The 144,179-nt window shown below is 43.7% G+C and overlaps 1 long non-coding RNA gene across 1 annotated transcript; it reads right to left on the bottom strand.

The window, feature by feature from the left end:
• Window positions 1–58,756: 58,756 nt before the first annotated feature.
• On the bottom strand, window positions 58,757–118,015 carry LOC137379871 (uncharacterized). The gene is made up of 3 exons (XR_010976930.1): window positions 117,767–118,015; window positions 66,841–66,896; window positions 58,757–58,849 (listed from the first exon to the last, which is right to left on the bottom strand). It is a non-coding gene; the product is annotated as an uncharacterized lncRNA (long non-coding RNA).
• Window positions 118,016–144,179: the final 26,164 nt, after the last annotated feature.

The raw sequence follows: 144,179 nt of genomic DNA, 5'->3' as shown, positions 1-144,179 counted from the left end.
AAGGAAACATCGAGTTATGGAGCCATCTTTTATATGACAGCTGAGATTCACCTAAGATATGTTGCATTTTTCTATACTTCTTTGCTCCTTAAAAGAACAAGTGTCAGTACTGGCAAATGTAACACTTCAGTCAACTTTCTGCTCCCATTCTTCACCTTATGTACTTCTAGGTCAGGTATGACCAAGTTGCATATAAGGTATAGTTCCTGTGTTCCTCCCCAACAATGTGCCATAACCACAAACTCTGAAGAGCACTCCCTATTGCACTTTTCCATTCCCCATAATAGCTATCCTGGTGGCCTCCCTAAATGAGATTACCATTTTGTATGGACAGTTTTGGAGTGCCAACATGAGGAATTGAGATAAGACTCACTAATCTGATCCAGCTAGGATCTTTATAACCAATAGAAAGTTATTTTTATCCCATAAATTCCTGAATTCAGATCTTGCACACGGAATTGAAAGGACAGCATGCTTCTCAGTGACCCCATTTTAATCAGGATTTCCTGACATCAAGGGCAGAATTTATTGTGCCCATGGAGGCAGGTACGGAGGTAGGGGGGTGGGGGGGGGGGCAACAAAATGGCATGCGGGCCCATTCCTGACGTTGCCTGGGCCCCCACCATTTTGTCTGGGGTGGAGAAGGTCGAGAACAGCCTTCCTGCCCCAAGCCAGCTGAGGCCACAAGTGGCCAATTTCTTCCCACCTCTGTCTCAATTTAGTAAGGCGGAGGGCTCACCATCGCGGGGGGATGCCACCAAGGTAAAGCCTGGCAGTCGTCTTGTGGGGTCGGTGGGGGGCGTCCCTCCATTGGTGGCAATTTCCAGGCACTCCCTAACGGGTGATCGCCACCCCTGAGGAAGACCCTCACTAACCACCCCCACCCGTCACCAGGGCCTGCCTGAATGGCCCCAGCAATCCCACTCCACTCACCTTTCCCAGGGCGTCTTCTCTCCCCAATGCTGCAGGACCTCCTGCGGTACCGGCAGTCGCCACTGCTGCCACTGGCAACTGCCAGTCCTGCAGAGCTGCTGGCCCTCCAAATGGCCGGCAGCTCTGGAGGTGGGTGCTCATCCCTTAAAGGCAGTTAATTGGCTGCCCGCCGTTGAATGGCTTTGGGGATCTGTTGGAGAGTCGCGGCGGGGTTTCTCCCCACCTTACAGCTAGGACCCCCATCTTCAAAAAATGCAGCCCCAAAACAGCAGCATTGAGAAAAGCAAGTCAGTATCTCAAGTCTGCAAATCAGCTGGTTTGTTGTTTCTAAAACCACACTCTTGTTCTGTGATGATTTGAATTTAAGCTTTGTGTGGGAGCATTCCTAGGCTGCTCCGATCAACTTTCTTTCATCAAGTGCAGCAAAAGCCATGCCTGCTCAGAGCAGACATAGGCTCTGTACTTGGCTTTAAGGGCTCAAACATCAGAAAGAGGAAAAGTAAATGATCCCAGCAAGAACTCATTACCTTGTGTGTCAAAATCTTGTTTCCCTGTGTGAAGGAAAGATTTTGCTAAAATTAAATCTTCATCCCATTAAGGGCACCTACCTCTCCCACAAAGCACCACTCAGAGTTTCCAACATTTCCTAGGGGTGACACTTCTGCAGTATCTCTGCAGGTATGGCTGCCCACCCCAATTATTAAAATGACCCCCATCCTTCGGATTTGGGACAGTCAAAATCTAATTCAGCAGGTGGCTGGCTGCGCTGCACTTCGAAAGACACAACAGGGAATCCAAAATTTCAGGGTCACAGTGTTTGTGATTTTAAGTACAACTCTTTATTTTCTTTATAGTTCCACTTCCAGGGCTGCATTTTAAAAACAGCTCGGGGTCCGGATCGGAGGAGGGTGGGCACATAATTTGGCACTGCTGGCTTCCATCCCGGTTTGACAGGTCAGGTCGGCTCCCCATGGGAAGCGGCGGGCAGCCAATTGAGGCCAATTATTGTTCATTGCGACCCATTCCCGCGCCGACTGGAATTTCCAGTTGGCAATGCGAGCAGCCCACGTCAACCTGGACCACTCCCCATTGGATTATGAAAGGGACCCACTCTCTGGACCCATAACGACTGATGCACCACAGGCTGTCCCCCGGAGGGTTTACCCCGTCAGGATCATGGCCAGGCAGCTGTGGCATTTTAAAACCTAAAAATAAACTAATCTTTGTTTGTCCCTCGCAGTCTCCATCTTCAAATCGGCAGCTCGCACTGGCCCTCCAGCATCAGGAGTCCGCCGCTGCCCCTGATTGCACAGTGAGCCTGCTCTCTGGCCTTTAATTGGCCGAAGTTTTGAAAATCCCTGTGGACGTGCCTAAAGCACACCGTGTGGGGTCGGCACCCAGAACTAGCCCCCATTTCAGAAATCTAGCCCCCAAAGTTTGTGTGTACTCGATTTACCTTTCATTTTCTGCCCATTTTTCGATGGTATTGGTGCAGCCAAAGGAATGAAATAGGGCAGAGTTGCTTATTTCCATAATTTTCTTCTAGTAACAGGTAGATGTTTAGTTTCTGTTCCAACCCTTTTCCCTCTGTGTAATACTTGTGGCCTACTTCTTGGAAACCTGTACAGGTGTTCTGAGTTACATGTCAACAGCTTACAGGCAGTGAAGTAGTTAAAAGCCCCCCTTAGAAAGGACTTTGCTGCAGAAAGTTGTCTGGTGTCTAAATCTCCAGTTAAAAGATACAAGAATACCAGGTAATAAAAACTGAATTTGATGTGGAGACAAACATTTATATTCAAAAGAAGTTGATAGGAAGTGTACATATATTAACAAGGCTGTCAATTTCTGAGAGTTTCCCTGAATGGCTATGTTTATTTAATATTTGTCTCCAAAGAAGTTATGCATGACAAATAAGCTGCAAAATGCACATATTAAAAATTTGCATTTTAATAAATAATTTTGAAAAAATATCTGCTTCATCTGAAATGTTGACAAGCTGGCACATATGGTGAAAAGCTGAATAATCCGCATAAGATAATAGAAATCAAAGAACGTTTACACACAGAAAGAGGCCACTTGGCCCATTGTGTCTGCACCGGCCGAAAAACGAGCCACCGAGTCTAATCCCATCTTCCAGCACTTGTTCCATAGCCCTGCAGGTTACAGCACTTAAGGTGCATATCCAGACACCTTTCAAATGAGTTGAGGGTTTCTGCTTCTACTACCCTTTCAGGCAGTGAGTTCCAGACCCCCACCACCAGCTGGGAGAAAAAATGTTTCCTCATCTCCCCTCTAATCTTTCTACCAATCACTTTAAATCTATGCCCCCCAGTCACCTGCCTCTCTGTTAAGGTAAATAGGCCCTTAACATCCACTGTATCCAGGCCCCTCACAATTTTGTACATTTCAATCAAATTTCCCCTCAGCCTTCTCTGTTCCAAGGAGAACAACCCCAGCCTATCCATTCTTTCCTCATAGCTGCATTTTTCCAGTCCCGGCAACATTCTCGTAAATCTCCTCTGTACCCTCTCCAGTGCAATTACATCCTTTATGTAATGAAGTGACCAGAACTGCATACAGTACTCAAGTTGTGGCCTAACCAATGATTTATACAGTTCCAGCATAACCTCCCTGCTTTTAAATTCTATACCTTGGCTAATAAAGGATAGGATTCAATATGCCTTCTTAACCACTTATCGACCGGTCTTGCTATCCTCAGGGATCTGTGGACATTCATTCCAAGGTCCCTCACTTCCTCTACGCCTCTCAGTATTTTCCCATTAATCGTGTATTCCTTTTCCTTGTTTGACCTCCCCAAGTGCATCACCTCACACTTCTCCAGGTTGAATTCCATTTGCTACTTTTCTGCCCACCTGACCAGTCCGTCGATATCTTCCTGCAGCCTATAGCTATCCTCTCTATCTACCACACGGCCAATCTTTGTGTCATCTGCAAACTTCTTGATCATGCCCCCTACATTTACGTCTAAATCGTTAATATATATCGCAAAAAGTAAGGGACCCTGTACTGAGCCCTGCGGAATGCCACTGGAAACAGCCCTCCAGTTGCTAAAACACTCGTCAACCATTGCCCTTTGTTTCCTGCCACTCAGCCAATTTTGTATCCACCTTGATACATTTCTCTGGATCCCATGGACTTTTATGTTTTTAACCAGTCTGCCATGTAGGACCTTGTCAAAAGCTTTGCTAAAATCCATGTAGACCAGATCAACTGCACTACCCTCATCATCCTCCCTTGTTACTTCTTAAAAAAATTCGATCAAGTTAGTCAGACAAGATTTTCCCTTAACAAATCTGTGCTGACTATCCTTGATGAACCTGTGCCTATCTAAGTGACAGTTTATCATGTCTTTCAGAATAGATTCTAATAATTTATCCACTACTAGAGTGGCACAGTGGTTAGCACCGCAGCCTCACAGCTCCAGCAACCTGTGTTCAGTTCTGGGTACTGCCTGTGCGGAGTTTGCAAGTTCTCCCTGTGACAGTGTGGGTTTCTGCTGGGTGCTCTGGTTGCCTCCCACAGCCAAAGACTTGCAGGTTGATAGGAAAATTAGCCATTGGAAATTGCCCCTAGTGTAGGTAGGTGGTAGGAGAATGGTGGGGATGTGGTAGGGAATGTAGGATTAGTATAAATGGGTGGTTGTTGGTTGGCACAGACTCGGTGGGCTGAAGGGCCTGTTTCAGTGCTGTATCTCTAAATAAATAAATACTGAGGTTAGACTGACTGGCCTGTAATTATTTGGTCTATCCCTCACTCCCTTTTTAAACAGAGGTACAATGTTAGCAATCCTCCAGCACCAAACCTGTATCCAGTTAGGACTGGAAAATGATGGACAGACCTTCTGTTATTTCCTATATGGCTTCTTTTTACAGCCTGGTGTACATTTCATCCAGCCCTGGTGATTTATCAACTTTCAAGGATGCTAATCCCATTAATACTTCCTCTCTCCCTATGTTTATCACATCCAATAGTTCACACCCCTCTTCCTTAACTACAATATCTGCATCATCCCCCTCTTTGTGAAGACAGACGCAAAGTATTCACTAAGAACAATGCCAAAATCTTCCACTTCCACACATAGGTTACCTTTTTGGTCTTTTATGGGCCCTACTCTTTCCTTAGTTATCCTCCTACTCTTAATGTATTGATAAAACATCTTTGGGTTCACCTTGATTTTGCTTGCCAATATGCTTTCATGACCTCTCTTAGTTTTTCTAATTTCCTTTTTGATTTCACCCCTCCACTTTCTATACTCCTCTCGGATTTCTGCAGTATTGAATTCTCGGTGTCGGACATAAGCTTTCCTTCTCTGCCTTATCTTACCCCTGTAAGCTTCTTGACATCCATGGGGCCTTAGATTTGGCCATCCCACCCTTATTTTTTGTGGGAACATGTTTACTCTGAGCCCCTTGAATCTCCCCTTTGAATGGCTGCCACTACTGTGACACTGATTTACCTTCAAGTGGTTGTTTCCAGCCTACTTTTGTTGAATCACTCCTGAGCTTAGTAAAATTGGCCTTTACCCAATTTAGGACTCTAACGCCTGTTATAACCTTGTCCTTTTCCATAATTATGTTAAAACTGACTGAATAATGATCTACCACCAAAATGCTCTCCCATTGCCACTCCTTCCATCTGCCCATCTTCATTTCCTAAAACTAAGTCGAAAACTGCACCATCTCTTGTTGGATTTACCTCATGCTGGCCAAAAAAGTTCTCCTGAATACACCTCAAGAATTCTGCTCCCTCAATTCCTGTTACACTAAAACTATCCCAGTTAATATTGGGGGAGTTAAAATCCCCTATTACTGCCCTATTGTTTTTGCACTTCTCAGAGATTTGCCTACATATCTGCTCTTCTATCTCCCTCTGACTGTTTGGGGGTCTATCGTACACTCCCAGCAGTGTGATTGCCCCTTTTTTGTTCCTTAGCTTGACCAATATGGCCTCATTTGATGAACATTCCAACATATCATCCCTCCTCACAGCTGTAATTGTTTCTTTAACCAAAATTGCCACTTCACCTCTTTTCTTATCCCCTTCTCTATCACGTCTGAAAACCCTGTAACCAGGAACGTTGAGCTGCCATTCCTGCCCCTCCTTAAGACATGTTTCTGTAATAGCTATGATATCATACTGCCACGTGTCTATCTCTGCCCTCAGCTCATCTGCTTTATTTGCTATACTCCTTGCATTGAAGTAGAAACCCTTGAGCACTGCCAAACTTTCTTTTAAATTTTCTAACCTTTGTTTCCTCTACCTTCCAGACTCATCTGCTAATTTGCTGCCTTCCATTTTCATTTCTGATTTTGTCCCAACTACGTCTACCCTCAGGTCCCCATCCCCCTGCCAAACTAGTTTAAACCTTAGTTTAAATGCCAGGTCTCGAATCTATTTTCATTCGTCAAATGTGTACCATGACAAGCAATATCAGCAAACTATTAGATTATGACATACCATAATCCTGTCTTCACCTGATGTCCACACCTACGCACTTTAATGAGTAACTAGGATAATGATCAAAAGTGGGAACTCTAGCTGAATTCTTTACTTGTTTGATCATCCAATATTTTTAACATCCAATATTGTTTTACAGAAATGCAGCACATTTCAGGGATCAAACATGAAACCTTCCTGGTCTAAATAGCTGAATAATATATCATGTGTTCATTTACAAATTGAGCCTTTGTGGAAGCCTGTAGAAAGTTTTAGATTTGTAGCATGGTAAAGTCAGCTATTTTAGTTGTACTATAAATGGATCCAGTTTGGTGTTTAGAAAGATTAAATTAATATTGCTTTGAATGTTAATGTTAAACTTTACTGTTGTTTAAATATAAATATTTGTCTTTGTAGGTGGAAGAGTTAATGGCAGCTATGGAAAAAGTAAAACTAGAACTGGAGCTGATGAATGCTAAGCTGTCCTCTACCCAGCAGTCCCTTGCAGAAAAGGAAGCTCATCTCACTAACCTGCGTGCTGAGAGGAGGAAACACCTAGAGGAAGTCCTTGAAATGAAGTAAGGGCAATCTTTTCAGCTCAATGTTTCGTTTATGAAGTAGTATTCCTTCTACCTCACCCACACAGTTCTTTTTATTTGCTTTTCTAAATCACATTTCATTTCTCTTTAAAAGCAGTAAGTCTATTGCTGCAATATGGATTATGAGTTCTTCTGTGTTTGAACGAGTAGCACATAGCAGGACATAGATTCCGTCCAAAGTTCCTCAGTCAGTGTGTTTCAGCTGTGAAACCCTTGGGGAAATATTGAGCTGGGATTAGGTGTTTGCCCACAGGAAGGTGGGTCATGCCATGGCTCCTTTGAGCACAATTGTAATATGAAGTCATAGAAGAGTATCTGTCTTGATTTGGAATCAGAGCAGAGGGATCTATATAAAAAAAGTACAGTTTTGTTAGTATTATCTGAGAAAGCAACATGTTTGTACTGGCTCTCTATTCAGTTATATTTGAAGAAAAGCCTTAAGATTTTGGTTCTTTGTTATATGCTAGAATATCAAGAGAATAATAAATGAAAGCATATACTGTTGTTTGTAAAAGGAAATCATTATCAGAGTGGTTTTGTGCACATATTATACTTTGACTATTTTTTCTCAAAAGTTTTTTTTCTAAGTTTACTTCCTTAGTTATTTGATTTGTTCAGACTTTGTGGGAAAACAGTACAGTAAAGCTGTTTGTAGTAACCAGTTTATAATATGGATTGTACATTTCTGTTGCTCTTGGGTTTTTCTATGGAACTGAAGTTGAGAGAATATAGAAAGAAAGGTGGGTAAAATCAGCAAATTAAGTTTGTCAACAGAATTGGTGATTTTCATGTTTTTTTAAAATAATAAAATATTCTTGAGCATGTGTACTGGAAGGAATAGTAGTTTATTTTCAAAAAAGACTTACTTTCATGTTTTAGCCTTGATTTAAAAAGGCTAAATGATATAAAGCTGTGAAATGGGCATGGACCAAAAAATTAGGCACCTGAATCCACAAGCTCAGTACACAGTGTGCTTGATTTTCTGGCAAGTGATTTGAGAACATATAATGGGGCCATCCAACCAATGTGCATAGGTGTTACTTAAATAATTTAGTTAGTTTAGATGGGTTCCACAGTGAATCTTCCAACCTCATTAAGGCACCACCCTCAACACACACCTTACTGTTACAAACTGGGCATGCAGGTGTCTTGGGATTTGGCCTGCTGAAATAATCTAAATTACAGTACCTTCAAAGAATACTACTGGAGTTACTGGGCAGTTTTGCAGCCAAAACATTGTCTATTCAGAAGAGATATTGAAGGGGAAGTCCCAGTTTAAAAAGCAATCCCCTGCCCAGTGACACCTCTACCAAGCTACCCCCTGCCCATTCCTCATACAGAATGAGGCTGCCAATGCTGAATAGACAACCAGAGCTCTAGACTGCATGCTAAAACATTCCAGCTGCTGTGTCTCCTCCCCTCCCCCCCCCCCCATAACACCCCCAGCACATGGAGCACTGGAAAAATAATTCAAATGTGCTGATCCAACATTAGTGGGTGAGATCTGCTGTTTCCTGCACATGCGTGTTGAATGTCCAAGCAATTCTAGCTCCTGCCTTGATTCACAAAGGCTGTATAATTGACCCTCTAAGCATGATACATTTAATTCTGAAAGGACTATGTCAAGAAAAAGTTCAGAATTATATAAATAAAATGTATTTATTTTTAATGTGTGCCAAATAATTTCTTTTGTACTGTAAGGATGTTATGGTGGCATTGTGTAGAGGTGACCCACTGTTGCCATTGCAATAGTTAAAAGGTTGAAGTGCTCCATGGTGCTAATTTGCTTCACATGAAAAAGCAAGTCAATGTGGTGTAGACTGAATGCAGAGATTAGGATTTATGGTCCGTGGAAAAACATAGCATTGACAATGAGTGCTGTTGTCTATGTTCTCGTTATATAGTAATGCCAGCAGGATGCACTTGAAATTCCAGGGGATAAGAACTCAGCAGCTTTTCCTCATGAGATTGTATTTGATATAGCAGATTAAATTATTTAAGCTTCTCAGCAGTGATCGGTCATTACATTGATTTTTGACAAAATTGCATTGTTTGATTCAGAGCATTGTTGATTCTAAGCCAAAGGAAACAGTAATTGATTGACGATATGAACTAAACCATCTTTTTCTCAAGATAACACAGCTGCCAATATTTTTATCACCTAAAAGTTGAAATAACGGCCAGAATTTTCTGGGCCCTTTAAGGATGGGCTCGGAGGCTTGGGGAGAGGGTGCAGAATATCGGGATGGAAGGCGTAGGAGTGGAAGCCCAATGTCATCATGTTGCTGCTGGATATTCCTGACGGTGGCAGACATGGTGGGAGGACATCGCGCATGATGGCAGCGGGAAGATCATTTAGCCAATGAATTGGCCAATTGAGAGTGATTTTATTTTGTTTTATTAATTTTACTAACTATGCACGGGAACCATGGGGCTTCAGAGCCTCAAATGGTAAAATTATGAAACAGTTTTGATAGGGTGAACGTGGAAAGCCTATTTTCTGTGGTTGGAGAGTCAATGACAATGGGTCACAATTTAAAATTGTCACTAAGATAGTGAAGAGAGAGAGAATATTTTTCCTCAGGCAATTGGAGTGTGGAATGCTTTTCCGCAAGAAAAGGTGGAGGCAGAAACAATTGCATCTTTCAAGAAGTAAATGTTGGTAAGGACACCAGGATAACTCCCCTGTGTTCTTCGCATAATTCTGTGGGATCTTTTGCATCCACCTATCATGGCAGGTGAGGCCTCAGTTTAACATCTCATCTAAATGCAGCACCTCTGGTCGTGCAGCACTGAATTGTCAACCTCGATTATGTGCTGAAGTATCTACGCTGGGCTTGAAGTCACACTTTCTGACTTAGATGCAAGAGTGCTATCCGTGAGCCAAGTTTTAGATTGCTCGAGCAAACAACTGGCACAGACATACAAATGATTTCTGTGCTGTAAATTTTCATGGCTTTAATATGTTGATTTAAACTAAACTAACTTTGAAATGATGAGGGAAATTGGCTCTACTAGAGTGAGAGAAATTATTCGTTGGGACATCTACAGACCAACAGTGGGAATCTATTCAAAGATAATTAGTGGATTATAAAACAAGTATATACAGCTGAAAGGTATTTCTGGAATGGTACAACTTTTGTTTACAAGAATGGAAAGCATCACATTAAATGAAAAGAGAAAGATTATGTAATGGTGAGGAATATTGACAAGAATGACGACAGGGGGATTTATAGAAAGCAACAAAAGTAGATCAAGAATATATGACATAAAGAAGTTTTTAAAAATAGCAAATTAAAAAAAAAAAAATTCTTCCAGAAAATGTGCATGGCAAAGGAAGAGGTAGATCCAGTCAAACTATTTCAGGTATGATATTAGTAAAGGATGAAGTTTTAACAGGAGGGAAGAAGGTACAGGATCTCTGTGGCAAGCAGGATTATAGGATGCAGCTACAAAAGTTCATACAATGAGAAAGTCCTCTCTTTCCTGTTTGCAAATCGCAATCTTGTATGAATCATATCTCATGGTTATTACCTCAACAGCTAAACAATGCAAACCATGGAATACAGTATATGTGTCCAGTTTTTTTCTCTTTCTGGGCACCTGAGGTGCATAACAGGGTGCAGGCGACACAAGAAATTTAAATCAATATTTCCACTAATTTACCTACCTCTCAGTCTCTGGATTTAAAAGAACTGGGTTTTGTGATTTCGGATATATCCACCAGTGATGTTTCCCAGTGGCGGGCAGAAAGCAAGCTACGAGGTGGATTGGCTGCTCGCTCAATGGAGGCGGGAAGCCGATTTGAATAATTAAAGGCCCTATTAGGGGCCATTTTATGGGGCTGCTAGTATTTTGCTGGCATCAGATTTCCCCCACCACATGGGGAGGCCACCAGCTTCATAGAGATGGTCTCCCTGAAGCAACCCATGGGGCCATCAGAACCAGACGCTCAATGGTCCAAAGAGGAAGCCCTGGGCACGCAAGGCAGCCCCTGAGGCCTCAGTGATCCCCTGGAGGGATTTCTTCTCCATCCTATGGGGCCTAAAGTCCTCGGCCCCCCTAAATTTTAATTTTTACTTGGTTGTCCAAAGGCATCTCCATTTTGAGGTGCCATCAAGGCTCCCTGCCCGCCTCAACAGCACTCACCTCTTCAGAGCTGCCAGCTCTCTGATTGGGCTGGCAGCATTAGGAGCCTATCCGCCATCATTAATTGGACGGCAAACCTGCAGGCAGCCAATTAGGAGGCCGCCTGCAGTAAAATCGCCGAGCCAGTCCCACTGTCAGCAAGTATGGGCTTGGGATCCACTTTTTGGCCCAACTTTGGGGACCCGACGCCCGTAGTAAAGTTCAGCCCACTGAAGCAAAAGGAGTAGAACTGTTTTTAAACCAACACTACATAACAAATACAATCTGCTCTGTAGCTGGGAAATGCTAGCATAACATTAAATTTATAAAGCTTTAATTTTGTTGGAGGATGGTCTATTCAGAATGCTGGTCAGGCCTCATTCAGAAGTGTGTTCAGCATTGGGTACCACATCTTAGTTAAGATGTAATGGCATAGGAGAAAACCTTTATTGGCAAGATATCAGCATGACTCTTGTCACAATGTGTTAGCTTCCATGTACTTTCATGATATGCACATTGCAAATGTTATGAGACCCTGTTTCAAATTTTAAAAATCACTGCCTTCTTTGTGACATTTTTAACAATTATGTTTGTGTATTACAGGCTCAATTGTCACTTCTGGCAAAAGCATTTGCAATACTCTAAGCTACCATTTGACTCTATTAAAATTGTCAAGAATGCAAAGCAAAGGTTGCAGCAATTGCAGCACCTTGGTGGCTATCCTCAAATTGTATTTTGGATGAGTGTAAATGAGGGTAAGTGTTTGCGGCTCAGAGTTGTTGAGCTGGAGTCCGAGCTGCAGACATTGCGGGGTATCAGGGAAGGGAACTGTTACCTGGACACTTTGCTCCAGGAGGCAGTCACGCTCCTTAGGTGAAGTAGAACTTTAGAGTTGGTCAGTCGTCAGGGGCGGGGGGTATCACTGCAAGTCAGGCAGATATGGGGATCCAGCATGCAGTGATGGAGGAGCCTCAGCCCTTGACTTTGACTGACAGATACGAGTTATGTGCTACCTGTGTGAATGAGAACAAGGACTGTAGGGTGGATGTACAAACTGACCATAGAAGCATGGTGAAGGAAAAGCCATTCAAGCGGAGCAGTGAAAAGGAATGTGGCAGTAATAAAGGTCAGTATAGTCAGGTGGATAGATTCTGTTCTCTGCAGCCGTGACCCGGAGTCCCGAAGGTTGTGTTGCTTGCCCAGTGTCAGGGTTAGAGACATCTCCTTACTACTGGAGACAAATTTGGTGAGAGAGGGGGAGGATCCAATTGTCGTGGTCCAGGTAGGAACCAAAGACATAGGCAGAACTAGGAATGATGTTCTGCTGAGAGAGTTTGAGGAATTAGGGTCCAAATTAAAATGCAGAACCTCAAAGGTAATAATCTGGATTGTTAATTGAGCCATGTGCCAATTGGCATAGGGTCAAGCAAATTAGAGAATTAAACGTGTGGCTGAAAGAGTGGTGTGGTAGGAAAGGGCTTTGATTCATGGGACACTGGCACCAGTACTGGAGAAAGAGGAAGCTGTTCTGTTGGCATGGACTCCAATTAAACTGGGCTGGGATCAGTGTCCTAGCGAATTGTATAATGAGGGCTATGGATAGGGCATTAAACTAAAAGCTGCTGGGTGAGGGGGGTGGGGGAGGAATGGGTCAGGTAAGGGAGATTTAGAAATCTAAAGAAAAAAGTTGAGGCAATAGAGTGTAGTGATTTTGATAAAGACAAGCAGAGTGGGCAGGAAGGGACAGAGAGTTTAAGGGTAATAGTACATCAGCGAATAAGGTCCATGCAAAGAATAGTAGAGATAAAATAAAATTAAAGGCTCTTTATATGAATGGATTAAGCATTCGTAATAAGGTAAATGAATTAGCGACACAAATAGAGGTCAATGATTTCGATCTAATTGCCATTCCAGAGATGTTGTTACAAGGTGACCAAGATTGGGAAATAAACATTCCAGGGTGTGCAACATTTCGAAAAGACAGACAGAATGGAAAAAAGAAGTAGCCCTGACAGTAGAGGATGATGTATGGACATTAGTGAGAAAGGATCTTGGCTCAGAAGATCAGGAAGTAGAATCAGTATGGGTGGAGATTAGTAATAACATGGGTCAGAAAACACTGGTGGGAGTAGCTTATAGCCAGCCAAACAGTAGTTATACTATTGGACAGAGTATTAAGCAAGTAATAATTGGAGCTAATAATAAAGGCAATGGAATAATCATGGGGGATTTTAATCTTCTCATAGACTGGACAAATCAAATTGACAAAGGTAGTCTGGAAGATGAGTTTGTAGAACGCTTTCATTACTGTTTTTTGGAACAAATTGTGGTGGAACCAACTAGGGATAAAGCTGTCTTAGATCTAGTATTATACAATGAGGCAGGTTTAATTAGTAATCTCATAGTAAAAGATCCTCTGGGAAAAGGTGATCATAATACAATTGGATTTCATATTAATTTTGAAAGCGATATACTCCAGTCCCAAACAAAAATCTTCAATTTAAACAAAGCCAATTACATATGTATGAGAAGGAGCTGTCTAAGGTTGATTGGATGAACAGAATGAAAGGTAAATAAACAATGGAAAACCTTTAAAGAAACAATTCAAAATGTTTAACAAATATATATTCAATTAAAAAACAAAAAACGTGACAAGAAAGATCCATCCGTGGCTTACTAGGGAAGTTATAGATAGTATTAGATTGAAAGAAGAAGCTAATAATGTTGCAAAGAATAGTAGCAAGCCTAAGGATTGGGAGCGCTTTAGAAACCAGCAACGGGTGACCGGAAAGCTGATAAAAAGGAAAAAAAATGAGAGTAACTAGTCAGGAATTTAAAAACAGATTCATAGAGTCATTTACGCAAGAACATCAAGAAATAGGAGCAGGAGTAGACCTTATGACCCATCGAACCTGCTCCGCTGTTCAATAATATGATCCACTTTCCCGCCTGCTTGCCATATCCCTTGATTCCTTGAGACACCAAAAATCTGTCTAACTCAGCCTTAAGTGTATTCAATGATGGAGCATCCACAACCATTAGTGGTAGAGAATTCCAAAGATTCACAACCCTCTAAGTGAGGTAATTTCTCCTCATCTCAGTCCGAATGATCGGCCCCTTATCCTGAGACTGCGCCCCCACCCCATCCCACCGCCGTGTTTTAGCTTTCCCGACCAGAGAAAACAATCTCTCAGTGTCTACCCTATCCAGTGCCTTCAGAATCTTGTATGTTTCAATAAGATCGCCTCTCATTCTTGTAAACCCCAGAGGGTATAGGCCTAATTTACCCAGCCTCTCATCATAGGACAACCCCCTCATCCCAGGGACCAATTTAGTGAACCTGCACTGTACCACCTCCAATGCAAGTATATCCTTTCTTAAATGTGGAGACCAAAACTGCACATAATACTCTAGATGTGGTCTCACCAAAACCCTGTACAATCAAAGCAAGACTTCCTTATTCCTGTACTCCAATCCCTTTGCAGTTAAGGTCAACATGCATTTGCCTTCCTAATTGTTTGCTGTATCTGCATGCTAACTTTCTGCTTTCCTTGTACAAGCACACCCCAGTTTCTTTGAACATCGACACTTACAAGTTTCACACGTTTTAAAAAATATTCTGCTTTTCTATTCTTATGACCAAAGTGAATAACCACACTTCCTTACATTATACTCCATCTGCCATCTTGTTGCCCACTTACTTGACCTGTCTATATCTCTTTGAAGTCTCTCTGTGTCCTCCCCACAGCTTACCTTTCCACCTACCTTTGTATCATCAGCAAACTTAGATACGTGACTCTCTGTCTCTTCATCCAAGTTCTTAATATAGATCATAAATAGCTGAGGCCCCAGCACTGATCCTTGCGGCACTCCACTATTCACTGCCTGCCAACTTGAAAATGCCCCCTTTATGCCCACTCGTTGCTCCTGTCTGCTAACCATTCCTCTGTCCATACTAATATATTACCCCCAATTCCATGAGACCTTATCTTGCCTATTAACCTTTTGTACACCTTATCGAATCCCTTTTGGAAATCTAGGTATACTACATCACCCTACTAGTTACGTTCTCAAAAAACTCTAATAAATATGTCAAACACAATTTCCCTTTAGTAAAACCATGTTGACTTGTTCTAATCATACTATGCTTTTGCATTGTTAAGACCTCCTTAATAATAAGTTCCAGCATTTTCCCAATGACTGAAATTAGGCTAACTGGCCTTTAGTTCCCTGCTTTGTCTCTCCCTCTTTTCTTGCAATGCGGTATAACATTTGCCAACTTCCAATCTGATGAGACCATTCCTGAATCTAAGGAATTTTCGAAAAGCATAGCTAGCGCATCCATTTTCTCTGCAGCTCCCTTTTTTAGAACCCTAGGGTATAGGCCATCAGGTCCCGGGGATTGTCGGATTTTAGTCCCTTAAGTTTCTCCAATACTTTTTCTCTGCTGATATTAATTTCGTTAACTTCCTCACTCTTTTTAGTCCCTAGGTTACCGTATATTTCTGTTATGAAACTTGTGTCTTCTACTGTGAAGACAGACACAAAATAGTTGTTCATTGCCTCTGCCATTTCCTCATTCCCCATGATATTTTCTCCTGTCTCTGCTTCTATGGGGCCAGTGTTTACTTTAGCTACTCTCTTCCTTTTCATATACCTATATTACTGGCTAGTTTACTCTCATTCTATTTTTTCCTTTTTTATCAATTTTTTGGTGGCGCTTTGCTGGTTTCTAAAACACTCCCAATCCTCAGACTTGTTCTTTTTTTGCAATGTTGTAAGCCTCTTCCTTTAATCTAATACTATCCTTAACTTCCTGAGTGAGCCACAGATGGGTCTTCCTTGTTGAGTTTTTGCTTTTCAATGGAATGTATTTTTGTTGAATATTTTGAATTTTTTTTTTAAAGGTTCATTTACCACTATATCTTTTATAGTCTATTTACCCAATTTACCTTAGCCAGTTCTCCCCTCATTCCTATGTAATTGGCTTTGTTTAAGATTTTTGTTTATAATTGGAGGATGTCACTTTCAAATTTGGCCTGGAATTCAGTGGTATTATGATCACTATTTCCCAATGGATCTTTTACTATGAATTACTAATTGACCCTGCTTCATTACACAATACTAGATCTAAGATAGCTTTATCCCTAGTCAGTTCCACAATGTATTGCTCCAAGAAACTGTCCTGAAAACATTCTTCAAATTCATCTTCTAGACCACTCTTGCCAATTTCATTGTCCCAGTCTTTATAAAGATTAAAGTCCCCCATGTGGACCATGACAGTTAGATCCTCCTCCCTCACTGCAAGTTCCTCTCCAGCCCTGAGCAGATGTCCCAAACCCTGGCTCTGAGCAGGCAACACAGCCTTCTGGACTCACATTCTCGGCTGCAGAGAACTGTGTCTATCCCCCTGATTATACCATCTCCTACTACCACTACATTCCTATTTACTCCCCCCGCTTGAATGGCTTCCTCTACCACAGTGCCATGGTCAGTTCACTCATCCACCCTGCAGCCCTCAATGTCATCCATACAAGCTGAAAGAACCTCAAACCTGTTGGACAATTGCAAGGACTGAGGCTCCTCCCCTTCTGCCTTCTTAATCCCCTTACCTGCCTTACCTGTCATATCCTCCTGTCCCTGACTACTGACCAAATCAGAAGACCCTTTTTTAAAAAATTCTTTCATGGGATGTGGGCATCGTGGCTAGGCCAACATTTATTGCCCATCCCTAATTGACCTTGAGAAGGTGGTGGTGAGCTGCGTTCTTGAACTGCTGCAATCCTTGGGGTGCAGGTACACCAACAGTGCTCTTCGGAAGGGAGTTCCAGGATTTTGACCCAGCAACAGTGAAGGAATGTCGATATAGTTCCAAGTCAGGATGGTGTGTGGCTTGGAGGGGAACTTGCAGGTAGTAGTGTTTCCATGCATCTACTGCCCTTGTCCTTCTATGTGGTAGAGGTCACGGATTTGGAAAGTGTTGTCAAAGGAGCCATGGTGTGTTGCTGCAGTGCATCTTGTGTATGGTACACACTGCTGCCACTGTGCGTCAGTGGTGAAGGGAGTGAATGTTGAAGGTGATGGATGTGGTGCAAATCAAGCGGGCTGCCTATGGGATGTGACTGCCTTCTGGAACAAAGTGTCCTTGTAACTTTCCCCCTCCTTGATGCATTGCAATGTCTGTAGCTCGGCCTCCAGCTCATCAACTCTGAGCCAAAGCTCCTCGAGCCATAGACACTTACTGAGATGTGGTTGCCGTGGATTGCATTGGTGCCCACTAGCTCTCACATACTGCAGCTGCAACACATCTCCTGCCCTACCATCCTGATTGAGTTTTGAATAACTAATTAATTATTTTCTTACTTTTTTAAATTAATGCCTCTCCTCACCAGCAATTACAGTACTAATTTAAACTTTGGTAGTACAATAAACCTTACTGCTTAAAAATAGAAACAAAACAGACTCACCAGCTTCTTACTTCCCTTCTGCTTGCATGTCTTAATTATTATAAGGTAGCTACTTAAATCTTAATTTTAACGTTGCGATTTTTCTAATTTCCAGCTATTAACAAATGCAGCCTAACAGTAATGTACTAACATAGCTATTTACAGATACTTCCTAACAGCAGTTACTCACCAGTCATCTTTCAGCTTTCCTGTGATGTCACTGTTTTATTTTTCTTTTCAAACTTAGTCAGCTCGTGCTGACTCTTGAAGCTGTTAGGTCCCCCCACGCAGGTCTGGGTTCTCTCCGCTACGTGAATATAGGTGAAGGCCTGGAGCCTCGCTCTCTATTTATCCTGTCCCAAAGTGTAGATGGTCCCACACAGGTCCGCTTCCTCTCCGCTCCCTGAAGGTAGGTGCAGGCCCCGAGCCTCGCTCAGTATTTATCCCCTCCCACTGTTAGGTGCTCCCATGCAGGTCCGGTTCCTCTATACTTCCTGAAGGGACAAAAGCAGGTCATTCGGCCCATCAAGTCCATGCTGACTCTTCACTGAGCTATCCAGTCAGTCCTACTTCTCCTCTCAAACCCTGTAGCCCTGCTAATTTATTTCCTTCAAGTGGCCATTCAGTTTCCTTTTGAAGTCGTGATTGTCTCTGCTTCCACCACTCTTCTGGGCAGTGAGTACCAGGTCATTACTACCCGCTGCATAAAAAAGTTCTGCCTCATATTCCCCCTGCATCTCTTGCCCAAAACCTTCAATCTGTGTCCCCTAGTCCTTGTACCATTAGTTAATGGGAACAGTTTTTCCTTGTCTAACTTATCTAAACCTGTCATAATCTTGTACACTTCTATTAAATCTCCCCTCAATCTCTGTTGTTCTAAGGAGAACAACCCCAGCTTTTCCAACCTAACCTTGTAACTAAAATCCCCCATCCCTGGAACCATTCTGGTAAACCCCCTCTGCACCCTCTCAAGGACCCTCACATCCTTCCTAAAGTGTGGTGACCAGAACTAGATGCATTACTCCACTTGGGGCATAACCAGAGTTTTATACTGCTTCAGCATAACTCCCCTGCTTTTGTATTCAATGCCTCTGTTTATGAAGCCCAAGATCCCATATGCTTTACTAATATGTAAAGCAATATGTCCTGCCACCTTCAAAGATCGGTGCACATGCACCCCCAGGTCCCTTTGTTCCTGTACACTATTTAGAACTGTGCCATTAAGTATATATTGCCTCTCCCTATTCTTTCTGCCAAAATGCATCATCTCACACTTTTGTCAGTATTAAATTCCATCTGCCACCTGTCTGCCCAGTCTTCCAGTCTATCTATGTTCTATTGCAGGCGGTTCATATCATCCTCAATATTGCACCACCTCCAAGTTTGGTGTCATCAGCAAAAAAGCAGTGGTCCCCTTGGGGAACACCATTGTCTATCGTCATCCAGTCTGAAAAACAACCATTTACTACAACTCAGTTCTGATGAAAGGTCAGAGACCTGAAACGTTAACTCTGCTTCTCTCTCCACAGATGCTGCCAGACCTGCTGAGTATTTCCTGCACTTTTTGTTTTTATTTCAGATTCCAGCAGTATTTTGCTTTTAATTTACTACAACTGTCCTTAAGCCAAATTTTTATCCAATTGGACACTGACCCTCCTATTCCATGAGCCTCAGTTTTGTTAACCAGCCTTTTATTTGGTACTTATCAAATGCTTTCGTAAAATCCATATAAATAACATCCACTGCATTCCCTTCATCAACCTTCTCTGTTACTTAATCAAAAAATTCAATTAGATTAGTCAAGCATGATTGGCTTTTACAAATCCATGCTGGCTATCCTTAATTAACTCGTACCTCTCAAAGTGTCTGTTGATTTCGTCCCTAATTATTGTTTATAAAACCTTACCCACCACTGATGTTAAACTAACTGGCATGTAGTTGCTAGGGCTGTCCCTATACCCTCTCTTGAATAAGGGTGTCACATTTGCCACTGCAATCCTCTGGCACCTCCCCCATATCTAGGAATATTGGAAGATTATGGCAAGCCCTTCCACTATCTCCACCCTCACTTCCTATAGCAACCTGGAATGCAAGCCATCCGGACCAGGTGACTTATCTACCCTAAGCATAGCCTTTTTAGTGCATCCTCCCTCTCAAATTTTACCCTATCCATTGCCTCGACCCTCTCCGCTTCTACCAATATTTTGTCAGATTCCACTTCTTTTATGAACACTTATGAAGTACTCATTAAGTATATTAGCCTTTCCCTGTGCCTCTGAGCGTATATTACCCTCTTTGTCCCGTACCGCTATTTGTGCTTGTAGCTCACCAACCTTATTCACCACACTTTGTGCGTTTACACACATGCATTGTAATCCTGGCTTTGCATTCCTCCTCAGTTTCTCCCCTCTAAAACAGAACTACTCCCTTCTCTAGTACTGTCTAACACTCCCACATTATGCACTTTACTCCTCTTTTCTACTTCTTTATGCTGGTGCCCATCCCCCTGACAATTTAGTTTAAACCCTCCCCAACCACACTAGTGAGTCTCCCCATGAGGTTATTGGTCCCAGTTCTGTTGAGGTGCAACCCGTCTGTTTCGAATAGGTGCCTTCTGCCCCAGAACTGGTCCCAATGCCCCAAGAATCCACCTCTTACTGCCCACTTACTATTTACATGGTGGTAGAAGATTTTTGGGTTCCCTTTTATGTTGACTGCCATTCTATTCTCATATTCTCTCTTTGTCAGTCTTATTTTCCTCTTCTCTTCCCCTCTGGGACAGATCAGCCATGATCTTATTGAATGGCGGGGCAGGCTTGAGGGGCCGAATGGCCTACTCCTGCTCCTATTTCTTATGTTCTCATGTTCTCTCGACATGTTGTATACGGCTTGGTTCTCACTTTAAGAATTCACCTGACGTGCATCATACACCCTCTTTTTTGTTTCATCATAATCTCTATCTCCCTCGTCATCCAAGGAGCCCTGTTTTGGTTCGCTTACCTTTCGTCCTTGTTGGAGCCTGTACCTGAAGAATCACTTCCTTGAAGATAACCCATTGTTCCGAGACAGTTCTTCCTGTCAGTCATTGGTTCCATTTTACCCTGGCTACATCCCTTCTCATCGCGCTGAAATCAGCCCTCTTCCAATATAGACTTTCTACCTTATTTCATCCCTTGCTTTTCTTCATTATTAGTCTATACCTTATGATGAGATGATCACTCTCACACAAGTGCTCCCCGACAGACAGTTGATCCACTTGACCCACCTCATTGCCGAGCTTCAGATCCAGCAATGCCTCCTTTCTAGTTGGGCTGAGAACATACTGATCAAGGAAATTCTCCTGAACGCATTTCAGAAATTCCTCCCCCCTTCCACCCCCGCCTTACCCTTTAGAATTATCCCAATCGATATTTGGGTAACTAAGGTTCCCCAATATCACCACTCTACAGTTCTTGTACCTCCCTGTGATTTCACTGTAGATTTGCTCTTCTATCTCTCTCTCCCTATTTGGAGGCCCCGAGGAGCATGATCATACCCTTTTTGCTTCTCAATTCTAACCTAATGGATTCTGTCCTTGCCCCCTCAAGGACATCCTCTCTTTCCAACACTACAATGTCTTCCCCAATCAGTACTGCCACCCAGCTCCCTTTTTCCTTCTCTATCTTTTCTGAACACTTTATATCCTTGTGTATTTAGCGCCTAGTCATCGCCATTTTTAAGCCGTGTTTCCATTATTGCCACTCGCCATATTCCCATACCGCTTTTTGTGCTTATAGCTCACCAACCTTATTCACCACACTTTGTGCTGTTATGACCGACCGCTCCAGTCAGAGCCCCCAATCAGTATCTTACGATTCTGATTGTGGTGGGACCAATGCACTGTTAATTGAATCCTGTCGTTCCACAGATCGGTGAACATCTCATATAAAACTTCCCAAATTAAAGAGAGACCCAACCAAATTGTACCATCTATTAACCCCCTGAATGAGGCTAACCAAACCAGGTGTCTTTAAATCAATAAATTAACTCTTTAATTAGAACTAAATTCTTAAACACTATGAAGATATAAACAACATTTAAAATAGAAAAAATTAGAGTTCTTGCAAATTTACAGTCCAGTGTTGCTCGAAGTCCTCACAGGATGTTGCTCGAAGTCCTCATCGGATGTTGCTTTCCTTCTCCAGCGAATTTCAATAATTAATGACTTGCAAACTCTTTCAATGGAATCAAGCTGACTTTCTAGTTTTTGAGGGATAAAAGATTGTCACAGTCTAACTTCCCTTTCTTCAATTTAAATTACCAGAGATCTCTGTTTTGGCTTGACTTTTCTTTAGAATTTTGAACGATAATAATTAAACAGACTAAGAATCCTCTTCCTTCGGTTTAAATGGTTGAGAGCTCTTTTTCAGGTGTGCTCATCACAGCTGTCTGTGTCTTCTACCTGTTATTTTTTTTATTTTAGAGATTTTTTTTTTTATTCATTCATGGGATGTGGGCGACACTGGCCAGGCCAGCATTTATTGCCCATCCCTAATTGCCCTTGAGAAGGTGGTGGTGAGCTGCCTTCTTGAACCGCTGCAGTCCATTTGGGGTAGGTATACCCACAGTGCTGTTAGGAAGGGAGTTCCAGGATTTTGACCCAGCGACAGTGAAGGAACGGCGATATAGTTCCAAGTCAGGATGGTGTGCGACTTGGAGGGGAACTTGCAGGTGGTGGTGTTCCCATGCATTTGCTGCCCTTGGCCTTCTAGTTGCTAGAGGTCACAGGTTTGGATACAGCACTGAAACAGGCCCTTCGGCCCACAGAGTCTGTGCTGACCATTAACCACCTATTTATACTAATCCTACATTAATCCCATATTCCTACCACATTCCCACCTTCCCTCAATTCCCCTGCCACCTACCTATACTAGGGGTAATTTATAATGGCCAGTTTACCTATCAACCTGCAAATCTTTGGCTGTGGGAGGAAACCGGAGCACCCGGCGAAAACCCAGACGGTCACAGGGAGAACTTGCAAACTCCGCACAGGCAGTACCCAGAATCGAACCCGGGTCGCTGGAGCTGTGAGGCTGCGGTGCTAACCACTCTGCAAACTGTCTCACTAAAAGCCAGTTCAAACTGCATTGAAACAAATGTATTGCATCAGGCGCAGTCCCAGTGGCTGTTTCCATGGTATCGAGAATGCACCCTTTGAATCACAGTCTCCAAATGGCTGTTTCTAAGGCAACGAAAATGCACCGTCCTATAACCCCTGAGGCTTGCTGGTTCTTAAAGCAATACAGATCCCTTGCAAGCCTTAAAGGCAAACTGCATATTCCGAATAAAAACTACAGGACCATTACAGTGCGTTTACACACATGCATTGCAATCCTGTCTTTTTGCATTACTCCTCAGTCTCTCCCCTCTAAAACAGAACTACTCCCTTCTTTAGTACTGTCTAACACTCTCACATTATGCACCTTACTCCTCTTTTCTACTTCTTTATCCTGGTGCCCACCCCCCTGCCAATTCAGTTTAAACCTTCCCCAACCACACTAGTGAGTCTCCCCACGAGGTTATTGGTCCCAGTCCTGTTGCGGTGCAACTCGTCTGTTTCAAATAGGTGCCTTCTGCCCCAGAACTGGTCTCAATGTCCCAGAAATCTGAAGCCCTCCCTCCTGCACCATGCTTCAGGCCATGCAGTGATCCTCCCTATCTTCCTATTTCTACCCTCCCTTGCGCTTGGCACTGGAAGTAATCCAGAGATTACTATCTTCGAGGTCCTACTCTTTAACTTCCTCCCAAGCTCCTGAAATTCTGACCGTAGGACCTCAATACCTGCCCTTGCTATGTCATTGGTACCAACGTGTACCACAACTTCTGGCTCAATCCCTTCCCCCTGCAGAATAAAATGCACCCTCTTCGTGATGTCTTTTACCCTGGCACCAGGGAGGTAACACTCCATAAGGGACTCAAGATAATGGTTGCAGAAATGCCTATCTGTCCCCCTGACTATGGAATCTTCTATAATGACTGCATGTCTGCACTTTGCTGCTCCCTCCTGTACAATCCCATGCCCATTGGTGCCGTGGCCTGGACTGCACTCCTTCAGGGTATTGTCACTCCCAGCAGTCTCCAAAGCTGAGTACCGGTCTGAGAGTGGCACACATCCTGAAGAGTCCTGCACTTCCTACCTCTTCTTACTCTTCCGGATGGCCACCCACCTACTATCCTGAACTCCTACTGCCTGTGGGGTGACCACCTCCTGGAACGTACAATCCAGGAAACTCACCTGCTCCCTGATGCTCCGCAGTGATTCCAGCTGCCCCTCAAGCTCGGAAATTCTGAGCTCGAGCTGAAGCATCTGGAGACACTTTCTACATGAAGTGTCCTGAGGTTTCCACATGGTGCAGGAATTGCAAGCAACAGGTCGCAGCTGCCCATCCATGATAAAAAAAAATACCTCTGTTCCCTTTGTACACAATCTATTTAGTACCTTGTTTAAACTACCAACTTTAATTAATACCTCTCACCCTGCTCCTTGCTTATACTCTTAGTGAAACACTTACTGTTACACTATCCCGATTGAATATTTTTAATTTTGCAGCTCCTAATTTGAAACAATATCCTCCTTGCTGGTCTTGTGCGCGCTCTCTCTTTTCCACGGCTCTTTTAAACCCCCTGCTGGTTTCCTTAAAAATCAATGAACTCGCACTGTGACTCCTTGTCCTGTGACGTCACTTTGCGATATATCCCCTCCTCTTGGCACTATTTCTCTCTCCTGCAGTGCTTTGCTGCTGTGCTGCCGCCGGTGTTTACTGCGCTGTTTCTCAAGTCTCCTCTCTCCGCTCTGCTTTGCTGCTCTGCCACTGCTGATGCTTCCTGTGCTATTTTTAAAGGCTCCTCTCTCCCACTGTGCTTTGCTGCTTTTACAAGCATATAAAAAGGAGAGTAGCTAAAGTAACTGGTCATCCCTTAGAGGCAGAGACAGGATAAATTATCATGGGGAATGAGGAAATGGCAGAGATATTGAACAAATATTTTGTGTTTGTCTTCACAGTAGAAAATAGAAATTACAGACCAGAAATAGAGGATTACCAAGGGGCTAATGCTAGTTAGGAAATTAAGGAAATTAATATTAGCAGAGAAAAAGTTGGGAGAAACTGAAGAGAGTAAAAGCCGACAAGGCCCCAGGACGTGATGGGCTACATCAAGGGTTCCAAAAGAGGTAGCTGCAGAGGTAGTGAATGCAGTGGTTCTGATTTTCCAAAAATTCCTAGATTCTAGAAAAGTCCCAGTGACTTGGAAGGGAACAAATGTAACTGCACTATTCAAGAAAGAAGGGAGAAAGATAACAGGAAACTACAGACCAGTTAGCCTGAGATCATTTGTTGGGAAAATGCTGGAATCTGTTATTAAGTAAGTCTTAACAATACACTTAGAAAATCATAGTTTGATAAGACAGAGTCACAATGATTTTGCAAAAGAGAAATTGTGTTTGATAACTTTATTAAAATCTTTTGAGGATGTAACTAGTAGGGTAGATAAAGGGGAACCGGTATATGTGGTATACATGCATTTCCAAAAAGCATTCGATAAGGTGCCACACAAAAGGTTAATACACAACATAAGGGCTCATGGAGTTGGGGGCAATGTATTAGCATGGATGGAGGATTGTTTAACCAACAGGAAGCGGAGAGTAGGGATAAACAGGGCATTTTCAAGTTGGCAGATAAAGGAAGTCTTGAAATTAGTCATGGGTAAAATTTACAGGGAATGGTGTAAGTGAAAAAACCAATGGGATTAAGCCAGAGCTAGACATTTTTCAAATTGGAAGGTAATTGGCCTTGCATTATTTCAAAGCTCACTGGATTCAGGTGTAGCACTGGAGGATTAGAAGATGACAAATGTTACACAAAAGCAAAATACTATGGATGCTGGAAATCGGAAATAAAAATCGACAATGCTGGGAACACTCCGCAGATCAGGCAGCATCTGTGGGGAGAGAGAAACAGAGTTAATGGGCTGAATTTTCTAGCAGGCACATATGCGGTCCCAACGCCACTGGTGTTCGAGTCCCGCCTGCCTGTGTGATCTTCCCAGAGGCAGCCAATTAACAGGTTGCCTCTGGGAGCTCCATCTAATTAGGGACAGTGGGCAGCCGTGCAGGCGGGAGGGCCATTGGAGCACCTGAGGCTGTGGGTGGCCAGCAGCCCCACTGGGAGTAATTCCCAGTAAAATCATCTTACTCATGTTAGCAACTTAAAGTAAACTGTGAGGTGAATTATTTTTATATATTTTTCTTTAGATGTAAACAGAAAAGGTGCTTATTACTTCGCTGCAAAACAAACTGTGTGTTATTCAAACTGAATGTTCTACCAGTTTCACCTCACAGCTACAGAGCAAATTGTACCAATAATGGTGGCAAACATTTAAAAATAGTTCTTTCTTCTGCATCAATTAATTGGTGTAAAATCAGATCTGCAGTTCCTGATATCAGACTACAGTAACTGTATTATTGATTGAGTCAAGCACACATTACACAAGCTCTTTAAAATACTACAAACGGGTATTCAGAGGACAATCTACCAGTGCCAGTAAAATGCTTACATGGAGTTAAAGTAGATTTTCATTTTTAACATCAAAGAACATTTAACAAACTGAAGTACAGTCGTTATTCACACTGCTCCCTCCCTCCCACCCCACCATAGCATCCCCCATCCCGTATTTGCTCAGCTGCACTTGACAGGCAGATTTTGGTACATAATTATGGCTGATTAAAAATCAGATGGTCTGAGTATTATAAACAACAAACAGTATCTTTTGCTGGCTACAGAACTAATGGGTTGGATTTTGTTCTTGTGGCAGGAGTCCTGTCGACAGGCCCGAAAGCTGGCGGGGAGGAGGTGGTGGTGGGGGGATGGGGAGATGGGGAGGGGGCGAGGTCGGCCTCACTTCAGTGGTCTGCAGGACCCAGAACTGCATCTTGCCAGCAGTGGCCAATTAATTGGCTGCTGCTGGGGCATCCATCGCTATTAAAGATGGCTGCCCACCCCCGAGCTGTGGGCCACTCGGAGGCCTGGCAGACTGGCAGCGCCACTGGGACTGGTGGCCACTGCTGGTACTGCACCTGATGGAAGCACCCTCACAAGCAGGTGTGGAATTTGGGGGTGCTGGCGCCAGTCAGACAGGCTCCAGCGAGAGGGTGGTGTTTGATGAGGGGAGGCAGTGACGTTGCCGCAGGGGCAGTTATTGCTGCTGGAGTACCCATCCATGGGCCAAAGGGTACCTGAATGAGAGGGATCCCTCCCCAAGCCTGCTGGGAGACTGCCAGGATTTACCTGGCAGTTTCCCCATATGGTGGAGTGCCCCCCTGCCGCTGGTGAAATGCCAGTGGTGGCGGGAAGAAGCCCTGCTAAGGAGGAGGTAGATAGATTTTTGAAATCTCGGGGAATCGAGAGTTATGTGGAACAGGTACAAAAGAGGAGTTGAGGCTTGGAACAGATCAGCCATGATCTTATTGAACGGCAGGGCAGGCTTGAGGGGCTGAATGGCTTATTCCTGCTCCTATTTCTAATGCATAATTCTTATGCATTGGTCACTTAGGTGGCTCAGTTGGCCTCTGGGAAGGAGCACCCTTTGCCACCTTCGCCGCTGGCAAGGTGGCATGGTGGCGGGAAGACGACAGGCACTCTACCCCCCCCCCCACCCTCCCCACCGCCACTGTTCACCATTTTACAGGCCCTCCTGCCTCCAGCTCGTCCCCAGAGGGCTGGTAAAATTCAGCCCAATATTTTCTGTTGAGAGACAAATTTCTGATTTTTAGGATAGGAGCTTTGTTGGGTTGTGCATATTTTAAGTTTTTAAAAATACTTCCATCACTAAAAGCTGTACTCAATTTAAATTTCCTGTTACATTCCACTTTCTTAATCCTATGGCATACTTCCAATTTTTAGTGAAGCAAACTTTGCTTTTCAGCATATAGAAATTTGAACACTATGCAAAAGAATTTGCTCACGCATTCTGTCAGAAAGTATGTATCAATGTGGGCTTTTTGCTCTTGTGTGACACAGGATAGCAGTTTTTCTTTCCCTCCAGTTTTTTTGACCACTTCTCCCAAAGGCAGGAAATTATGTGTGGGTGTGGTATTAAGTAGCGGTAGCAGAGTACATGACCACTGTGGCCTTCTTCACATGTGAGCCTCAACAGTGATTTTTGGTTGGCTGTATAACCATTTCAATTAATATGTAAATTTAAGGAAGTTTTAAAAGTCTTCATCTTGGTGCAATTATTTCAATTTTAAGAAAACCTTCTTAAGCTGAAGATTGCACCAGATTCAACTTTCCTCAAACTTTGTTTAATGATCTAGTCTGTCTGCTTTTGTGAATAGAGTTTTACAGCCTGTAAGCCAGAAATCACTGACATAACCTGGCTTTGGGCAATAATACTATGGATATGGTTGAACTTTTAAAACAGTCATATGTTTGACATAAATAAACCTAAACAAGAAGCAAGGTAGAAAATATCAAATAACCTCCCCACCAAAAAGATTTCTGAAGCTAATTGATGGTGTTCAATCTTGATGGTATCTGACTCCCATGTGACTGACTGCTATTTAATTATAAGTCGTTTTCTCCCTGCATGGGTGAGAAAGGGGCACCCAGAAAGGGGCAAGTCCTGATGTTGGGGAATTTTTTGGATGGCCAGCCCAATCGGACAGAAGGGCGGACTTCCCCGCGATATTGCCGGAATGAGGCAATCAAGAGCTGACAGGTAAGAGAGGTGGCCAGTTAAGGAAGGTTGGAGGACTTTCCACTGCCAACCCAATCAGAGGGCCACTGCTGAGGCAGCAAGGAAAGGCGAGGGGTGGCAGAGACTTGTCATTTTTTGCTGGGGCCAAGCAGGCAGGCACTAGCAATTGGAGGGGAAACCCCTCCAGCAGTGGTGTCGGAGGCATGGGGGCGGCCTTTGCCACTGGCAATCCCCTCCTGCTGATTACCACCTACCGCCAGCCCCCCCCGCCCTCAGCTGATGAATCACTACTCCTCCATGTTGAACAGCACGTGGAGGAAGCACCGAGAGTGGCAAGGGTGCAGAATGTACTCTGGGTGGGGGACTTCAATGTCCATCACCGAGTGGCTCGGGAGCACCACTACTGACCGAGCTGCCCGAGTCCTAAAGGACACAGCTGCTAGACTGGGTATGCAGCAGATGGTGAGGGAATCCACATGAGGGGAAAATATACTTGACCTCGTCCTCACCAAGCTGCCTGCCACAGATGCATCTGTCCATGACAGTATTGGTAGGAGTGACCACCGCACAGTCCTTGTGCAGACAATGTCCCGTCTTCACATTGAGGATACTCTCCATTATGTTGTGTGGCACTACCACCGTGCTAAATGGGATGGATTTCAAACAGATCTAGCAATGCAAAACTGGGCATCCATGAGGCACTGTGGACCATCAGCAGCAGCAGAATTGGACTTAACCACAATCTGTAATCTCATGGCCTGGCATATCCCCCACTCTACCATTACCATCAAGCTGGGGGATCAACCCTGGTTCAATGACGAATGTAGGAGGGCATGACAGGAGCAGCACCAGGCATACCTCAAAATGAGGTGTCAACCTGGTGAAGCTACAACCCAGGACTACCTGCGTGCCAAACTGCGTAAGACAGAGCTAAGCAATCCCATAACCAACGGATCGACTCGAAGCTCTGCAGTCCTGCCACATCCAGTTGTGAATGGTGGTGGGCAGTTAAACAACTAACTGGAGGAGGTGGTTCCACAAATATCCCCATCCTCAATGATGGGAGAGTCCAGCACATCAGTGCAAAAGATAAGGCTGAAGCATTTGCAACAATCTTCAGCCAGAAGTGCTGAGTTGGTAATCCATCTTGACCTCCTCCTTCAGCCAATTCGATTCACTCCACGTGATATCAAGAAACGACTGAAGGCACTGGATACTGCAAAGGCCACAGGCTCTAGCAACATTCCGGCAATAGTACTGAAGACCTGTGCTCCAGAATTTGCCACGCCCCTAGCCAAGCTGTTCCAGTGCAGCTACAGCACTGGCATCTACCTGGCAATGTGGAAAATTGCCCAGCTATGTCCTATACATAGCAGGACAAATCCAACCCGGCCAATTACCACCCATCAGTCTACTCTCAATCATCAGTAAAGTGATGGAAGGTGTCATTGATGGGGCTATCAAGCGGTACGTAGTTAGCAATAACCTGTTCAGTTTGGGTTCCGCCAGGGCCACTCAGCTCCAGACCTCATTACGGCCTCGGATCAAATATGGACAAAAGATCTGAACTCGTGAGGTGAGGTGAAAGTGGCTGCTCTTGACATCAAAACAGCATTTGACCGAGTATGCCATCAAGGAGCCCTGGCAAAACTGGAGTCAATGGGAATCAGGGGGAAAACCCTCCACTGGTTGGAGTCGTACCTAGTGCAAAGGAAGATGATTGTGGTTGTTGGAGGTCAATCATCTCAGCTCCAGGACATCACTGCAGGAATTCCTCAAGGTAGTGTCCTAGCCCCAACCATCTTCAGCTGCTTCATCAATGACCTTCCTTCAGTCATAAGGTCAGAAGTGGGGATGTTCGCTGATTGCACAATGTTCAGCACCATTCGCGACTCCTGAAATACTGAAGCAGTCCGTGTCGAAATGCAACAAGACCTGGACAATATCCAGGCTTGGGCTGATAAGTGGCAAGTAACATTTGTGCCACACAAGTGCCAGGCAATGACCATCTCCAACAAGAGAGAATCTAACCATCTCCCCTTGACGTTCAATGGCATTACGATTGCTGAATCCCCCACCATCAACATCCTGGGGGTTACTATTAACCAGAAATTGAACCGGAGTAGCCATATAAATACCGTGGCTACAAGAGCAGGTCAGAGGCTAGGAATCCTGCGGCGAGTAACTCATTTCCTGACTCCCCAAACCCTGTCCACCATCTACAAGGCACAAAGCAGCCTACTTGATTGGCATCCCATTCATAAACATTCACTCCCTCCACCACCGCGCACAGTGACAGCAGTGTGGACCATCTACAAAGATGCACTGCAGCACCGCACCAAGGCTCCTTCGACAGCATCTTCCAAACCTGTGACCTCGACCATCTAGAAGAACAAGGGCAGCAGGTTCATCTCCAAGTTCCCCTCCAAGCCACACACCAACTATATCGCTATTCCTTCACTGTCGTTGGGTCAAAATCCTGGAACTCCCTTCCTAACAGCACTGTAGGTGTACTTACCCCACATGGACTGCAGCGGTTCAAGAAGGCAGCTCACCACCACCTTCTCAAGGGCAATTAGGGATGGGCAATAAATGCTGGTCTAGCCAGTGACGCCCACATCTCAGGAACGAATAATTTTTTTAAAACTGCATAGTTTGGCAAAAGATGTGCGCAAACATAGCAGAGCTCTTGGCCGGAATTTTCCAGGTCCTTTGAGGATGGGCTCAGAGGTTGGGGGGCAGGTGAGGAGGTGGTGGTGCAGGGAGCAGAATATCATGACAGAAGAGGTTGGAACAGAAATCCAACATCTTCATGTCACATCCAGATTTTCCAATTGACAGACAGCATGGCGGCAGGACAGCACATCGTGACACGGCAAAGAGGTATTTAAGGCCATTAATTTGACAACTTAAAGCTATTTTAAGAGTGCCTGGCCAGGGAGGGTGGAGCAGCGTGGACACCGGACATCCCTGTCCGGAATGAGGACTAAGTTGCCAGCACTGTGTTGGTGTGCTGTTGGAGTTCCATCTGGGAACTGGCAATTGTGTGAATTAAACGACGAAGAGGGGGTGGGTAGAGGAGGCATCTGAGTAAGAGGCCCTGGAAACTGGCTGTTCGCCTGCCATGGACATCGTGCACTCAAGAGCCAGGACATCTAGTGAAGAGGAGCAGCAGAGAGGGAGAGAGCCGCAGCTACAGGCAGCGGGACAACAGCAACCTCAGGGCCAACTGAATTGCCCGTCTCGGGGTGGGGACACAGGAGAAGGGCACGGAGGGGAACACAAGCAGCCTCTGCGCAGAAGAGGGTACCCCGCAGTGAGGGTCTACCATTAGAGGCTGAGCTACCTTCAAATGTCCGACCAGCAGTGTTGCCAAAGACTGCGCCTCTTCAGGGGTCTGTCATAGATCTGTGCGTCATAATGGCGGATGAGCTGAGCACCAATGGTGGTGATGGCCACCCAATGCCAGTGGCGCTGAAGATCACTATGGTGATTAACTGGTATGCCTCCTTGTCCCCCTCTCGCCCAGCCATTGATGCACAGTGCTCATGGACCTGGCGATGGTGAGCAGGTCTGCGCACATCTCCAGCATCCACTGAATGGTCTGCTAGATCTGGCTTTCCATGAGGGTCGCCAATCTCTCGATGGAGGAAGCCATGCATGCAGACGAGAGGGAAATGGCAGTACTCAAGGCCTGGATGGCCCCTCCACTGTTCAAGCCAGGGTATGCATACCTTTGGAAGCTCTGTCAGATCTTCCCACACCTCATGCTGTAGCTCCAACATCTGTCACTGCACTGATGGCTCTAGAGGCACGTCATCGGCCTGAGTTTCAGCATCATCCTGGCCTTCCATACTCCTCCAAGTGTCAGTGGTGTCAGCTGTCAAAGCCTCCGTCAGCTACTGAGGTGGATCTGTGGTGTCTTCATCAGGTTGTGACCCCGAATCTAAACACGAATGGTTACGACCAGGTGAGAAAGGGGTTTAGGGTTCCCTCTCAGCCTTCACCTGGTCTTACTGTAACAGGGATTAATTTTAAACACACCATTTTTTTAGTTCCCCCTTAGTGAATCCTTGTTCACTAACTTCCAATTATAAGGCAAAGAAACTTGCCAAACAGGTTTTCTTAGGTTTAAAGAAAAAAGGTTGAACTTTATTAAACTTAAACTCTAATTTGGTCAACGCCTACAGATATGCGTATGCGATACACACTAGCATGCATATGCGATACACACATGCAGATGGAGACAGAAAAGAGCAGAAAAAATAAAGTAAAAAAGTTTAAGGCAATATCTGAAGATGGTTTTGGTTACTGTTCTTTCAGCGCGCTGTACAGTCCTTGCTTTTCATTGGGGCCCAGTATTCTTCTTAAACCTTGTTCGATGTATGACACTTTTCTCTCTTGAAGTTCTTGTGTCCTCAGTGGGTCCAGAAAGAGATGGGAGCAAACAGGTGAAGTCTTCTCACTCCAGGAGCAAACAGTCTTTCTGAGTTCAAAAACTCTGTGGCTAGTTCAAAAAACCCTGGACCAGCCAGTTAGTCCTGTGACCAGCTGGTTTAACCAGTCCTGGCTTTTGTGGATTGTATCACCTTAGCAGTCTCTGGAATGCTCTTCCTTACACTTTCAATGTCTGGTGATCAAAATCCATTGTGGGTTGAATGTGTCAGGGAATGGTTCTTTTGTCTCCATAAGCGCTGTCTGTTAGTATGCAAATGTTTTTCAGCTAAGTGTCTAGCAGCCCTTGTAATAGGCCTTCTCTTCTTCCAGCAAGTTTAAAATCAATGTTCATATGACAAAATTAATATGCCTCATTCTTGGCAGGTGGGGGCCTGCATGACAATAGCCTCTGATGTGAGAGTATCTTCGGTGGATGGAGGGTGCAGAGGAATGAGGTGGCAATGCACCCTCTGAGGTCACCCCTCCTCCTCAGAGGTGGGGTGCTGTTCCCGGTCACAGCAGCACTCTGCTCTTGTTGCTGACCTGTGTAAGAGAGCAGATAGATTAAAGGGTTTTGTGCTTTCCACCATGTCCTTCCAACTACTACTGGTGTCAAGATCCATGTGTTCAGTGGAGGACACAGGAGCACCATGCCCGTGCTCGCCAAAGGCTCCCTTGAGCTCATCCATGAGGCTACTCACTCTCTTGTGACTGCACTCCTGTCTGACCATCTGCCATGATGCAACCGCCATGCTACCCTGCCAATTCCAATGCCTCTTCCTCCATTGGTGTCAGTATAGGTAAAGATGGGACAGTAAGGGCCCTTTCTTTCGCATTGTAAGCTCTCTTTTCCTACAGACACAAAGATGAACAAGGTTAGTTGCTCGACAAAGTTACGCACAATACCTAAGCTGGTGACAGCCTAGCTATTCATGAAAGGGGCACACAAATGCCTCCTGCATGCGGCCACTTTGGAGTGACCTTGCGACAGGCAACACTGACAGATGAATGCCTATTGACCGAGGCAGCCATGCCTCTGACAGGGTATGCTGCTGCCTGATCCCATTGCCACTGATTGGGTGGGCATTCCTTCTGCACCAATCTCAGCCTCATACATTGCCACATACAAGCCCCGAAGGGGAGCAAAGTATGGAGTACTTAACTTGGCCAAACAAATAAGGTCATTTAGTCGTTTGTGGCACTGCAGCCAGATTCTACAGATGAGCTCACAGATGCTGACCTCTGCGATCTCCATCCAGGTTTGCTTGGTCAAGTGGACCAGTCTCCTCCTACTGTCCCTGGGGAAGAGGACCTCCCGCCTTTCACGAATAGCCTGGAGAAGAGTTTGCAGGGAGGCATCACTGAACATTGAGGCCATCCAGGATCTATCTTCTGCATGCCTTTAGATGCCGCCTTCCTCAGGCCTTTAGTGTGGTTCGTATTGATGGCAGCAGGGTTGTTCAATGCAGCAGAGTAGTTCAAAGAAGCAGAGTTGATCAAAGGAACAGCGACATTCAAAGAGTGCTGGCAGACCTTTAAATATGGCACCAGCATCTCCAGCGGCAGAACCTGATGCCGTGTCCACTGCCTCACTGCTTGCCTCCACTTCCTGACTGGTTGGCAACCCCACCAACCCCCCAATCTGCCACCAGTTAATTGGCCAACTGCCTCAAGACTGCTTCCTCCCGGTTGCTCACCTTCCAAGCAGCAGCTATAGACCCCCCAATAGCAACAGAGACACGAAGGAACAGATTGGGAGGCAGATTTTGGAAAGGTGCAGAAGTAACAGGGTTGTAGTCATGGGTGACTTCAACTTCCCTAATATTGATTGGAACCTCCTTAGTGCAAATAGTTTGGATGGAGCAGTTTTTGTCAAGTGTGTCCAGGAAGGTTTCCTGACTCAATATGTAGATAGGCCGACTAGAGGAGAGGCTATGTTGGACTTGGTGCTTGGCAACGAACCAGGCCAGGTGGCAGATCTCTCGGTGGGAGAGCATTTCGGTGATAGTGATCACAACTCCCTGACCTTTACTATAGTCATGGAGAGGGACAGGAGCAGACAGGATGGGAAAATATTTAATTGGGGGAGGGGGAATTACAATGCTATTAGGCAGGAACTGGGGAGCATAAATTGGGAACAGATGTTCTCAGGGAAATGCACGACAGAAATGTGGAGGTTGTTTAGGGAGCACTTGCTGCGACTGCTGGATAGGTTTGTCCCGATGAGGCAAGGAAGGGATGGTAGGGTGAAGGAACCTTGGATGACGAGATGTGAAACAGCTAGTCAAGAGGAAGAAGGAAGCTTACTTAAGGTTGAGGAAGCAAGGATCAGACAGGGCTCTAGAGGGTTACAAGGTAGCCAGGAAGGAACTGAAGAATGGACTTAGGAGAGCTAGAAGGGGACATGAAAAAGTCTTGGCGGGTAGGATTAAGGAAAATCCCAAGGCGTTCTACACTTATGTGAGGAACAAGAGGATGGCCAGAGTGAGGGTAGGGCCGATCAGGGATAGTGGAGGGAACTTGTGCCTGGAGTTGGAGGAGGTAGGGGAGGTCCTAAATGAATACTTTGCTTCAGTATTCACTAGTGAGAGGGACCTGGTCATTTGTGAGGACAGCGTGGAAGAGGCTGATATGCTCGAACAGGTTGAGGTTAAGAGGGAGGATGTGCTGGAAATTTTGAATGATATGAGGACAGATAAGTCCCCGGGGCCAGACGGGATATACCCAAGGATATTACGGGAAGCGAGGGAAGAGATTGCTGCGCCTTTGGCGGTGATCTTTGCGTCCTCACTGTCCACTGGAGTAGTACCGGATGATTGGAGGGTGGCAAATGTTGTTCCCTTGTTCAAGAAAGGGAATAGGGATAACCCTGGGAATTATAGACCAGTCAGTCTTTTGGAGAGGATTCTGAGAGACAGGATTTATGATTATTTGGAAAAGCATGGTTTGATTAGAGACAGTCAGCATAGCTTTGTGAGGGGCAGGTCATGCTTCACCAGCCTTATTGAATTCTTTGAAGATGTGACAAAACACATTGATGAAGGAAGAGCAGTGGATGTGGTGTATTTGGATTTTAGCAAGGCGTTTGATAAGGTTCCCCATGGTAGGCTCATTCAGAAAGTGAGGAGGCATGGGATACAGGGAAAGTTGGCTGTCTGGATACAAAATTGGCTGACCCATAGAAGACAGAGGGTGGTAGTAGATGGAAAGTATTCAGCATGGAGCTCGGTGACCAGTGGTGTTCCGCAGGGATCTGTTCTGGGACCTCTGCTCTTTGTGATTTTTATAAATGACTTGGATGAGGAAGTGGAAGGCTGGGTTAGCAAGTTTGCCGATGACACGAAGATTGCTGGAGTTGTGGATAGTGTGGAAGGCTGTTGTAGGTTGCAACGGGACATTGACAGGATGCAGAGCTGGGCTGAGAAGTGGCAGATGGAGTTCAACCTGGAAAAGTGTGAAGTGATTCATTTTGGAAGGTCGAATTTGAATGCAGAATACAGGCTTAAAGACAGGATTCTTGGTAGTGTGGAGGAACAGAGGGATCTTGGGGTCCATGTCCATAGATCGCTCAAAGTTGCCACCCAAGTTGATAGGGTTGTTAAGAAGGCGTATGGTGTGTTGGCTTTCATTAACAGGGGGATTGAGTTTAAGAGCCGCGAGGTTATGCTGCAGCTCTATAAGGCCCTGGTTCGACCACACTTGGAATATTGTGTTCAGTTCTAGTGGCCTCATTATAGGAAGGACGTGGAAGCTTTAGAGAGGGTGCAGAGGAGATTTACCAGGATGCTGCCTGGATTGGAGGGCATGTTTTACGAAGAAAGATTGAGGGAGCTAGGGCTTTTCTCATTGGAGCGAAGAAGGATGAGAGGTGACTTGATAGAGGGGTACAAGATGATGAGAGGCATAGATAGAGTTGATAGCCAGAGACTTTTTCCCAGGGCGGAAAGGGCTATCACCAGGGGGCATAATTTTAAGGTGATTGGAGGAAGGTTTCGGGGAGATGTCAGAGGTAGGTTCTTTACACAGAGAGTGGTGGGTGCGTGGAATGCGTTGCCAGCGGTGGTAGTAGAAGCAGATACATTAGGGACATTTAAGCGACTTTTGGATAGGTACATGGACGATAGTAGAATGAAGGGTAGGTAGTTAGTTTGATCTTAGAGTAGGTTAAAGGTTCGGCACAACATCGTGGGCCGAAGGGCCTGTACTGTGCTGTACTGTTCTATGTTCTATGTTCTATTGGGATCCTTGCATCCTGGAGCAGGCGACATCTGTAACATCGTCCAGTTCGCCATCCACTGCTGAGAGGTGACAGACAATCTATGCCAGGAGAGTGGAGTTCATTGTGTTCTCTCTGACCAGAGAGAAGTAGGCAGAGTGTGCACGTGGCTTTGCTTGGATAGCAGGCTTCTCCATGGCGCAGGGTGCCATCAGCTGCACACATATGGTTTTGTGGGTCCCACATCTAAATACTGAGATGTACCTCAAACCTAAAGGTTATCACTTGTTGAATGTGCACGACCATGCTCAGCACATCATGCAGGTGAATGCTTGCTATCCTGGCAGCAATCATGATGTATTTATTTTGTGCCAGTCTGCTGTTCCCTCAGTGTTTGAACCACCATGTTAACCCAAAGGGTGACTGCTGGGCGACAAGCACTACCTGCTTTAGACCTGGCTCATGACTCCACACTCTAACCCAACTACAGGTGACGAGCATGCATACAGTGAGAGCCATGCTTCCCCATGTGAAACATGATAAACCAAACCATTGGGTTTGGCTCATTAGACAGCACCTTCCAAACCCATGACCTCTACCACCTCGAAAGACAAGAGCAGCAGTTACATGGGAACACCACCACCTGCAAGTTCCCCTTCAAGCCACACACCATCCTGACTTGGAACTATATCACTGTTCCTTCACCGTCGTGTCAAAATCCTGGAACTCCCTTCCTAACAGCACTGTGGGTGTACCTACCTCACATGGACTGCAGCGATTCAAGAAGGCGGCTCACCACCACCTTCTCAAAGGCAGTTAGGGATGGGCATAAATGTTGTCCTAGCCAATGATGCCCACATCCCATGAATGAATAAAAAAAATTGAGTACTAAAGCAGTGGTTCTGCTGCCTAAACTGCTGAGGAAGAGCTGTCCAATGTGCACCAGAGCATGTATCCCTATTCATGCTGGTCTGCCTCATCCTCCACAACCTGGCCATTATTAGGGAAAATCCTTTGCCACCAGGGTTACGGCGAGTAGGTCAGGAGCAAGAAGAGGAGATGGAAGGGAGGAAGCAACTGACACATCCCTTTCCGTTTCCATCTGAGCTGCCCGTGATCGCCTCATTCAATTACAGTTCCACTGAACATAACCCCAAATCCCCATTGTACATCAGTCACACACCTAACCTCTGTTACAAACCATCACAGCGCCCTCTTGGCCACAATACTGAAATAAAAACCACCATAAATCAGCCATTCCAAACCAACTTTATCCAACAAATGATCCAATATTCCATATGATAAGTAATCAGCCTTGTGTACTCCTTTAGTACCTGTCTTGCAGGTGCCTGTATCTGGCCTCATGCTTCCATGCTACCCCAGTGGCCGCAGCATGGCTGGTGGAAGGCTGCTGACTTTCAGTGAGGGAAACTGCAGATGAGCTTGCAGGATGCCCTTGAGCAGCTCTTGGTCTAGAAGGCCTGGCTTTGGGTGGCACCACCTTGGCAAGGGCGGCAGCATTCTGAACTGACTGGCTGACAGGCAATTGCAAGGGCACTGGTGGAGGACAAGTGCTATCATCCTGAGAGAGGACAGCATGGAGCCTCTGCCACTCCCCTGGGCGGTGCCTCAGCAATCCTAGTAAACCGCTGGAGCACAGATTACTAGACTGCTGTGAGACTCTGAAAGCCTTTTGGTATCCATAGCCATGATGGTAGCAGTCTGAGCCTGGGCTTGCATGGCAACCAACTGAGATTTCAAGACTTCAGTCTGAGCTTCACCGCAGTACTCAGATGTTGGGTTACTTCTGCTTGTGCTGCAACAGAAGCTGAGATATTGGCCATCAGATGCTGCATCATGGTTGGGTTCACAAGTGTTCTTGTGGATTTGGCCACCACTTCCACGCTGGAAAGGATGGACTCCAAGCGCTGCACAAAACCTGCACCAACTCTTCTGTAACCAGTTCTAGCACCTGCTGCAGCCAGAATGTGCCTTGCCTTTAAGGAATGCAGGCTGACTTTAGTGCAGACTAGCTGTAAGTGGTGCTAGTCTTGCACCAGCTTGGGCCTCTTACTCTTACCTAGCAGTATGCTTAGCACTGGACTGCATGCCACTATCACTTAAATTATCAAGCTGCCTGCATCACTATGGATGGGTGCAGATTAATCACACATCGCAATTCCTGCACCTAATTACCAGCCATATCCAATTTTCCCCCTTATGAATCAGCCTTGCTGCTACTCTCTGTACTGCCTTCTATGTTTGAGTGTCTATCATTTCTTGATGATCAGCCAAGGCACTCTGACTGAGGCACTTATAACATTTGATCACTACCTCCTCTGGCTGATATTCCGCTGTTTTCTCTACTAGTTCAGTATTCTATTAGTTTTGTTGATTCCTGCTCTGCATTGTTTGGACTGTTTAATGCTGAACTTACAAAGGCTCCTCGATGTTTTTAACCTTCAACTTCAACTATTTCAACTACATTCATGTGTAGCTTGATTGCATTAAATTTCATTAGTTGCTGTTCTGCTCATTCATACATTTTTTTGAAATCATTCTGTAATTTCTGAGCTGCCTCTTCCAATCACAGTGCCCCTCTTAGTTTGACATCATCTGATTATTTGCCCACTTTCCATTGAGTTTTAAGATATTTAAATTCGGAAGATCTTTTTCAGACTCAGTGCAACTTTATGATTTCAATAATAAAACTTAGAAACATAATATTTCTGACAACAAAAATCAGGTAACATTTCTAGAACTGAGTATTCAGCTCGATTCACCACTTTGCACTTCCCTTTTCAGTTACACTTCTGTGTGCCATCTGAGCGTCTGAGTCTGCGATTTACATATTTGTAAAAATCCATTCTTGGGATTTGGGCAGCGCTAGCAAGGCTCACATTTATTGCCTATCCCTAGTTGCCCTATAGAAGGTAGGATGGGGAATGAGCTGCCTCCTTTACCCTCAGCAGTCCATAGGAACATAGAAACAGGAGTAGGCCATTTAGCCCCTTGAGCCTGTTCCACCATTCAATGAGATCATAGCTGAATTGTGACCTAACTCCATATACCTACCTTTGCCCCATAACGGTTAATACCCTTAGTTAACAAATCTATCATTCTCAAATTTAAAATTAACAACTGACCTAACATCAACTGCCATTTGCAGATGCGAGTTCCAAATGTCTTCCACCGTTTGCATGTAGAGGTGTTTTCCTAAGTTCATGCCCTGGTTCTAATTTTAAGGCTATATCCCTACATTCTCCAACCAGTAGGAAAAATTTCTCTATTTACCCTATCAGTTTCCCTTAATATCTTGAAAACTTCAATCAAATCACCCCTTAACCTTCTAGAATTCCAGGGGATCTAACCCTGGTTTGTTTAATCTCTCCTCATAATTTAATCCTTGGACTCCAAGAATCATTCTAGTAAATCTATGCTGTACTCCCTGCAAGGCTAATATATCCTTCAAAGGTATGATGACTGAACTGCTCAGAGTAATCCAGGTATGATGTAACCAGGCTTAGGATAGCTGCAGCATGGCTTTTACCCCCTTGTGTTCTAGTCCTCCAGATGTAAAGGCCAACATTCTATGAGCCTTTAAATTATTTTTTGTAACTATCCGTGATGTTTTAATCATCTATGTACATGGACCCCTGTCTCTTTGTACTTACCCTGCTTCTAGCTTTTCATCATTTACAAGATACCCTAATCTACACTACTTAGGTCCAAAGTGGATGATCTCACACTTGTCTATATTGAAATCCATTTGCCACAGTTTTGCCATTCATTTAATCTATTAATATCTCTTTGTAATTTAATACATCCATCTACACTGCTTACAGTGAAGCCTAGCTTTGTGTTGTCAGAAAACTTAGAAATATGACATCTAAGTCATTAATAAATAGGGAATAGTTGAGGGCCAACACAGATCCTTGGGGGATGCCACTAGGCACATCCCACCAATTAGAGCGCCTACTCAATATGCCTGATCGCTGTCTCCTTCCACTCAGCCAATCTAAAAATCATATCAATAACATACCCTCAATTCCATGAGCTTCAACTTTAGCTAACAGTGTCTTATGAAAGACTTTATGGAATTCCTTTTGGATGTTCACGTAAATAACATTCACAGACACTCCCTTAGCCACTACTTTAGTCACCTCTTCAAAAAATTTGATTGGGTTTGCCAGGCTCTGTCTGATCAGGTGAAAATTTTTGAAGTGTTCAGTCACTCTAACCTTAAATATAAACTTTAGTAATTTCTTGACAACAGATGTTAAGCTAACTGGTCTATAATTCCCTTGTTTCTCTCTGAGATATATGCAATTTTCGAATCTAAAGGAAAGGTTTCTGAATTGAGAGAATTTTGGAAAGTTATAGTTCAGGCATCTGCAATGTTTTCATCTTCTTCCTTTAAAACCCTGAGAGGGAAACCATGTGGTTCTGGTAATTTGTCACTCTGTATTTCCATCATTTTTTCATACCTGCTCACTTGCTTATGTTAATTATGTTGAGTCTGTATTGTGAAGGTACTCCCACAGTGCTGTTAGGTAGTGAGTTCCAGAATTTTGACCCAGCAACAATGAAGGAATGGTGATATATGTCCAAGTCAGTTGGTGTGTAACTTGGAGTCGATAGTCTTCCCATGCATCTGCTGCCCTTGCCCTTCTAAGTGGTAGAGGTTATGGGTTTTGTAAATGCTACCAAAAAAGCCTTGGTGAGTTGCTGCAATGCATCCTGTTGTTACGACATGCCAGTGGTGGGGAGAGTGGATGTTTAAAAAAGTGAATGGACTGATAATCAACATACTAGATTGTGTTGAACATCTTGAGTGTTGTTGCAGCTGCATCAATTGAGGCAGGTAGAGAGTACTCCATCATACTTCTGATTTGTGACTTGCAGGTGATGAAGAGGATGTGGGGAGTAAGGAGGTGAGCCACTCGCCACAGAATACGCAGGCTCAGACCTGCCACAGTAGCCACTGCATTTATGTGACAGTCTGGTTGTGTTTCTGGTCTATGGTGACCCCCAGGATATTGCTGGTGGTGGATTTGGTGATTGTAATGCCTTTGAATGTCATGGGGAAGTGGTTGGACACTGTTGTTGGAGATGGTCATTGACTGGCACTTGTGTGGCCGAATGTTACTTGCCACTTACCAGCCCAAGCCTGGATGCTGTCCAAGCCTTTACTGTGTGTAAGCATAGACTGCTTCAATATCTGAGTAATTGTGAGCAGAATTGAACACTGTGCAATCATCAGCAAATGGTCCCATTTCTGACCTTAGGATTGAGGGAAGGTCATTGATGAAGTAGCTGAAGGTAGTTGGGACCAGGACATTACCTGAAGTACTCCTGCAGTTATGTCCTGGTGCTGAGATGATGACCATCTTCCTCTGTGCAAGGTATATCTCTAGCCACTGGAGAGCTTTCCCCTGATTCCCATTGACTTCTATTTTACCAAGGCTCGTTGGTGCCATTTTTAGTTGCATGCGAACTTGATTCCCGTTCTGGTTCCATTTTTAGCTGTCTAATTGTAGGCAGAGCATCACCTGCAATGGCTTCTCTTCCTGTTCCTGCATCCTTACCTCTAGTGTCTCTCAAGGATCTATCCTTGGCCCTCTTCTATTTCTCATCTATATGCTGCTGCCTGACGACACAGTGTTCATTTTCACAAGTATGCTGACAGCACCCAGCTCTACCTACCACCACCGCTCTCTACTCTTCCACTGCTGCTAAATTATCAGATTGTTTGTTTGCCATCCAGTACTGGATGAGCAGAAATTTCATCTATTAAATATTGTGAAGTCTGAAGCCACTGTCTTCCGTCCCCGCTACAAACTCTGTTCCCTAGCTACCGAGGACACTGTCCGAGGCTGAAGAAGACTGTTCACAACCTTGGTGTCATGTTTGATCCCAAGATGAGCTTCCCTCCACATATCCGTGCCATCGCTAAGACTGCCTACTTTTGCCTCTGTAATATTGCCTGATTCTCCCCCTGCCTCAGCTCTTCTGTTGCTGAAATCCTCATCCATGCCTTCATTACCTCTAGACTTGACTATTCCAGTGCATTCTTGACCGGCTTCCCACATCCAAAGCTCTGCTGCCTTTGTCCTTACTTGCACCAAGTCCTGTTCACTGCTGTGTTCACTGACCTACACTGGCTCCCGGTTAAGCAATGCCTCAATTAAATTCTTATCCTTGTTTTCCAATCCTTCCAGAGCCTCATCCCTCTCTATCTCTGTAATCTCCTCCAGCCCCACAACCCGGCGAGATATCTACATTTCTCTAATTCTGGCCTATTGAGCATTGCTGAATTTAATTGCTGCACCATTGGTGGCCATGCCTTCAGTTGCCAGGGCCCTAAGCGATAGAATTTCCTCCCTGAACCTCTCAACCTTGCTTTCCTCCTTTATGATGCTCCTTAAAACCTACCTCTTTGACCAAGCTTTTGGCCATCTACCTGAATATTGCCTTATGTGGCTCGGTGTCATATCTTGCTTGAGAACATTCCTATGAAGCACCTTGGGACATTTTATTACATTAAAGGCACTATATAAATAGAAGTTGTGTTGTTCATGTCAAGGGCAGTCATTTTCATCTCGCCTCTGGAATTCATCTCTCTTGTCCATGTTTGAACCAAGGCTGTCATGAGGTCTGGAACTAAGTGGTCTTGATGGAACTCAACCTGAGCATCAGTGAATAGGTTATTAGTGAGATAGTGCCACTTGATAAAACTATTGATGATTCTTTCCATCACTTTGCTGATGCTTGAGAGTATGCTGATAGGATGGTAATCGGCTAGGTTGAATTTCTCCTGCTTTTTGTGGACAGGACATGGCTGGACAAATTTGTTCATTGTTGGGTAGATGCCAGTGTTGTAGCTGTACTGAAACAGCTTGGTTAGAGGCACAGTTATTGCTGGAGCACTGCTTTCACAACTAAAGCTGGACTGTTGTCAGGTGTTGACTATGAGTTTCTTGGGAAGGACCTCCTCTGTGTGTCTGGAATGGACTTGCAACAGACCTTCTCTGGGCTTGGAATCTCCATAACCTTGGCCTGCTGACTTTCTTCCACCTGTGAATGCCTCTGAGGGGGCTTAGCAGAGAAATTTCTGGTGTTGTCTGGAGTGAAGGCAGAATCGCAGAGCCATTCATTGCCTATTCTGTCACCAAATACTGGTTGTGACTGATCTAAGGAAAAATAGACCTTGTTGAATGATTAATATCCCATAATCTCTGGAAGAGAGTATGCTAAATATCTTGAAAACCTCTAGGTGGCTGGAGATTGCTCACTCTATTCATTTTGTCACCCAAGGCTTGAATGCTGCCAATCAAACTCCACACCTTGGTGGTGATGACTCCTGGCTGCTGTGTGCCAGATCACTGGCTAACCAATACTCACTATTGCATCCCTCCTGTGTGTAATTTCAGTCAGGAAATAAAAATATCACTCTAAAAAGTTTGCTGCTCTCCTTTTACTTATTCCTTGGAGCAAACCATTTGTTTACCTTCCTTTTTTTTGATTCTGCCTTAAGTGCAATCCAACTTTAAATCCTGCAGCTGCACTCTCAATGATTTCACCTACCTTGCCCCCACCACCACTCTTCCCTGATGTACTGTTGCAATTGCTGCTGGGACTTACACCTTTGGCTTGCCCATCAATATCAGAGTTAACTGACCCAACAATTTGTGGAAGTATTAGCATTGGGATAGTGGGTGGGTGGAAATTCCAACCTGCCACATTTCCAGTGGTGGATCATGGGACTTGAGGTTTTGGGACCATCATTTTTAGTGTAGCAGTTCAACATTTTCTTGGGCAGCTTTTCCAGTTTTGTGCCTTCAGTATTTGGATTTCACCATCAGACTTTCATATACTAGTGGTTTTATCCCAATGCAAGCGAAGGAATGTTCCACAGCTTAAATTACGAAGCCTGTGTAACCACTTATTTTCTTGCGTCAAGGTTGTTCTTTAGTTGTAAGCTTCTTGGAGACTGCAAATGCTTTTTAAAGCTTTTGGTCAGATTTTGCTGTTTTTCTAGGTTGACATGTAAATAGAAATGCATAAATAATGCAAGTTTTCCTGCTTCCAAGTCCTGGGTCCTCTCTGCTGCAGTGTGTTGCACTGTTCCATGTAGCAGGCCAGATGTAAACTTTCAAAAAGAAAATCACTCCATGATGGTAAGTTAGTTGGAGATCAAGAATTTAACTTTTATTTCTGTTTTTTTAAAAATGTATTTAATACTGTGAACATTTTGTGTAACTCTGATCTGTTAGTGGGAATTCAGTGGCAGAACTGTGAATTCTATTGAGATATCTATGAACCAGACCCCCTTCCCTGATTGTCTAACTGCCCCCATATATTAGTTGAAAAGCATTGCTGTCTGTAGTTGGAGTTAGTCAGCGTAATTTCTGGTAAACTAATTAAGCAACATGCCCATGGGACAGAATACACAGATAGCAGCACTTTTTCCAATGTGAAAGTGCTTCTAATCACAGAACTTCAACAGCAAAAAGCAGGGTATGGCTCAATTTCAAAGTCTGCACCATCTTCTTGATGCTTGAGATGCATTAATTGAAACTATGGTAAATAGCAATATTTTGGTATTTGGAGAAAATATAATTTTGCTCTTTTTAAATTAATTAGTCCATTTAAAGTAAACTTTTTGCTGCAGTGTTAATCCCAGTGTTTGGGATATATTGCAACAAAAGCAAATTTGAAATGTTCCAACTCTTTGAAGGGGTTTACTAGGATATGGGCTTTATTAGAAAGAATGCTACAAAATTCAGTGTTGTAGTTTCTTCAGTAATGGCCATGAGCTCCTTGTTTTTTGTGCTTTAGTATAACTTATGCACTGAATTCTAATCTTCCTGACCAGTATTATGCAACAGGAAAGCTTTGAATATTTATTTTGTGTTTTTTCATAGGAATATATTTATATTGAATTTCAAGTTTGCTTGAAGCTAATCCAGGATTTGAAAACACTTTTCAGCACCCACAAAATACTACGAATAGAATACAATAAATTGAGCTTCTGGGTTTATGTATAGTAGTAACTTTAATTCTCACTTTCAGCATGTCAGGAATGCATTTACAAGGCACTGTCAACAAAGTATCACTCAGTCATTTTGTTTTAAAGTTTGAATTATTTCTTTCCCCTTTTTAGTTACCCCTCTCCGTCCCCAGCCGTTTCTCCTCCACACAGACTGTTTCCCAGTTGAGAAGTACAGCTGCTCAGTATTCTGCTCCTAAAGGTTCTTGCAGTACCACTTATAAATCACCACCTGAGGAACTGCTTAAGAGTGAGATCTGTAATTTTTCTTGGAGTACCAGTAGAGAAGATTCTAACTAAGGATAAGTGTGTTCTTCAGTGAGAAACTCCCAGATAACATTAAATGTGCTTTGTACACTTGATCTGTAAAAAGGAAAAGGACAGCAGCATACATAAGGGGATTCACCAGAATGACCATACTCGATTTAGGGCCCTTGTATTTATCTAACATTCACCTTTGCATACATGCTTTTTCCAGCAGAGGTCCTGGTTATCAATCAGAAGTGGAAACCCTGACATATTTTTTCTACTCCCAAGCCAGGGAGACTAAGACATATTGGCTTCTTCCCAAATAAAATTGGTCAACCCAGCACAGACTAGATATTGCAGATGACGCCTTCCTAGTTCATGTGTCAAAGTACTATAACCTACAGGGAACTTAAATTCTCTCATCTTTTACTGTTTAAAAATGCCTCTTGTGGGGCAGAGTAGATTGTGGGACAACCATTCTGATTTGTAGCAGCAGAAGCTTCTTGCATCCATCTCCTGCTATGTGAACATCACAAAAAGAAGTGTGCTTGGGGTGACATCACCTGTCAAAATTCCTGGTAGTTCTGCCTCCATTGCCCTCAACACCATTTACACTTGCATAAATCTGGTTTCCTTACATGCCAGGACATGATACTAACAGATGTGAGACTACTTGAAATTCAGGAAGTCTGTTTCCCTCTGCAGTTGATTCCAGATACTGTAGAGAAAATGGCAAATTATAGAGATGGTATCATCAAAATCATGAGAAGGGTCTGGATTGCTCACACATCAATTCTTTTGTCTCACCCTAATCACAGATTTCTTTTGATGTTTCTCTTTAAAAGTATTGGGCGGGCCCAGTTATAGATATTTTCCAAAGTGAATTCAGGGCTGGATTTTATCCCAGCGATGGGTCCTGGCGGCAGGCCGGAAGGTGGGGGATACAGCATCTTGGCCCTCTGTCGGATCTCTGGTGGAACTTCATGGCGGGTAGCCAGCTAACCCCGCCATCCCTTTAAGGGACAATCTTCCGCTTCCAGTGCTGCTGGCCAGCAGAGGGCTGACAGCTCTGCAGTACCAGCACCACCACCGGGGAAGATGTCGGAGACTCCGGATGCAGCTAAGTGGGATCGGGGTCGCCAGGGCCAATTAAGCAGGCCCCGGTGAGAGGAGGATTGCTTTGGCGAGGGCGGGGGAGTCTTGCTGAAGGGGTGGCCATCGCTGCTGGGAGGGGGGGCTTCCTTGGGCCATGGATTGCCACATCCTGCCCCCCCCCCCACTCCTGAGGCCACCAGGAGGCCACCAGGTCTCACCTGGCAGTGTCTCCACACAACGGTGGGCCCCTCTGAATTTGGTAAAATTAGAGCGGAGGCGGGAATCTGCCCTTACGTGGCCATTAATTGGTCATTTAAGTGGCTCAATTGGCCTAAGGCGGGAGGGCCGTCCTTCAGCTTTCCTGCCATGTACTAAATGGCATGGGGGCAGGATGATGTCAAGCATATGCCGCCTGACGCCACCGTTTGCCATTTTGTGTGCACCCCCCCCCCCCTCCATAAAATCCTGCCCATAAAATATGTATATCTTCAAAAAGGAGGATAGATATGAGCTATTAAATTATAGGTCTGAAAATCCAATTAACATTAGCATGAAGAAAGATCTCACTCTTTTTATTGGTAGGAAATTAAAACCACATTTCTTTAGCAAAAGAGTGAGCAACATATGGAATACATTGTGATTGCAGGTGCTTGAACAGTAATCTTTAAGATGTTTCAAAAAGGAACTGGATCTGAAGGTATTCATGGTTACTAAACGTTCTAATAAATAGAAATTGCTTGCAGAAAATAAAGGAGGTAATTGGCTGCAGTGCCTCTATGATTTTCTTTTGCCGCAAATGTATTCCAACATAGTTGGCCCCCTTGAAAGAATCAATTAATTGCAGGAAAGGTGAAGGCTGAGAGATAGCATTCAACAACATATGAGAATCCGGCCAATATTGACTATTAGTTCCTGGTAAAACTTCACACACTTAACGTAATGGATAGCTGGAAATGATTACAACGTTATAATTTAATTGAGAGTGTTTGGAAGTGACTACATTGCTGGACAAATGATGCTTCACCTCCCGAAGGACGTGGATGAGCTTTCCGGACGTCGATGGTGGGCACTGAGGAAATGGCTTATTACCTGCACCAGATTCCACCCCCCCCCCCCCCCCACCCCCGTCCCCTTCCCTGCTCCACCCTCTCAGCGCACCCCCTCACAACCCCGTCCCAGCCCGCCCCCCCCTCGCACCATCTTCACCCCGCACCCCCTTCCCCTGCACCCCCCCCCCACCCCCTCCCTCTACCCCTCCCTCTACCCCTCCCCCTTGCATCCCCTCCTCCCACCGGCACCATCCTACACCTGTGTAGGGGCCCCAACAACCCCACTGCCTTGTGGGCGTCTCGGGAGAGACCAAGGCTAAGGGAGTAAACCCTAACAGAAAATCCGGAGCGGAACCCCGTAGGCGGTCATGTGTCACCTTTGGCATGTTTCCGGCAGTTCCTGCAGCCATACTGGTGCCAAACGTCGTGTCCTGCACTCCTTTGGACCCCACCAGAAAGGCCGAGAGGGGGGTTTTGACGACTGGGCAACTCTCAACCTCCATAAATTTGCCCAGGCATGCGCCATGGAGAGGTCACTCCATAGTTGCCTCACAGCGACTAAAACAACACGGAAGGCAGCAGTTACGGGTTATAAGTCCAGATATTGGCCTTTATAGCCACTCCAGGCGCTGCTTCACAAACCACTGACCACCTCCAGGCGCGTATCCATTGTCTCTCGAGATAAGGAGGCCCAAAAGAAGAAAAGAAGAACATTGCTGGAATTTAATTGTGGGGCTGAGAGGTACATCCAAATGATAGATTGCAATGGTTATGATGTCATCAGATTCCCTTCTTAGGATTGCTGCCTTGAGTCAACTGTATTATTAGTTAAATAATTTATTAATAATGTACGAACTTTGCTGGAGAAACCAGGAAATGCAAACAGCAATTCCTGCTTGTTCCATCAATTGAGTCCTATTTTGAACAAATGACACCTGTTGTTTTCAATGTGTGTGAGACAGCCCAGAGAAGGAGCTCCTGTAAAGTAGATCCTGTAACTTAAGGTTAGAAAGTTATGTTTTCATATACTGAAAGCAAATTACAAGGTATTCAGAATCTCAGCACTCTGGAAAATTCAGCAGTAACTTCCCTGCAAATGAATCTTCCAGATGCTGCAAAATGATATACTACTTGTTAATACTGTTTATATACTTTTAATTGTACAATAATATTTTTCTACTTCTTAATATATATCTCTAATTGTGGCTTGAAGTAATCTGTGAAATAAATGGGGTAGAAATTGGTTATGGTCCATTTAGGTCCAGGGACGGGAGAGTTAAAGGGGAAGGAGAATGGGACGGTTCTGATGGTGGGGGGGGGAGGGGTGGGTAGGGCGTGGGGTGGTGCAATTGTGGGCAGGAAGCAGCTCTCTGGAGTGCTGTAGCGCCAGGAGAAGCACTCTTGCTTCTCCTTTTAAAGTTAAAATTAATAAATTAACTTGCCTTTCTGATGACAGCTGTTTGCGAGGCCACAACCTCACCAAGAAAGCCTGGTGCTTGCTCCATTCAGGGCAGCCCAATTTGTTACAGGTGTCCATGAATAAGTGTTAGGCCCTTTGTTAACAAAAGGAAGTGGAGGCCTGAAAATTCACTCAGAGTGGCCCTTTTTCCATCCAGAAAGCAGGCTGAATGAGGATTGATGCCAGCCCCAAAGTCTTTTCGAACATTTTATAAATGTGATCAATAACTGATTGATGGGTATACTCAGGTTTGGCACATAGCTTTGATGTCAGCTGCAAAGATGGATCTGTATTGAACCAGGCCTGCTCCTGACATGCCACTGCTGAAGTGTTCCCTGCAAGAAAGTGGTGTAATATGCAAATTGTGCAGCTAATTGAATGAGGGAACTTTCGGTAAGTGGGCAGCTCCTTGTGAATCCTTGGCTTCTGCCCCTTCAGCAGTGCAGTCAATTTTTGCTTCTTTGACCAGGATACATAGCAAGATGGTAGGAAAGATGTACCACATTTAAGGCAGGCATCTGGCACCTAGCAGCTCTAGGGATGGGGGTGTTTTTCGATAAAGCCGCAGTAAGAGGTCCACTTTTAATAGCAATAGTAGGTATCATTAGTAGGTGTAAGCCGCAGACCTTGTCACCCCACATCTAAAACAGTTCAGCTTACAACAGAGATGGAGTGGCAGTTTGACGCCAGGCAGAGTTTCATCAGGTTGATTGATGAGGAAAGCATTCCCATTCTGTTTGCTATAAGGAGGCAGCGATCATCTTTTAGATGGTTGGTAGTATAGTCCAGCAATATGTTTTTGAACAGTGGTATTTGTGGCATCTCCTAGATTTTCTCGGAGGTTTTTTGCTGTATTGTGATGTCAGATGTTAGGAGGCCGTATATTTGAGAACAGTGATAGATTTGTTAACAAAAGGTATTAACCTCAGGTTTAAAATTAACAATTGACTCAACATCAACTGCTATTTTCAGATGAGTGTTCCAAACTTCAGCCACCATTTGCATGTAGGAGCATTTTCCTAACATCATCTCTGAAAGGCCGGGCTCTAGTTTTAAGGCTATATCCCTAGTCCTACATTCCCAAGACAGTGGACAGAATTTCTCTGTATCTAACCTATTAGTTTCCCTTAATAGCTTGAAAACTTCAATCAAATCACCCATAACCTTCGAAATTCCAGGGAATGCAACCTAGTTTCTGTAATCTCTCCCTGTAATTTACCCTTGGAGTCCATGTATCATTCTTGGTAATCTATGCTGCACACTGTCTTTCCAATATATCCTTCTTCAGATGTGGTGCCTGAACATAATGCTGCAGGTATGGTGCAACCATATCTGTATCTTGACTTCTAAGCCTTGTATTTTAATCCTCCAGATATGAAGACCAGCATTCCATTTGCCTTTTTGATTCTTTTTTGTACTTGTCCATGGCATTTTAATGACCTATGTTCATAGACCCCTAAGTTTCTTTGGACTTCCACTGCCTCTAGCTTTTCACCACTTAGAATGTACTCTGATCTATATTTCTTAGGTCAAAGTGGATAACCTCACACTTGCCTACGTTGAAATCCATTTGCCACAGTTTTGCCCATTCACTTAATCTATTAATGTCTCTTTGTAATTTAAATGTATCCATCTACACTGCTTACAATGCCGCCTATCTTTGTGTTCACAGCAAACTTGGATATGTGGCTCTCTATCCAGTCATCTAAGTCATTAATAAATACCGTGAATAGTTGAGGCCCCAACACAGATTCCTATGGGATGTTACTTGTTACATCCAGCCAATTAGAGTGCCTGATCATTATTCCTGCTCTCTGTTTCCTGTCGCTCAGCCAATCACCTAACCAGGTCAATAATTTCCCTCAATTCCACAAGCTTCAACTTTAGCTAACAGTGTCTTATGAGGGACTCATCAAATGCCTTCTGGAAGTTCATATTAATAACAGCCACAGACATTCCCCGATCCACTACTGTAGTCACCTCTTCATAAAATTCAATTAAGTTTGTCAGGCATGACCGACCCTTTACAAATTCATGCTGGCTGTCTCTGATCAGCTGAACATTTTGAATATATTCAATTATTCTAATCTTAAGTATAAACTCTACAAATTTCTTGACACCAGATGTTAGGCAAATTGGTCCATAATTCATTTGTTTCTCTCACCTTTCTTAAATAGTGGAGTGACGTGCAATTTTTCGATCTAAAGGAACAGTTCCTGAATCAGGAGAACTTGCACCTTGGATTTACTTTTCTTTTTTGTATCTGTTCCCTCTTGATTTCCTCTTCTTTCAGTCATCCAAATGGTTTGAGATGTCTCTCGAGATACTCCATAGGATTACCGATTTTTCTCACCATTCTGTTTATTGCACACTCCATTAGTTGCACCATTCCTTTAAATTTCACTTATGCACACTTTTCCACTCCCACCATTAGTCTGTTGTTTATTCCTGTCCAAATGTGCACCTGAAGTTATGCTAATGAGTTGACAGTGGAAAATTGGATGTGAGCACCACACTTCTGTTTAAAACCCACCAATTCCCATTTGAATCTAAACTGTACCAAGATAGTAAAATCCAGATTTATATGCTTTCAAAAAGTTGTGACTAAAAACAAGATTTTGTAACTGTGATGGAACAATAATAGGAATATGCATTCAAAAATTTATTTATTCACAGCAGTGTTGTTATTCAGTCTACAAAATACCATTGAATGCAGTCAGTTCTGAAAGGATGGACATCAGCAAAGTCATGCTACACCTTGTCAAATGGTACAAGTTAACTTGTCATAAATTATGACCGAATACTTAAGGCATTCCATTATTGAGTCTAACATACTCAAAAGCATGCCTTACTTGGTGATAAATGCCTTGAGTGATTCCTTTAAGCACTTGGTTTTGCATTATGTCCACAATAATTTTAGTATCCATTTATCATCAGTTAATGCATGTGTCCTACATCATGATTATTTAATTTTCATTTGTCCATTGCAGTAGCATTTCTCTGGTCTGCCTTGTTAAACGATCTTTGCTGTTGGCTGTTGTTGACAGCGTATCCTCTGAAGTCTCTTTTAATGTGACCTTTCTGCAGGTGGTCTGCTGCCTGCCTGAACTCGTACTATTTGTGCTTCATAAGGTTCTTTGTAAGATTAGAATACTTTGGCCTTTTTTCTTCTCTTTTCTAATGAGGCTCAGTGGCTCTTGATTTTTGATGTAGCTTGTCAGAAATCATTAGAATCAGGCTCACCTAACCTGTGCAAGATTAGAGCTCATTAAACCATGCCAGTGCTAAGTAGCTCTGTCACATGCTTTTTATCTATACATTTAATTCTTTCAGTTTAACACTCACATTGAATTTGTGCGCCCTGTTGAAAGCTATCTCCCAACCAGATTTAAAGTAAATGAGTTGATAAAGAAGTAAAAGTTGCGATTCATTGTCAAAGCCAAAACTCCTGTAAAACACTGCCATACTGCAAGACTCCAAGCTATCAAATAATTATTTTTGGAGGCTTGGTCTCATATTAATATAATTACTTTGTAAACTGGTTGACTACAGTCATTGAGTAGTTACGTTGCTTTAAAAATTTGATGAGCTGTATAATTATGAACTGCAAATAGTATTGTGTCACAAAGATCATGTGGCAACAATTCACTACAGTTATTGCCAAGATGCCAACCTTACAGTTTGAAATCTCGCACTTAAGTGGAAAGGTCATGTTTCTCTGCTTTAAATAATTGGCAATAATGGTTGCCTTGATATGTGCAAAACTCCAATGTTGCTGTGAAATTTTCCTAAAGCTGCTTTTGGCCTTCCATGGCAGACTGGTACAAAAGGTGAAGTCACACGGGATCAGAGGTGAGCTGGCAAGATGGATACTTAGGGGCTGCGCAGCGGTTAGCGCTGCAGCCTCACAGATCCAGCGACCCGGGTTCGATTCTGGGTACTGCCTGTGTGGAGTTTGCAAGTTCTCCCTGTCGCCAGGTGCTCCGGTTTCGTCCCACAGCCAAAGACTTGCAGGTTGATAGGTAAATTTGCCATTGTAAATTGCCCCTAGTATAGGTAGGTGGTAGGGGAATATAGGGAAGGTGGGGATGTGGTAGGAATATGGGATTTATGTAGGATTAGTATAAATGGGTGGTTGATGGTCGGCACAGACTCGGTGGGTATCTCTAAATAAATAAATAAAAATACCTGCAAATATTTTTTTAAAAGACTGAGTACTGTTTCACTAAGTTGTTTTGATTGTATTGCCATTGTGTCCTATTAAAAATGTTATCGGTGATGTGTTTTAATAGTATCTGATTCTTCACATCAATGTACTTAATTGTTTTAACCAAAACTATCCTGATTACTCAAGACCTCCACTGAGTCAAAGTGTTTATCGAAAGATGAGGTGGGGAGTTCTCCAATCTACCTGCAGTGGTTTTGACCTCAGGTGAGCATGTTTTTTTGAGGCAACCAACCTCAAATTATCCTGGTCAGGCCATTTCTTTATTTTCTAACTTGTTCAGCAAGGTTAACCTGATAGGCTAGGCTATGGCCCCATCTGCCCTCTCGGGTGGACGTAAAAGATTCCATCTTCTGGCCAATATTTATTCCTCATCATAGAAAAAAAAAGATGTTTGAGGGGGCTTGCTGTGTGCGCATTAGCTGCTGCATTTCCTACATTACAACAGTGACTGTATTTCAAAACTACTTCATTGGCTGTAATGTGCTTTGGGACATCCTGAGATCATGGAAGGTGCTATATAAATGCAAGTCTTTATTTACTTTTTATGAGCTACAAATGTTGCTAACTCATGATGAATGTTACTTTCAACATTAAACACCCTTAGTTATTTTTTAAAAAATGTGAAGATGTTATTTTGAAACAAATTGGACAAAAACTAACAGTGGCAGTATGCCAAGGTTCAAAAAATTGTAAGCTACGCCTTACTGTGAGGTAACAAAATATTACCTTTTCAAAAATCTTCATGAGGCATTTGTATTTGGCCCTCTGGGCTTGGGAGTAACTGTTGGAATGTTTATTGAGAAAACATAAGAACATATTTCAAAGATTGTTTTTCTGCCTTCTATTAGTGAACTGCATGCAACTTTTACATTTTTTTTTGCTTTGCAAGAGGAGCATTTGGGCAATCAATCACTTAGTATGACAAGATATTAACATTACAAGAGTGAATTTCCATTGTGGTTAGTGGATTACAAACACATGTTTTCCATCAGTTAAGAAATGATTTTTGTAAAATTATGCAGCTAACACACAAGCCAGTGGTGCCTACCTTTTGCATTTCAGTCCCACCTTTGACTGTGGATAGGCGGCTTCTTGGTTTCCATACAATAGGTCAACAAAAAGGAAAGTTGATTTCATAAATTATACATAAATTTAGTATTCCATGTAATAGGTAAATTAAAGGCAAAGTTAATGTAATACATTAGATAAAATTATGTATTTCTTGAAATGGAACAATCAAAAGGAAAGTTGATTTAACAGATTAAATGAAATCCCTGTAAGATCGCCCACAATTTGAGGGAACAATAAATTTCCCAATATTTAAAAAATGTTATAAATGACTTGAATTTATATTTTGGATTCAGCTGTTATGAGATGACAGTGGTTTTTTAAAGTTTTAAAGCTTTGTGTTGTAGGTAATTGTAACAATAATGTCCTGGGGATTTGCTGTGTTGGCTAATAAGCAGATAACGCTTCTTTTAAAAAATAAGTAAATCAAGTTTTAAATAATAATGCAGCTAAAGACAAACCGACCAGACACCGCCACATATCATGTCACTATTCTCCCTACTGACAATGCAGGTTTTGTTCAGTTGTTATAAATGTAGCACTATTTCTCTATCTGAGCTTTCTGAAGTATTTAATTATCAACGAAGTTGAATTCCAGCAGATTTTCATTCTGCATTTGCTTTGATGCCTTTTAGACCTGACAGCTCTATTTGGGTTATTGGCTGATTTTTGTTACCCTTTGATGCAGTTTCAGATTAGTGAAAGTATCTTTAATTTATCATTAAAATTGACTTTTTAAAAAATAGTAAAATAAGTTTTTTTTGTTTTTCTCTTCCCAAGTTTCAACTTACTTTTTAAAACTATGAGCAGTGATTTGCAGAGACAGAGCTATTATTGGATGTTGTCATATTACTTGTGACTATTTGTACCAAAGCTGTGGTAGTAATAACAATACCACTTGTATTTATATAGAACTTTTTAAGTTAGTAAAATGTCCCAAGGTGCATCATAGGAGCGATTATCAATCAAAATTTGACACCGAGCCATATAAGGATATATTAAGACAGGAAGAGATTGATCTTAAGGAGTGTTTTAAAGGAAGGAGAGAGAGAGAGAGATAGAGAAGCAGAGTAGTTCAGGGAGGGAATTCTGGAGTTTAGGGCCTTGGCAGCTGAGGGCATGGCTATCAATGGTGGAACAACAAAACTTGGGGATGTGTAGAGGACAGAATTGGTGGAGTGCTGAGATCTCGGAGGGTTGTGGGGCTGGAGGAGGTTACAGAGATAGGGAGGGGCAAGGCCATGGAAGGATTTGAAAGCAAGGATGAGAATTTTAAAACCGAGGCTTTGACAGACTGGGAGCCAATGTAGGTCAGCAACCGCAAGGATGGTGAGTGAATTGGACAGTGCAAGTTAGGATACAGGCAGTAGAGTTCTGGATGACCTCATGTTTATTGAAGGTGCAAGGTGGGTAACAGTTGGTATCGAGACGTCTGCCTGCAAGGATGGGGTTTCATGGCATCCTAATGGTTGGGATAGGATCATAGTGATCCCCTCCCAGTCAGAATGGAAAGGTGTCATGACAGTCCCTTTGCAATGAAGGTGGCAGTGGCAGTTCAAGCTGTTGTTATAAAGTTGAGTTTGCCGTAGATACATTTTTCGGTTCAGTGGCATCAGTTGTTCCCTTAATCAGTCTGAGCATCTTATATTGTTGGGAGTTGACTTAAACTAATCTGTATGTTTCTTATTGAAAAGTGTAATTCAGGAATGCAATAATGGCATGTTCTTGTGTTCTGAACTGGGAATGTGTGTGTTTCACACATGTCCCTTTTCAATCTCTCCAGAAGTGTACTGAGCTAATCTAGACGAGACAAGCCTTGATTTTGAATTATTAATCTACTTTATTTCATAGTGCAGTGGGCATACAGAACAATGGTTCATATCAGATGTATTTATTTCCATTAGTACAACTTATGTTGACGTAATAACATAAAAATAATGAATATGCCATGCTATCTCACTTCAGTAGTTTGTCTTGCTTGATTTAAACAGGCTAACCTGCATTCACATGTTTTTTTTTCTGTGGCCTTTCTTCAGCAGTTTTACTGCTGCAAAAGCGAGACTTTGTTTTTTGTGTCTGTAACTCTGCTTCATTCCTGACTGTTCGCAATCAGGAGATACAAACAAACCTTCCACGTGTGAGCTATTTTTTGGTTAGAGAAAAGTTACTAAATTACCTATTATTTGCAGCTGAGATGGAAACATCAAATCTAGCTCATTAATATCTTAAGTACCTACCATCTCAACTATCCTTTTTATATAGTGATACACTATGGCTGGAATTTAATGCCCCCCATGAGCCAACATGCAGCTTTTAGGGCCAGCAGAGGCGGGCTTGCCCCCCGGCTTTCCATCATTAAATTGCAGCCTATGCTTTAGAAACACACTTAAAGTAACTTATTAAAACCTCTTTCTTTTGAATAATGGTCAAAAGGTCCCAAAACAGTGACACTGGTGTATCCTATAATTTTATTAAGATCTTTCTCTCTTCCATATAAAGGCCAGCATTGTTCGGGAGCCAATAGTCTCAGGCCAATATTGGCAGAATACCATGTGCAAGAGGAAGGCTAGAATTATACTTCTAGCCTTGCATTTGCAGTAAGGTCAACCAGAAAGGAGCTCTACACATATATTCTCGGATGCACGCAGCGAACGCTGTTCCTTGGAGAGCTAATTATTGATGTTTTTGGTAACATTGAGAAAATGCCATACAAAGTGTAAAAAGTTCCCAGTGCTGTAATTAGCCTCAGGCAATTGACCAAATCAGTGGTCCATTTTACACCCTGTCCTATTTTATCTTCTAATGAAGTCAACAAAGACGAAAACTAAATGAGGTGTAAAGCGTGCTGTCTATCCGCACTACTGCCCAAGACTCATTCCCTTCCCCCCTCCTAGGAGAACCAGTGGATCACCATGGCACCTAAAATGTAACATCACACTGGGTTACAGTTAGGTTGCAGTCACGGTAAGCTCCAAAAACCTTCCTGACAATGATCTTAGACTGCTTGGCATTAGTTCTCTTAGATGTCAGTTGAGAATGTAACACTGAGTTACACTTCCACTTTCATATCATCTGCACCCAAAGTGCTCCCCAATCAACATAAAAATGCAGGTAAAGATCCTATTATGCTGAAGGTTGGGCTTTTAAACTTTAGTTTCTGATGAAAATATTTATTTAAAAAGTATGGAGTGCAGCTCTCGTTACTTACATGCAGATAACTTAAACAGCTGTGAAAAATGATGGTGATTTAAGAACTGAATAGAATATTTAGTAAAGCAACTATTGTTGTGCTGTCAGAGTACAGGAAATTCAGAGACGTAAATTCACCAATCCCACACGTCATCAAGAGGAGAATCTAACCATCTCCCCTTGAAATTCAATGGCATTACCATCATTAAATCCCCCACCATTAATGTCCTGGGGGTTACCATTGACCAGAAATTCAATTGGACCAGCCATATAAATACTGTGGCTACAAGAGCAGGTCAGAGAATGGGAATTCTGCAGTGAGTAACCCACCTCCTGACTCGCCAAAGCCTATCCACCATCTATAAGGCACAAGTCAGGAATGTAACAGTGATGGTGAATGTCTTCTTTTACCTTGGCATGCCAGAGGAAAACTCTCTTTTCAATTTGCATTTCAATCGAGGCAGTAGGAAATTGACTCCATACTCTTCCCCCAATGAATTCACCAACAGTCTAGATGGGACATAAGAAATCTTTAATCAGTAATAAAGGAGCCTTGAGTCCAATTAGTATGCACTCAGGCACATTTTCCCCAATTTGACACAAAGGCATTTACAAAACTGGGATGCAGAAAAAAAACCAGGCTGCCATGATATTTTAAATGTGTTTACTTAATGGTTCACTGGAAATTAATATTTATTTAGAGATACAGCACTGAAACAGGCCCTTCGGCCCACCGAGTCTGTGCTGACCAACAACCACCCATTTATGCTAATCCTGCATTAATCCCATATTCCTTACCGCATCCCCACCATTCTCCTACCACCTACCTACATTAGGGGCAATTTACAAAGGCCAATTTACCTATCAACCTGCAAGTCTTTGGCTGTGGGAGGAAACCGGAGCACCCGGCGGAAACCCACGCGGTCACAGGGGAGAACTTGCAAACTCCGCACACGCAGTACCCAGAACTGAACCCAGGTCACTGGAGCTGTGAGGTTGCGGTGCTAACCACTGCGCCACTGTGCCGCCCAGTTTTATGAGACTTTATTCTGACCCAGGCTACTTTTTCTTCAAAATGTTTATTTTCTGTTTTTCAAGAAAACAAACTATGCGAAATTTGAGAGAGTCAATTGCATTTCATTCAGAGCTATCTTTATCTGTCACACATGAACCAGGGTAAGTTCACTGCAGCTCTCATTTTCCAGCCCACACTCAATTCAAGTGTGGCTCAAATCATCAGGTGCTCAGCATCTTGCACTGCATGAGTACTTCAGCGAGGGGAAGGGGAGCATATGGTGGGTGAAGACAGATGAGAGCTTCATTCGTTATGATATTAAAGTGAAGTACTATTATCTACTAATCACCACATCAGCAATTTCCCCTGAGTTTTGCCAGGAATGGTCAATACCTGGCACTTGTGTTACCTGCCCCTTATCAGCCCAAACATGAATGTTGTCCAGGTCTTGCTGCATGCGGGCAAGTTTCATTAACTGAGGAGTGTGAATTGTAGTGACTTGACTAGGACATCGGGGATAACTCCCACACTGTTCTTTGAAAGTGCCATGGGATTTTTTTTTTTACACCCACCTGAGGGGGCAGACAGGGCCTAGGTTTAACGCCTCATCTGAAAGATGGCACCTCCCACAATGCAGCACTCCCTCAGTCCTAGAGTGGATCTTGAACTCTCAACCTTCTGACTCAGGGGCAAGAGTGCTACCAACATAGCCACGGCTGACAAGGCAGTTGTGGCTCTGCCTGTAGTTAGGAGTTCATGTGTAGCATTGTATATAAGAAGTTCCTTTCGAATGTAGTTTCAGTTGCCAGGCATCCCTCGTTACCTGCTCTTAAATGACAATAGAATTCCCATAGGAATGTCTAATTGCAGCAACTAAAAATATCTCAGGATAGTGATATTTCACCTGGGGAGTGCAGCCAGAGCCAGATCCATGGCACCAGGGGTGGCTCAGCTGCACAAGGGGGTACAGGGAAGACTGGAAGAGTGATAGGTGATTCAATAGTCAGGGGAACAGACAGGCATTTCTGTGGCCGCAGATGTGAATCCAGGATGGTGTGTTGCCTCCCTGGTGCTAGGGTTAAGGGTGGAGGGGTGAAATCAAAAAGGAAATTAGGAAAGCAAAGAGTGGGCATGAAAGAATATTGGCAAGCAAAATCAAGGTGAAACCAAAGATGTTTTATCAATACATTAAGGGTAAAAAAGGATAACTAAGGAGAGAGTAGGGCCCAAAAAAGACCAAAAAGGTAACCCATGTGTAGGGGTGGAAGATGTTGCTGTTGTTCTTAAATGAATACTTTGTGTCTGTCTTCACAAAAAGAGGGGGACAATGCAGATATTGTAGTTAAGGAAGAGGGGTGTGAAGTATTGGATGTGATCAACATAGGGAGAGAGGACGTATTAATGGGATTAGCATCCTTGAAAGTTGATAAATCATCAGGGCCGGATGAAATGTACCCCAGGCTATTAAAAGAAGCAAGAGAGGAAATAGCGGAAGGTCTGACCTTCATTTTCCAGTCCCCACCAGATACAGGTGTGGTGCAGGAGGATTAGAGAACTACTAACGTTGTACCTCAGTTTAAAAAGGGAGCGAGGGATAGACTGAATAATTACAGGCCAGTCAGTCTAACCTCAGTAGTGGACAAATTATTGGAATCGATTCTGAGAGACAGGATAAACTGTCACTTAGAAAGGCAAGATTAATCAAGGATAGTCAGCACGGATTTGTTAAGGGAATATCTTGTCTAACCAACTTAATCCAAGTTTTTGAAGAAGTAACAAGGAAGATAGAGGAGGGCAGTTGATGTGATCTACATAGATTTTAGCAAGGCTTTTGACAAGATCACACATGGCAGACTGGTTAAAAAAATAAAATCCCATAGGATCCAGGGAAATGCAGCAAGGTGGATACAAAATTGGCTCAGTGACAGGAAACAAAAGGGTAATTGTTGATGGGTCTTTTCGTGACTGAAGGGCTGTTTCCAGTGGCATTCTGCAGAGCTCAGTACTGGGTCCCCTTTTTGTGGTATATATTAACGATTTGGATGTAAATGTAGGGGACATGATCAAGAAGTTTGCAGATGACACAAAGATTAGCCATGTAGTAGATAGCGAGGAGGATAGCTGTCGGCTGCAGGAAGATATTGATGGTCTGGTCAGATGGGCAGAAAAGTGGCAAATGGAATTCAACCTGGAGAAGTGTGAGGTGATGCATTTGGTGAGGTCAAACAAGGCAAAGGAATACACGATTAATTGGAAAATACTGAGAAGTGCAGAGGAAAATGAGGGACCTTGGAATGAATGTCCACAGATCCCTGAAGGTAGCAGGACAGGTTGATAAGGTGGTTGAGAAGGCATATGGAATCCCTTCCGTTATTAGCTGAGGTATAGAATATAAGAGCAGGGATGTTATGCTGGAACTGTATAAATCATTGGTTAGGCCACAACTTGAGTACTGTGTGCAGTTCTGGTCACCTCATTACAGAAAGGATGTAATTGCACTAGAGAGGGTTCAGAGGAGATTCACAAGGATATTTCCAGGACTGGAAAAATGCAGCTAACAGGAAAGATTGGAGAGACTGGGGTTGTTCTCCTTGGAACAGAGAAGGCTGAGGGAAGATCTGATTGAAATGTACAAAATTTTGAGGGGCCTGGATAGTGTGGAGGTGAAGGGCCCATTCACCTTAGCAGAGAGGTCAGTGACTAGGGGACATAGAGTTAAAGTGATTGGTAGAAAAATTAGAGGGGAGATAGGAAAAACATTTTCACCCAGAGGGGGGTGGGGGTCTGGAACTCACTGCCTGAAAGGGTAGTTGAGGCAGAAACCCTCAACTCATTCAAAAGGAGTCTGGATATGCATCTCAAGTGCCTTAATCTGCAGGGCTATGGACCAAATGCTGGAAGGTCGGATTAGAATGGGTGGATCGTTTTTTGGCCGGCACAGTCATGATGGGCCATGCAGCCTCTTTGTGCCATAGCCTTGTTACGATTCTATGAATTCACTCCTTAACGTCAGAGTGAAGGCCTTTGCTAGGGTCATACTCAAAAGACTCCATTTACTTGCAGAGCAAGTGTACCTGGAAGGACAGTGCGGTTTCCGTGCCAGCAAATCTACTGTGCTCATGATCTTCTCCATACACCAGCTACAAGAGAGGTGTAGGGAACAGAGTATAGCCCTTTGCCTTACTTTCATAGATGTCACTCAGTGTCGGCAGAGCTTTACAAGATTTTGGGAAAAACTGGCTGTCGACTGAAGCTCCTCAGTCTCATCCGCTCCTTCCATGGCAACATACACTGCACTGTACAGTTTGATGGCTCCACTTCTGACAGTTTTGAAATAAAGAATGGAGTGAAACAGGGTTGTGTCCTTGCCTCCACTCTGTTTGGCATCTTGTTCTCCATGCTCCTGATCTTCCCCGTTCCTGCAGATTTGCAAGGGGTCTACTTGCACACTAGGTCAGACGGCAAACTCTACAGTCTATCAAGGCTGAAAGCAAAGAAAAAAAAAAAAAACACATTGCATGCTGATCAGCACTCTGATGAAACTGCGCTAGTTGCTCATACGAAAACTCAGCTACATTACTCATGGACTATCTCGCCAATGCCTGTAACTTGTTCTCCTTGACTATAAGCATCAAGAAAACTGTAGTCACAGAAACTCAGCTACAAAGACTCATGGACTTTCTCTCCCATGTCCATTAAGGGGCGGCACAGCAGCGCAGTGGTTAGCACCGCGGCCTCACAGCTCCAGGGACCCGGGTTCGATTCTGGGTACTGCCTGTTGCAAGTTCTCCTTGTGTCTGCGTGGGTTTTCGCCGGGTGCTCCAGTTTCCTCCCACATCCAAAGACTTGCAGGTGATAGGTAAATTGGCCGTTGTAAATTGCCCCTAGTGTAGGTAGGTGGTAGGGAATATGGGATTACTGTAGGGTTAGTATAAATGGGTGGTTGTTGGTCGGCACAGACTCGGTGGGCCGAAGGGCCTGTTTCAGTGCTGTATCTCTAAATAAAAAATAAATAAGAAAACAGTGGTCATGGGACCAGGTGTTGCATCTCTGCCCTTGTTCACACTAAGTAACACCCCAATGGAAGTGGTTAGCAGATTCTGCTACCTTGGTTCCATGGTAACTGACAATCTGACCTTGATGCAGAGCTCGATACACGCATAGGGAAAGCAGCTACCAACTTTGGCCAACTCACGAAACATGCATGGGATAACACCAAGCTGACCCCAGGACCAATCTAATGGTTTATAAGGCCTGTGTTCTCAGCACCTTGCTGTATGACTGTGAAACATGGGCAACATATAGCTACCAGGAAAAGAAGCTCAATAATTTCCATCTTCACTGTCTGCAGCACATTATGGGTATATCCTAGTGGACAAAATCACAAATATGGCAGTCCTCTCAAAGGCAGAACTCCCAAGTGTGTTGGCACTAATCAAACTGAGGTGGCTTCAGTGAATCGGACATGTCTGCAGGATGGAAGACAGTCACATACTCAAGAAGGCAGGAACTTCACAACATTTAAGAATTATTTAGATGAGCACTTGAAACGCCACAGCTATGGGCCAAGTGCTGGAAAATGGGATTAGAATAGATAGGCTTGATGGCTGGCGCGGACACAGTGCACCGAAGGGCCTATTTCTGTGCTGATTCTATGATTCTTTGACCTTCTGTAAGATGAGGTAGCCAGGGCCAGACGACCAGTGGGCACCCAAAGTTTTGCTGCCAGGATGCTTGCAAGCGTGACATGAAGACCCTAAATTTAAAAGGGGTTTAAAGGGAATCAAAGGCATAAATTTTTCACAAAGAATAGTGGGTATTTGGAATGAGCTGCCAGATGAGGTGGTGGAGGCAGGAACAGCAGCAACATTTAAGATGCATCTGGGCAGGTACTTGAATGAGCAAGGCACAGAGGGATATGGAATTAATGCAGGCAGGTGGGATTAGTATAGATAGGCATTATGGTTGGCATGGACACGGTGGGCCGAAGGGCCTGTTTCGATGCTGTACGACTCTATTACTCAATACATGGCATAAAAGCTACAAAAATAACTTGGCTAAGAAGAGTAAGAAAAATAATTTGTGCCATAACTCTACCCTGAAATTGCAATTTGAATATTTGGAAATTAACAATGACCAGTTTCCTTTTAAATGCTAACTTCCCAACAGGCCCAACCATCACAGAGACTTATTTTCACAGCGAAGAGTAATGCACAGGGCATTCTTGGCAAAACCTAGGGAAAATTGCTGATGTGGTGATTAGTATATAATAGTACTTCACTTTAATATCATAATGAAGCTCTCATCTGTCCCCACCCACCGTATGTTCCCTTCCGCTCCCGAAGTACTCAGACAGCACGAGTATGAATCTCAAAAAGTTAGTATACAACTGCTGCAAGTGATTAAGAAGGCAAATGGAATGTTGTTGTTTATTGCAAGGGAAATGGAATATAAAAGTAGGGAAGTTTTGCTATGATGTTCAGGACGTTGGTGAGACGATATCTGGAGTACTATGTACCGTTTTGGTTTCCTTACTTAAGGAGAGATATAACTGCATTAGAAGCAGTTCAGAGAAGGTTCTCTTGACGGATTCCTGGGATGAAGGAGTTATCTTATGCGGAAAGGTTGGGCCTGTATCCATTGGAATTTAGACGAATGAGAGGTGATCTTATTAAAAGACAAGATCCGGAGGGGTCGTGACAGGATGGATGCTAAAAGGATGTTTCCCCTTTTGGGAGAGACTAAAACTCGGGGATACAGTTTAAAAATAAGGGGTCTCCCACTTAAGATGGATATGAGTAGAATTTTTTTCTCTGAGGGTTGTTAGTCTGTGGAATTCTGTTCCCCAGAGAGCAGTGGAGGCAGGATCTTTGAATACTTTTGAGGCTGAGTTTGATAGATTCTTGATTGACAAGGGAGTCAAAGGTTATAGCGGGTAGACAGAAAAGTAGAATCGAGGCCACAATCAGATTAGCCATGATCTTATCAAATGGCAGAACAGGCTCGAGGGGCTGAATGTCCTACTGCTGGTCCTAATTCGTATGTTTGTACAAGATGGTGGACACCTGATAATTGAGTCTCCCACACAATTTCTACCTCTTCCACTTCTATGCCATTGTGACTAATGCTGATTATCAAAGAATATATGCTAGTGTATCTGTCAATCAGCAATATCTTGTCCATGCTCTTGAGCTTACTAGGAACTTTTAAGGCTCAGATGTATAAATACAGAGGTCAAATAGGCAGTCCTCTTCCACTGGCCTTCTATCACTCTTTCCCATGAGATTGTTTATTGTTTGACAAATCCATCATGGTCACAAGACAAGGCATTCCTCCCCTGTTAAACTATTGGGAATTATCTATTATCTATAAATTGCACCATTGTGACATAGAATGACCCACATAAGGCTACCAGCTGAAAGACATTTTTTTTATTGTAAATGGAGTTGCTGTCATTCCAGCTACAATGACGTTTAATTCATTCCTCACCCATTGTGGTGCTTGGATATGGTAACTGACATGCAAAAACTTTGTTTTTTTATCATTGTAAAATGGGCTTGATTTTGTTTTCAAGAGACAACCTACCCAAACCCGAACTATGGAGATAAAATATGTAATTGTGGTCCTGTTTGAAGTACTTAAGTTTAGAAATTGGATTTAACATTGATCCTGAACTTTAAACTACAACTAATGCTCTGATCATTGCTTACTGCTCCAGTGGCCTGAGACTAACGAATCAGATAGGTGTTGAATTACTGGGGCTTTACCTCTTTATCCCTGATTATTTATACATATGTCAACTTTTGAGGCTGGAGAATTGATACTAAAATGCACAACTTAAGCTCATTAAATTGGAATGCTGATTTTCCATTCTCATTCTCCCAGTGAGAAGCTGGATTCACAGGGAATAAAGGAGTGAGAGAATCGAGGTTACATTTGTTGTAGTCCTATCTTCAACCTTGTGAATAGCATCATTGAAATACCTTTCATATTATTTAATTTGTCTTCCATTCTTTTAAAATTATAAATTTTTGCAACACTTTTACTGCTGGTCATGTTTTGCTAAACTTAGCATCAACTGCTTTGATATCAAATAATTAAATTTCTGAGGCAGTTCAAGGCCATGTATTTTTTTGTTGCTTTTACAGTGATCCTTCGCCAATCCTAGCTTTCCTTGTAGCCCTTCCCAAAATCTAATTGACCATAATAAAAATAAATCGACCTGTTGTCGCTTTGACCAAATAATTTCTTGAAGGCTCAAATTGTTATTTTTTTCTCTTTCAGGAAGATTTATGTTTCACAAACAGAACTATTATTCTCAGTTTGGTTTGAAATATTTGTACGTTTTGAAAGGCTGGCTTATTTAGATTTATGCAGTAACTTGACCATGCTGTGTCAGTGGTGAATTATTGTTTACGGGCTGATCTGAAGAAATCGTTGACTTAAATTGAAAAGAAAAAAAAAAAATCCTAGTTGTGCCACAAACCTGTTCCAGCAGTTTGGAAGTTTTCTTACTGTTCCACATGCCTGTGCTTTGGCCAACTAAAACAAAGGAAAAAGAACAAAATTTAGAGTGCAGAAATGTAATTGGGCATCCTAGTGACGGCCAAAACATGAATTGCTTTTGGATCTTTCTCCCTTGATTGTTGGTGAACAGATTTGGCAGGGTCATGTTGAGTAAGCCTTAGTGAAATGATTAACAAAATAAACTCAAAGAAACTGGACTAATTTAATTATTAAACCAGCAGCTGAACAATTCTGCTGGTGGTCTCGGATAATAAATTTTCTGTGTGTTATTATTTCCCTCCCCCTATTTATAAGAAACTTTTTGCTGCAAGTTCTTTACTATATTTAGGTGTGTGTTCAAGGCTCCTAGACTCTTGGGGCTCGGCCATAAACAAGTTTGTAATATTATCTATATTCGAGTGTATTATACGTAGGGTAATACATAGCTTAGCATGTGCTACAAAGCAAGTGCATGAGCTGGTTGAGTTAATTTCATAAACTGCAAGAGTGTTTTTTTCAGTTTCACTGGACCCCTCCCTATGTGTTTTTTTTTTGAAGTACACACTAGTCTGTTATTTTCTGTAGTGTATAAGGGCAGAGGTCCCGAGAAGGGTATTGTATTCAATTTTGAACAAAACCTTTCCCCGTTTGAATAATATGCATGGACAGCAGATTTTTATGGTTAAATCATTGTGCTTTGAAGGGATTTTATTTCCCTGCCAGCTATAAGGGATGAGTATATATTAAAGCCCAGTAATGTTCTTCATGATATCATCTGCATCCCACGGGTATGTTTAAAAATTTGGGGGCCTTGCATTTGCTTCAGACTGTCACCATTGCTGCATCAGTTTGTTCTGTCAAAGACGAGGCTCAAAATTTGCAGTGATAGAAAAACCTATAGTGTTATGCAGATCTGTTTTGAGGGAACAGGAAACAGATGGAGCTGATTTTTAATGGCCCCCGGGTAGCGGGAACAGAGGCAGAGGGAACCGCATTGAGATGGCTCCCTATCACTGTCCTGCCACCAGCGAAGTTTCCCACCAGCAAGCAGGAGGCAAATCGGCTGCTCACTCCAAGGAGGCAGGCAGCCTATTTGCATTATTAAAGGCCCTTATAAAGGATCATTTTACAGGACCACCAGCATTTTGCCGACAGCAGAGTGGCCCCATAGCACATGGGGAGGCCGCTAGCTTAGTGGAGACGGTCTCCCTGCGGCAGCCCGGGAGCCAGAGCCAGAGGTTCCATGGCCAAAAGAAGGGGCCACGAGCATGAAAGGCAGTCCCAGTGATACCCCGGGAGGTTTTCCTCCATCCCACAGGGCCTACCGCCCTTGGCCCTCAATTTGAATTTTTACTTACCTGTCCAAGGGCGCCTCCATTTTAAGACACCCTCAAAGTCTCCAACCTGCCTCAGCAGTGCCTACCTCTCCCAGTGGGGCTACTGTGGCTCTAGAGCTGTCAGCCCTCTGATTGGTCCAGCAGCATCTGGAACCCTCTCATCATCCTTAATTGGATGGCGAGTAAAATTGCCAAGCCAGCCCCGCTGACGGCAAGTGTGGGTTCGAGACTCACTTTTCTCCCTGACACAGGGTCCCGAAGCCAGGTAAAATTGTGCCCATGGTCTTGAGAGTTAAGTGTCTTTATATTGGAAATAGTAGTATTGGTGTATATGCATATAGTGTACAGAGCGTGATAGGAGATAGGTGTTTAGGGAAGTTTGTTTGTACTTTAATAAGGAGTTGAGGAATAGAAAAGTCCAGAGAATTAACTGAAATGTTTTGATCCCTGGGACTGGCCAGATGGATCAGAGTTGTCTTCCAGTCTAGCACAATATGTTCTTGTAAACTAAAACTTTAGGGCTCCACAGGCACTGAAGAGCCTCACTGGTACCAAGCATGGAGCAGTAAACATGCATAGACTAAATATGCAAATTTAAGTGCCCGATATTTTTAATCAAATAAAAACCCGTTCATTTCTGAGGCTGTGCTAATGGCCAGCACAAGCCATCCTTACAGGCTTTAAGCAAAACTGTTAAATCTTTATTAAAGCTTTTGTTATGCTCATGTGAGGTGTTGAAGGGCATCCCTCTTTTCCTTCTCCTTGTTTGACCACAACAGGTTTAATTCTTTCTTAAAGTGGATGCACTGGCCAATTCAGTAGGTGTTTGATTACTTGCTATGATCATAACAAGTACCCATCAGACAGGTTTTCTTGAATTAAGAAAAAGTTAACTTTGTTGTACCTAAACCAAACTAACAAAAATAATAAGCAACACGCCATCTTTCAATCTCACACACACACTAGACACAAATGGGTTAGAGTGGGGAAAGGTAGATTGGTTGAGTTAGAGTCCATTAAAAAAAAAGGTATGCAGTCTGTGGCTTTTGATGATTCGGCTGGCTTCTAGCTGAATTCAGTGATCCTGAGGCTTTTAGTTTGAAGAGGTAGATGATAAACAGGCAGATGTTCATTCACCAAAATGAGGAAGCCGATGACAGTCTCTGATCCACAACTGTATTATTGACAATTCATAGTTCAGTCCAAATATCAGTTCCCACTCTTCCCTTCTGGACTAACTCTCTGTTCAGAGGCAACTCCCCCACTGGCCAAAAACCCAGCCCTTAAATGCAAAACTATAATGAGCATCACCTGCTCTCTATTAACACTGAAATGAGTCCCATTTAATTAAAGGGACCAGCGTTTTCAATATTGTCAGGTTCCGTTTAAGAATACTTACAGACAAGTATATACAAAAAAAAATCAGATTCACAAACGTTACATGGCGAGATATCCTCCTTCTAGAACCGTCAACAACTTTTCAGTAGAGGCATTCCTCTTAGTGAAAACAGTCTGATAGTTGATGACTAGTATTTATCCATCCTAGTTTAGAGATTTCTTTCCTTTCCAACATTTACTTTAAACTGGCTATCCTCAGCCTTTTTTCATTTACGCTTTTTGGTGAATGTATATTGTCCCACAGGGATTTATTATCTATATAACATTCAATTGGTGTTGTCCTTTCAGTCTCTCTTTTATACAACATTTCTTCCAAGATCTTGGACAAATATAATGCCATATCAACAGCATCCATGAGTACAAGAGTTTCAGCAGCTAGCATACTGTTCACCACTCTTATTTTCCTGGCCTCCCATGCCAATGGGCAACTTTTCCCATTCTCTCCCACAAGGAATATCACAAACCCTTCTGCACTGGAAAATCCATCACCAAGGTTTGCATGCGAGCCATCACTAAAAACGATTAATTTCATATTTTTGTGAACACCCAAAGCAGGGAACTTCAGCATACACTTCTCTATTTTTAAAGTTTTGTTCGCCCTCAGGATGTCTTCAACCTTAGGATGTTTTATCACAAGGCTAGCACATCAAAACTTGCATCTGGTCTTGTCTGTGTGGCTAACCAATTTAGCTGTCTGACAAGGCTCCTCAACTGTTCCATTTCATCCTTGGAAGCAGCTGCATCTTTCTGTCCCGATCTGGAGCGACCAGTTGTGATGGGAGTGACATTTTCGAAGTAAGATTGTTGATGTAAAACATCTGACTCACCCAGTTTTATCTTCAAACCCACATATTTAAAAGCCCAGAAGCTTGACTGCCAATTTTAAATTCCTCCATAATTCGATGAACAACATTCTTTTCAAACTGATTAGTACTACCCCTCCAAAAAATTGTCCACATGCATCATAAAGATACCCGAAGGTTTTCCATTATAGTGCCAATAAAACATTGTAGAGTCCGCCTTCAGTTGTGAACACCCTAACTGCCCTCACCCAAAAATACCATACCCAGGAAGCGTCATTTAACCCATAAACACATTTATTCAACTTCCAGAGCTTCTCTGCTATGTCTGATGCTTTCTTCGGAGGCTGGAGAAACACTTCCCTCTGAAGCAGGTCACCCTAAAGGAAAGCCATTTTTGATATCTATGGACTTGCACCTCCAAGAATAGGTTGCTAAAATGGCCAAAAAGACTCAATCACATTTCCCACAGTGGAGAGTCTACCCTGATATCTTTATCCCCCAAGCACTCAAAACTTCTGGCCACCAACCGAGCCTTGGCCTTATAGGTCCTATCTGGTAGGACGTTTTCTGTACAGATCCATCTGTGAGATAGAGCAGGTTGGCCCCTATCCACAACCTCTAAATATACCCCAAATTCTTTCCAACTCTCTAACTCTCTCAGTTTTGCCTCTCATCGCCCTATCTTCTAACCTATTAGCAGCTACAAACACATCATGATCACGGGGACTTATGCTTCTGACCTTATCCCAAGAAGATTCTCCACTATCCAGCCAACACCTATGCCTCGTCAGGCTGCAGCCTCTCTCACTTTGAGCTCTCTCTGCCCTACCCCTGTCAAAATGTCTACTAGAGGTTATGTCCACTGTTGCCGATCTTTTCCTCCTCCCAGATACATCTCCTGAATCATTACCTGAACTCGAGCTATGTTTTTCTTGTTCTCCATTCTTGTACTCCTGTTTGACAATCCATGGCCTTCACTTCTTGTCCCTCTTCTTGGACTTTTAATCAATTTTTGTATTTGCCTGTAGACTTCCCTGCCCATCCAACTATCGTAACGCCTATCCAGTTATCGGACCCTGCTGGCCGGTACACCACCCGGGAACCTACTTTAGGCAACTGATCCCTGGATGAGATGGCTTCTTTCTGTTCTTCACGATCTGTAGGTGTATCGGTATCTATTTCTTGAGCTCTTATATCCTGCCCCTCTGGCTCAAAAAAAAACAAAAATTGCACAATGCATGGGTATGCGATGTACATGGTGCCACATGTTCATCACCTTCTCCCATGTTCTCTGTTTGAAAATTCATAATCCATCCCTATTACCCACGAACAATGTGCTTTTATTGTTTGATTCCCATGTTGTATTACTAGAATTTTCCTGTCATGTCCGATAACTTTTCCCAGACCTTTCCATTCCCTATTCTCTTCCCTCTTATAATAAACACGATTGCCAGAACTAAAGTCTTCCCCAGACTGTCTTGTGGGATGTTTTAATGTTCTCTGAATTTCTAATGCTTCAGCTTTGATAATTGCTGTCCTGCTGGCATGTAGCGCATTTAGGTGAGCAGAGAAAGTAGAGCCAATAGTCGTTCCCTCCAGGGCTGGAGGATGGAGGATTGTCACATAGTATGGAAGGCAATTTTGGATTACGGCTGTATACGAATTGGTATGGGCTATAACCCCCGCCATTTGTAAAAGATTTTTTGCATGTACTGCCTATGCCAGAGCTGTTGGTAGCTTGCAGTTCGGTTGATCAGCCAGTATCTTGTGTAACATTTCATCAACTATTGCATGATTTCTTTCACACAAGCTATTGCTGAATGGACTTTCTGCAGCAGTGTTTATGACTACAATATTTAAATTCTCACACATGTCCCTGAACTCGTCATTTTCAAATTCCCCTCCGTTATCGGTCAGATTTTGCTGGCGTTCCAAGACCAACCCACTTTTCCATAACTTTATCCGCTATTGTCCGTTCATCCTTGTTGCTTATTACCATAGATATGCTGAACCTAGTTGCCATAAAAATCGACAAAATGCAGCAGATAAATACTTTGATCTCTGTCCCACACTTTCAGGTCCATAGCCACCTCTTCATTAAATTCCTGAGCTAATGGGATACTTACAACTGGGCGCGGCAGTGTCTTCCGATATTTAATACTTATGTCACATTGAGATGTGATTTATTCAACTAGGGAGTCGTATTCTTTATCCACAACTCTGGCATCCTTTAGTAGTAGCTTTAATTTCTGCGATGAAGGATGGGCAAATTGTCTGTGCAACTTCCAGATAATTCTCCTTTGTTAGCCAGACTCTTGCCTCCAGAGGTCAATAATACTTCTTGAACTTCTCGGCGAGAAACACTCGGTTTCCTCAACGGAATACAATAATGTCCTGATCTAGTAAACTGTAAATTTACCGCTTTGTCAAAGACAAATGCTTTGTCATTCTCCATGTTCAATCTCATTTTTGCTTTTTTCAAATCGAAGATTTACTCAGCAACAGCAGTTTGTCATTCTGTATCACATCAGTGCTGATGAAATGACACATCCCTGCTATTTCACATGGGAGGACAACTCTTTAAAGACTTTAACGTAGTATCGTCTCCAAACCTAAAACAAGTAGCGCTTTCATATTCTCTAACTTTACTTGTCTACCTTGTCAAGGGATTTCAAGTAACAGCTTAGTCAATTGATTCCAAACACCGTTGAGGTACAGCCACTATCTAATATCGCAGAATTGAATGAATTGGCAACCAAAATGCTCATGACCCAACTCAAGTTTTCAGTCACCAATATGATATTGTCATGTCATCCATCATTATCATATTCATCATCAGAACCGTCCATCTCATGAGTTACTTCAAATACTCAATTCCTGGTTCGAGAACAATTCCTTGCATAGTGATACTTCGACTCACACTGAAAACACCCATCAACCACTCCCCACGCATCTCTAGGATTCATTCGCCTTCAGCTACCATCCCAATCTTGCCTTCTTTTTTGTTCTATAAATTTATCAAAAGTGCAACCCACCTCAAAAGGTCTTTCATCAACTCTCTGTACAACCGCCTGTGACTAGGCCCCCGTCAATTTTGAGAGTCAGTAATCATAGAGTCCTCCATTCTCTATCACCACAGAATTTCCAATTTGTGACATGAAGGTAGCTGGAAGTGACTGTTTCCTCAAAAATTTCTTTAGAGCAGCAGTCGTTAGCTGAAAAAGAGACTCTTTACCACGAAATTGAACCCATCAAAACCAAAAGTCTGTCCATGAGAGATTTGTACACAATCTAACAATTTGAAAGCAAGCATAGACTCAGGAACTTATAGATTGAATTTTTTTAGTCTGTTATACAACCTATCAAAGTCCATGGCATACTCTTCCATGGACTGATTGTCCATCTTCGTAAATTTATCAAAAGTCGACTATGCCTCATCGGCTTCCAACAAATAATCGCTTCTGTAAATCTTGTCCATAAATTGTATTAGAATTGACAACCTCCCTTCAGTATCAAAGTCAGTAATATCCATTTCCGAAAATACTTTATTGCTAATCTTACTTTTTTCTGGTAAAGACAAGGCCAAGGCCATACCTTGCTTCCTCTTGGTTAGGGAAGTGACCAGAGTCCACATTTTCACTTCATTCTTCCATTGTTCATATGGTTCCAAATGCGAAAAGACTGGTAGGTAATCATAGTTCAAGAGCCTGCAATATGAATCAGCCATTCCACCCAGAAAGCCATTGGGAGCCTTGCTTTGGTTAGAGAAAGAAACTATGTTTTTTCTTTATATTCCCACTTGAAGAGATCAAAGTTAATCCTGTGCTACCATGTTAAACAGGCAGATGTCCATTCACCAAAACGAGGAAGCCAATGATAGTCTCTGATCCACAACTGGTTTATTGTCAATTCATAGTTCAGTCCAAATATCAGTTCCCACTCTTCCCTTCTTGACTAATCCTACATCCAGAGGTAACTCCACCACTGTGCAAAAACCCTGCCCTTAAATGCAAAACTATAATGAGCATCACCTGCTCTCTAGTAACACTGAAAGGAGATCTGTTTAATTAAAGGGACCAGCATTTTCAATGTTGTCAGATGACTGGTTCGGTGGGTTTCTTGGAGATAGCGATGCGGATGATTTCCTCCAACGGGTTTTTTTATTGTAGCCGGAGTATGCAAAGATGGTCAGTCAACAAGCAGGATTTGTAAGCTTTCAAGCTGGGATGGAGAGAGAGAGAGTGGGACCCTCCACTTAAGGTCTGCTTATGTCAGAGTTCAGTTGCTTCTCCTTTGCTGCAGCGAAAACACCAGCCTAAAACCACCGATTGGGGGGGGGGCTTGTCACATGACAGCCATTCAGTGATTCAAACATAGCAGTTAGTAGTATTTCTTCCTCTTGCCGAGAGCACTGGTAGTTCCTTTAAACTTCCTAGGTCTAGGTTCTTGCTGGGGACTTAGCAGACATTTTGTCTCTCTCCTCACAAGCATTGCAATGTCGGACAGTGTCGCAAATTAGGTGATCACCTGAACCTGAAAGGATGACTTTGCTGGCAGCATGTCTTTTAAAAAAATGACTTTTAAGATAAATATAAATTCAGATCTCCAGTCAGTGGATTAAAGAAAATTATCATTCAACAAAACACATTGGCGTAACACTTTGCGAAAACTAAAACAATATTTGTCCCTTTAAATTTGACCTCCCAGCCAGATTTTGTGTCTGTGCTATTATGCTCGCTGTCAGTACAAAGCTAAAGCTATGTTTGGATTTTATGCTAATTAGTCAAACAATTTGACGTCACAAAAATTATGTGCAGTTGTTGAGCGTACTGTGGGTTATCTTGTCCCTGGCAACCAGCCACTCCCTGTATAGATTTTACTGGGGGCACAAAACAAAATCGGCATTGCAGATGTTGCTTGGTGATTGCACCAAGTATGTATTAAACATAGAAACATAGAAAATAGGAGCAGGAGTAGGCCATTCGGCCCTTCGGACCTGCTCCATCATTCAAACAAGATCATGGTTGATCGTCTAATTCAGTACCCTGTTCCCGCTTTCTCCCCATATCCCTTGAAATATATCTATCTCCTTCTTGAATATATTTAATAACTTGGCTTTCACTGCCTTCTGCGGTAGAGAATTCCACAGGTTTACGACCCTCTGAGTGAAGAAATTTCTCCTCATCTCGGTTCTAAATGGCATACCCCATATCCTGAGACTGTGACCCCTGGTTCTGGACTCCCCAGCCATCAGGAACATCCTCTCTGCATCTAGCCTGTCTAGTCTGTTAGAATTTTATAGGTTTCTATGAGATCCCCTCTCATTCTTCTAAACTCCAGTGACTATAGGCCGAGTCGACCCAATCTCTCCTCATACGTCAATCCTGCCATCCCAGGAATCAGCCTAGTAAATTTTCTTTGCACTCCCTCCATGGCAAGAACATCCTTCCTCAGATAAGGAGACCAAAACTGCACACAATACTCCAGATGTGGTCTCACCAAGGCACTGTATAACTGCAGTAAGACATCCTTGCTCCTGTACTCAAATCCTCTTGCAATGAAGGCCAACATACCATTCGCCTTCCTAACTGCTTGCTGCACCTGAATGCTTGTTTTCAGCAACTGGTGTACAAGGACACCCAGGTCTCGTTGCATCTCTCCCTTTCCCAATCTATCACCACTCTAATAATCTGCCTTTCTGTTTTTACAACCACAGTGGAACCAAAGTAACTGCTCTGATGCCACTGCAACAAATAAAGAGTGAGATAATGGGCTTGAGCTCAATTACTGTAACTGGTAAACTTATTTTCAATTGTTACTGCAGAATTTCAATTTATCTCTGAAATTGCAAAGATTCTGAAATGAAGAAAACAAATATATTTTAGTTTTACATCGAGTTATATTAGAAACCAGCAAAGGATGACCAAAAAAAAGAGAGGAAAAAATTGGAGTATGAGAGTGTTCTGACCAGGTGAGGAAGGGGTCTCAGGCTCCCCTTTTGCCCCTTCTCTGGTTTGACCACAACAGGGTTTATCTTTTAAACACAGTGATTTAACTTAACACCTCAGTGAGCACTTGCTGCTGCTTCTCAAATTATAATTGTAAATGAACCAATCAGACAGGTTTTCTTGAGTTTAAACAAGAAAAATGTAAGTTTATTAACCTAATCACGCTAAATCGGTTAAAATTACTAAAATACGCGACGCATCCATGCTCACATTCATACAAGAGGCACATACACACACAAATAGATACAGAGGGGAAAAACAAAGTTGGGAAGTTGGAGTAGAAGAAAGAACAAAACAGCACAGGAACAGGCCATTCGGCCCTCCAAGCCTGCGCCGATCTTGATGCCTGCCTAAACTAAAACCTTCTGCACTTCCGGGGACCATATCCCTGTATTCCCTTCCTATTCATGTATTTGTCAAGATGCCTCTTAAACGTCATTATCGTACCTGCTTGCAACACCTCCCCCAGCAGCAAGTTCCAGGCATTCACCACCCTCTGTGTAAAGAACATGTTTCGCACATCCCCTCTAAACTTTGCCTCTCTCACCTTAAACCTGTGTCCCCTCGTAACTGACTCTTCCACCCTGGGAAAAAGCTTCTGACTATCCACTCTGTCCATGTCGCTCATAACTTTGTAAACCTCTATCATGTCACCCCTCCACCTCCGTTGTTCCAGTGAAAACAATCCGAGTTTATCCAACCTCTCTTCATAGCTAATGCCCTCCAGACCAGGCAACATCCTGGTAAACCTCTTCTGTACCCTCTCCAAAGCCTCCACGTCCTTCTGGTAGTGTGGCGACCAGAATTGCTCGCAATATTCTAAGTGTGGCCTAACTAAAGTTGAAATTGAAGTCTTGAAGTCCTCGCTGGGCCACATGCACAATTTGGACTTGCTTCTGTGGTTCCAGAAGGCAGAATGTTTTATCCGTCCTCTTTTGCCGACTGTGAGGATCTGTAGATTTGAGGTTTAGCTGCAGCCCAGGCTCCCCTGGGACTTTGCTGGAGAGGGAGAGAAAGAGGTGCTTTCTCATGGAATTCAGTTACTGTCCTCTTTCTGAAGTACAGATCACAAACTCTCAGAGTTACACAGGTAGTCATGTCATGTGACCACCTCTTTGTTTGCAACAAAAGTTTCTGGAATGATCTTTAAAATGCAAGGTTGTTCACACATGCTAGGTGTTGGAGCGACATTTCAAGAGGCGATGGGAACGTCATTAATGCAGGTGAGTTAAATTATTTGAATATTCAAATCCGGGTCCCGTCGTTGAGCGGCGGGGTGGGGTGCCACCATGAGCTCTCGCCGCCGTTGGCAAGATCAGGACGGGCCCTGCCGACTTTGAGGTCAGTGGTGGGCCTCATCCGCAGCAATCTTCATGTCCACCCTGTCCCCCACCACAGATTCCGACATCGAGGCCCCTATAAAATCCAGCCCAAAGAGTCTGCAAAGGGATATTATTGCGACTGAGACTGGAGGAGTGCACTGTCTTTCTCTAATTCCACTTCTCCATGTATTTAAATGTTTTACCCAGTTACCGATGTGGCCAATTATATACTTTTGTCTATTTTAGTTTCAGAATAAAATCCACCAACCAGGTTGCTTTAATAAACAACAAAATTATTAATTTATTATAAAACAAGACTTATTCAATAAAGATGCAAAGCTTATTAACATACTGGATTCTCAGGGTTTCTCAAAGTGGTGGAAAAAGGATGAGCTTAGCAGGCTTACCCCCAACTGGCTCAAAACAATATCCAAAAACGAAATATCCAACTCTTGACCACCATAAATTTTGATATGTCATTTCTCTTGTAAACAACTCCCATAGTCATCAAGGCTCCTGGTCTTTACTTAGCTTAAGACATGTGACTTGCAGTAAGGGTTTGTTTTTAAACTAAGTCCCAAGTCCTTCCAGTGACCGTTTAAAAAAAAACACTGAAGTCCAGCATCTATGGAATCTCTTCAGTCTATCAAATGAATTAATTTCCACAATTTTTAAACATGCGTCCTCAAAAAATATTAAAGCATGGAAGCACTTTCATAATACCTCCATCCTTGGAGGAATAAAACACCATTTTTAAATGTGTTTCATTACAAAGGGTGGAAAAAGAAACAGTAAAACACATTTGCACACACATTCTCATTAACTCTTTACCTGTAACTAATACAGTTATGCCCTGTACCATCTTTGTACTCAGATAACTCAAAGCAAGGTTAAATTCTAGACAAAGCATCAGCAATTACATTGTTTTTCCCCGCAATATGGATAATCTTTAAGTGACAGGGCCGCAACAGTAAAATCCATCAAAATAGTCTGGCATTCTGTTTTTTGAATTTTTCCACAAAGGGTTATGATCAGTATATATCAGTGTCTTTCTGGAGTCGTGGTGGACATATACTTCAAAATATTTAAGAACTGGTAGTAAGCCCAGGGTTTCTTTTTCCACTGTAGAGTATCTCTTTTGGTGTCAATTTAGATTTTTGGAAGAATACCCCACTGGCCTTTCCATGCCCAATTCATCATCTTGTATCAGGACTGCACTGACCCCCAGATCACTAGCATCAATTGCTAGCTTGAAGGGCTTAGTGAAATTTGGTGCAGCCAACATTGGTTCATTGATCAAAATGGCTTTCAGCCTCTCAAAAGATGCTTAGCATTCTCCTGATCACACTAGCTTGGCTTTCTTTTTTCGTAGCAAATCCATCAGTGGAGCAGCTGTTAGAGAAACTTCCAAGCCTGTTGTGAAGAAGGCACTGAGACTAATTAACACCCAACAACTGTTCACCCTATTACCTTGAACTACCAAGTATTTATCATCCATTAACAGAACTTCAGATCCTAACAGCAGCTATTTGGTACAACCTTGCAGGAGAAACCACACATCCCCAAAAATCTCATGATTTCTCGTTTAGTCTTAAGGGCAGGGAACTCCATCAGTACTTGCACTTTTGCTGCTTTTGACAACACTTGTCCTTGTCCTACTATATGTCCAGGTAGGTTACTCTCGCTTTTGCAAATTCACTTTTGGCAAGGTTGATCACCAAAGCAGCCAACTGTAATTTTTTAAACAGAACTTTAAGTTATTCCAAGTGGTCCTTCCAAGTGTCATTGTACCAGTACAACATCAAGATTAGGAGCACTGGCTACCTTTTGGTTCATTAGTCTCTGGAACGTTGCTGGGGCATTTTTTTTAGCTCAAATGGCATCACTCAGCATTTGAAAAGACCATCTGGTGTGACAAAAGCTGATATAACTTTAGCTTGGGCTGTTAAAGGAACCTGCCAGCATCATTTTAACAAATCTATTTTGGTGAGCAACGTGGCACTGCCAACTCTGTCAATCCAGTCTTCCAAGCAGGGAATTGGGTAGGAGTCTGCCTTTGTTACTGCAGTAACCTTTCTGTAGTCTATGCAAAATCTAGTTGAACTGTCAGGCTTAGGCACTAACATGACTGGGGAACTCCAGCTGCTTTGCCTGGGTTCAATTAGGTGGTTTTCCAACATGTATTGGATTTCTGTTTTCAACTGGGCCTATTTCTCTGGACTTAAGCGATAAGGATGCCATTTTATAGGAGAGGATTCTCCAACATCCACATCAAGTATGGCTAAGATTGTACATCCTGGTTTGTCCCTCCTTTAAATGCTTTGAGTACCTTGTTAGGTCTTCTCGTTGTTCTGCATGTAAATATGAAAGGATAGTGTCTAATCTCCCTAACAATTCAGTATTAGCTAACCAGATAGTAGGAGGTTCAATTTGAGAATTGTCTAGGCCTCCTTCTGCCTCATCCTCAATATCCCTGTCATCCTTCACTATCCCTACTACCTGACATACCTGTTCTTGCTTATCCTCCTCCCAGCAGTGATATTGTTTCAACATATTGATGTGACACAGCCGATTCTTTTTCTGGCAATCTGGGGGTGTCAATCAAATAATTTACTTTACCCATCCTTTTGACTACTCTATGTGGTCCTCTTTCAGCAGTTCACCCTGTAAAGGCAGTAATACTAACACATCATCCCCTGGTTGAAATGTTCGGGTCTGGGCATGCTTATCCGCCCATTTCTTTATGGTTGTTTGCAAAGCTTTTAGGTATTCCTGAGCCACTTTGCAGGCTCTCGTGAGCTGCTCCTGGAACATGAATACAGAATCTAACATGGAAGATTCGTCCGTCTGTTCTAAAAACCTTGCTTTGATTTGTTTTGGAGGACTTCTTACCTCATGTCCATAAATTAATTCAGAAGAACTAAAACCAGTAGACTCATTGGGCTGAATTTTGAAAGCTCGCCACCGATCTCAGCGGTGAGCATGTAAAAAGGCACGGCATACGTTCGACTTGTGCGCCACTGAGCTGCCGTGATATTTCGCGAGGTGGCTCATTTACATGGAGGGGGAGGAATGACCACCCCCAATGACATAGAAGGGGCGGGCACTTCGTCCCCAGCAAAGGTGCCCGTCGCCAATGCACAGGCGCTGTTTTTAAATGGCTTCAGGCCCTTCAGTTTAGTTTCCATGTTTAAAGGCACAGGTTTGTTTAAAAATTGAAGTAAAAATTTGTTCACACCTGCAATCCCCTCTCCCAACCCCCCAATGAATAAACTGTTAATTATTTTTCCTTTCCCCTCAAAAAAAGTATATTCCCGATCCTGACCTTTCCCTGCCAAACTTTCTGTACTTTGACATTCAACCCCTTCCTACCATCCCCTCAACCAACAGCATTCCTTTTTCCCTTTCCACCCACACCCCCCCCGACCTAAAAATTTCACTCCTCCCCCCTGCCCACCAGTGTTACGCCTCGGATCTCCGAATGGAGATCTGAAGGCGCTCGACTTCCGGCATCCGGCCGGAATATCAGCATGGGATGGCCACCCCTACAAGGTAAGTCATTAGTCATTCATTTTAATGTAATTAACATATTTAAATAATGTCTCCTTCGCTGTGCAGCGGAGAGGCTGCCACAATGCCTTGCCACTGCTGGTAAAATGGGACAGGGCCTTCCTGGCGTCGAGGCCCATAGTGGCCTCTCCCGGAAGGATTTTCCAGGCGCCCCCGCCACGACCCCTGACATCGGGGAGGGGTGCTTATAATTTTCAGCCCATTAGGTGATTCTCTAGTGGCAAACAAAGGAAATTCCAGCCCTTTGTCCCAGTCATGGGGATATTCATGACAATATGCCCTGATCTTCGTTTTAAGGGTCTGATGGTACCATTCTAAAGCCCCTTGTGTCTGTAGGTGGTATGCTGAAGACTTCAACTGTGTTATACCCAGATTATTCATAACTTCCTGAAAATGTTTAGCTATAAAATTGGAACCTTGATCCGACTGGATCTCAATTGGTAATCCATATCAAGTGAAGATCTTCTCTATCACTACCTTAGCAGAAATTATTCTCAAGGGAATGGCCTCTGGGAACTGAGTAGCAATATCCATAATAGTGAGTATATATTGATGTCCCACTTTTGTTTTTGGTAAAGGTCCCACACAGGCTACCAACACCCTACTAAATGGTTCCCCAAAAGCTGGTATGGGAATTAGAGGTACTGGTTTTATGGTAGGTTGCGGTTTCCCCACAATCTGGCACATTTTACAAAACAGCACCATGTCCCTGTAAAGACATGGCCAGTAAAAATGTCGACTTACATGTAATTGGGTCTTCCAGATCCCAACATGTCCCATCATAGGAATTTCATGGGCTATCCTTAATATTCCCCGGCGATACTTGGGCAGTACCACTATCTGGTGAACAACCGTCCATTCTTTGACTGCAGGTCTGTGAGGAGGTCTCCACTTACTCATCAGAATCCCATTTTTCACATAGTAGCCTTCCGGAACTCCCTTTCCTTCAGCTTCAGTTAGAGCCGATTGTGCCACTTTACTTAACTCTGGATTGGTTTGCTGAGCGTCAATCAGAGAAGACTTACTGACCATTTCCTTTGGATTATCCAAATTCCCAAAGAAAGTTTCAGATATTCAGCTGTGGTGTTAGTTTGACCTCTGACAATGAAACTTGTTTTACCATTGCTCGGGGCACTACACATGAAGGAAACATTCCTGGAACCTTTTCCTGAAACTGCTCTGTCTCTTTGACTTCACTTGGTCTTTCCGTAACTACTGGAGAAGCTACTACCTTCACTCCGGCCAAATCATTCCCCAGGAGTAGGTCAGCTCCGTCTACAGGCAAACTATGGACAACTCCTACAGTTACCGTTCCAGACATTAGGTCACACTCCAGATGAGCCCGATAGAAATGTATGGGTATACTCCCTGCCGATACCATTCACTAAAACCTTGGCATTCAGTGCGCTCTCTGGTGAAAAGTTATGCCTTTCGCCAGCAAAAGAGTTTGGGCGGCTCCTGTATCCCGAAGTATAAGTATAGGTTTACCTGCCTCACTTGAGAGATAAGGAGTTACTTTTCCTTTTGATAAGAATTCCCTGTAACTCTCAGGTATCTTGTTCACGTCCCCTGCACTCACAGTGGTTTTTGTACTTGGCCTTACAGCTGTAGTCAGCGCTACAGCCTGATCTGTTATAGAGAAGCATTTGCATCCATCTTCAGCCAGATGTGCCCAGTGGATGATCCATCTCGGCCGCCTCCTGAGGTTCCCAGCATCACAGATGCCAGTCCTCAGCCAATACGATTCACTCCACGTGATATCAAGAAACAGCTGAAAGCACTGGATACTGCAAAGGCTATGGGCCCTGACAACATTCCAGCAATAGTACTGAAGACCTGTACTCCAGAACTAGCCATGCCCCCAGCCAAGCTGTTCCAGTACAGCTACAACACTGGCATCTATCCGGGAATGTGGAAAATTGTCCAGGTATATCCTGTACACAAAAAGTGGGACAAATACAGCCTGGCCAATTACCGCCCTATCAGTCTACTCCTGACTATCAACAAAGTGATGGAAGGGATCGTTGACAGTGCTATCAAGCGGTACTTGCTCAGCAATAACCTGCTCACTGACACTCAGTTTGGGTTCTGCCAATACCACTCAGCTCCTGACCTCATTACATCCTTGGTCCAAACATGGACAGAAGAGCTGAACTCCAAAGGTGAGGTGAGAGTGACTGCCCTTGACATCAAGGCAGCATTTGATTGAAAATGGCATCAAGGAGCCCTTGCAAAACTGGAGTCAGTGGGAATCAGGGGGAAGACTCTCCCCTGGTTGGAGTCATACCTAGCACAAAGGAAGATGGTTGTGGTTGTTGGAGGTCAATCATCTCAGTCCCAGGACATCACTTCAGGAGTTCCTTAGGGTAGTGACCTAGGCCCAGACATCTTCAGCTGCTTCATCACTGAACTTCCCTCCATCATAAGATCAGACGTGGGGATGTTCGCTACTGATTGCACAATGTTCAGCACCATTCGCGGCTCCTCAGCTACTAAAGCAGCTCATGTCCATATGCAGCAAGACCTGGACAACATCCAGGCCTGGGCTGATAAATGGCAAGTAACATTTTCCCCACACAAGTGCTAGGCAATGATCATCTCAAACAAGAGAGAATCTAACCATCTCCCCTTGGTGTCCAATGGCATTACCACCACTGAATCCCCCACCATCAACATCCTGGGGTCACCATTGACCAGAAACTGAACTGGACCAGCCACATAAATGCTGTGGCTACAAGAGCAGGTCAAAGGCTAGGAATTCTGTGGCGAGTAACTCACCTCCTATCTCCCCAATGCCTGTCTACCATTTACAAGGCACAAGTCAGGAATGTGATTGAACTTGCCTGGATAGATGCAGATCCAACAACACTCAAGAAGCTCACACCATCCAGGACAAAGCAGCCTGCTTGATAGGCACACCATCCACCACCTTCAACATTAACTCCCTCCACCACCAATGCACAGTGGCAGCAGTGTGTACCATATTGAAGATGCACTGCAGCAATTCACCAAGGCTCCTTCAACAGCACATTACAAACCCACGACCTCTACCACCTAGAAGGACAACAGCAGCAGATACCTGGAAACACCACCACATGCAGGTTCCTCTCCAAGCCACACGTCATCCTGACTTGGAACTATATCGCCATTCCTTCACTGTAGCTGAGTCAAAATCCTGGAACTCCCTCTCTAACAGCACTGTTGGTGTATCTACACCCTAAGGACTGCAGCGGTTCAAGAAGGCAGCTCACCACCACCTTCTCAAGGGCAATTAAGGATGGGCAATAAATGCTGGCCTAGTCAACAACGCCCACATTCCACGAACGAATTAAAACAAACTCTCGTTCAGGGTCCCTTTTGCTGCATTGGCCATGTGTACTCCAATAAGTCCCATGGGTTTACCCCACAACTTCCAGCATGCTGCATGAAGGTGTCCCACCTTGTGGCAATGGAAACACTTAGGCTTTCGGACCTGACTTCCACGCTCAGCGTCTTCCTTTCCGGCCTGAGGAGGAGATCCCGTGGCGTGTCCAGCTGTCCCTTCCTGCTACTTGCCTTCCTTTCACCCTCCCACCTTCTCTCCTTCTCGGGTTTGTGGGGGTGATGGAAAATGGGTTTGGGCTTGTAAACAAGCTTGTAATCATCAGCAATCTCAACTGCCTGTCTGGCTGTTGAAACCTCCTGGTTTTCTACATGGGTTCTTACTAAGAGAGGGAGTGAATTTTTAAATTCTTCCAGGAGAGTTATTTCCCTAAGGGTCTCATATGTGGCCTCTACCTTTAGTGCCCACATCCAACGATCAAAGGTAATTTGCTTTACCATCTCAAATTCTGTATAAGTCTGCCCAGGCTGTTTTCGGAGGTTCTGCAATTTCTGCCTATAAGCTTCATGAGCTCTGCGAGTCAACCTGCTTTGCTTGAGCAGTGTCCAATTTTCTTTTGGTTATTTTTTTAGAAGAAATGAAAATGCCTTGAGGTCCCTTTCCTCAAACTTTGGGAAGGCTTGCACAAATTTAAATAGCTCTCCACTGGATCCTGCGTTGGAGTCAGGCTTTTCCGCACCCGAATTTTCATCGCAGTCAAGGGCATCCTTTTTTTCTAGTTTGAGCCTTCTAATCTCCCTTTCTCTTTCCTTTTCCTCGCTTTCTCTTGCCCTTCCTCTCTCCTGCCGCTCTGCTTGCTCCCTTTGAAATGCTTTCTCTTCTTTTCCTCTCTTTCTTTTGCCTTTTCTCTCTCCTGCCACTCTGCTTGTTCCCTTCAAAATATCCTTTTGTTTTTCTTTTCACTCGCCTGAAATTCTAGCTCTAACTTCTTCCTGTCCAATTGAATCTGTGCTACCTTGTTTTCTTCCAATTCTACTCATCCCTTTGGCTCTTTCACTTCAGTCTCTGGCTGTCTGGCCACAAGTCTCTGAATTATGGCCTGCCTAGCTTTCGGTCCAATGTCCAACTTCAAGTACTCCACCACGCTTAACAGCTCAGCAGTGGACAATGCCTTTAAAGACTCATAATCTATTCCAGACTGCTGCGCAAATGCACTTGCATGAAAAGTTGCCATTCTGGTAGTGTAAGCTTTATTCTTATGTACAAGAAACCTGGTGTTTTTTTTCCCCCTTTTCAATTATTATTACCCCACTTACAATGGTACTTCGTCGGCTTTGGGTTGAGCTCCCAATTTTATGTTACGACCGAGGAGTGCACTGTCTTTCTCTAGTTCCACTTCTCCATGCATCACAACACATATTTAAATGTTTTACCCAATGACCGATGCAGCCAATTATATAGTTTATCTATTTTAGTTGCAGACAAAATCCGAAAGGTTTCTTCAATAAACAACAAAATTATTAATTTATTATGAAACAAGATTTATTCAATAAAGATGCAAAGGTTATTAAAACACAGGTTGAAATATGAAAGTTCCCCTTCTAAATAAACCCAACACATACACACACACACTGGTTAAAGAAAAAATAAAGAAGAACTGTACAGGGTAGTGGTGAGACAGCACCTAGAGTACTGCGTACAGTTTTGGTCTCTACTTAAGGAGGGATATACTTGCATTAGAAGCAGTTCAGAGAAGGTTCACTAGGCTGATTACTGGGATGCAGGAGTTGTCTTATGAGGAAGGGTTGAGCAGGTTGGGCCTATACTCATTGGAGTTTAGAAGAATGAGAGGTGATCTTATTGAAACAGATAAGATTCTGAGGGGGCTTGACAGGGTAGGTGCTGAGAACATGTTTCCCTTGTGGGGGAATCTAGAACTGGGGGGCACAATTTCAAAATAAGGGGTCTCCCATTTACAATGAAGATGAGGAAGAATTTCTTCTCTCAAAGGTTCGTTAATCTTTGGCACTCTCTTCCCCAGAGAGCAGTGGAGGCTGGGTTAGATTTTTGATGTGCATGGAGTCCAGGGTTATGGAGTCAGGCAGGAAAGTGGAATTAAGGCCACAATCAGATCAGTCAGAATGGTGGAGCAGGCACAAGGGGCCGAATAGCCTACTCCTGCTCCTATTTCTTATGTTCTTATGTCTTATATTCTCATTTATAAAGAACTTGCATTTATATAGTACTGTTCACAACATGCAGCACATTACAAAGAGATTCACAGCCTATAAAGTACTTTTGAAGCATAGTTATTGCTGTATTGTAGGGAAACATGATAGTCAAATTGCACACAGCAAGCTTTCATAAACAACAATGTAATAAATGACCAGATAACCTATTTAAGTAATGTTGGTTGAGAGATAAATACTGGCCAAGATATCTGAACAACCTGCACAGTGCCATGGAATCTATTATAAGATCATAAGAACTAGGAGCAGGAGTAGGCCGTCCGGCCCCTCGAGCCTGCTCCGCCATTCAATAAGATCATGGCTGATCTTTTCGTGGACTCAGATCCACTTACCTGCGCTCTCACCGTATCCCTTAATTCCTTTATTGTTCAAAAAGATATCTACCTTAGCTTTAAAAACATTTACTGAAGAAGCGTCAACTACTTCTCTGGGCAAGGAATTCCATAGATTAACAACCCTCTGGGTGAAGAAGTTCCTTCTCAATTCAGTCCTAAATCTGCTCCCTCTAATCTTGAGGCTATGCCCTCTTGTCCTAGCTTCACCTGCCAGTGGAAACATCCTCTCTACTTGTATCTTATCTATTCCCTTCATAATTTTATATGTTTCTATAAGATCCCCCCTCATTCTTCTAAATTCCAATGAATATAATCCCAATCTACTCAGTCTCTCCTCATAAGCCAACACCCTCAACTCCGGAATCAGCCTAGTGAACCTCCTCTGCACCCCCTCCAGTGCCAGTACATCCTTTCTCAAGTAAGGAGACCAAAACTGCACACAGTACTCCAGGTGCGGCCTCACCAGTACCTTATACAGCTGCAACATAACCTCTCTGCTTTTAAACTCAATCCCTTTAGCAATGAAGGACAAAATTCCATTTGCCTTCCTAATTACTTGCTGTACCTGCAGACCAACCTTCTGCGATTCATGCACAAGGACACCCAGGTCCCTCTGCATAGCAGCCTGTTGCAACTTTTTACCGTTCAAGTAATAATCCTTTTCACTGTTACTCCTACCGAAATGAATGACTTCACATTTATTAACATTGTATTCCATCTGCCAGACCTTTGCCCACTCACTCAATGTATCTATGTTCCTCTGCAAAGTTTCACAGTCATCTGCACACTTTGCTCTGCCACTCATCTTAGTGTCATCTGCAAACTTTGACACCCTACACGTGGTCCCCAACTCCAAATCATCTATATAAATTGTAAATAACTGCGGTCCCAACACCGATCCCTGAGGCACACCACTAGTGACTGATTGTCAGCCAGAATAGCACTCATTTATCCCCACTCTCTGCTTCCTGTTAGTCAACCAATCCACTATCCATGCTAATACTTTACCCCTAACACCATGCATCCTTATCTTATGCAGCAGCCTCTTGTGCGGCACCTTGTCGAAGGCCTTTTGGAAATCTAGGTACACCACATCCACTGGGTCCCCATTATCTACTTGAGAGGGCAGACAGGGCCTTGGTTTAATATCTCACCTGAAAGACAGCAACTCCAGCAGTGCAGCACTCCCCTACTACTGCACTGAAGTGACACCCTAGATTATGCGTTCAAGTCTCTGGAGTGGGACTTGACATCACAAGCGTCTGACTCAGAGGCGAAAGTGCTATTACTGAGCCAAGGCTGACACCTAAAATATAGAAAAAATATTGTTGTGTAGTCGGTAACATGAAGAGAGATTGGGGAACATATTTACAATGTAGATTTGCTGTAGCAAACCTGTTGGGAGACATCAAATATGTCATATTAGCACATGCCAGTTTTATTGCTGTGACAGACACCCACTCAGCGTTCAGCCACAGCATTGCAAATACAGCCAGCAAGTATAGTATTTGATTTGGCCATGACTTGGTTTAAAGCCTCTTTGTTGCATATGTCTGAAGCTTTGCAATAGCAGCAGAAAAATAGTGTATTCCAGTATTCTACTCAATGACGTTTAGCATTTGACGAGAATGCAGAGGCTCTACTCACAAGTTCACTTTGTTCTGTGTATCTGGGGGTAGATAGGGAAAATAAGGTGAGCAGAAGCAGGATCAACTTTCTCTCATTTTCTGGGGGTTGTACTGGAATTAGGGAAGGAAGCCAACAAATACCCTACAGATTGTTGGGCCCATAATCATAAAATTAGAACTAAGCCATTTAAAAGTGAATCCATGAAACTACTTCACACAAAAGGTTATAAGAATTTATAATGAAATGCCCAGAAACCCATTGGTGCAGTGTCAATTTATATATTAAAAAAGGAAAATAAAATTTAGGAAGCAAGGGTATTCAGGAATCTGGAAAAAGAGCGAGTAAACTGGAATTAAAAGGATTAAGAGCTGCCATGGCCTCCAAGATGGCAGAGCAAGCTTGATGAGACGAATGGCTTATTTCTGTTTCTATGACACAAAGGAGAGGCAAGAGAGGAAGATGAATATCTGCACAGATTGGGAAATTCCAGTAGGGAAGCAGCAGGGAACTTTGATACAACCAACACATATCTAATGCCCACCACGTGATTAAGCTGACTGGCCTGTAATTACTCAGTCTATCCCTTTCACCCTTTCTAGACAACAGTACATTAGCAGTCCTCCAGCATCTTGCCTGTCGCCAGAGAGTATTAAAAAATTGTGGCCTTCGCTATTTTCTCCCTGCTTCTCTTAGCAGTCTGGGATATATTTTATCTGCGCCTGCCCCCTAATATTTCCTCTTGCTATGGGCTGAACTTGCTGCAGTGAGTGGTGGGCCAGAAAGCCGGGGGCCACCCCGCTTTGGCCATTTCCAGGTGCTCCGACGTGATTCTATGCCCATCGAGCAATTAACTGCCTGGCTGGAGATCCTACCTCCAAGAGCTGCCAGCTAATTGGAGGGCTGGCAACTCTTCAGTCCCAGCAGTACCACCGGGCGTGGAGAACACTGCTGGGACTACAACCAGACTGGAGCTTGCATAATGGATGCTGCCCCAGAACCCAGGTAAGTGGGGTTGGCCTCGCTGGGACAAGTCAGGCAGTCCCCAGCAAGAGGATGGAGGGAGGGTGGGGTTGGTGGTGGTGGGGTCGTTGGTGAGGATCAGGAAATGTTTCCATGGGGGTGGCCCTTGCCGGTGGGGGGGCCTTCTGTGAGCCAGAGGGTGCCTGATCAGGAGGGCCCTCCCCACCCCTGAGCCCGGAGGGAGGCCACCAGCTTTTACTCCCCCACCCCCCTATGCCACTGGTAGAATACCAACGGCAGCAGAAAGAGGTCCTTAGGTGGCTCTTACTTGACCATTTAAGGGCCTCAATTGGTTTCTGCACTGGAAGGCCATCCTCGATTTGCCCTGCCACTGATAAAATTGCATGGCATTAGGAAGGCGGGGCACACATCACCACCACCACCAACCGCCCCTCACCACCCCCCCGCCCCCGGTCTTACCTCCCGATTCTACAACCACCCCTAACTGCTTCGCAACCCGCTCCCATGGGGCACATTAAATTCCTCTCTATGTTTATCCCATCCAATAGTTCACACTCTTCCTCCTTAACTACAATGTCTGCATCATCCCCTTCTTTTGTGAAGACAGACACAAAATATTCATTTAGAACCATGCCTATGCCTTCTGCCTCCAAACTCAAGTTATCTTTTTGGTTTTTAATAGGCTCTACTCTTTCCTTAGTTATCCTCTTGCTCTTTATGTATTTATAAAACAGCCTTAGGTTTTCTTTGATTTTACTTGCTTCTTTTTTCCTCATTTTTTCATGCTTCTGCTTTCCTAATTTCCTTTTTTAATTTCTCTCCTGCACTCTAGGCTTTCTACAGTGTTGAGCTCTCAGTATCTGGATTTGTCTTTGTCTTCGTGGGAACATATTTGTTCTGAACACTCTTTATATCCTGCTTGAATGCCCCCCACTGCTCTGCCACTGATTTTACTTCAAGTAGCTGTTTCTAGTCCACTTTTGCCAAATCACATCTTGGCTTAGTAAAATTGATCTTTCCCCATTTTAAACTTTACGCTTGGTCTATCTTTTTCCTTTTTCATAATGACCCTAGATCAAACTGAATTATGATCACTACCACTGACATTCTCTCCCACTGATACCCCTTCCACCTGCCCAGCTTTGTTTGCAAAAACTAAATCCAAATCTTCCCTTCCTCTTGTTGGGCTTGCTACGTACTAGCTAAAAATTGTTCTCCTGAATACATTTTAATAATTTGGCGCTCTCTATACCTTTTACACTGATCTGATTTTATCACAGTTTCTTTTTCATTTGTTCATGGGATATGAGTGTCGCTGGCAAGACCAGCATTTATTGCCCATTCCTAATTGCTCCTGAGAACGTGGGGATGAGCCACCTTCTTCAACCGCTGCAGTCTATGTGGTGTAGGTACACCCACAGCACTTTTAGGGAGGGAGTTCCAGGATTTTGACAGTGAAGCAATGGTGATATAGTTCCAAGTCAGGATGATGTGTGACCTGAAGGAGAACGTGCAGGTGGCGGTGTTCCCATGCATCTGTTGCCCTTGTCCTTTTATGTGGTAGAGGTTGCGGGTTTGGAAGGTGCTGTCGAAGGAGCCTTCACGAGTTGCTCCAGTGTATCTTGTAGATGGTACACACTGCTGCCACTGTGCTTTGGTGATGGAGGTGGCGTATGGGATGCTGATCAGGTGTGTAGCTTTGTCCTGGATGGTGTCAAGCTTCTGGAGTGTTTTTGGAGCTGCACTCATTCAGGCCAGTGGAGAGTATTCCATCACACTCCTGACTTGAGCTTTGGGGAGTGAGGAAATGAGTTGCTCACCACAGAATTTCCAGCCTCTGACCTGCTCTTGTAGCCACAGTATTTATATGGCTGGTCCAGTTAAGCTTCTGGTCAATGGTAACCCCCCAGGAATGTTGATGGTGGGGGATTCAGTGTTAGTAACTCCATTGAATGTCAAGGGGAGATGGTTAGAATCTCTCTTTTTGGAGATAGTCATTGCCTGGCATTTCTGTGGTGTGAATATTACTTGCCACTTATCAGCCCAAGCCTGAATATTCTCCAGATCTTGCTGCCTGCACGCACTGACTGCTTCAGTATCTGAGGAGTTGCAAATGGAACTATGCACTCTGAATTCATCAGTGAACATCCCCACTTATGATGGAGGGAAGGCCTGTGGCCCGTGTTTGACCCAAGGCTGGAATACGGTCTGGAGTCGAGTGCCACTGGCGAACCCAGCCTAAGCATCAGTGAGCAGATTATTGCTGAGTAAGTGCTGCTTGGTAGCACTGTCAATGACACCTTCCATCACTTTGCTGATGTTTGAGAGTAGACTGATGTGGCATTAATTGGCTGGATTGGATTTGTCCTGCTTTTTATGGACGGGACATACCTGAGACTGGAACATCTTGGCTCGGGGTGTGTCTAGTTCTGGAGTACAAGTTTTCAGTACAGCTGGGATGTTGTCAGGGCCCAAAGTCTTTGCTGTATCCAGTGCCTTTAACCATTTCTTGATATCATGTGGAGTGAATTGAGTTGGCTGAAGACTGGCATCTGTGATGCTGGGGACCTTCGGAAGAAGCCGAGATAGTTCATCCACTCGGCACTTCTGGCTGAAGATGGTTGCAAATGTTTCAGCCCTGTCTTTTACACTGATGAGCTGGACTCCCCATCATTGAGGATGGTGTTGGATCCCATCAGTTACAAAGAGAGACGTAGTCCGACCGTAACTTTTAGAAACTTTATTGCAGTATATGATTGTTACATTCTAAGTTTACAAAAGAACAAAAAGCAAAGCAAAAGAACAAAACAAAAGAACATGTGCTCACTACAGCAAGCCTTTCTTGTAGTTATTCAAACAAAACTAGTAACGCCCCCCCCCCCCCCACCTTGTTTCTGAGTGGTTTGCAGACTTCTGTTATCAGTGCATGATTGGTTCATTCGTCCCAGCATTTTATTTTTGCATTTTATTTCAGTAGTTTCACATCCCTCCTCCTTGAACTGTTCGGCTGATTATTAAACAATAGGCTACTATTAAGCTATCTGCAGCTGCCCTGTTAGCTTCTGCTTGTTATTTTTTTATAAATTGGCTCCACAGCTCCACAGTTAGTTTGTTAGCTGATTACCTTACTTTTGTCCCCACAGATGGGGATTGTATGTGGAACCACCTTCTCCAGTTATTTGTTTAATTGTCCACCAACATTCATGACTTGATGTGGCAGGTCTGCACATCTTTCATCTGATCCATTGGTTATGGGATTGCTTTACACTGTCTGTGATTCCAGCTGTTACTTTCAGTTTCTGCAGCAAGTACCATTATAACCTTCTGAGATTACCTTATTGATACCAAATTATGGTCAACTTTGTGTTGTGGCTTTGGTCCACTAGGAGCGGAACTTGAGATTTCCAAACTTTATTTCACCAGAGACACTTATGAGCTGACATAGATGGGAGGTTTTCATTCCATATGTCTCAGCTGGGTTGGAAAGCCACATCCCATGGGGTGTAAGGAAACTTCATATTATTGATTTTCAAGTTTGCAGTAAGTTTTCTTCGGTGAATCTTTCTAAGTAAATGAGTGCAGTCTGTTACCATTGGGTTGGTAGTCAATTTTTTTGGCTTGCTTTTTATTTTAATTTCCTATGGCCATTTATCTAACATTTAAATGAAAAGTTGCACAGAAAAATTGTTTAAGAAGCAAATGGAAAATATAATTTATAGTGTTTGTTATGGGCATGCAGTATATCAAGAATCTGCCCCTTTCTCAGTGCCTTGGACGGGAGAATATAAATGTGGAAAATTTATTGCCTGAGTGGAGAAGTTATTTAAGCTGCAAAAACAAAATTGTAAATCTTTTGGGAAAAAGCTTTTAATGTACCCTTGATGTCTTAATCTTACATTAGCATATAAATGCTCTGATTTGCAAATAATTCCTGCAGCTCATCAGTCTCTCGATAGCAACAAGAGAATTTATGCACTTCGTGCTGTGCAAGGAAAGCAGGAGCTGTACTATGTCAGTAAGCCACTGAGTTCTTGCGTGACCGCTCATTGCTCCTCCCCCATTCAAAAAATAATATAAACGTACAAAAAGGAATAGGAAAAGACCAGCTGATCTGCCAACCAGTCCCATCCCAACATGGTTTAGCCTAGTCATAACCATCAGCATTCCCTTGGCACCTATCCCACAGTCATTCATTCTCCTGGGAGAGGCACAAAGACTGAGGGAAAAAAACCCTTAGGCCAATTTACGAAAAAGAAAGCCCTGGGAATGAAATTTCTGAGGTTACAAGTTGGAATAGTAAGTGTGGACCTCCAATGATTAAAATCAGTTGAAATGGGAAGGAATTTCCCTGATATTCAGAAATCCTCTGAAGGACTGTAAAGCAAACAATTAATATTGTAACTTTTTAGCATAATATTTTGTGTGTGTGTGTGTGTATGTATGTTCTACTGGATTATTTTAGTGCCCAAAAAGCGACTTGATATCAGGCTTGAGCAACTGCTTTCACACGAAGCAGGTACTGTCTGCACCATTCGTCCAGAGGTGTTTACTGTAGCTGCCACGTGTTTTATATATATAAGCATCTGACTTTTAAAGTTTCCTGTCACTCATATCTTGTAGATATTGGAGATTGAATTTTGACTTTAGTATGTTAAATTTCTTCACTGAGGAACAAGCCAATCTTCCAACATGGCCACTGACATTTCAGAGTTTTGATGCAGTTTAAAAATATGGACTTACCATCACATAGTGGTAGAATTGAGCTTGTGATTTCCCACAGTGAATTTGCAATATCAGAAAGGTTTCTGGGATCAGACACATCCTGAAAACATTTCAGTTTGATTCCTCTTAGTTTTATCTTCACTTAATGGTTCAACGTTGGACAAATTGCACATCAGAACACAAGGAATAGTAATTTGGACAAGTGGAAGCAGGGCTGAAACTGCCGATAGAACTGTATCCAAGCATGGTTTGCAAAACCTTCTCAGAGCACAATACTGCCCTTTTAATACAATAATTCACTTAATGCCTATTATTTATTTGATTGTATAAATATCGATGAACTCATCACTTAGAATTTCTTCGGTGGTGTTCCCAATCGTCCAAAGTAACAGGCAGTAACTGCAAGAAACAGTGCAATCATGTGGAACAGTTTTTCTGAGGTTTCTGCCAATCTTTTGCAAAGTTATGGTGCCACAGTAGAACCCGGAAAGAAATTCTATTCCCTTACGTATGCTTTAAGTGTTCACTGGGTGACCAGAATCAGTGTGTTACATTGTGAGGGATTCAGGTTGCATACATGCCAAACTACAAAACTCAGAAAAGCTGATCAACAGCTTCAGCAAATGTGACAAAGTCTCAAAAATCAACTTACAGCTGAAAAACAGCCAATAATCATGGCTACTGCTTCAAAGACAATTGAATAAGTTAATTCTTTTTTGGGCATTGAAGATCATTCAACAGTTCAGTTTGTTCCTCTCTGAAAACTGAAACCGAATAGCCTCAAGTATGGGATATGAAAAAAGGTACAGTGAGAATGCAAATGGGGGCATGAACTTGTCAAAAAGCTACTAATTAAATATTCCATCAGTTGTATGTTTGATTGAAAAAGAAAGACTATGAGAAGGACACACCATCCATGGCTAACTAAGGAAGTTAAGGATAGTATCAAATTGAAAGAAAAGGCATTGCCGCAAAAATTTGTGGTAGGCCAGAAGATTGAGAACATTTAGAAACCAGCAGAGGATGACTTTAAAAAAAGGGAGAAATTAAACGTTAAGAATAAACTAGCAAGAAATAGAAAAACAGACAGTAAAAGCTTCTATAATTACATAAAAAGGAAGAGAGTAGCTAAAGTAAGTGTTGGTCCCTTCGAGGATGAGACTGGGGAATTAATAATGGGAAACAAGGAAATGGCAGAGACTTTGAACAAGTATTTTGTATCTGTCTTCACAGTAGAAGACACAAAAAGCATCCCAAAAATAGCAGAAAATTAAGAAGCAAAAGGGAGGGAGAATCTTAAAATAATCACTATCACTAGAGAAAAAGTATGAGGAAAACTAATGGGACTAAAGGCTGACAGGTCCCTTGGACCTGATGGCCTGCATCCTAGGGTTTTAAAAGAAGTGGCTGCGGAGATAGTGGATGCATTGGGTGTAATCTTCCAAATTCCCTAGATTCTGCTCATGTCCCAGCAGATTGGAAAACCGCAAATGTAACACCCCTACTCAAGAATGGGGAGGGGGGAAGGTGTGACAGAAAGCAGGAAACTATTGGCCATTTGGCCTAACATCTGTCATTGGGAAAATATTTGAATCCATTATTAAGGAGGTAGCAGCAGGACATTTAGAAAATCATAATGCAGTCATGCAGAACGAACATGATTTTATGAAAGGAAAATCATGTTTAATAAATTTATTAGAGTCCTTTGAGGAGGTAACAAGCAGGGTGGATAAAGGGGAACCAGTAGATGTAGTGTTTTTGGATTTCCAAAAGGCATTCGATAAGGTGCTGTTCAAAAGATTACTACACAAGGTAAGAGCACATGGTATTGGGAGTAATATATTAGCATGGATTTGCTTCGTGTGCTCCCCATGCAGAAACAGGCCCGCCCGGCGCTGGGCTAATTCTGGCGGCAACAGGGTGGCAGTGGGGCAGGAAGGCCATTCACAGGCCTTCCCGCCCCAGACTTAATTTTGGTGGAGACGAGAAGGTGGCGGGGTCCCCCTCCGCCACCATCCAGCCCAATTATATGCTCTCCCCGCCTCCAAATCCGACACGCGGGAGAGCATAAAATTCCTCCATTGTGTCCTCCTCACAACTTGCTTTCCTATCTATCTTTGTATTGTCTACAAATTTGACTACAATACACTCAGTCACTTTATCCAAGTCATGGAGAGCGGATTGGCTAACTAACAGGAAACAGAGAGTCGAGATAAATGAGGCATTTTCAGGTTGGGTACTGTAACTGCTGGACAGCCACGGGGATCAGTGCTGGGGCCTCAACTATTTATGATGTATACTGCACCTAGAGTACTGCATACAGTTTTGGTCTCCTTACTTAAGCAGGGATATACTCTCATTGGAAGCAGTTCAGAGAACGTTCACTAGGCTGATTCCTGGGATGAAGGGGTTGTCTTATGAGGAAAGTTGGAACAGGTTGGGCCTATACTCATTGGAGTTTAGAAGAATGAGAGGTGATTTTATTGAAACAGATAAGATTCTGAGAGAGCTTGGCAGGTTAGATGGTGATCGGATGTTTCCCCTCTTGGAGGAACGTGGAGCTAGGGGGCACAGTTTCAAAATAAGGAGTCTCCCTTTAAAGAGGGAGATGAGGTAGAATTTCTTCCCTCAGTGGGTTGTTAATCTTTGGCATTCTCTTCCCCAGAGCACAGTGGAGGCTGGGTCATTGAATATATTCAAGGCTGAGTTAGACAGATTTTTGATCCACATGGGCGTCAGGGGTTAATGGACAGGCAGGAAAGTGGAGTTAAGACCACAAACAGATCAGCCATGATCTTATTAAATGGCAGAGCAGGCTTGAGGGGCTCCTGCTCTTATTTCTTATGTTCTTATTTATTATAGCGGAAAGAACTGCAGCATTGAAAAGTGTCATCTTTGCAGTAGTTGATTCAGGTATTTTGAAGGGGAAGTGCACTCTGATTATAAATATCATTTATTTATTGGGAATACTGCGGACTTGCCACCGCGACCCCGCCCCCCCCCCCCCCCCCCCCCACCACCGACAACCAGGAAATTGAAGTGTATTGTGATTTGGCACCTCATTGCAAAAAAGCTTATTCAGAGATGATTATAATATTTGATCTCATGTGGCATTGCACACGGGAAAGAACTTGCATTTATATTACTGTCTTTCATGATCTCAGGATATTCCATGCATTTTACAACCGATGAAATATTTTTGAAGTGTAGTCACTGTTGTAATGCAGAGATACAAGGCAACCAATTTGCGCACAGCAAGTTTCCACAAACAGGAATGAGATAAATGACCAAATTACGGGGACTAAATTGAGCTGTGTAATGCCCGTTTTTTTTAGGCTTGACACAGCACAGAAGATTCCAATGGGGTCCAAGATGCTTGCGAACCTCCAACAGGAAGTGCGCAGGACCTCATCTTGATAAAGGACAAACAAGAGGCATCTTTTACTCATGTCTGAAGCAGGCATTAAATAATTTGCAGATGCAAATAAGGGGCCTAATGCCAGCTTCTGGTCCATGCTGCAACTTTGATTTACCCTGAAGCGGCCTGTGCCAATGCTGGTTGCCTCCAGGGAAGCCAACTCTAAATATCAGCTTTATTTAAAAAAAGGTAAGTACTTACCATAATTACTGCTGCTGCCAGTCCCAAGATCTCTGAGCCACAAACTGACTTGTGGATTGTTATATTGTTTTGACTGAGGATTGGAAATTAAAGCACTGATCATGCATATTTGGGGATTTATTTAAAGGAACATTTGTTGATATCCTGGATATAATAAAAAGTCACAATCTTTTAAAGAAGTTAAAGAGATATTGGTAGCTTAAGAATGTCTCCAATTTTCTTGAGATTGCTTAGAAAAGAATTACACACGTAGGCAGTATTGGCATCCAACTTTGACTTAGTAACATTTGAGTTTTGATGGTTCTGGTGTTTCTTGCTGGTATTGTTGAAACATTGCAGTAATCATTTTTAGAATCAAAATGGCCTCTGGTCAACACATGATAAGACATGTCACAAGGGCCATAGTTAATCTGAACAATGTGCTACAGCAGCTGTATGTGCTTTGTACATCGTCATGAGAAAATATTATGCTAATGTAAAAAATTCATGGTGTGTTGGCACAATTTTAAAGAAAATAAGAAAAAAGAAAGACTTGCATTTATGTAGTGCCTTGTATAGACTTGATTGAAGTTTATAAGATCCTGAACGGTCTTGACAAGGTGGATGTGGAAAGAATGTTTCCTCTTGTGGGTGAGTCCAGAACTAGAAGGCACTGTTTGGAAATTAGGGGTCACCGTTTTAGGACAGAGATAAGGAGAAATCTTTTCTCTCAGAGGGTTGTGTGACTTTGGAACTCTCTGCCTCAGAAGGTGGTGGAGGCGGGGTCATTGAATATTTTTAAGGCAGAAAGATTCATGTTAGGCAAGGGAATCAAAGGTTATCGGGGGTAAATGGGAGTGTGGAGTTCGAGACACAAACAGATCAGCCATGATCTTATTGAATGGCGGAGCAGGCTTGAGGGACCGAATGGCCTGCTGCTGCTCCCAATTCATATGTTCACAACCGCAGGACGTCTCAAAGTGTGTTACAGCCAATGAAGTATTTTTGAAGTGTAGTCACTGGTGTAATGTAGGAAATTTATGCACAGCAACCTTCCACAGACAGCAATGTGATAACAACCAGATATTCTGTTTTGGTGATTGGTCTATTGAGGGATAAGTATCGGCCAGGACATTGTGGTTAACTCCTCTGCTTTTCTTCAAAATAGCGCCATGGGATCTTTTACATTCACCTGAGAGAGCGGATGGGGCCTTGGTTTACTGTTTCATCCAAAGGACAGTCCCTGCAGCACTCCCTCAGTACTGCACTGGAGTGTCAGCTTTGATTTTTGTGCACAAGTCCTGATGTGGGACTTGAACCCACAACTTTCTGACTTAGAGGTAATTGTGTTACCCGCTGTGCTGTAGCTGACACTATCAAAGTGGCTATCCCCTGTCTGGATTGTAACAACCTGCGACAGTAGGCTAAAGCTTGGCAAATTATCTCAGGCAGTTTTTAGCCTGCCGTCGAACGGGGCACTCAGTGGAAGGGAGGAAGACAAGATAGGAAGAATAGTCATCCCTGATTGTTTTCACACACTGGTAAAAAGCAGTTTTCGATCACGAGTGGAAAATGCCAACCGATCTCCTGATTTTTAGTGGGGATTGTATTTGGTATTTGGAGAATGTATAAAAAAACAATTATAGAACTATTGAAAAGTTACGGCACAGAAAGAGGCCATTCAGCCCATTGTGTCTGCACCGGGCGGAAAAACCAGCCGCCCAATCTAATTCCACCTTCCAGCACCTGGTTCATAGCCTTGCAGGTTACAGCACTTCTGAAAGTGCTTAATGAGAGACCATTGGGGGAATATTACTCTGCATCCAATTTGTGAATTTCTGGTTTGGCAGTGCTGGTGATTGGTGCAAAAGTGAAAAAAATGTATTTCTGCTTATTGACATTCCAGTATTGTCCTATTTCAGTACAATTAAACTTAAACATCATTGCAGTTTTTGAAATATTAGGCTGAATTTTACAGACCCCCCGACGTCGGGGGTTGGGGTGGGGGGCCACTGGGAGAGGGACACCATGTATTCAAACACCGGGAGGGCCCGGCCCGATATTGCCAGCAGGGCTAGACTTCGTGGCGGCTGCCCCGCCACCCGATGACGGGACCGCTATTAACATATTTAAATAAATTTAATGAATTAAGTACATTTACATTCCCGCCGTCTGTCCCGTTGTGATCTTCGTGCTGCTGGTCAGCACTCCTGCGCCTTCGGATCCCTGTCCGGGGAACTGAGGCGGAATACTGGTGGGGAGGAGGGAGGAGATAAGTTTCTCAGTGCGGGGGAGGGGGTGGAGTGGGGTCAAAGTCCTATCATTGGTGTATGAGATGGTGGGAAGGGTTATAGCGTAAAGTTTGTGCACTTTGTGGGGGGAATGTCAGGTGGACAAAGTAAGTGTTTTGGGGGGGAGAGGGCAAGTAATTAATTCTGTTGTTATTGTGGGGGTGGGAGATAGGCAAGATAAATTTATTCAATTTTTAAAAAATCAATGTATCTTTAAATATTTAAATTGAACGATAGGGCTAGAAGCCCTTTAAAAATGGACTCAGCACCTGCACTCAGGCAGCCAATGCCATTGCCAGGGACGGACAGCTCAGCCCCCCATGTCATCGGTGGCGGGGGGGGTGGTTGTGTGGTTCGGTTCACCTCGGCTATTTAAATGAACTGTCACGCTTAATATTGCGGCGGCTCCGCGATGTGCAGACCGCTTTGGTGGGCCGCCATTTTTTCCACGGCAGCAGGGGTATAAATTTCAGCCCATTAATTGCCAGGGAAGTTTACATTTTAAACTTTTCAAGCCTTCCCATCTCGCGCCTCATCTTTCTTGCAGCTTATTTTTTATTTAAAATGTAAGAAAATTAAATGAAACATAAGGAAAACAATCCTCCAGGAGGCTTGCTACATTTGTATTATAAAACACAGTCCTCCTAAATGCATTAGTTCTACTTAAATCAAGGCATCCATAAATTTCAGATAAAAATAGAGGGCCCAAAATTGTACAGGATGCAATCCTAGAGGTTATGTAATGATTGTGCCCTCCAAGGTTGACCCTGCCTAAGTTTGCAGGGTCAGTAGGATAGAATCTCATTTGCAAGGAGCAGTAGCCGTCCACACTATTACAAGCACATCTCATACCCTCCACCCATCTGCCCCATGCCATCAGATACACCGGTACCCATAAGATATCCAGGATTGGTGCCCAGCCCCCTCCTCAGAGACCACATTCCCCCTCAAACTCCTCTGCATGAGGGAGATACTATTGAAATTGCTATCTTCAGTTCCCAGGCCACTTACTTGGCTTGGATTACACCCCATCACCAGTGGGGACCGGTAAGCCTCCTGTGTCTTGGCGTGTTACCTTTAGTTTTAGGCTTGGTCCTTTATAGGCCAGAGAATTGAGATTCCCCAGCATCAAGAGTCACTGCATCCAATCCTGCTCCTTCCACATCATGACCCTTGTTTGCGACAGGCTCTGTCCCTGAGAAGGCTAAGCAAAAGATCCCATTTCAGGTTAGGACCTGTGTATCTCATCCCAGCTTTATTCCAATCCAAGCCTTTCAGTCTAAATCTCACCTGAGTTACAGCAGAAGTCCAGCTGGGCAAGTGAGTAAATTTGGCCTCATTCTGTTGGTAAAGCTTTATAATACAATTATGTTAAAGAAACTCCAGTGTGCTTACCATGCGCAGATCGACTTGCACTATTCCATTGGCGTAAAATGTCCTGTGTACTCAACTAGTAATCACTGCAAATTATTTATATGTTCTGAACCATACAGTAATGAAATCACATTCATTAGTCCTCCTGCATTGAACATCATTGTGCGTCAAGAACATGAAATTGAAATTATTTGAAAATGATGTTTTCTCTCAATGTATAAGCAGAGTAACACCACAACATATAACACTGAAACAGTATATATGCTTACTAAAAATGTTTTTTATGCCATTTTATTTGAATAGAATCTGTAAGTAAAATATTGCATTACTGTTTGGTAAATTGCTTAGATACTCCAGGTAGTGTGCCGTAGGCCACGTTAAGATTTTGGTTCATGATCTTGGTAACCTATATAGAAAGTTCCTAGTTGACCAATTTGATTAACTGGGTCCGATTTAGCTAATGGCACATGGGAACCACCAGGCTTCAGATCCTTGCCAAGTTCAAGGAGGCTACTAGGAGGCGGAAGCTCAGTGCTGGCTTCACTGAAAAGCCATCGAATGAGGCAGCATTGCTTGGCAGGAAGGTGGAGGAGATGGGCATCGGGAATCACTGTCAGGAGTTGGGGCAAAAGTGCCAGCTCTGCTGGGGAGCCATACCAGAGTGCCATTGGGGCAGTGCCACCTCATCAGAAATGAAAAGTGAGGGAAAAGTGGTGGGGAGGTGCATTTGGTGTGAAGGCCTTGCACTTAGGGAGAGGCAACCTGTCATGAGCCTCATTCACCTTGTTTTCGGAGCCCCCGTTAAGGAGGAGAAACAGCATAAAGAAATTCAGGCACAGGCAGGGGCACACCAGAAACTTGGGGGCCCACAGGAGGGTCAGTCTCAGGAACAGGATGCTGGAGAAGGACACAGAGGGCCACGCCAACAGCTTCCTTCATGCGGAAGAAGCTACCCTCCAAAGAGGGTCTGCCGGCCGAAGCTGAACTACATGCAAATGTCTGAGTGGCAGTGTCTCCAAAGACTACGCCTCTCCAGGGAAGCTGCCACAGATCTGTGTGCCATGACGCAGGATGAGTTGAGCCCCATGGGTCTTGGTGGACACCCGATGCCAGTGTCGCTGAAGGTCACCGTGGCATTGAACTTCTATGCCACTGGATCATTCCAGGGATCCACTGGAGATATGTGTGGGATCTTGCAGTCTGCAGTGCATCAGTGCATCAAAGGGGTCACCAATGCCCTGCTCAGGAGAGCCGATGACTATGTGCTCTTCTGCACTGATCCAAACAATCAAGCAGAGAGGGCTATAGAGTTCGGGGCCCCCAAGTGCAGTGTGTGATAGACTGCATGTGGCCATCAAGGCTCCCACTGACCAGCCTGCAGCCTTCATCAACAGAAAAGGCTTCCACTCGTTCAATGAGCAACTAGTCTGCGACCACCACAAATGGATCTTGCAGGTGTGTGTGCATGGTTCATGGGAAGCAGCCATGACGCCGACATACTTAGGCAATCCCAGGTTCCAAAGCTTTTCCATCCCCCTGTGCGCCTTCAGGGTTGGGTATGACTAGGGCCACCCACTGAGGACATGGCTACTGATGCCTATGGGGAACCCATGCACGGATGCTGAGGAGAGGTACAACATCTGGCACGGGTCAACCTGAGCAAATATAGAGCAGGCCATTGGTCTCCTGAAGTTGAGGTTCAGGTGCCAGATCAATCTGGTGGAGTCCTTCAGTCAGACCCAGCAAGGGTCTCGTGTATCATGGTTGTTTGCTGTGCACTGCACAACCTGGTGCTACAGAGGGGGCAGGCATTGACCAGTGAGGATATTGTGCAGCATGATGCCTCCTCCGATGATGAGGATGTGGAGGGGTGTGCTGCCCAGGCAGTGCCAGATGAAGGCCCCAGAGACAGCAGGAAAGGCGCCATGAGATACACACAAGGGAGACTCAAGACGCCCTTATACATTCTCATTTCCTATGATTCTTACCACCTTCTGGAACCGCACCAATAAAGGCTTAACCTTTAAGCAGCCCTGTTGTCACCTCCTTCCTTCTGCATTCCAGCTCCCAGGTGCACATCACACAGTGGCAAGGCCAAAGTGTTGAGTGCTTCTGACTTGGTCCCTCACTTCCAGGCCATTGGGATGAAGGATTTAAATGAAGTCCCAAAGGGCATCAACAGTAAGAAGCAGATATAGTGAGATAACATCATTTCCTTATTCTGTGTGATACTAAACACAACCCTATCCATTTAGAATGTACATGAACCCACAAACCCCTCAGTACATCTAGGTGCTCTTCTTAAATCTTTTTCTGGGTGCTCCTATGTGGTGCTCTCTTTTCCCTGTCAGCTGAGATGGAGGCAGGCTGCTGACCTTGCAGCCCCATAGCTTGGGGTGACCTTGGCGGCTGTCCTCTGGCTCCCTGAGGCCTAGAGTGCCCCAGCATACTGCGATCTTCTGCACAGGTGCAGATCCTCCTCTGTTGTCGGGGATGATGGAGGCGCTGGCGGCACTGACAGAGGGGCTGAAGAGCTGCTGCCTGCACCATGAGCACCCTGAGCAGAGCCCCCAGAAGCAGAAGGCAGTCACTCCTGCTCCTTTGCAAAGCACGCTGGTACCTCCCTGCTGACCTGAGAGGGACAGGACCTGGTGGAGAGTCCAGGTGCCTGGCCGCCCCCCCCCCACTCTCGCCCAGCCATTGCTGCACAGAGCTCATGCCAAGGCGAGAGTATGAAGGTCTGCACGGATCTCTGGCAACCAGTGAGTGGTCTGCTGTATCAGGCTTTCCATGAGAGTAGCCAATCTCTCATTGGAGGAAGCCACGCGTGCACAAGTCACAGACATGGCAGCACTAAAGGCCTGGATGGACTCCTTCATCGTCTGCGCTTGGGTACGCATCGGCTCTAGCAGCTCTGCCAGATGTTGCCATACCTCTCACTGCATTTGCAGCATTTCCCATGTTGCCAGCAACTCCAGAGGCACGTCATAAGCCTGGGGCTCGGCATGGGCCTGGCCTCCAACAGTCCTCCAACTGTCAGCGGCCTCAGCTGTCACAGCCTCTGGCAGCTGCTCACTCGCGTTTGTTGTGTGCCCGAATCTAAACGTGAACGGATACCCACCGGCGTGATAGTATCTGTGCTGGTGAGGGTACAGGGGAATGATGTGACGGTGGACCCTCTGAGGCTCCCTCCTCCTCCTCAGAGGCAGCCTGCTGTCCCCCGGTGTCTCCAGCTCTTTGTTCTTGTTGATGAGCATGGCCTGCATGAGAGAACAGATAGAGTGAAGGGTTATGGGTTTCCCCCACCCTACTATGGAGCTCCATTTTTATAGTGGTGGATACATGAGCACTATGTTTCAGTGCTGTATCTTTCTATGGCTCTATGACTATGGTTCTTTTGTGCCACATGCACTCTTGTGCCTTAGGACATCCTCACTCACTGTCTTGGGTGGGCACCCCTGTCTTGCCATGCACTGTGGAGCGGCCGCCTTGCTGCCCTGCCAGTTCCATCGCCTCCTCTTCCATTTGGCTCAAGACATTCAAATATGACGGACCGCCATCGGTCTTGGCCCACTGTGCTGTCTTCTGAAAACACAAAGAAGTGCAGTGTTATTCTACCAGTGAAGACAAGCACAACAGCTATGCTAGTGGTAGTCCAGTGGCCTATAATGGGAGCATATGAATGCCTCCTGCATGCGGCCATTCTCGAGGAACTTTGTGGGGGAATGCAATGACAGATGGACTCCTCTCACCAAGATGCAGCCATGCCTGAGGCATCATTTCCTGCTGCCTTACCCCATTGCCCACGGCTAGTTGGTCACTCCCTCTTCGCCAAATGCACCTTCTCATTCTGCCAGAAAGTGTATGGCATACTCACCTTAGCAGACACGATCAGGTCATTGACCGCTTCCAGCAGTAGATCCAGGCCCTGGGGGGTGACCCCATGGCTGCTGACCTCCTCCACTATCTCCATCTAGGCGTTGCTAGGTCAGGCGGCCGGTCTCCTCCTCTTGCCCCTGGAGAAGAGGACCTCCTGCCCTTCCCTTGCAGCCTGAAGGAGAATTTGGAGGGAGGCATCGCTGAACCGTGAGGTCACCCGGAATCTTCCTTCTGCCATTCTGCCTGCAGGATTCTGTTCCGCTCCTTGGCAGCAGTCTGACAGTCAGGCAGAGGCTCTTTCTGAGCAGGCAGCATTGAATACAGGGCTGGCAGCCCTTTAAACATGGCGCCAGCACCTGCCACAACGTCACTTGATGCCGCCTTCGCCACCTCCGCTCCTGTCTTCGTCCTCTCACTGAACGGTTCCTGCACCTCCTGACTTTTAATTGGCCAGCCACCACTTGATCATGTATGCTGGCCGCTCATTGCCCCAACGGAAGCTACCCCCGCTTCCAGTCCCAAAGTCAGGACCTGCGGCCTCTGATCAAAGTTCAACCCCAAAGTCACATGATTCTTAGAAGCTCAGAGGTAATTTTGGCAGAGGTAAGTAAGAACAAGGAGAAACAAGGGGCTGAATTTTCACCATGGAGGCAGGAAACCGAAACCAGGTATGTTTTTGGGTCAGAAACGTGTCTCCAGTGGGAAACTGATTAAATTTTCATGGAGGTGAGCCCTAATTGATATGGAGACAGGTTTCCTGTCCACTTAGAGCCAGTTGGGGCTGGAACAGAGACAGGTCAGATGAGGCGTGGGACTCATTTAGACACCCCACGACAGCCATTGCTGAGACTGCTGGTTGTCCTGATGGAGAGCGCTGCAGTTTTTGTTCAAGCCTTCCACTTCACCAGAGGGAAACGGTCACAGGGGAGCTGGAGGCCTGACACTAGGGGCAGGGCAGGGCAGACCCTCACTTCATCAATGCCAACCTGGATCTAATGCTGGTGGCCATGAAGGAGAGGAGGGAATTCCTGTTCCTGGAGTGTGGCAGGAGGAGGACACATAGTTGTGCAGCATGATCTCCCTCTGCCTTCAATTCCTCCTCCTCTCATACCTCCTGCTGTTCCCTGAGGAGCTGTCTCCTTCGGGCCTCACGGTCCTCAAGGTCCATGCCTCTCTGGAATACCATGGAATGGAAACCACAGCATACCACCACAATGACCGAGACCCTTACAGGAGTATATTGGAGGACACCACCCGACCAGTCCAGGCACCAGAATGACATCCTCAGAAGCCCGGAGGCCTGCTCAATGGTTGTCCTGCTGTCTGGGGCTCACATAGAGGGGTCAGTAGCCATCTCTTCAAGGCATTTCCCTTGTCCCCTAGGATTCATCCATGCACTTTGGGGGTTGGAGTAAAGATCTGAGGCAGCCTGGACTAGCGGAGGATGAAGGAGTCATGGCAGCTGCCAGGAAAGCGAGCACGCAGATGGAGGAAACTTTTGTTGTGGTCGCAGACTGGTTGAGCATTGAGGGAGTGGATGGATCCTGCTGATGGATCTCAGTGGTCGGTTGTTGGGTGCCTCGATGGCTACATGGCTGCAATCGATGATGCCCTGCACCTGGGGGAATCCAGTGATGGAGGGAAACCCAATGCCCTCTCTCCCTGCGAGGCCATGTCTGTCATTAAAAGAATGTGCTGTCCAGCTTTGGCAAAGAGGGTATCAGTGACCAGCGAGATGCAGTGGTGTGCAGCAGTTTTTGAAATGCCACTAAGCTCTGCAGCTGATCCTTGGAAGGAGCCAAAAGTGAAGAGGTTCAAGGCCACAATGACTTTGACAGCCACTGGCATGTCATGGCGACCAGTGCTGCGAGGTGCGATGTCGTCGGTAATGAGGGCACAGATCTCTGTGACCATCTGCCTGGAGAGCCGCAGTCTCCTGCTGCACCAGTTCTCATCTCCAGGTAGCTCCGTCTTCGGCAATCAATCCTGTATTGAGAGTTTGATCTTGGTTACCTTACTGCCCTTCTTTCCTCTCCTGTGCTCTCCTGATGCCTGGTGGTCTGCCTTTCCTATGAAGGGTGTTGCCCGTCATTACCACTGGGCTCAAAATCTCACAGTTGTGCCCCCTTTGCCAGCTGGAGCCTTCCTTCTGGACAGGTGGCCGCCCAGTTTTACTTGGCAGCCTTTCCCCCTGCTCTTCTTCCCCCACGATGCCGGGGGGTGCCAACCCATTCAATGTCCATGTGCTGAGTGCCCCCTCTGCCTGCCACCTGCGCAACTCTAAGGGCAGCCCTGACTAAGAGCTGAGTCCCCTTTTGCGCCACTGACACTTTTATGGGGCCGGGATGATGCCCTGGGGGAGCCATGAGTGGCTCCCCACTCTGTATCCGCCTCGCCTCAGCAGATCTATTTCAGAAGGCACATATTACCTGTGCGCCTCTTTCAAAATGATAACTGCACCCCCTTAAAAGCTGTTAAATTTTCAAACTATCAACTGGGCTGAATTCGAGGGTGAGTGGGATTCCTATCCCACCCTCTGCCTGCGCTGCTCATTATTTCCAACACTGGGTTCGGCACATTGAAATCGACATGCTGCCTGGCGCTGGTATTTTTGGGGATCCCGCCTCCGTTTCCATCATTGGGAGGCCCTGACAATTCAGCCCAATGTCTGCAGCATCCTAGACATGAAGCTCTAGAAAAGGATGGTGCTTGCAGTATGATGGAAAATGGCTCAGGCAGTCAGGGTCAACTCAACCACTGCAGTTCACTGCAGATGCTGTATTTACAATAACCAGTTAGTTTTGAAGCAGCTCGCTATATGAAGTTTTACCTTGCTGCAAGTAGGATCATCCAGCTTAAATGTAACACTGCTATTCAAGAAAGGAGGGAGAGAAAACAGGGAACCACAGGCCAGTTAGCTTGACATCAGTCATCAGGAAAGTGTTGGAATCATTATTAAGGAGGTGCTAACAAGGCATATAGAAAATTATAATTTGATAGGCAGCGTCAGCATGCTTTTATGAATCAAATTTGACCAATCCATTAAAAGTTTTGTTAAGGATGTAATTAGTGGGGGTTGAGAAAGAGAAACCAGTGAACGTAATATATTTGGATTTCCAAAAGGTATTCAATAAGGTGCCACATAAAAGGTTATTACACGAGATAAGGTCTCATAGGGTTGGGGGTAATATATTAGTATGGATAGAGGATTGGCTAACAGACAGGAAACAGAGAGTACAGAAAGCAATTATCAAGGCAAATGGCATGTTGGCCTTTATTGCAAGAGGGTTGGAGTACAAAAGTAAGGAACTCTTGCTATATTTGGACAGGGCTTTGGTGAAACCACACCTGGAGTAATGTGCACAGTTTTGATCTCCTTAACTAAGCAATGATATATTTGCCTTGGAGGCAGTGCAGTGAAGGTTCACTAGAATGGTTCCTATGATGAGAGGTTCGATAGAATGGGCCTAGACTCTCTGGAGTTTAGAAGAATGAGAGAAACATATAACATTCTAAGGGGTGTTGACAGGGTAGATTCTGAGAGGTGGTTTCCTCCAGCACTCTAGAGAGTCTAAACCTAGGGGTTATGCTCTAGCCATAGTCCCAAAGGACCATAGGCATCTCTCCCCATTAGGGAGAGAGAGAGAGTTGGTGATGTATAGCTTAAGGGTCACCACTCCTCAAACGTGGAGCAAGGCGAGGAGGCAGGCCTCAATGAACTATCACTGCCAGTACAGGGACTGAACCCGCGCTGTTGGCATCTTTCTGCATTTCACGCTAGCCAACTGAGCTAACCGACCCACCTAGGGGGCATAGCCTCAGGATAAGGGGTCAATCATTTAAGACTGAGATGAGGAGGAACTTCGCCACTCAGTGAGTTGTGAATCTTTGGAATTCTCTACCCCAGAGAGCTGTGGATGCTCAGTTGTTGAGTATATTCAAAGCTGAGATCAATAGATTTTTGGACTCCAAGGGAATTGAGGGATATGACGATCGGGCAGGAAAGTCAAGTTGAGGTCAAAGATCAGTCATGATTGTATTGAATGACGGAACAGGCTTAAGGTGACATATGGCCTATTCTTGCTCCTATTTCTTATGTTCTTATGGGACAGCTTTAAAATAGGAGGGAGAAAGTGATGGCCGATAATACCATACTGAAGAAATGTTAAGCAAAACAGTTTTAGAAAACTGTACATGTTGTTATGACCGAGGTGGGAGGAGTGCACTGTTAATTCAGTTCCACTTCTGCACAGATCACAACATATATTTAAATTTTCCCACTTACCGAAACCGTCAATCAGATACTCTATTTTTCCCCCAGAATAAAGCACACCAACCAGGTTTTTTTTAATAGACAACTAAATTATACAATTATAAACCAAGTCTTAACCAATAATGAAGTGAAACATACACACAAATGGAAATATTAAAGCCCTTTATTTTATCCTAGTCCTCGCGCACACACACATACATACACAATCGGTTAACCAGGAAATAAAGGGATTTTTTGTTTACAGCTGTTACAAAGAAATAGAAGGAATAAAAAAACCCACTTAGGCTTAAAAGAAGGTATGGAAGGAAGTCCTTTGTATTGGCAAGGTGTCCCAAAGGCGAATCGGTGGCTGTCAATGGAATCTTCCCAGAACAGTTCTTTCTAGGCGATGTTGATGGTCAGATTGGGTAGGGTTTCAAAGAGATACAGGTACAAAAGGCTTCACATAGGTCTTAAATCAGGTGTGCAGCAACAAAGGTTTCAATTCTCACACATTCGATGCAAAGTTCCTTCAAAGATGCAAGGTTTCTGCAAACATGCAGGATTTCTTCAAATACAGGCGGCGACAGGAAACACACTTGACACAGGATTTGCTTTTCAAGAGAAAGTTGGGCTGGCTGGATCATCTTCTGTTCTCCTGGCAGATCAATAAGCAAACCCCAGCTGACTCTGACCAAACGCCAACTGGCTTTTTTCACAGTTCCAAAATGAAACCAGTTTTTGCCTGAAACAAGTCCTATGACAACCATAAATCCTAACCTGTCATTCCCTTGCAAACATCCTTTCAGAGTTACAAGCATAATCCCCTGCTGGGTTATTTGAAAACAGATGCTTTCCAGTAAGACCTGCCCACCAACCAACCTTCTGTTGACCTTTCCTTTTGTTTTTTTAAAACACAAAGTTCAGCAATCTCCATATGACACGATATCCAGAATTCAACTATATGATCTTTAAGACATATTTTACAAAAGAAACAAAAGCAGTCTCATAACAATGTGTACATACAAATGACTCCATGACTCAATTCAAAATACATTTTTATTAAACAGTTCAGAATTCATGGTACTAGTGAACAGTCCTAAAAGTATTTCAATTGCAATACAGGGAAGGATTTGTACCATGGAGACAGATAGGTAGTTTTGTTCTGTGTCTGTCACTAACCTTTTTACTGCCGTTGCTGTAGTTTATAGTGGGAGATTAGTTGTCCCAACTTTTGGAAACCAACCAAAAAGAGTGTATTTCATTTAAGTTGTTTATATGACCATGTAAACCAGGTGAGCTAAGTTAGATGAGATTGCAGTTATCTAAAATCCAAAAGTGCATCACAGCTTCTTAACATATTTGCAAAGATTATAATTTCCTTAGGAAAAAATGTATTTTTTTACTCATTGCTTTTGGACCTTCTCCATTGGTGTTTCATATCTTCTGTTCCTGACACTTCCTGCATCATTGTGAGCAGCAAGGTTTTCTATAGCATTCTGTGCTACATAACAGAAAGGGAGGTATTTAAAAATTATACAATAATAGTCAACTCACAGGAATAGAGTTCATTCTCTTGTCTTACCAGTTTTTAGTTGGTGCAGAAAGTAAATGTAGTGTAATCTTTCCTCAGTGGAATATTTTTACAACAAATGATGTTCAATGTAAGGCTGCAAGCAGTATTACTTTAAAATAAACTGGCATGTTTAAAATAAAATTGCAAAATACTGCAATTAATTTAAACTTTTTTTGTTTATTTATGTTGACTTCATTAAGGCCAGAATTTTACATTAGCAGGAGGCCCTGCTTATCAGCCAAAATGTTGGGGGGCGTGCCCGCCTCCTCTGGGCTTGGGAGCCATGTCGAGATTTTATGTGGCCCAGGCCCTTAATTGGACTTGGGCAGGACTTCCGCCTTCTTGAAGCAGGAAGTCCCGCCCCCAAGAGCTGCCGGCCAGCTCTCAGTCCCAGCAGCTGCACCCAGCTAATGGCAGGATCATGGACGTCAGCCCAGGAAGACTGGTAAGTTTTGGGGCCTCTCAGGAACAATCGGCTGGGCTCCGGCGAGGCAAGGAGGGTCAGTTGTGGGGTTGGGACATTATTTCAGTGGGGGCAGTTGAGGCTTCAGGGAGGCCCGGCGTGGGGCACTGGGTGTCCGATCAGGAGGGTGCCCCCAAGGCCGCAAGGAGGCCGCCAGGTTGTGGGGCCTAAGGTGCCCGCCGGCCGCTGACAAAATACCAGCAGCAGTGGGAGAAGGTTAATTGGCCACTTAAGGGCCCCGATTGGCCTGCGGCAGGCAGGCTGTTTCTCGCTGCTGCTGCCCCTGGTAAAATTGCATCAGGGACTGGAAGGCATCAGGAATGGCACCCAACCCCGTCCCCCCCGCCTCCCACTCAATCTTATGCTCCTCCCACCACCAGGCCACTCCTGTGGGGGGGCATAAAATTCCAGCTTAAAAGTAAATGTTTTTAGTTCACCAGTGACTGCTGATCATTATGTAATTTGGTTTATTGGATTTACTGGAGAATAGTGCGGATGGAACTGAATTTATATAAACAATTGAAACTGCGCAATTATTGCATTCCCATTACGCAGACTCCTTTTCCAAGAATCAGACTCACCATTATGGAGCCCTTATTAAAGAGGAACATTGTGCCCACCACAACTGATCAGTTGCAATACTTTAAAATGAAATGTTTGAAAAAAAATGCTTAAATGTGTTTTTCTGTTTACTTATTTTTTTTATGTAACGATTTTCCTTTTCAGCAGTAAACTCTGGTGTAGGATCTGACTAGTGGAGTTATTGAACATGAGATAGTGGAGGAGAGAGGTGCATCAGTGATTGAAATGTCATGATTTCTGAATCCTTGCTTGGTCAATGACTGCGTCTCCACTAATCTTAATTCATTTTCCCTCTGTATTCTCAAGCTGTATAACTCACTCAAACCCATATTTTCTCTAAGATGTTATCAATGCAAGCAAGTTAGGCTAAACCTTTATAAATCACTGATAAGACCTCAGCTGAAGATGTGTGTCCAATTATGGGCCTCACACTTTTGGAAGAATCTCAAGGCCTTGGAGAGGGTGTACGGATGAGGAAATTCAGTTACATGGGCTTTTAGTAGAATAGATAGGAAGAAACTATGTCCACTGGAAGGAGGGTTGATAACCAGAGGACACAAATTTAAGATAATTGGTAAAAGAATGAGGGGGAGTTGAGGAGACTTTTTTTTTAAGTAGCACGTCGTTATAATCTGGACTACGTTGCCTGAATGGTGCTGGAAGCAGATTCAGTAGTAACTTTCAAAAGGGAATTGGATATATACTGGCAAAGGAAAAAAATGCATAGTTATGAGGAAAGAACTGGGGAGTGAGACTAATTGGTATGTCTTTCAAAGGCTGGGATTTTACGAGCATAGCCGAGGAATGGACCCCGGGGCTGGAGGTGGGTGGCGCTGATGTTCCCGACCCAATCCCCAATTGAACTGCTGTCTTGCAGCCAATCAACTTCTGGCAGGCAGTGGGAATGACTATTTCGGGGTTGGAGGCAAGCATTTAGGCGGCAGCTGCAGCAGCAGCTGACCCTGTTAGATGTGCTGGCATCATCTTTAAAGGGCTGCCAATCAAAATATGAATTTAAAATATATTACACCTTTTTAATCAGAACATGAATTTAAACATATTTTACACCTTCTCACAGAACTGTATTAGTTGGAGTTTGAGATGCAGAATACAGTCCAACCCAATGGTTATCACCTAGGCAGTTCTGGAAAAAAAAGATACTAACGCAGGGTCCTATGAACCACAGAACACACAGGCAGAGACAGAGATACGGGAGCATTTTTTTAAAGCTGTAGGCACTCGTACTGGTTTGATTAAGTCAATCCAGTTGGATTGACTGTTCTGATGAAAAAGGTGGAAATATATTTAAATTCCTGTTTTGATTGGCTGCCCTTTAAAGATGGTGCCAGCACATCTATCAGTGTCAGCTGCTGCTGCAGGTGCCTCCTAAATCTGTCGGAGTCAACTGGATTGACTATCAGTAATATTTCCAGTTCAAAGATTCTGCCTGCCAACTGGTTAAAGTTGAGGCGGCTATATGTCAACTGGCTCCGCATAAGTCCAACTGGTTCCACTTTGTCTTCCAACTGGTTTCAGATGAACCAGTCGGCAAGTCAATTGGTACCAGATTAGCTCAAATGGTTCCAGTTAAAGTTGACTGGGCAACTGGGAATACCAAATGGTTACCAGTTAAGATTGCCAGTTATCCCAGCTGTATCCAGACAACACCAGTTGAGACCACTTACTTGCAGTTGAGACCAAAAAAGATCTGTTAAGTCCAATTGATAATTCCAAGTGGCTTCAACTGGTTTGGAAATGTGAGATTCCCAGACTATCATGCGTATTCTAACCAGCATATCCTTGTTAAATTAAGTGGAAGTCATGCCTGCTCGGAGGCCTCGTAAATGCCCCAAAAATAGTAATAGATAAAGGTAATATCAGAGAGGAGGGGTTCTACTCTGATTTTGCAGGACTTCAACAGGTGCAGGCTACCCACCCCATTTTAAATTGATCTCATTCCTGAGATTTGAGATGGAGTCAAGGTCCATCACAGCAGATGGATAGGGTCTTTAACACCAGAGCAGGGACTTCGTAATTTCAGAGGCTTATTGTCTAGGCTTATACATTCTCCAGTTGGATGAGGAACTGGGGAATGAGCAGTATCCAACATTCCTGTACATCAGCTATATTGCATAACCTCTGCGGCCTACATTCGCACTACACAAAGGCCCACAACCCCCTGTACTGAGACATTATCTTGTACGTGAGTAGTTGAAGTTGTTGAATACTTTTTTTTGTGGTAGTGGGGAGAAAACTAACAGAAACAGCAGCAGGAATTTAATGCCACCCCAACGAACTGGATGGTGGCGGGGGGGGGTGTGGCGTAAAATGGAGCGGGAGTCTCCAGGAGATCTTCCTGACCCACTCCTGCCTCCGCCTCCCTTTACATAGGGTGGGGGAGGGCGAAAAACGGCCTGCCCGCCCCAGGCCAATCAAGGCCTTTAAGTGGCCACTTAACAGCCACTTAAGGGCGTTCGCCCGCCTCCATGCAGATTTTACCCGTAACAAGCGGGTGGATTCTCAGTGTCCCGCGGGGAGCCCTGCTCATCGGGCACATCACCTTCAAGACCCAACATGCCCCGCCCCCCTCTTCCCCCCAAACGACCACCCTTGCCTCGCTGGGGCCCAACCGATTATCCCCGGCAAGGCAACCAAAACTTACCTTATTTCTCGGCTCCCAGGCATCCTGTCTTCATGCTGGGCTGTAGTCCCAGCAGTGGCCACCACTGCTGGTGCTTCTGGGACTAAGAGCAGCCGGCCCTCTGATTGGCTGGCAGCTCTATTAGACGGGATGTCCGACCTCAAGCAGGTGGAAGTCCCGCCTCATGGTCATTCAAGCCTGGGGAACCGTAAAATACAGAACGGATCCTTAGGTGAGGTGGAAGCGGGTTCGCCACCAACTTTTAAGTCGGAGACCGGCTCCTGTCCGCCCACCGAAAAATCCAGCCCGGCTTCTGTCTGTGGTAATAGCAGTGTTTCCAAATATGAAGAGGCTCCTTATTCCAGCTGAAGTGTTAAAGCACAGAAGCAATAGCATCTGGTGTCAGCTAGCATTTGTGTTTACATTGTTTAGAAAACTGTTACTACAAGAGGTGGAGTAAGTTGGGGAAAGGTATTTATTTGCAAATGTCATTTTACAGTAGAGCACCTAAGCATTTAACTGAACTTATTTACTCCCAGCCACTTCTGATCATACAAGAGTGTTCCAAATGGGATAAAGTTCCAATTCTTGGTAAAACTTCCTCCTAAATATTTTCACTTTCTGAAAACTAGAGTTTTTTTTCTTGCAATATCACATTAATATTGTTCGCAAAACACTGCATGACCGTGAAATGTTATTACTGCAAGACTATCTATTGCAGCTGCAACTGCATAAATTGCAGTTGGTGAATTTTGAATTAAGCCCCTTCAGCCAGTTCCACCATTTAGTTAGATCATGTCTGATCAATAACTTAACTCACATCTACCAGCCTTGGTTCTGAAAGCCTTAAAGGTCTTTGCCTAACAAAGTTCTAACAATCTCAGTTTTGAAATTTTCAATTAACCTACCCTCCCGTTTTTTGGGGGAGAGAGTTCCAGATTTCCACTACCCATGTGAAGAAATGTTTTTTGACATCTACCCTATCATTTCCATTATTTCTGACTGATTGCAGTCTGCGGGAACTTTAACAGCGTGTCCTATAGAGAAGCATAGAATCACTGACAGAGACCTCTGGATTTTCGCGTATAACTGCACATGTGCTGATTCCAGGGATTGGGTTTACCCAGCCCATTGGAGATGGGGATCCCAACGTCTTCCCACTCCACCATGCCATATTGCCAGTGGCAGGAACCTTGGTGGCGTGGCCACCCACTGGGCAGCCAATTGAGCCATTTAAGTGGCCAATTAAGGGCAACTTTCTGCCCCTACGGGCATTTTTCCCACTTCGGGAGGGCCCGCCTTTCCAGCAGGCTCTGGGGGGTGGTGGGTGTCTTTGTTGATGGGCACTCCATGGCCCAATGGCACTGCTGGTTCATCACGACCCCTGCCCAAGCGCTGGGGCCTGCCTGCCTGGCCCCGACCTCCCCAACAAATTAACCTCTCTTTGAGGGTGCCCTACCATTGCGGCGTCTCAATTCAGAAAAAGTCAGCTCCAGATGTTGCTGTCAGTTTCAGAGTGGTAATGATGGTGAATGCTGACAGTTTCACCCTCATTACTACCGCAAAGCCTGGGCCATTATCAAGGTCATAGGAAGCTATGAGGATAGTCTAAAATACAGTAGCCAAAATATCTAGGGTAAGAAGAGCAGAAAAGTCACAAAATTATAACGGGGATCAAATCCAAAAATTTTATTGTGGTTAACTCGCAATAAACTCTCAAACATTATTTTAAATACTTTATCATCTCTGTTGTAAAGAAGAAAATGGTCTCCAACTCTAAAATCATTATGAAAAAGACAGGAACAAAGAAATAAAAAACGTGTGAAAGAAAAAAATAGGCAACAGATTTGCAAATCAACTTTTTGGAACTCCAAAAATCTACAGCCTACCAAGGATATTTCTTTTTTTGATTAATAAACCCAACATTATGGCTTCTTGCCGTATCCTTGAATCAATTCTGTCCAAACACAGCCTGTGTATGCTGCTGATTTCAATGGCTTCCCTTCGTAATTTATTCCAATTTAATAGACTCTTGTAGAAAAAGGTTCTACCTGACTTCATCTTCTTAATGTTTAACTTGTATTTGAACTCTTCACCACACTGAACAAATTGTTTGGATCAGCTTTGTTAGCTGCCCTTGATAATCTTTAAAACTTCCATTTGGCAACCTTAAAGTTGCCTCTTTTCCAAGAAAATAAAGCTAAGTTCCTTAATCTATTTTTGTAACAAAAATTCCTGATACCTGAAATTGTCTTTGTTGCTTGCTGCTGCAAGAGGGCAACAATGCTTGGAATGGGGATTAAGCAGTATTCATAAAGCAACAATACAACCTTTCTTTTTAATTTTGTACTCTTTATCTCTCTGCTAATGCAGCCCACAAATTCATTTGAATTTTTTGAGTACAGTGATTGTTGAACATAGATTTGTCCACAGTAACATTGTACCACTATTCCTTTGAACACACACTCCTTCTTTTGGTTCCTGCTCCAAAAAAAATCTGACATGATTTCACATTGAACTGCATCTACTATTTATTAGCTCAGTTACATAAAAGGATTAAAATCTTGATTTTACCTCTGCATGCAGGGTCCAGAGTGAGTAGCAAGCTTGTATTTGTGATACCAGGAGAGAATTTAACTCCCGGGCTTCACATTAATGTTGAAGGTGAGTTTCTCCCTTAAACCAGCCACGAATCACTAACAGGTTAACAGGTGGCAGGAGGCCACCACCGGGGACTTGCGGGATCGGTCTGCAGAGCTAAGTGGTGATGTGTGATTAGGAGGGCATCAAGGTTCGGGGAAGGGGAGGCCTGGGGCAGGGGAGCCCAGGCCCACACCTGCACTTCCTAGACCACAAGAAAACCACAGAATAAACTTACCTTCCTGTGCCTCGTCTGGCCTTGATTGTTTATCCGGAGGCCAATTGCTGACACTAAGAGAAGGCTGTCAGCAGGAACGGAGTAATATAGAAAAATAGAAAAATAGGAGCAGGAGTAGGCCATTCGGCCCTTCAAGCCTGCACCACCATTCAATACGATCATGGCTGATCATCCAAACTCAGTACCCTGTTCCCGCTTTCTCCCCATATCCCTTGATCCCTTTAACCCTAAGAACTATATCTAACTCTTGAATATATTTAATGATTTGGCCTCAACTGCTTTCTGTGGTAGAGAATTCCACAGGTTCACCACTCTCTGGGTGAAGAAATCCCTCCTCATCTCAGTCCTAAATGGCTTACCCCTTAGCATGGACTCCCCCGCCATCGGGAACATCCTTCCTGCATCTAGTCTGTCCAGTCCTGTTCGAGTTTTGTAGGTTTCTGTGAGATCCCCTCTCATTCTTCTAAACTCTAGCGAATACAAGCCTAATTGACCCAATCTCTCTCCATACGTCAGTCCTGCCATCCCAGGAATCAGCCTGATGACCTTCGCTGCGCTCCCTCCATAGCAAGGTTATCCTTCCTCAGATAAGGAGACCAAAACTGCACACAATATTCCAGCTGTGGCCTCACCAAGGCCCTGTATAATTGCAGCAAGACATCCTTTCTTCTGTACTCGAATCCTCTCACTATGAAAGCCAACATACCATTTGCCTTCTTAACTGCCTGCTGCACCTACATGCTTACTTTCAGCGACTGGTGCACAAGGACACCCAGGTCCCGCTGCACCTCCCCCTTTCCCAATCTATCGCCGTTAAGATAATCTGCCTTTCTGTTTTTGTCACCAAAGTGGATAACCTCACATTATACTGCATCTGCCATGTATTTGCCCACTCACTCAACCTGTCCAAATCACATTGGAGCTTCTCTGCTTCCTTCTCACAGCTCACACTCCATTCCCAGTAAAAATTATGCTGTTCCACTTGATACTTTCTTGCGAATTAGCGTGACTTAAAATTCTTCCTTGAGGACTGCTGCTTAACCAATTTACTGAGGTAGGTGAGAAACTGCAGAAAAAAATTGCAACAAGATATAAACCTTAGAGTTTTATCCTGAAGGTTATTGAGCAAAAACTCCAGAATAACTATGACATTAACATCTATTATTCAATTCTGATTTGTCACAAAGGTCATATTGTATGGATGAGGGAGGCCATTCTGCCCATTTAGTTCACTCTATCCATAAAAGCACATTTCACCTCCCACGCACCCCCCCCCCCACCCCACAAAACCCCCATCAGGTGTCCAATTTTTTCTTGACTGACTCCAGACTTTCTTAGCTCCACAGAAGACCAATCCAGGTATTAATTACCTTTTGCATGAAGAACTGCTTCTTGACAACAGTCCATAAGAACATTAAAAATGGAGCAGGAGTAGCCCATAAGGCCGCTCGAGCCTGCTCCACTATTCAATAAAATCATGGCTGATCAGATCTTGGCCTCAACTCCACTTTCCTGCTCCCCATAACCCTTGACTCCCCAATAGTTCAAAAATCTGACTATCTCAGAGTATATTCAATGACTCACCAGCCACAGCTCTCCGGAGTAGCAAATTCCAAAGATTCGCAATCCTCTGAGAGAAATTCCTCCTCATCTCTATCTTAAATTGGTGATCCCTTATTCTGAAACTATGCCCCCTAGTCTTAGATTTCCCCATGAGGGGAAGCATCCTCTTAGCATCTACTCTGTCTAGCCCCCTCAGAATCTTATATGTTTCAATAAGAGCACCTGTCATTCTGCTAAACTCCGATGAGTATAGGCCCAACATACTCACTCAACCTTTCCTCACAAGACAACCCCTTCATCCCAGGAATCAAGCTAGTGAACCTTCTCTGAACTGCCTCCAAAACAAGTATATCCCTCCTTAAAAAGGGGACCAAAACCATATACAGTACGCTAGGTGTGATCTCACCAATGCCCTGTACAGTTGTAGCAAGACTTCCCTACTTTTACACTCCATCCCCCTTGCAATAAAGGCCAACATTCCATTTGCCTTCCTAATTACTTGCTGTACCTGCATGCTAACTTTTTGTATTTCAAATACGAGGACACCCAGATCCCTCTGTACCGCAGCATTCTGTAGTCTCTCCTTGTAACTAGTATCCTGCTTTTCTATTCTTCCTACCGGTGTTCACATTTGTGCACATTATTCTCCATCTGCCAAATTTTTGCCCACTCACTTAACATATCTATATCCCTTTGCAGACTCTTTGTGTCCTCCTCATGATTTGCTTTCCTACTTATCTTTCTATAATCAGAAAATTTGGCTACGATACTCTCAGTCCCTTCATTCGAGTCTTGAATATAGATTGTAAATAGTTCAGGTCTCAGCACTGATCCCTGTGGCATCCCACTAGTTACAGTTTTCCATTCTGAAAATTACCCATTTATCCCCATTAGTTCTGAACTTGCTTGTACACATTTTCCTGCAGTTGTAGTTTAGCTTAAAATGGTGTTCATGATTAATATTTTCTATTCACATAGTACCTTAGTACCTATGATGTCTTCTCTCATATGTCTCCTTTCAAGGCTGAAGGGACTTAGTGGGTTTTCCTTTAAGTTAAGAATCTACTAATATACTTTCCTATAAGTCTTCCATTATAGATGTTATATCCACTACCAACAATCATCACTGCCCTCCAACCTCCTTTTCACCAACTTGGTTTCATTTAAGCTCTGCTCCATTCAGTGTTATTTCACATAAATATTAAATTGTTTATTTCAGTGGCTCCCTTGTTCAATCACTGACTTCTCAGCATATCTACGTCAGCAAATATATGAGACCCCCAAACAGTAAAGATGAAACTTCCATTTTCATCGAGGTGCCACTGGACAGCCAGGGTCGTCAGAGATGCTTCACTGCTGCTCTGGTACAGGGCTCTAGGATCTGCATTCTGATGATAGCTGAGTTCTGGGAAGGGCTCGCTGTGGGCTGCATCTCTTTTGTGACTGCTGGGGCAGTCTGCTACTGCTTTCAGTATGTTCTGAGTAGACCAGAGGCCTGGCATGTGTTGTGATCTTGAAAAATAGCAATATCTTATCAGTCGATTCTACTGTGCCAATGATACTGGGCTCAGATTCAGGGTGCCCAACGATCAGTGGAATGGGAGATTTAATGGTTCCCATCAGATCCTGAAAGCTGCAAGGCAGTCTCCTGAAAGCCTGCCCAAAGTGTCTGAAGTGCAGAATGCAGGCCTCTCTCAAGCCTTTCTTCCAAGCTTCTGTTTCCAATGAAGACCTGTAGTGGGATGTGCTGTATGGGGCGACTATCGCAGACTGGAAAGAAGTTGCCACATGATCCATTTATCTCTGTAATAAGGAAAACACTGCTCTGATGTCTCTGCATACAAAGTCAGTGGACAAAATCAAAATACTTGTCTCATGCTGCAGTGCCTAGAAGAACAATATCACTACTTGCACACAATTGTTATTTTTGTCAAAATCCTTCTTTTCATCGCAGGACCTATGAGATCTAAGTCTGCTGCCTCCACAGCATCCACTTCCCTCATACTCAGTGCATGCACTGATGTAATTTCCTCATCCTTTCTCATTAGATCCTTTCAGATGAAGGTTTCTGAGCTGGTGATTGGAACAGATAAGGTGGATGAGAAACATGATGTTATAAAGGGAGAGAAGGCAGGAATACTGGAAGTACAAGGTGCAGGATGGTCATTGGCATCCTCATCATTTGAGCTTTATTCAGCAACACATAAAATCTTCCTTCTACCTCATTCTCCTCCTCCTCAACATCATCATCTGTCTTGTCCATGTCCTTTTGCTGTGTTGCACTTAGGGAAGAAAAGGAAGTAAATTAAGTGTGGGTGTAGCACCCAGAGAGGGCAACAAGATTCGGACAGTCTGGAGTTCAATGGCAGCTTGGCCTTAGCAGGAACACGTACTACTTAGCACCCATTTTCAGTTGGCTTACAAACCTTGTCATCAGTATCAAAGTCTCTTGCCCCCCAGAGCTCAATAGCTTATTCTTAAAAATCTGTAAGCTCCCTTATGTCTGTCGTTGCCTTGGCAGTGGCCTGCTTGCCTTGTGAATTATGTGGCAGTTTCTCCTGGAACAATATCAATCAGTAGAGGATGGTGAGCATCTGAAGGGAATTTCCCAGGTGGCAACAAGCAGTTGATGTGAGAAGGAGGTGCTAAAAAGATCCTATAGTATGAGGGGTTGGAGTTGTAAGGAGCAGCATGTAGGAAGCGGCTGAATTTTTCCAACCTTTTGGAGATGGGCGTCGATGCTGGCCGCAGGCAATATGATAGGGGAAGGCATCGGGAGGGGAGCCTGAGGTCTTCCCACCGCCATAGCATATTGCCAGCAGTGGGAACCTTAGCAGCACAGCCGCCCACTGGGCAACCAATTGAGCCACTTAAGGGCCTAATTAAGGGCCACATCCTGCCCCTGTGGGTACCTGGGGGGAGCTTTCATGGCCCATGGACAGTACCCCCGGTGGCAATGGCCACCACTGCGCTTAACCTGCTGCCGGTGCACCATAACCACTCACCCCGATCGCTTTCAAAAATAACTTACCTGCCCTTCGAGGGTGCGTTGGCATTAAGGCACTCTCTCCATCTTGCAGTGGCCACTGTTAGTGGTGGTGCCACCAAGGCTGCTGGCTCTCTGATTGGGCTGGCAGCTCTGTGGGGGGGAGGGGAGGGGTGCAGGCTGCCATTCTCAATTGGATGACGGCCCCAGTAGTGGACTGTTAATGGGCCGCCGGCAAAATGCTGACCCAGGGTCCCTGGGATCAGCTCCGACTTTCAGACCCAGCTGCGGGTCTTCTTCGGGGCTGACAAAATTCAGTCCAAGGAGCTGAGGACAGTTCCAAACATTGGTTCTTGTTGGAATAGTTTAAACAGCTATTATGATTAAAAGCTTCTCATTCCATTTAAGAATTTGGATGATCAGTGGAGCAGTTCCTATGATGCCAAAGTGAAGGTCACAATTCTCTTACCTTGGCTGCCATTTCTCCACATGGCTCTGGTAACTAATTTAGGTGACCTCCTTCTCTCCAAGCCCAGGAAGCAGTCTTCCTCTGGCAGATCTGCCTTGGATAGATGTTCTCAAGAAACCAGACAATGTGGCAAAATTGACTGGCTCAGAAATTGTGCACATGATTGTTGAAGTTCATATAGAAATAGGGACTCATATCTAACTAACTTGTAATCTTTTAAGAGTTACAGTTTCAAGCTTAGACTGGATTCCACTCTGGTTTCTTGGGTGGTCTCTTTGCTTTTCCTTATCGTAATGTTTAGCTTGCAACATTCATAATTGTTATGAAAAAATGTCTTGTGATAATTATGTACATGAAAAAAATGATTATATATCTATTGTTGGCATCCACTAAAAATAACATGTATAATATGCTTTGTTGTGCAGATCTTGGTAAGCTTTGATTTAATTCCATAAATCTTCCTCAGTTAATGGGTGTGATGATACAATGGTTTTAAAATCTCATATTCCCAATAATTGGAATTACCACAACTTCCTGCAGCTGACAGTCTTGATTATTAATGTCTTCCAGTGGTTACGCAGCTTCCTCACAATGCCATATCATATGCTGTGTGAAACCACTACATATGCAATCCCTGCCAAAGTGGTTAATAGTTGCTAACCCCACTTGGTTCAAAGCTGTCGAGTTAACTCCTCCCCCCACAAATTAACAAACCTCCCAAGTATTACAAACTAATTTGGACAACCAAACTGTTAGTCATATATCAACAGTTACACTCAGCATAACCTAATCTCTGCTTTCTGAGGATTTTTTTTGTAATTGTCAGAAGACATTTTTAAGTACTGCTAGAATGAAGAAAGCATAGTTAAAGTGGGAACCTCGGTATGTTTATAGATTTGATATTTCATTTAGTTGTGCCCTCATCCAGTAATGGAACAAAAAAGAACCTTACCTCACATGTCAGCCTTTTGACACATTAGGCTGCAGTTAGTAATCAATTATTCCCCTCAAACACAGAACTTCCAAGATTTTTACCCAGTCATGTAATCATTGTATTATGCTTATGGCCATAAAATCTTTGTAGATTGACTTAAATTGTATAATTTAATCATCTAATTGAAAAGGAGAGTTGCCACTTAGCACCAAGTTTAGCTCATCATAATGAAACACAGGCTGCTTCCCACAGATTACTCAGATTGGCTAATTAATGGTCACACTAAAATTGAAGTGTGATTTCTTTGTGACGTGGTTATTTATCAAGGAGAAGCAGTTGAAGAAACATTTTATTTTTAATGTGCTCCACTTATGTAATGACAAAGTAACCTGAAGAATTAGACCAATAAGGACTTTGTATCTGTAATGGCACAAGTAGAAATATATAAATTACCTTCTAATCCAAATGAAGGAGAAAACTATCTTTACTGATTTTTCATTATCTTTCATAAAACACTCTTGCAGAAGAAAGTGATCGCTGTGTAACCACATTTTCACGTAAGTTCAATGCACACACAATATTAATACCATGACTGGTTAAGAAAGTTTGTGAATAGATCATGTTTTTATTAGAGAGAGCTTTTCTGAACAGTTTCAAAAGATTTCAGTAGAGGCACATTGAGTAACTGAACAAGCTGAGGATATTTGGGATGAATTCTGGCTACTTTCTCTTAAGGATGCTGGAAAATGTGTATGTCTACGAGACTGGGTATAAAATCTTGTAAGTTCTGTGTTTGAGGGGAAAAAGTGATTATTAACTGCAGGCTAACGTATCAAAGGATTGACCTGTCAGGTAAGATTCTTTTTCTGTTATGTCACTGGACGTGGACACAAATATCAAATAAACATGGACTTGGATAATTTAGTCCTTGTGTTAAGGAACCAATTATGCATTCTCATTTGTGGAGGCATCCAGTAGTTCTTGTGGTAAAGCACAAAACTCTCAAAGGGCCACAATCCCAGTTTGTTCTACACTGTTTGCTTTTCATGTTTTATTTAAAAAAAAATTTGTTGGGGGAGGGAGGAGTTGATGGATGATTTACTGTCCACCTCACCTGTGAGTGAGATTGATTCCAATATTGGGAACAAAACATGAAAAGTGTTCCATCTCACAGCAGTGGCATCCATTAGCTTAATTTCTTGGTTCTAATAAGAGTTCACCTACCTAGGCTCAACTATCACCAGTAACCTGTCTCTAGATGCAGAAATCAACAAGCGCATGGGTAAGGCTTCCACTGCTATGTTCAGACTGGCCAAGAGAGTGTGGGAAAATGGCGCACTGACACGGAACACAAAAGTCCGAGTGTATCAGGCCTGTGTCCTCAGTACCTTGCTCTACGGCAGCGAGGCCTGGACAACGTATGCCAGCCAAGAGCGACGTCTCAATTCATTCCATCTTCGCTGCCTTCGGAGAATACTTGGCATCAGGTGGCAGGACTATATCTCCAACACAGAAGTCCTTGAAGCGGCCAACATCCCCAGCTTATACACACTACTGAGTCAGCGGCGCTTGAGATGGCTTGGCCATGTGAGCCGCATGGAAGATGGCAGGATCCCCAAAGACACATTGTACAGCGAGCTCGCCACTGGTATCAGACCCACCGGCCGTCCATGTCTCCGTTATAAAGACGTCTGCAAACGCGACATGAAATCGTGTGACATTGATCACAAGTCGTGGGAGTCAGTTGCCAGCATTCGCCAGAGCTGGCGGGCAGCCATAAAGACAGGGCTAAATTGTGGCGAGTCGAAGAGACTTAGTAGTTGGCAGGAAAAAAGACAGAGGCGCAAGGGGAGAGCCAACTGTGCAACAGCCCCAACAAACAAATTTCTCTGCAGCACCTGTGGAAGAGCCTGTCACTCCAGAATTGGCCTTTATAGCCACTCCAGGCGCTGCTTCACAAACCACTGACCACCTCCAGGCGCGTATCCATTGTCTCTCGAGATAAGGAGGCCCAAAAGAATATACACAAGTTGATCTCCTTGCCACTTCTCAAGACATTTCTTTGATCAAAATTGTGTCACTGTCCATGTAACTGAATCTTTGTTTGAAGTATCATTTTGGATTGTTGGATGTACTTTTCACCTCTGAGTTCGAACATTGTTGGTTCATATTTCACTTCAGCATCTGAGCACAGAAGCTAGGCTAACACTTCATGTAATACTGAGGCAGTGCTATCCTTTGAATTAGATACTGAACCTTGGCTTTGTCCATGTGAGCCGACAAATGTTAAAAATCCCTTGCCATTGTTTGAAGAAGGGTAGTGGGTTCCTCTCAGGGTCCTGAATAACATCTATCCCTTAACCAAAGCCAACCAACTGGTCATTCAGCTCAGTGCTGTTCGTGGAATTTTGCTTGGTGCAAAATGGAGATTTGATATCGGTGTTCAAAATCATGAAGGGGCTGGACAGAGTAGATAGGGAGAACTGTTCCCATTGGCGGAAGGGTCGAGAACCAGAGGACACCAATTTAAGAGGAATGACAAAAGAACCAAAGGCAACATGAGGAAAAACATTTTTGTACCGCGAGCAGTTAGGATGTGAAACGCACTGCCTGAGTGTGTCGGGAATTCGGTAATTATCTGAAGGGAAACGATTTGCGTGACTATGGAGAAAAGATGGGGGAGCGGAACTAGCCAAATGGCCTCTTTCTGTGCTGTAACCATTCTAGGATTCTATCTCCTTTATTCACTTAATCCTGTAAAAGACTCAACTGCTTAATTTGGTTTTGTTAGTCTGTTTTCTGCAATGGATTTCCTTGCATGATTTGAAGCGGCCAATTTGTGGTAGAGGTTTGAAGTTGACTACTGAACTTGCTAACAAGCTAAATTAATCATAACTCCCTTCTGGGCCTAATAGGTAAGAAAATAATTCTCAAAACATGGCAATAATTAAAAATTTCATTTGAGGGATGAAGACTGGAGAAAATATACTTTCAAATTTAGCAACAGATTGATAGACATCGTTCCGATGGAACGTTAAACCAAGGCCCTGTCTGCCCTCTCAGGTCAATGTAAACAGTCTCAAGGGACTATTTCGAAGAAGAGCAGGTGTGCTATTCCCAGTGTCCTGGCCAACATCATTTAAGACATAGATTATCTGGCCATTATTTCAATGCTGTATGTGGGACCTTGCTGTGCATCATTTGCTCTGTTTCCTACATTACAACTGTGACTTCACTTCAAAAGTAATTCATTGACTGTAAAGCACTTTGGGAAGTTCTGAGGTTGTGAAAGGTGCTATGTAAATGCAAATCTTTTTCTTTTCTTTCACAGTCTTTGCAGTGATACTCGCAATACGAAGGAACTGAACACAGAGCAAGCCTCAATCACATCTTTACAAGTACAGTCAATAAGTACAGTAGGTTAAACTCTGAATGCAGTTAGAAGTTTGACTGTACTTGAAATGCTGTTCCTGGAATTTGCTCTGTGCTTGGCTCCAGCACTGCAAATACAGTTACCAAGTCCAGTGTTGAACTACAGCTAAACAAAATCAAGTTCACAATATTACAGGGCTTCGACTTGCTGATTGTTTTGTCAGTAAACTTTGTTTAGGGTTATATATTTGTGGAGAAGTATATCCCCTCTATCCCAACATATACATTGGAAAGCATGCGGTAAATATTAATGACAATATTGTATGCGATTTTCAAAATTTATATAGGTGAATCAGCAAAGCTAATGGTGAGGAAAAGAAACAGAAATATTTCTTAACATTAATGCTTGCTGAGTCCCAGAGCAAAATTCAGAAAGATAAATTATTCTTTCATTTGTTTTTATTCATCTTATGCTAAACCATCTGATTTTTAAAAAAAAAGTTAATTTGAAAATGATCTTTTTATTTGTGGTGGAGACTGTGAGAAGTAGAGTCACTATGGTAGGTGGTGGTAACATTACAGAAGGCAGGCTCTTTAATGTCTTCAGCTGGTGCATATGTCCCAAATATGTGCTCCTCTGTTAGTGATCCTACATTCTGCACTTTGGCATTTAAGGGGTAATTTTCTGTGTTACAGACAGGAGGTAAATGGTGTGGGTGGTTTCTATCTTTTGCCTTCCAACTGATCGCAATCGTGTTTTGTTTAAAAATAAGTTGTGCGTTAGTCCATGAGTGTTTTAGGTCAAATAAATTACCTCTCATAGATGATAAAAGGAAGATAACTATTTTTAAATAATTCCCGAAATGATCACAACATTTATCCACAAATGCATGCATACACAAGAATAGATAGGTAGAGAGAAAAGGGTAGGATGCTGTTAAAGTCCAAGGTTATTTAAGAGTTTGTGGTTTGCAGAAAACTATTGAATCTTTGAGAGGAAAGTCTTTTTAAAAGTGCAGGCTGGATGTTTGCAGTCTTGAACTTGCTGATGTAAAGTTCTAGTGGTTAAAACTCAGTTCAAAGTTGGTGGTGTGAATTTGGTTTACTTTCACAGATGGAGAGTCTCACTTTTTGTAATTTCTCTCCTGTAGTGGTTGTTCAGTTCTTGTTCAGCAGGGTTCTTCTGTTTAACTGGATCTTTCTCATAGCGTCTGGCTGGAAACTGACTTTCTGTGGTCTTGGCTTGATCTCTCTTTCTCTCTCCAGAGGGCTACCTTTCAAGGTAAAAATCCATCACATCTGAGGCTCTGACAAGTGTCACAGGGCTCTCTCTCCCAGTGTGATCACACAGTGGTCCAGGATATGGAAGCCATGGCTATCTATTGTTGTCTGAATGGGGACCATTCTGTCATAATGGTGCTACTCTGCATCCTATTAATTTTGGTTTGGGCTGTAAGTCAGTCTGTTTCCAGGACCCTTTGTTAGTTCATTCATGTAGATAGAAGTCATCAATATGCAATGGTGCACTTTTCAATTTCAATGGGGTTTCCCTAGAGCTATTTTAGATGAGGTTAATAAGTTTCATCCTCAACTGACAGTGGTGCGTATTGTCAATACAGGAGGGGGTTATTAGAGACACTTCCAAGCCTGTTTGTGAAGAAGACACTGAGAATAGAATGCTTGGTGGAGACTGGTTATTTTTTTTTTATTTCCAAAATATACTTTATTCATAAAAATCTGTAAAAAATGCATTAACAAACAGTTTCAAACAGCACCAAGTCAAAAAATACAAACAGTGCAAAAGCGGTCCGTTACCTTCTATGCAATCATGAGTTGCCTCACAACCCTTCCATTTCATTGTCGTGCCAGATACATTTTTACATTTTACAGCAGACAAAGTTTCCCCAATGCAGTTTGAGGGGTTTCCCATGGATCCAGCCCCTCAGTTCAGCTTGGTGGGGGGACCTTATACTGTGGTCTTTCCCCATTGAGCCTTTGCTGCGGCTGCCCCAAGCTTTAGTGCGTCCCTCAGCACGTAGTCCTGGACCTTGGAATGTGCCAGTCTGCAACATTCGGTCGTGGACAACTCTTTGCGCTGACTGTTTATTACTTCCCACAGAGCTTACTTCTCCACTCCTAACAACACCCAGCCAGTGCTGGCTGGCTCTTTATATTTACATCTACATACAATGACTAATCAACACCCAACACCAGTTCACCCTATTACCTTCAACTACTAGGTATTTAACATCCATTAACAGCTTATTAGACACTAACAGGGGTCACGTGACTGCTACTCTATTTTATCTTGTGATACAAGTGTCTGCATTCTTATGGTTCAGTTTAACAGTTGACTTTTTATTTTCATAATTCCTCCAATTCATTGTTTATTTCATCACGGCACCTTCCGGGCATGACATCTGACTTCGCCCTCTGATTGGCGAGACTTGAGTACTAAGAATGCATTCAGAAATTTAGAAGAGGTGATGGATATGATTTTCCAACCATTAATGGTTTGCAAGTTACAAACAGCATTCACCTGATGTTTCCATATGTGCTTCTAATGCTCCTGCCAGAAGAGAGAAGTTAGAAGACTAAATGTTATTTCTCACAGAATTGTGCTTACAAATTAGCATATCCTCAATTTTGCTGCACCTTTTGGTGGATAGAGAAATAGATTTAGATTTACTAGTCTCCTGAGTCCTTTCATGGTTATGAAGAAGCACTCTTACTACAGCACTAATTTCTGGTTACTGTGGTGATCTTTCAACTTTACTTTAAAGCCCTGCCTGCCCCAATTTCCAAACATCTGAAAAATATGTTCTATCTAGGTCATTCTCCAACTGCAGCTGAGATACAGGCAGTCGAGTGATCTATTTCCACTGTTGCCACTTTTAACTGGCTCTGACGAAATGCAGGAGAGAAGCACAGCATTTAATTGTCTTCTACTTTTTGTGATGGGGAAATATCTAGGTTGTACTTGGCCCTTTCCATAATGTCCTGGATAAATGCAATTCAGAAATGTTCCCTGTGTCAATTAGAAATATCACCAATTGATAGAAACATAATTATTTTTCTCCATAAATATATGATCCTCACCAATGACTTCATGGCTAAATGTATTGGGAGTTAAACTGGGCCATTTTTAGGCTTTGTGTGGCTTGCTAAAGTCTCAAAACTGTGTACAAGATGTGCATGTACACATCTGATAGGAAGTGCGCAGGACGCCATCTTGGTAAAGAAGTTTGTGTATATGCGCAGCCTAACAACCACCGGTAGCATGCAGAGCAGTGAGATTGTGATCTGAATCAGTGTGCAATGCTACCATTTTGCAACAACACACTCCAGCCAATGTCCTTTCTTCACCTCACACAGCTGAATACAATGTTAAACAGCATGAAGAATCCAACCTCCCACCAGTGCTGTTTAAAGAGATCATGAAGTACCTACAGGTTAATTGCAGAATCATTTCTTCTGGCTGTGAGTGCAATTGTACACGTTCCTATACTTGGCTAAAGTTTCAGCACTTTACAGCGATGGTCTGGAGGGTCTTGCAGTACTTCATTTGCCATTTAAATTACTCTGCTGATGGAAGGATTCCATGCCCTCAATGTGCACCTGGTGTGCGATCACAGGCAGCACATCATGCAGGTGAATGCCCGTTATCCTCGCAGCAATTGTGCTCTCTCATTTTTTTTGCAGTGTGTGGGCGATTAGTTTAAGTGCACAGACCTTATAAATCTTTTTGCACAGCTGCACATGCATGATAACTTAAAGGGGCCTACTTGTGTGCAGCCTGCACAAGAACTTTCAGGTTGCTGCGTGCCCGCACAGCTTAGAGGGTATATTGCTGGCAGAAGTCATGAAAATAGAAGTGTACAAGATTCTGACCGGCTTAGAGAAGTTAGACAAGGAAAACCTGTTCCCATTAACAAATGCTACAAGGACTAGGGGACACAGATTGAAAGTTTTGGGCAAAAGATGCAGGGGGAATTTGAGGAAGCACTTTTTTACACAGCGGGTGTGGTAATGATCTGAAACTCGTTGCCCACAAGGGTGGTGGAAGTGGAAACAATGACTTCAAGAGGAAGTTGGATGGCCATCGGGGAGAAATAGTCTTGCAGGGCTACGGGGATCGAGCCGGGGAGTGCGGCTGACTGCTAGCTCCGTGGAGAGCCGGTATGGACTCAATTGGCCGAATGGCCTCTTTCTGTGCTATATATGACTCTATCATTCTACAGCAGCCCTCTTATATTTGAACTATAATGGCAAGTCAAAAGCTGGTTACTGGGCAACATGGCTCATGACTCTGCTGCCTGGACCACTCTGGAAGAGTCCAGCAATACTCAGCTGAACGGGTATCAAAATTTGTTGTAGCATGTTGCATACCCAATCAGGTGCGAAGCTGAGGAGCAGAAGCATGAGGATGAGGAGGAAATACAAGAGGAAGTGGAGAGATAGAGGAAGGGAAGTTATAATGTGGTCAGCGCTTTTCTGTTTGGGCTATATGTGATCAGATTATTAATGAGTGATACCAGTAACCTCAACCACACCTCCCCATTCACCCAACAGTCCCATGTTCCTTACCTTTCCTCCATCACTAATCATCACATCGTCCTCTTTCTGACAACACAGAAATAAAATAAAAACCCCCACCAAATGCAAAATGTCAGTATGGGGCCGGTGGCAAAGGAGTATATGTGTGTGGGGGGATGCTGAATGGGATGTCCCAGTGCTCACCAATGGGACCAAAGCTGTTTCTAATTTATATCAATGGCTTAGATTCAGAAACGCAATGCAAGTTGGTTAGATTTGTAGATTAAATAAATTTGCAGCAGAATCAAAGGAATAGAATCATAGAATGGTTACAGCATAGAAGGAGGCCATTCGGCCCATCAAGTCCATGCCAGCTCTCTGCAAGAGCAGTTTAGCTGGTCCCATTCCCCAGATCATGTGCCTGTTTTTCATGTAGACCTCTGCCCTTTCACATACCCTCCCTTTTGTTTTCTTCCCCACCAACCACCACCACCCCCACCCCCACTGCCCCACTTGCTTAAAACCTAATTCTTTTCTAACATTTGCCAGTTCTGATGAAAGGTCACTGTAAATCTTTGCCCTTCAGGTGCTTATCCAATTCTAAGCCATTGAATCTGCCTCCACCACCCTTTCAGACAGTGCATTCCAGATCCTTGCTATCTAAAAATATTTCTCTCTATCTAAAATAAAAACTGAAAGTGCTGGAAATACTCAGCAGGTCAGGCAGCATCTGTGGAGAGAAGCAGAGTTAACATTTCAGGTCTGTGACCCTTCATCGTAACTGGTAAAGGTTAGAAAATAATTATGTTTTAAACAAGTGAGGGGGGGTTGGTTGGTGGGGAAGAGAACAAAAGGGAAGGATAGGGCAGAGGGCAGGAAAGATTAAATAACAAAGCTGTCCTGGGACAAAGGCAAAGTGTGTTAATTTTTGTGGTGAAAGACAAAACATTAGTCCAGGGAGAGTGTTAATAGCAGAATAATGAGCGGCTCTGTCTACAAGAAAAACAGGCACATGGTTAAAGAATAAAATTAAAAAATATAAAAATATTTTTTAAAAAGCCAGTCATGCTCTGAAGTTATTGAACTCAAAGTTCAGTCCGCAAGGCTATAGAGTGCCTAATCAAAAGATCAGGTGCTGCTCCTCGAGCTTGCGTTGATGTTCGCTGGAACACTGGAGCAGGCCAAAGACAATGTGGGCATGAGAGCAGTGGGGTGGGGGAGGGCGGTTGTTGAAATGGCAAGCAACCAGAAGCTCGGGGTCATGCTTTCAGACTGTGCAGAGGTGTTCTGCAAAGCGGTCACCCAGTCTGTGTTTGGTCTCCCCAATATAGAGGCAACTGCATTGTAAGCAGCGAATACAGTATACTAAATTGAAGGAAGTACAAGTAAATCGCTGCTTCACCTGGAAGGAGTGTTTGTGGCCTTGGATGGTGAGGAGAGAGGCGGTAAAAGGGCAGGTATTAGACCTGCGATTACATGGGAAGGTGCCGTGGGAAGGGGTTGAGGTGTCGGGGTTGATGGAGGTGTAGACCAGGGTGTCGCAGAGGGAACGATCCTTACGTAGTGTTGACAGGGGAGGGGAAGGGAAGATGTGTTTGGTGGTGGCATCACGCTGGAGGTGGCAGAAATGGCAGAGGATGATCCTTTGGATGTGGAGGCTGGTGGAGTGGTAAGTGAGGACAAGGGGAACCCTGTCGCAGTTCTGGGAGGAAGGGGTGAGGGCAGAAGTGCGGGAAATGGGTCGGACACAGTTGAGGACCTTATCAAGCACAGTGGGGGGGAATCCCTGGTTGAGAAAGAAGGAAGACATGTCAGAAGTGCTGTTGTGGAAGGTTGCATCATCAGAACAGATGCGTCATAGGTGGAGAAACTGGGAGAATGGCATGGAGTCCCTACAGGAAACAAGACGTGAGGAAGTATAGTCAAGGTAGCTGTGAGAGTCGGTGGGCTTATAATGAATATTAATAGACAGCCTATCCTCAGAGATGGAAACAGAGAAGTCGAGGAAGGGAAGTGTTGGAAATAGACCATGTAAAGGTGAGAGAAGGGTGGAAATTGGAAGCAAAGTTGATGAAGTTTTCAAGTTCGGGGCGAGAGCAGGAAGCGGCACCGATACAGTCATCAGTGTACCGGAAAAAGAGGTGACGGAGGGGGCCTGAGTAGGACTGGAACAAGGAATGTTCGACATATCCCACAAAAAGACAGGCATAACTAGGACCCATGCGGGTACCTATAGCAACACCTTTTATTTGAAAGAAGTGAGTGGAGTTGAAGGAGAAGTTGTTCAATGTAAGAACACATTCAGCCAGGTGGAGGAAGGTGGTGATGGATAGGGACTATTTGGGCCTCTGTTCAAGGAAGAAGCGGAGAGCCCTCAGACTGTCCTGGTGGGGGATGGAAGTGTAGAGAGATTGGACGTCCACAGTGAAGAGGAGGTGGTTAGGGCCAGGAAACTGGAAATTGTCAAAATGACGTGGAGCGTCCGAAGAGTCATGGATGTAGGTGGGAAGAGACTGGACCGGGGAGAAAAGATAGAGTCAAGATAGGAAAAAATAAGTTCAGTGGGGCAGGAACAGGCTGTCTCTCTCTCTCTATCTACTTTGTCTGGACCCCTCATGATTTTGAGCACCTCTATCAAATCTCCTCTCACCCTGTTCTTCTCTAAGGAGAACCCCAGCTTCTCCAGTCTGTCCACATAACTGAAGTCTCTCATCGCCAGACCCATTCTCAAATCTTTTCTGCATACTTTCTAAAACCCTCACATCCTTTGTAAAGTGCAGTGTCCAGAATTAGACCCAATACTCCAGGTTAAGCTGATCCAGTGTTCTATAAAGGTTCATCATAAATTCCTTATTTTTGTATTCTGTGCCTCTATTTATAAAGCTAAGGATCCCAAATGCTTTTTTAACCACTTTCTCAACCTGCCCTGCCACCTTCAACGATTTATGCAAATATATTCCACAGGTCTCTCTGTTCCTGCATCCCCTTAGAATTGTACCCTTTAGTTTATATTGCCTGTCCTCATTCTTCCTACCAAAATGTATCACTTTACACTTCACTGTGGTAAATTGCATCTGCCACCTGACTGCGCATTCCACCAGCCTGTCTATGTCCTCTTGAAGTCTATCACAATCCTCCTCATAGTTCGCTATACTTCCATGTTTAAGTCATTAATACAGATCAAGAAAAGTAGTCCGGGTACTGAACCATGGAAAACACTACTGTATACCTTCCTCCAGTCTGAAAAATAACCATTCACTGATACTCCCTGTTTCCTGTCACTCAGCCAACTTCGTATCCATGCAGCCACTTTCCCTTTTATTCCATGAGCTTCAATTTTGCTGGCAAGCCTATTATGTGGCAGTTTATCAAACTCCTTTTTGGATGTCCATAAACACCACATCAACCACTTCATCCTCATCAACCCTCTCTCATCAAAAAACTCAAATCAAAATAGTTAAACATGATTTGGCTTTAACAAATTGGTACTGGCTTTCCTTAATTAATCCACAGTTGTCCAAGTGACTGTTCATTTTATTTTTTTGATTATTGTTTCTAAAAGCTTTTCCACCACTGTGGTTAAACTGACTGGCCTGTAGTTGCTGGGTTTATCCTTACAGTCTGTTTTGAAGAGGGGTGTAACAGTTGTAATTCTCTAGTCCTCTGGCACCACCTCCATATCTAAGGAGGATTGGAAGATTGTGGCAAGTACCTCTGCAATTTCCACCTTTACTTCCCTCAGCATCCTCAGATGCATCCCATCTGGTCCTGGTGACATCACCTTTAAGTACAGCCAGTCTTTCCAGTACCTGCTCTTTATCAATTTTTAGCCCACCTAGTGTCTCAACGACCTCCTCTTTTGCAATGACTTGGGCAGTATCTTCTTCCTTTGTAAAGACAGATGCAGAGTGCTCATTTCATACCTCTGCCATGCCCTGTGCTTTCATTTGTAGGTCCTCTTTTTGGTCCATAATCAGCTTTACTCTTCCTCTTACTACCCCTTTACTATTTATATGCCCATAGATAGCTTTTGGATTCCCTTTTATGTTAACTGCTAGTCCCTTCTCATACTCTCTTTGCCTTTTTCATTTCCCCTCAGAACTTTCTATATTCAGCCTGTTTCTCACTTGTAGTAATAACCTTATCATATTATATGTCATACGCACACTTTGCTTCTTCATACCCTCTATCTCGTTTGTCCTCCAGGGAGCTCTGGCTTTGGTTCTCCTAACTTTCCCCCTTGTGGAGATATACCTCAACTGTACCTGAACCATCTGCTCTTTAAAGGCAGCCATTATTTGATTATAGTTTTGCCCGCAATCTTTGATTCCAGATCCATTCTCAACCCCCTGAAGTTGGTCTTCTTCCAATTAAGTATTTTGCTCCTTGTCCTTTTCTGTAGCTAATCTAAACCTTATGATACAATGATCACTGTTCAATAAATGTTCCCATACTGACACTTGATCTACTTCATTCCCCAGAACCAGATCCAGCAATGCGTCCTCCCGCATTGAGCTGGAAATGTACTGCTCAAGAAAATTCTCCTGAACACACTCCAGAAACTCTTCCCCACCGCCCCCCCCTTCCCTTTACATTATTACTATCTCAGTCTATTTTAGGATAACTGAAGTCCCCCATTATCAGTACTCTATAGCTCTTGCTCTCTGTAATTTCCCTGCAAATTTGCTCCTCTATATCTTTTCACTATTTGATGGCCGATAGAATATACCCAGTAGTGTAATAGCACCTCTATTGTTTCTTAACTCTAACCAAATGAATGTCCTCCAGGACACCCTTTCTCTCCAGCACTGTAATATTCTCTTTAACCAATACGGCCACCCTTTCTCCTTTCTTACCTTCCCTGTCTTTCCTGAACATCTTGTATCCAGGAATACTCAGTACCCACTTCTGGCTCTTTTTGGGTGCAACCCATCCCACTTGTATAGGTCCCACCTCCCGCAGAACCGATCCCCCAATGTCCCAAGAATTTAAATCCCTCCCTCCTGCACCATCTCTCTAGCCACACACTCATCTGCTCTATCCACCAGGAGTAATCTGGTGATTACTACCTTTTGAGGTCCTGCTTATTAATCTCTTTTCGAGTTCCCTCAACTCTGCCTGCAAGACCTCATCCCTCTTTTTACCTATGTCATTGCTATCAATAGGGACCATGACCTCTGGCTGTTCTCCCCCCCCCCAGAATGTTCTGGCAGACTAGCATCAGGGAGGCAACATACCATTTTGAAATCATATCTACAGCCACAGAATCGCCTGTTTGTTCCCTTAACTATAGAATCCCCTGTTACTATTCCTTTCTCAAGCTTCTTCCTGCTTCCCTGTACAGCTGAGCAACCCAGCACGGTAGCATGGACTTAGCTCTGGCTGTACTTCCTAGAGGAACTGGATACTGGTTGGTGAGCGAGACGCACTCAGGGGACTCCTGCACTACCTGCCTGGTCCTCCTTAACTGTTTGGTGGTCACCCATCTCCATTCTGCTTGCTCACTCTCTTAAGCTGCGGGGTGACCACCTCTAGAAACGTGCTATCCACGAACCTCTCAGCCTCGCGGATGCACCACAGTGACACCAGCTGCTGCTCAACCTCCAAAACCCAGACCTTGAGCTCTTTCAGCTGATGACACTTCCTGCACGTGTGGATGTCCAGCACTTAAACAACGTTGAGGATGCCGATTTCATGGAAATGTGATGCCCTGCCATATGTCTATTTATTAAACTATTAACTAAATTAAGAGAAATGAACTTAAGATTTAAATAAGCACTCACCAACTACTCACCAACTAGCTTCTTCCCTTGTGCTGATGTCACTTTATTTTATAGGTAGGTTAACTTAAATGTTATACTTCACTCATTATTTATGTTTCTCTATGAAAAAATAGGAACCCTCTAGTGTTACTATCCCTCTTTCTTCAAATTTAGCATTATCCACCTCGATCTGATTGATTAAAAACTGATCTTAATGATATGATAAATTATACAATGTATAAAATAAGATAAATTAGAGTCATTATGGCACAGAAGGGGGCTATTCGACCCACGGAGTCCATGCCGGCTGTCTGCAGAGCAATCCAATCAGTTCCATTCATTGGCTCCATCCCCGTAGCCCTTCAGGTTTATTTCTCTCAAGTGCCGATCCAATTTCCTTTTTGAATTCATTCATCGTTTCGGCTTCCACCAACCTTGTGGACAGCAAATTCCAGGTTAGTGTCCTAGGCCCAACCATCTTCAGCTGCTTCATCAATGACCTTCCCTCCATCATGAGATCAGAAGTGGGGATGTTCGCTGATTGTGCAATGTTCAGCAACATTCATGACTCTTCAGATACTGAAGCAGTCTTTGTCCATATGCAGCAAGACCTGGACAACATTCAGGTTTGGGCTGATCAGTGGCAAGTTACATTTGTACCACACAAGTGCCAGGCAATGACCATCTCCAACAAGAGAGAATCTCACCATTTCCCCTTGACATTCAATGGCATTATCATTGCTGAATCCCCCATTATCAACATCCTGGGGGTTACCATTGACCAGAAGCTGAACTGGACTAGCCATATCAATGCTGTGGCTACAAGAGTAGGTCAGAGGCTGGGAATTCTGCAGTGAGTAACTTCGCTCCTCACTCCTCAAAACCTGTCCACTATCTACAAGGCACAAATCAGGAGTGTGATGAAATACTCTCAACTTGCCTGGATGAGTGCAGCTCCAACAAAACTCAAGAAGCTTGACACTATCCAGGACAAAGCAGCCCACTTGGTTGGCACCTCATCCACCACCTTCAACATTCACTCCCTCCACCACCAATGCACAGTGGCAGCACTGTGTACCCTCTACAAGATGTCCAGCAGAAGTCACCAAGGCTTCTTCTACAGCACCTTCCAAACCAGCGACCTCTACCACCTAGAAGGACAAGGGCAGCAGATGAATGGGAAGACCACCACCTGCAAGTTCCCCTCCCAGCCATACACCATCCTGACTTGGAACTATATCAGTGTTCCTTCATTGTCGCTGGGTCAAAATCCTGGAGCTCCCTTCCTAACAGCACTGTAGATGTACCTACACCACATAGACTGCAGCGGTTCAAGAAGGTGGACCTCACCACCTTCTCAAGGGCATTTAGGGATGAGCAATAAATGCTGGTCTAGCCAGCAACGCCCACATCCCGTTAAAGAATTTTAAAAAATTACCACTCTGTAAAAAAGTTCTTCCTCATATTCTCCCCTGTATCTCTTGCCCAAAGCCTTAAATCTGTGTACCATCAGCTAATGGGAACATCTTTTCTTTGTCTAACTTATCTAAACCTGTCATAATCTTGTACACCTCTATCAAATCTCCCCTCAATCTCCTTTGCTCCAAGGAGAACAACCCCGGCTTCTCCAACCTAACCTTATAGTTATATATTCTTCTCCCTAGAACCATTCTTGTAAATCTCCACTGCACTCTCTCAAGACCTTACATATCCTTCCTAAAGTGTGGTGACCAGAACTGGAGGCAGCAGTCTAGTTGTGGCCTAACCAGAGCTTCATAAAACTTCAGCATAACTTCCCTGCCTTTGCACTCAACACCTCTAATTATGAATCTCAAGATCCTGCCACCTTCAAAGATCTGTGCACATGAACCCCAGATCCCTCTGTCCCTCTACACTCTTTAGAACTGTGCCATTTAGTCTATATTGCCTCTACCTATCCCTTCTGCCAAAATGCACCTCACAATTCTCTGTATTAAATTCCATCTGCCACTTGCCTATTCTGCTAGCCTGTCTATGTCCGGTTGCAGTCGATTGGTATCGTCCTCATTGTCTGCACACTTTCTAGTTTTGTATCATGGACAAATTTTGAAATTTTACTTTGTATTCCAATATCCAAGTCATTTATACATATCAAAAAAGCAGTGATCCCAGCACTGATCCTTGGAGAACACCACTACCGACCATCCTCCAGTCCGAAAAGCACCATTTGCCATGACGCGCTGTTGTCTATCCTTAAGTCAGTTTTTTTTTATCCATGCTGATACAGACCCTCCTATTCCACGAGCTTCACTTTTGTTAACCAGCCTTTTATGTGGTACTTTATCAAAAGCTTTCTTAAAATTGATATAGACAACATCCATTGCTTTCCCTTTATCGACCACTTCTGTTACTTAATCAAAAAATTCAATTAATGACCTCAGAGTTAAGGCACCCCTAAGTAGCAGCGATCATAATATGATTCAATTTTACATTCAGTTTGAGGGAGAGAAGAGTGGGTCCAAGACTAGTATTTTAAACTTAAATTAGGGCAATTATGAGGGCATGAAAGCAGAGCTAGCGAAAGTAAACTGGCAAATTAGGTTAAGGGATAGGTCAATAGAGATGCAGTGGCAGACATTTAAGGGGATATTTCAGAATACACAGAAATAGATACATTCCAATGAGAAAGAAAAATTCCAAGGGGTGGAGGGAACCCACCATCTGTGGTTAACTAAAAAAGTTAAAGATAGTATCAAACTTAAAGAAAAAGCATATATTTATGCAAAAATGGGTGGCAGGTCAGAAGATTGGACAGAATATAAAAAACAGGAAAGAATGACTAAAAGATTGATATAGAATGTAAAATTACAGTACAAGAGAAGGCTAGCTAGAAATATAAAGACAGATAGTAAGAGTTTCTATAGATTTTTTTTTTAAAAGAGTTAACAAAGTGAGTGTTGGTCCTATAGAAAGTGAGCCTGGGGAATTAATAACAGATAATAAGGAGATGGCAGATGAATTGAACAGGTATTTTGCATCGGTCTTCACTATAGAGGATACAAGTAACATCCCAGAATTAGCTGTAAGTCGGGAATGGAGGGAGGAACCCAAGAAAATTACCACGATCAAGGAAGTGGTGCTGAACAAATTGTTGGAGCTGCGGGCCGACAGGTCCCTGGGTCCTGTTGGACTTCATCCCAGGATCTTAAAAGAAGTGGCTAGTGAGATAGTTGATACATTAGTTTTAATTTTCCAAAATGCCCTTGATTCGGGGAAGGTTCCATTAGATTGGAAAATAGTGAATGTAACTTTTAGTCAAAAAGGGAGGGATACAGAAAGCAGGAAACTACAGGCCAGTTAGCTTAACATCTGTCTTAGGGAAAATGTTAGAAGCTATTATTAAAGACGTTATATCAGGGCACTTAGAAAAATTGAAGGTAATCAGGCAGAGTCAACATGGTTTTGTGAAAGGCAAATCATGTTTAACCAATTTATTGGAGGTCTTTCAGGGAGTTACATGTGCTGTGGATAAAGGAGAACTGGTGGATTTTTTTTTTGATATTCGTTCATGGGATGTGGGCGTCGCTGGCTAGGCCAGCATTTATTGCCCATTCCTAATTGCCCTTGAACTGAGTGGCTTGCTCGGCCATTTCAGATGGAATTTAAGAGTCAGCCACATTGCTGTGGGTCTGGAGTCACATGTAGGCCAGACCGAGTCAGGACGGCAGATTTCCCTCCCTAAAGGACATTGTACTTAGATTTCCAGAAGGCATTTGATAAGGTGCCACATCAAAGGTTATTGCAGAAAATAAATGCTCATGGTGTAGGGGGTAACATATGGGCATGGATAGAAGTTTGGATAGCTAACAGGAAACAGAGAGTAGGCATAAATGGGTCATTTTCTAGTTGGCAAAATGTAACAAGTGGTGTGCCACAGGGATCTGTGCTGGGGCCTCAACGTTTTACAATTTATGTAAATGACTTAGATGAAGGTATGGAAGGTATGGTTGCTAAATTTGCTGATGACACAAAGATAGGTCAGAAAGTAAGTTGTGAAGAGGCCATAAGGAGCTACAAAGGGATATAGATAGGTTAAGTGAGTGGGCAAAGATCTGGCAATTGGAGTATAATGTGGGAAAAATGTGAAATTGTCCATTTTGGCAGGAAGAATTAAAAAAAGCATATTATGTAAATGGTGAGAGATTGCAGTGCTCTGAGATGCAGAGGGATCTGGGTGTCTTAGTGCATGAATCACAAAAGGTTAGTATGCAGGTCCAGCACGTAATTAGGAAAGCTAATAGAATGTTATCGTTTATTGCAAGGGGAATTGAATATAAAAGTAGGGAGATTCTGTTTCAGTTATACAGGTTACTGGTGAGATCACATCTGGAGTACTCTGTACAGTATTGGTCTCCTTATTTAAGGAAGGATGTAAATTCATTGGAAGCAGTTCAGAGAATGTTTACTAGACTGATACCTGGAGTGGGCAGGCTGCCTTATGAGGAAAGATTGGACAGGCTAGGCTTGTATCCGCTGGAATTTGGAAGAGTAAGAGGCGACTTGATTGAAACATATAAGATCCTGAGGGGTCTTGACAGGGTAGATGTGGAAAGGAGATGTTTCCCCTTGTGGGAGAATCTAGAACTAGGAGTCACTGTTTAGAAATAAGGGGTCACCCATTTAAGACAGAGACGAGGAGAATTTTTTTCTCTGAGGGTTGTGAGTCTTTGGAACTCTCTTCCTCAAAAGGCGGTGGAAGCAGAGTCTTCGAATATTTTTAAGGCAGAGGTAGATAGATTCTTGGTAAGCAAGGGGGTGAAAGATTATCGGGGGGTAGGCTGGAATGTGGAGTAATCAGTTCAGCCATGAACTTATTGAATGGTGGAGCAGGCTCGAGAAGCCGAATGGCCTGCCCCTGCTCCTAATTAGTATGTTCGTGTGTAATTAGATTAGTCAAGCACGATCTGCCTTTTGCAAATCTGCGCTGGCTCTCAATTAATTCTAACTTCGCCAAGTGCCTGGTGATTTTGTTTCCCCCTGATTAATGTTTCTAAAACCTAACCCACCACTGATGTTAAACTGACCAGTCTGTAGTTACTAGGAATGTCCTTACATCCTTTTTTTGAATAAGTGTGCCAGATTTGGCAGTCCTCTGGCTGTTACCCGTATCTAGGGAAGATTGGAAGATTAAGGCAAGCCCTTCCGCTCTCTCAATTCCCACTTCCTTTTGCAACCTGGGATGCAAGTCATCTGGACCAGGTGACTTATCCACTCGAAACATATCCAGCCTTTCTAAAACATCCTGCCTATCAATTTTCACCCCAGCCATTACCTCTACCATCTCAGCTTCTGCCAATATTTTGTCAGCATCCTCTTCCTTAGTAAGCACTAATACGAAGTACTCATTAAGTATTCAAGCCTTGCCCTGCAACTCTAAACATATATCACCCTCTTTGTCCTTAATAGGCAACACCCCACCTCATCCTACTTACTGTTTACATGCTGGTAGATGATGTTTGGGCTCCCTTTTATATTGACTGCCATTCTATTCTCAATCTCACTTCCCCTCTCAACTTATTGTATTTGACCTGGTTCTCACTTGAAGAATTCACCTGACATGCATCATACACCCTTTTTTTTTTAGTTTTGTCGTATTCTCTATCTCCCTCTTCATCCAAGGACCCCTGGCTTTGTTGGAATGTACCTAGGCTATACCTGAAACATCTCCTCCTTAAAGATCACTTATTGTTCTGTAACTGTTTTTCCTGTCAATCTTTGGTTCCATTTTACCCTGGTTAGATCCCCTCTCATCCCATTGAAGATGGCGCTTTTCCAATTTAGAAGTTCTACTTTAGATTGTTCCTTGCTCTTCTCCATTACTAATCTAAACCTTACGATATGATGATAACTCTTATCCAAGTGTCACTCTCAGATACTTGGTCCACTTGGCCTACCTCATTTCCCAGCATCAGATCTTGTAATGCCTCTTTCCTAGTTATACTGAGTACATACTGGTCAAGGAAGTTCTCCTGAGTACATTTCAGAAATTCCTTTCCCTCCTTCCCCTTTACTCTAACATGATCCCAATCGATATTTGGGTAATTAAAGTCCACCAATATCACCACTCTACAGTTCTTGCACATATTTGTGATTTCCCTGCAGATTTGCTCCTCTATCTCATTCTCACTATTTGGTGGCCTATAGAATACCCCCAATAGCGTGATCATACCCTTTTTGCTTCTCAACTAAATGGATTCTGTGTTTGCCCCCTCAAGGACATCCTCACTTTCCAACATTACAATTTCTTCCTTAATCAGTACTGTCACCCCACCTCCCATTTTCCCTTCCCTATCTTTTCTGAACACTTTGGGCTGGATTTTGTGGCATCGGCGGGGCTCCCCGCACCGGGCCAAAAAGACGGAGGATACCCCGCCTCAGCCTTTTGAATCCCCCTTCCCTCCCTCCCCCCACTACGTTGTTCCGGAACCTTAGTGTCTGGTGCCGGGAT

The sequence above is a fragment of the Heterodontus francisci genome, chromosome 18, assembly GCF_036365525.1.
Source record: "Heterodontus francisci isolate sHetFra1 chromosome 18, sHetFra1.hap1, whole genome shotgun sequence".
NCBI classification, from domain to species: Eukaryota; Metazoa; Chordata; class Chondrichthyes; order Heterodontiformes; family Heterodontidae; genus Heterodontus; species Heterodontus francisci.
Note: the sequence above shows the minus strand (reverse complement) of the source record. Positions and strands in the feature narration are given on the sequence as shown.